Source organism: Megascapheus bottae, chromosome 6, assembly GCF_031878675.1.
Source record: "Megascapheus bottae isolate mThoBot1 chromosome 6, mThoBot2.hap1, whole genome shotgun sequence".
Classification (NCBI taxonomy): domain Eukaryota; kingdom Metazoa; phylum Chordata; class Mammalia; order Rodentia; family Geomyidae; genus Megascapheus; species Megascapheus bottae.
The window spans coordinates 4,712,141-4,828,718 of NC_143514.1; the positions used below are offsets into that span (position 1 = coordinate 4,712,141).

A 116,578-nucleotide genomic window follows, 5' to 3' on the forward strand; every position below is an offset into this window, starting at 1 on the left:
AGCTGCTAATTTGCCTTCATTCAGAGCCGGATTGTGTACCTCACATTCATGTCCCCGCTTTCCTGTAGTGAGCCTTTCCCCTTTACCATGTATCCTGCTGATTAACAGTCCTCTGTGTGAGAAGGTGTGAGTTGGCATTTCAACAGCATGTTTTGGGGGTGAGAGATGGGGTTCAATGGTGGCTTCCTTAGTGTGTTCAAGGGCATAGGTTAGATCCCTAGAACCACTAAAAAAGGGGGGGGAGGGATGAGAAAGAGAGAGAGAGAGAGAGAGAGAGAGAGAGAGAGAGAGAGGGAGAGGGAGAGGGAGAGGGAGAGGGAGAGAGAGAGAGAGAGAGAGAGAGAGAGAGAGAGAGAGAGAGAGAGAGAGAGAGAGAGAGAGAGAGAGAGAGCCCCACATGAGCTACATAACTCTCATAGCATAAGGTAAGTCCCATGCCTGTGATTTAGGCTTGGAGAGTGGTTCAGTGATAGTGCACTTGTCTAGCACATGTGTGTATAACACCCAGAACTGGAAGCAAGCAGACAGACAGACAGTCCAACATTCAAAATCCTGCTAAAACAAACGAAGACAAAAATGCCTGGGACTGGAGTAGGGCTTATAATGCCAGCCTATGTGCACGTCTTCAATGGGTAGAGTCGAATCTAGAGTTCTAGACTTCTTGCTGTTTAATTCCACTCAGGAATGAGTTTCCTCTGGGGCTCCCGTGAGCCAGCCCATCTTACATGGCTGAGGTGGGGATCAGGGTAGTTACGGCAGGGCCTGATCCTGAGGCCTCAGACACATCAGGTTGGAGAGTTTGGCTAGCTGGGTACTGGTGGTTCATGCCTGTAATCCTAGCAATTCAGAAGGCTGAGATCTGAGGATTGCTGTTTGAAGCTAGGCCAGGCAGGAAAGTCTGTGAGACTTATCTCTAACAAACCACTCTGAAAAAGCCAGAAGTGGCCCTGTGGCACAAATGGTAGAGTGCTAGCATGGGCATGAAGAATCTCAGGGAGAGTGCCCAAGCTCTGAGGTCAAGCCCAGGACTGGCAGAAACTAAAAATACAAGAGCTAAGACACAGTGTTGAGGCCATGAGTTCAAGTCTTAGGACTGTCATACACACAAAAAGGAATTTGCCTGGTTTGGGGTTCAGAATATGAGATCCCAAAGTGAAAGCTGAAGCAGCAGTTTCTCCCCATGTGAGCTGCTTCCATCTCCCACATCTTGTTCTCACCCAAGTAAGGCCACAGAAACTAGAATTTTGCAACCCAAAGAAGGGCACAGAAACCAAGACCTCTACAAAGCCAACCAGAAAGCCTAGAAACATTGTTCTCGTCTTACGCTTCCTGAGTTTCAGTCTTGATCATAAAGAACTTTTCTTGCCTACTTTGTCGGATAGCAGGCAGAAATCTTAAGATTATAACCTCCCTACCTTCCTTCCTTTTTTCCTTCCTCTCTCCTGTCCTCCCTCCCTTATACCTGTCTGTCTTCCTTCCTCTCTTTCTTGAAAGCAATGTTTGCTAGTATATTGAATCCCCAGAAGGGGGAAGACAGGGCAATAGAGCTAGGCAAGGGTGCCTGTGTGTGTATGTCAGGGGGATGGGAAGATCTCTCTGGAAAAATGGAGATTCAAAGAACTTCATTTCAAAGGGAAGGATAGGAATAGATCTAAACACAGTTGCCCAGTGTGGAGAGAAAACGGAACACACAGCCCTCCGCTGGAAAGGTCTCCAAGATGGACAGATAGTGGAGGAGGGCGAGACAGGACAAGATTTAGGACAGGCAAGAGCCAGCTTCAAGACTTAGGTCACTTCTTTGACACTAGCAAAAGTGGAAAGGAGGTAATTTGACAGATGAGTTTTTACTAAGCTCATCTTGGCTTCCTTTGCAAATGTTCTTGGCTCTTCCCTGTACATCAGCCTTCGTTTTTCCTAGCTCACTCCTCACTGAGACCAGCTTCACCATGCACCATTTACTAACACTCATGGAGTGCTATGGCCTTTGGAACTTAAATGTTTCTGGAAAACATTTTTGTGTGTATGCCAGGCCTGAGGCTTCACCTCAGGGTCCTGTACCTGAGCTTTTTTGCTCAAAGCTAGGACGCGACCATTTGAGCCACAGTTCCACTTGTGGATTTTTTTTTTTTTTTTGGTTAATTGGAAATGAGTATCATGGACTTTCCTGCCTCCATTCCTCAGGTCTCAGCCTCCTGTGTAGCTAGGATTACAGATGTGAACCACTGGCACCTATTTAGATTTTAGTAAGGCATTTAGTTGGTTCTTACTTTGAAAGTTGTTTTGTTTTTCTTTGTTTGGTTTTTTTTTTTTGGCCAGTCCTGGGGCTTGCTCTACTACTTGAGCCACAGTACCACTTCAGGCCTTTTCTGTGTATGTGGTACAGAAGACTTGAACTCAGGCCTTTGAGCTTGCTAGGCAAGCATTCTACCAGTAGGCCACAGCCCTGGCCCCGGTCATAAAGAATTTAAATTAAATTCATACGTTGCTGAAGGCTCAAGCATTTCCTGAGGTTGTGGCATCTGGAATACGTCGTCACCCACATCTCTGTATCAGGAGAATGATGGAATCGAATTATATTGCCATGTTTTCATGTGTGCCAATACTGGAGCTTGAACTCAGGACCTCACACTCTCACTTGACTTTTTTTTTTTTTTTTTTTTTTGCTCAAGGCTAGTGCAATGCCATGTGAGCATGGCATCGCTAGCTTTCTTTGCTCGTCAATTGGAGCTAAGAGTCTCATGGATTTTTATTCTTGGGCCTCTTTTGAGCTACGATATTCGCATGTCAGCATTCTGAGCTGCTAAGATGACAGGTGCAAGCCACCCAGACTTGTACTGCCTTTTAAATGCTTTGGCTCAGAAGTAACATCAACTTTACTCACTGTCTGTTACCACTGGAGGTCACATGGCTCTGACTTACATTCATCAGAGTCTGGAAAAAAGTAACCAGCACCAAAGAAACATAAACCCCATGGGTTCCCTCATTTGTGATAATTAGTGTAAGTCTAGGATGTGTACCTATGACTCTATAAGATGATGCTAAGTGAAATGAAGTCCAGAGTATGGAAACAAGAGGTTTTTCTTTGGAGTTGTTGATTTTAATGACGTTATTTCTTTTTTCTTTTGTTTTTTTTTCTCCTTATGCTTTATTCCCTGTTATCACTGTATCTTATTTTGGTACCTGGTGTATCATATATTGTTTATTTGAATTGGGGAAGGGAAGGAGAATAACAAAATGGAGAGTCAAAGGACAAAGAGTGAACCAATGTCACAGTGATACAAGACACTATGTTGGAAATGAACTTTATAACTGGGGAGGGTGCTGGGGGGGGAAAGTGGGAGAAAATGAGGGAGGGGTAATAATGTTCAGGAAGAAATGTACTCACCACCTTATGAATATAACTGCAACTCCTGTATACATCAACCTGACAAATTAAATTTAAAAAAGAAATGCAACCTAAGGCATATTTAGTAAGAATTACCTTGCTACTTTGTGGCTATTCTATGGATCTATCTATCTAAAAATATAAATGGTTAATATGTTTAACAGGAAAATTAACATTCCAAAGCAATTCACCCAGGTGGGAGTTTTATCCCTCTAACCCTCATCTTCTCTCTAAGTGGGTACAAAGAGAGATCTGGACTTGACATTTTGAAGTCCTTTTCTTAAATTTGAACATTTGACACCAATAATAATTTTTATGCCAGTCTTAAGAATCTGGGTAATACTTGGAGCAAGAATTATTAAAAGCAGACTTTGAAATTGTGTCTAAAATTATGCCAAGTATTGTCTTGAGGAACAGAAATTAGATTTGCTTTGTGGGTCATGTCAGAACAGATATATGGTCAGAAGGAAGAGAATCAGAGAAAGCTCTAATTCCAAGCCACATCTGAGGAAAGAATTGACTTCTGTGAGAAACTAAACACTGCCAAAGTTCTTTGCAAGCTTCTCCAGAAGCACTTAACACATACACACACACACACACACACACACACACACACACACACACACACACACACACACTCCGTGTAAGAATCCTATAAAAACTCGATTAGGAAGATCAGCACATACCCTTAAGACTCACCCATTGTCATTCACTTTCAAACTTTGCACTCTATTCTTCACTTAGCAGCATGACTCAGTTTTTTTCAGCTTTGCAATAACTCTACTATGAGAGCCACACCTCCACTTCCAGATTTTTGGTGATTTGTTGGAGATAAAGAGTCTCACAGTCAGGCGATGGCTCACGCCTATAATCCTAGCTACTTAGGAGGCTGAGATCTGAGGATCATGGTTCAAAGCCAGCCCAAGCACTAAAGTCCCTGAAGCTTTTAGCTCCAATTAACCACCAGAAAACTGGAAGTAGCGCTGTGCCTCAAGTGATAGAGTGCTAGTCTTGAGCTGAAGAGCTCAGGGACAGCACCCAGGCCCAGAGTTCAACTCCCAAAACAGGCTCACAGATTTTCCTGCCCAAGCTGGCTTTGAACCTGAATCCTCAGATCTCAGCCCAGGTAACTAGAATCACAGGCGTGAGCCTCCAGTGCCTGGCCGCTGTCTTGCTTTTGAGATCCACAAGCTTATTCATGGCTCTGTTTCCAGAAAGTAAGACAGCAGTGCTTTCTGTGCATCCACTTTAGGTGATATGAGCTACAGTGACTTTCATTAACCAGGAAAACGGCCACCTTCTGGCCGTCTGACATGGGACGCACTCACAGGACACTGGAGGCCACATGTTAGGGGTGCACAGAAGAATTCCAGATCAGCTGAATTCAGTCACTAAACTCTCTCATCACTAAATGCGCTGGCATCATCCTTTTATTTTTAAATGCCATCTATCTATCTCTTTGAGGATGCAAACACTTTAGCTTGATTAATAAGATGGCCAAAGAAGTGAAGAATCGGGTCATGTTCCCTTTGAGCTCCTTGGGAAATGGTGGTCATGAGGATGGAATTCCTCAAGCTGGACTCTGCCCCAGCATACCAGGCCTAAGTTCTTGGGGGAAAGCACATTAGAAAAATGAATTTTGGCTGCTGACAAAGTAGTTTGTTTGTTTTTTAATGTGGAAGGAAATGACCTCGGAATTAGTTTCATTTAAAAAAGCTGGCTTTTTCTGGAAAGGGCAAGAGATGATGCCGTGGAGGAGGGAGGATTTTGCAATGACAGCAGCAGTCGTACCAGGAAGCTTGTGGGTCATTTTAGACTCTGCATTTCTCAATATCCAAATGTGCTTTTATTTTTTACCACGGTTTGGCTTCTCCATTTGAAGAATCATACTTGATTATAGATGAGTATATTCCAAGATTCACGAGCTTTGGTGCACAAATTAGATTCTTATTAAATAAACAAAAAATCCATTTACTTATTCCTTTCCCCCACTACTCCTCTCCTATTTCAAAGGTCAGTGGATGGATCAAGTGGTTGTCTTTTCCATGGCGGCTGTTTTTGGATAAGCCAATATACTGCTTCCCAAAGAGTTCACCAGATATTCTGAAATTTGGTAAAGACATCTTTTCTGGGTCTACCCTGGGGGGGGATTATATTCTTTGCTCATTTTTGACTAGACAGACAAAGGCTAGTGCAATGGCACACAAAAGAGGGGGGTGGGACTTCAGGAATTGGAGGTGCAGCTGCAGCTGGGGCTAAAATGCCAGATAGGCAGGAAGAGGCTTTGCGTCTGAATAGCTTTTTTACCCTAGGAAGTCCAGAAGACTGGACTGTCCTTGAGTTTTTTGTTGTTGTTGTTTCTTTTTTTTTTCCTCAAGGCTTTTGGTGGCTAATTGGAGATAAGAGCTTTATAGACTTACCTTCCTGGGCTGGCTTCGAACCACAATCCTCAGATCTCAGCGTCCCTAGTAGCTCAGGTCACAGGCCTGTGCCATCAGCACTCCGCTCCACTTACAAGTTGTACTTTTACCTTTCCTTTGGGGAAGAGTGCTCATCTCCCACAGCCCCAGAAAACATCTGCCAATCAGGGACCCAGCCAGGCCATAATGGCTTGTGCCTATAATTGTAGCTGCTCAGGAGGCTGAGAGCTGAGGGTTATAGTTCAAAGCCAGCCTTCAGGACAGGAAAGTCCCTGACACTCTTATCTCCGATTAGCTACCAGAAAACTAAAAGTTGTGACTCACAGTGGTAGAGTTCTAACCTTGAGCAAAAGAGCTCAGGGGTAGCAAGCAGCCAGGCTCTGAGTTCAAGTTCCATGACCAACAAAAAAATGAGAGCGGGGGGAAGGGAAAATAGGAGACAGATGGCAGGGACCACATGCCTTCAGGGTGGCTCTGCCTGGCACTGTCAACCGCCAGGTTACAAATTCTTCTCTAGGAATTTCTCAGTTTGGGATTCCACCATTTGCCTTTCAATTTCTCATCCTCAGTTGGCTCCACCCCGTCTCCTTCCCTGAACCCTCCACACTTGCCTAAAAATCCCCTATTTAATGGGAAGCTTTAAATAAATAAATTCCTATTTGCCACAGCACTGAGTCAGAGGTGAAGTCACCACTCGGTGGCATCCTCTGGGCTGCCTTTCAGAGGAAATAGGGCCCAGCCAGACACCCACACTTTTAGGCGGAGCCCACTTCTGAGACGCAGCAGGGTGGGGGATGTGTCATCCGCAGGGGGTGAGAGAGGCTGAGAAGCAGCGGGGAGGGACGAGAGAAGGGACGTGGAGGGGAGCAGAAACAAGAGGGGCAGGGGGTCAGTACATCTGACCTCAAGGGGAGGGGCAGGGCTGAGCTGGCTCTTGGGTGTGGGGGAAGGAGGTGAGCTCATGGCTGAACTTTCCTTACTGGTTGACAGGGGATGAGGTCAGACATGGGTTTGTGCTATTAAGGAGAAGGAAGGGAACCTGCTGATGTTCCCTTAACTTGGGCTGAAGTGAGATGAGGGCTCCAACCACGCCCCAGAAGCCTTGTTTTAGCAGTTATATTGGCGTGGAAGACAGGAGAGAGCTGTCCCATCCCAGCAGAGCTGGGTTTTCTCTGCAAAGGGCCAGAAAGAGGGGCCACCCCCCCCCCCACCACACACACACATACCCATAGCTCAAGGCTTAGATAATTTGGTTGTTCTGCTCAGCCATGACTTTCATGAATATTGATTGCTTTGAATTTGATGAGTCCTTTCCTCTGTTTTTTAAAAAAAGATATTTTTACCACATCTATGTATGTAGATGATATAAGGAAAGCCACTGCAAGCTATTGAATAATGGCAGGAAGCCTGGGAAACAGAGCAAAGGAAGGGATTAGTTTAATTGAAATAAAGTATATGCATATGTGAACTTCCACACTGTGACCATTTTGTATAATAACTACATATGCACAAAAATAAATATGTAATACATAGATACAACATAAACCAAGGTAAAACAGAGTCTGTGAAGGAGTGAGTAGGAGAGGTGGGAGGGGAACCAGAGGGTGAATGTGGTCAATACCTTAGGTGAAAATGAAAATAAAACAATAAAACATGTTGGAATTGTTTTTTCTTCTGCCAGTCGTGGGGCTTGAACTCAGGGCATGAGCACTGTCCTTGGGCTTTTTCCTCAAGGCTAGTGTTCTGCCACTTGAGCTCTACATCTGGCTCTTTACTGGTTAACTGGAGATAAATGTCTCACAAACCTTTCTTCCCAGGATGGCTTTAAACTGTGATCCTCAGGTCTCACCCTCCTGAATAGCTAGGAATATATCCAGGAGCCAAGGGAACACCAGTACTATTTTTTTCTTTTCTTTTCTTTTTTTTCTTTCTTTTCTTTCTTTCTTTTTTTTTTTTAGTGGGTTGTGGGACTTGAACTCTGGGCCTAGACGCTATCCCTGAGCTCTTTTGCTCAAGGCTACCACCCTACCCCTTGAGCCACAGCACCACTTCTGGTTTTCTAGTGATTAACTGGAAATAAAAGTCCCACAGACTTTAATGACCAGGCTGGCTTTGAACTACAATCCTCAGATCTCAGCCTCCTGAGTAGCTAGAATTACAGGCTTGAGCCACTGTACCCGGCTCTGAATATTTTTTAAATTAGTATTTTTTGTTAGTTTGTTTGGTTTTGCCTGTCCTGGGCTTTGAACTCAGGGCCTGAGCACTGTCTTTGGGTTTTCTCAAGGTTAGAGCTCTACCACTTGAGCCACATCACCCCTTCTGGCTTTTGTCTATGTATGTGGTACCAAGGAATTGAACCCGGGTCTTTGTGCATGCTAGGCAAGCACTCTACCACTAGGCCACGCTCCCGGCCCTGTTGTTTTTTTAAGAAACATTTATTTGGTCCTCCAGTGTTGGGGACGGGGGAGGGGGAGGGGGCCCTGAAGCGTTTTGATAGGTCTCCACAAGCATCCTGAACCCTTCGCTGTCTGTAGCTGTGGCCTCTATGGGTAAACTGGGCCTAGGGTGTCATGGAGGGTGATCTTCAGAAGGGTCTCCCCGGCTGGAGCCAGAGCACAGCTGACATCAGCAGAGCCACTTCCTGCCCTGTCCATGCTCTGTTGGTGACTGGGCTGGGCCACTTCCTGTCACTGTGGCTGCTTCCTTCCAAAAGGGCCAGGCGGAAGCAGGATGCCAGGCCAGGGGCTGGCTGAAGACCACTTACCTAAGGCAGAGGGCCCAAGGGGACGTCATCCTCAAGGAGCAGACACCGATTGGTCTTCCAAGAGACTTGAATGTCAGTGTCATGAGTCATCCATCAGGGGTGAAGAAACATGCAGATGGAAGTGAGCGTGTGAATCATTCATTCATTCGGCAAACACTTTATTGTATGTCAACTATGAGCTAAGCACTAGCTTTGGAAATCCAGACAACTTCTGGTTCTTCCAAAACTCACTGTGCACCCAAGATTCACCAAGGTGGCCATTTGTAACCACAGAGAAGTTAGGAAAAGGGGTAGGGAGTGGGGATGAAACTGTCAGAAATTGGTCTTTCACAATCCTATGAAAAGCGTATTTTCTTTTATTCATAAATGAGGAAGCAGAGGTTCACAGAGGCCAAGGCTTTGGGCTGCAGCTCACAGCAAGTTCTGAAGCAGTTTCACTCAGGTCTGTGTTGAAGAGTCCACTTGGCTACTCAGCTGACTTGTTTTGACATATACTTCTGAGGAACATGGTTTCTAATGGCAGATGGTAGTGGAAGATTAGGTCTTCCCCTCTCCCTTGGGTAGGAGGGGGAGCTCCTTGCAGAAAGAGCTAAGTTCAGAAAGGATGCATGGAGGGGGGCATGCCAAGTTAGGAGTGTTCAGAAGGGAGAACCTTTATAAAACATCCAGGCTGAGCAGCAGAGGAAATGGGCGGGACCCCTGACAGATGGGGCCAGACCCAGGTGACCAGGAAAAGAGATGACAGATCCCTGAGGTATGGACATGAGTTTCCATATAATGAAATGCTGGATTCATGTGTTCATTAAGTCACAGTCCCGTCCTGGACATACATAAAAGATGACCTGGGAAGAGTATATGCAATGATATTGTAGGTGTTGGAGTTTTTGTTTGGGTGCTACACTGTAATTTTGGCACAATGGTGAAATCACTCAAGGTCAAATTTCTCAGAGCCTGTTGCTATGGAAACTAAGGTGTGTATGTGCGGGTGTTATATATATAAAAATGTAATGCAATCTTTTTTTTTTTTTTTTGCCAGTCCTGGGCTTGAGCTCAGGGCCTGAGCACTGTCGTTGAACTTTCTCAAGGCTAGAGCTCTACCACTTGAGCCTCAGCACTATTTCTGGCTTTTTTCTATGTATGTGGTACCAAGGAATCGAACCTGGGTCTTCATGCATGCCAGGCAAGCACTCTACCACTAGGCCAAACTCCCGGCCCCTGCAATCATTTTTGTTGATTCTGAAAACTCTGCTAGAACCACAGCTTCACTGTGAGAAATTACTTTGAATGTCAAGAAGGAAAAATACTGGCGCAGAAGGTCTGGAGCCTTAATCTAAATTAGTAAAGATTTTTACATTATCTTGCAATCTTGCTGATGAGTGAATCTGTTCAGAGTTGCTTTCTTGTGTTTTTTTTATATTTCTTAAAAAAAAAAAACAAAGACAGAATAATTTTATAGTAGCGTAAATTCTGGTAGCCTCCAGATATGGCTTCCTTACCACTTCCCTTCGGCCTTAACCTTGCTGGGTTAAGATGTCAGCAAGAACCCAATAAGGAGAAAATTCCCTCTATGTTTTCAAACCTTCCACATATCTGGTGGTAAGACCCTCTACACATGCATAATTATCTCTGGCTGCAAACATTTTATCTTATTAATGGAAACACTTCTGCTGTTCCTAACAGCCAGGAGGTTTCTGGAAAGTACTCCATAAGCCACTTAGCCACACGGAGAGCTCTAGTGTCCACAAGTCTGGATTAGCAAGGCCTATGTCTACACAAGATTATTGCATCAATACAGCAGGAGTGTGGCAATCACACACTTTTAGTGTGTCTAGATTCCTATTTAACACCACCAGCATAAGGATAATGAACAACTTTTAATTGAAAAATTCTTTTCTATTTTTATGCCACAGATTTTCACTGTAGAAAAACTTAGAAAATACAGAGAAATGTTAAGGAGAAAACAAATAGCACTCACCATTACATTACTAGATGACAATTAACATCTTTAACTTTTTGGTGATTAGCCCAAGTAGATTCTCTCTCTCTCTCTCCATATATATATATATATATATATATATATATATATATATTTTTTTTTTTTTTTGGAGGGAGAACAGTGGGTGATACTGAGGTTTGAATTCATGGCTTTGCCTCCGCTAGGTAGATATTCTGCCTGAGCCTTATCTCTAGTATTTTTTGATCTGGTTATTTTTTTTTTTAGATACTCTCTTACGCTCTGGACAACAATCCTCTTTTTTTTTTTTTTTTGACCCTTCATGGGGCTTGAACTCTGGGTCTAGGTGCTGTCCCTTAAGCTCTTCAGCTCAAGGCTAGCTCTCTACCAGTTTGAGCCACAAAGCCACTTCCAGTTTTCTGTGGTTAATTGGAGATAAGAGTCTCACAGACCTTCCTGCCTGGACTGGCTCTGAACCACCATCCTCAGATCTCAGCCTCCTGAGAAGCTAGGATTACAGGCGTGAGCCACCAGCACCCAGCAAGAACCTATTTACATTTCCTGCTGTGGCTGGGGTGACCGTTATATGCCATGTCTTCCACTACTTTCTTAATATCAATGGCTTGATGTTCATATATTTAAAAAATATCCTACAATCTAATAGAGACTTAATCTTTCTCTCTCTATAAAATATGTAGCATGCATATATTTCTACCACATACATTGTGATAGTGTAAGACTATGTAGGGCCAGACACAGTGGCTCACGCCTGTAATCCTAGCTACTCAGGAGGCTGAGATCTGAGGATCCCAGTTCAAAGACAGCCTGGGCACTAAAGACGGTGAGATTCTTGTCTCCAGTTAACCACTAGAAAACAGGAAGTGGGGCTGTAGCTCAAAGGGTAGGGTGGTAGCCTTGAGCTGAAGAGCTCAGAGACAACACTCAGTCCAAGCCCCACATCGACAAAAAAAAAAAAAAAAAAAAGAAATATGTAGGGTAAGTGTTCCATTATGCAGATACATTATAATTTACTAAGAAATCCTTTCTTGGATGCTATAATTAAGTTCTCATTCCCTGAAATGCCCCCTCCCTCCCCCTCCCCCATGCACACACTGATCTGAACAGACCTGAAAAGGTTTGGGTAGAAACATTTGCAAAAAATCTCTAATTCCTTTTCAATAATAAATTCACATCGTATTTCAGAAATGGGATGCTACTGACATGTTACAGCTGAGATATTTTCAATCTTTTGCAACAATTCTGCCAAATAGAAGCGTAGAATAGATGAAGATGGTGACTGTTTTTCCTTTTTAAATTTATTTTTTATGCCAGTCCAGGAACTGGGTGCTGTCCCTGAACTCTTTCCCACAAGGCTTGCACTCTACTACTTTGAGCCTCAGGGCCACTTTTGCTTTCCTGAGCAGCTAGGATTGCAGGTATGGGTTTCTGGTGCACTGTTTTCCTCACCAGGTTTTAATTCCTGGACCACACCTTCTAGTCCTTTCTTTGAATGCTCATCTCCAAAGGCCTTCTGCATGCTAGACAAGTACTCTACTAACGAGCCATGTGCTTAGCCCAATGGCTTTTCTTATCTTTAAATGTTTTCCTGAGATACCTAGATCCGAATCAATTTTATTTTTTTCCCCCAAGTTAGAGACCAGGAATGGCCTACTTTGGGGAATTAGGACTGATTGCAAACCTGCCCAAGCCAACGAAGGAAGCAGCTGGCCAAATAAATGGGGTCAGGGTGTCCTTCTGAGGCCAGCTGGGTTAGTGGAGTTCCCCCAAAACAGCCTGAGGCCAAACACAAATGTTAGTGCTTTTTGGGGAGGGGAGGTTGATGGCAAGTTTGCAAACAGGACAGCAAAGGACTGTGCAGGCAGAGAAGGAGGAGGTGAGTTCTCCTTCACACATGGGTCACAGCTTTGTGAGTAAACGAGGCCTTTTGTTTGGTGACCTGGGACACGTCTGGACAGAGCCATAGGTGGCTCATTTGCTGGCTCCTTTAGAGTGTGATAGCAAGATTCTAGGGCAGGCCTGGGATAGGGGGTGATCTCACTCCCCAAAACTCAATGCTTCCTTGGTATGGTAAGGGCCAGGTGTGTGCTCAGGGTGAAGGCTGGCATCTCAGGTGCCATGTCCTCATGGTGGCAGGCTTACAAATTACAAGGAAGGCTAGCTATAGTAGCACTCTCTGGAGGTGTCCCTTCCAAGCAGAAGGGCTAAGGTCCTCAGCAGCACAGAGCAGGGACGCCGCATTGTGAAGAGCAGAAGAAGGAAATGACATTTTGTGGGCAGGAAAGCTCCACCTTTCCTTTCTCCATCGACAGAAAAAGAGTAAGAGGTCATCTGGGGACATTTGGCTCAGCCGGCCACAGCTTCCTTCACCTCGCAGCATACCTGGCTGTAAGCAGGGCAGCCTGGGCTCCCTAGATGAATAGCACCTCAAAAATGAATCCACAGGTTCAGTCTAGGGCAGGGGGCAGAGCTTGGCTCTGAGAATAGAAAAGGGTGTAGAAATCAGGAGCAGAGTCAGCAGCCTAAAAAGAAATAGGAACACAGCAGGATTAGGAGAACCCTGAGATGGGCAGAGCGGATCCAAGGCCCAGGGGTAGAGGAAGTTTTCTCATAATCTTTGCTTTGATTGATTTACTTTTTATTTTTTTTTCTCAAGGCTAGAGTACTACCACTTGAGCCACAGAACCATTTCTGGCTTTTTTTTTTTTTTTGATGTATATGGTACCAGGGAATAGAACCTGGGTCTTTATGCATGCTAGGTCACACTCCCAGCCCTGACTGATTCACTTTTTAAAAAATCTTTAAATAGTAGTACAGAGGAGCCTCAGTGCAGTATATCAATTTAGGGATACAGCACACCTAAATCACATTTGAGTTGCTGTGACAAAATACCCAGGAAAAATCAAATTCAAGGGAGAAAGATTTTAGTTCATATTTTATTTATTTGGGGGCAAGATCATTTCTCGCCCTCTCCCCCCTCCCTCCCCCCTCTCTCTTCTTTTCCCTCCCCCCTTCTTTCTTTCTTTCTTTCTTTCTTTCTTTCTTTCTTTCTTTCTTTCTTTCTTTCTTTCTTTCTTTCTTTCTTTCTCTGTCATGGGACTTGAACTCTGGGCCTGGGCTCTATCCCTGAGCCCTTTAGCTCAAGGCTAGTGCTCTAACACTTTGAGCTGTAGCGCCACTTCTGGTTTTCTAGTGATTAACTGGAGATAAGAGTCTCACAGACTTTCGTGTCCAGGCTGGCTTTGAACTGCAATCCTCAGATCTCAGCCTCTGAGTAGCTAGGATTTACAGGTTTGAGCTGCCAACACCTGGCTAATTTTATTTTACTTTTTTACAGTTCGACATTCATACTATTGATGTACCTAAGTGAAAATGGGGGGTGAGGGGAAATAAGGGGAAAATGATGGAAAGAGGTGACAGTCATTAATAGGCACTATATTCATAAACTGATATATTGAATTTCCCCTTAATCTTAAAGAACACACTGACTTCAGCAGACCTTTTCTGCACAACAGCATTAGCCAAAGGTGGGGTGAACTTTTAACAAGTACCAACAGGAGAGAAGGAAGCCTTCATTGAAGTGGTTTGAAGACTGAGTAGGCTGAAAGGAGATGGCAGGTCTTCAAGGCAACATTACATAATCATAATTTACCTCAGCCATAACAGGGCGGGCTGTCTGGCTGCAAGTCATGAACTTGTCTGTCTACTGGACAATGTCTCGGGGACTTTTCTGGTCTCTTGGCTCATGAGTCATTATTTCCTCGAAAACTATTTTTTTTGTTGTTTACAAGTCCTGAATGTTCCTTCTGAGTTGAAAGGATGGTGACCCAATGGAGAGATTGCTGCAAAGCCAAGGGCTCACCAGGCACCACATCTGACCTTACTGCCTGTCTCATCTCCAGTGAAGCCAGGCTGGGCAAGCGGCAGGAAGCGAAGGCTCTACAGGAAGACGGGGCTGCAATGAGAACGGAAGCCCAGAGGTCTGGTTGAAGATCTCCAGTTTCCTCCAGCTTTTCCACCAAGACCGAAGCGCCATTTCCTCTAGGTGCTTCGTGTAAGTCACAAGGAGTGTGTGTACCTGTGTGTGCCTGCACATCTGTGAGCAATGTGGCAAGGTTTGAGCTCGATAAGTGAAACCTCTGAGTGCTAGCTGAAATGGCCCAAAGGATGTTATAAAAATGCTGGGAGAGGGGCCGGGAGTTTGGCCTAGTGGTTAAAGTGCTTGCCTAGCATGCATGAAGACCCGGGTTCGATTCCTCGGTACCACATACATAGAAAAAAGCCGGAAATGGTGCTGAGGCTCAAGTGGTAGAGCTCTAGCCTTGAGAAAATCCAAGGACAGTGCTCAGGCCCTGAACTCAAGTCTAGGACTGGCAAAAAAAAAAAAATGCTGGGAGAGTGTGAGGGAAGGGATGCTATTGTCCAAAAATAAATGTCCTCATTACCTGACTTCTATAACTTAACCCTGTGGTATATCACCTTTATAATAACAATATATATACACTAAAAAATGCAATCACATCCAGGTGCTGGTAGCTCATGCCTGTAATCCTAGCTACACAGGAGGCTGAGACTTGAGGATCATGGTTAGAAGCCAGTCCAGGCAGGAAAAGTCCAGGAGATTCTTATCACCAATTAACCATCAGAAAACCAGTAGTGGAACTGTGGCTCAAAGTGGCAGAGTGCTAGCCTTGAGAAATAAGAAGTTCGAGGACAGTGCCCAGGCCCTGAGTTCAAGCCCTAGGACAGGTACACATGAAGAAGAAAAAATGCAATCACATAATCACAGCCTTCTCCTAGTTATTTGATAATGTAGTCTTTCCTGGAATCTCCAAGCTTGCCCAAAGCAAAAGGACAAGAAAATGCCAGCGTTCTCAATTTTCTACAAGAATCACCAGGGTTCTGAAAGACATATTGTCCCGAGTGCTGTCATGTCCCCATGAATCCCATATTTCTTATGAGTACTAATAAGCATTAAAGTAAGGGGCCCCTAATGTACCAATAACACAGCTTGAGGTATGGCTCAGTGGTTGGAGAGATTAGGGTGAGATCACAGGACAGATGGTGTTTTTCCCTACATGGTCATGATATTTCCTGCTCCATATATTCTTACAATTCACACTAATGCTTCTTCCATGGAAGGGTAGAGGGTCTTACTCTGCTCCAAAGCAGAGTAAGATTTAGGATAGCCTTAATCAACTGAGAATGACAGAAGTAATGCATGTATCTCTGAACCAGGTCATAAAGCTCTCATGTAAGATGGTGTCTAGCCCGAAGCTGCCATATTGGTCAGAAGCCTAGCCATCATGAAGAGCTCTAATCCGGCTGAGGTTTCATCCCAAACCACATGAGATGCTGGAGGGAGGGATAAGATGTCCCAGGTGATTCTACTCCCTGCTGTCAAGGCTCCCAGCATCCTAGAGTGTGAATAAGCTTCATTCACCGTGCCTTGTCTACATTTCTGACCATAGAATGGGACTATTGTAACAGTTTCTTTACAACATTAAGTTTTGGACTGGTCAGTTACATGGACATAGTCATTTAAATATGGTAGCTGGGACAGATATAAAATTAGGAATACTATGCACTGCCCATGTCCCCTCCCAATATACTTTGTTGGAAAGAGAGTGCTTCTTGGGAAACTATTTGAAAATCTCTTTGGTTTCTAATAAACTTAGAATTTTATAGAGTCAGCAGGGAAGAGAAGTATCTTGCCTAGTGTTATGGGTTCAATTCTGCACACCCCATAACACACCCAAGCCCTGACCCCCAAGTACCTATGGGTGTGATGGGAAATAAGTTCTCTGCAGGTCTCTTCCAGTTAAGATGAAGTCTTATGGTCAACCCAATTCAAAATCACCATGTCCTTGTCCAAAAAGGAAACACTGGACACAGAAGTGGATGCAGATGGCTTGGTTTAGATTTGTGAGGCACCACACCCAATTTGTTACTTTGACAGCCCCAAGAAATTCATTACCTACTTAGGAGTGGATGGGAGCAGGATTGATGGATTTTGTATTCCAAGGCCTTCAAAGCAAGCTCCCCTTTCTTGATAGACTCAGCAGGAGTCAGTATCTATCTATCCCTTGGCCATATTTATCCACTTACCATCTACTTTCTATGTATGTATGTATTCATCTATCCATTCATCAATCCATCCATCAGTGTATCTGTCTATCCACCCATCCTTCTATCCTATTTATCCATCGTTTTCTATGTATGTATGTATGTATGTATGTGTATCCATCTATCCACTTGCCAATCCATCCATTTATCTGTTTCTATCCATCCATTTCTCTATCCTATTTATCCATTATCTATTTTATCTATCTATCTATCTATCTATCTATCTATCTATCTATCTATCTATCTATCTATCTGCTTGTCTATCTAAGCACTGTGTGGACATGCAGATCAATGAGTCTTGGTTTCTGTACTCATTGGGCCTTGAGTCTAGACGAGAGAATCATCATATGTAAGCAATAATAATAATAGTAATCCTTAGTTTCACAAATTCACTTTGGTGACTGCCACCTTAAGCATTCACGATTCTCAAACAACCTGCTTCTCTTCTTGCTAGCCAACAATAGCAAATGTCTGAAACTACTGATTTAGTTTCAGCATTTATTTCAGTAGTCCATGTAAATAAAGAGTGGGAAAGACAAAACAGTGAAGCATAGATGGCAGTGGGAGAATCTTTTCCTTATTTGCACAACTTTCCAACACGCACCAAATGACAAGATAGTTTCTCAGCTCTCGTCCCCAAGAGTTCTCTAGAGCTCTCACGCAATCTCTTTCAACTCTTCATTTCTCTGAAATGAATATTCACACAGCCCCTCCCCCTACACTTACCATCTTTCTCCAGAATGGATTATCAGTAAAACAAAAACATGTAAAAATAGTGACAATTTTATTGTAGCAGTCATAGTTGCAATCTTCTTCTATATAAGAGACACACAATTTGTGTTATGTATGTATGCTAGTACTGAGGCTTGAACTCAAGGCCTGCGTGCATTCCAAGTTTTGCTCAAGGCTGGTGCTCTACCACTTGAGTCATATGTCTAATTCTGGCTTTCTAGTAGCTAACTGGAAATGTCTCATAGACTTTCCTGCTCAGGCTGGCTTTGAACCTGAATGCTCAAATCTGTTTCCCGAGTAGCTAGGCGTATAGGCATGTGTCACTGGTGCCTGGCCTTTTTTTTCCCCCTTATATGAGGGGGGTGGGAGATGTAACATTTTTCCTGTAAAGATCTTCTATAAGCCTAAGTGGAACATGTTTAATTAAGGGAGGCCTCCTCGCTGTGTAAAACCATTCCGAGCCCTCTAAGTAAGCACTGTCATTACTATGAGAGTATTTACTGAAAGCTGAACTGGACAGTCATTGTACAATGAGATCTGGCAAGCGCCCCACACTGCACTCCAGATTGCACATTAAGGCACTGATTGCTCAAATGAAGCTCCAGGGGCACGGTTAGTAGATGCTGTGGAGTGAATCAAGGAAGGAAATAATTAGTCACAATTACAGAAACAAGCTCAAAACAAAGGGAAAGAATGTGTGCATTCCATTTCATGCAGAAGGACCCTTCATAATAGCTTAAAAAATGCAAAAGATAGACATGGCTTCAAAATACAAGAGACAAATCCTGTGAAGTTACAAAAGTGACTTTATTTAAGTTGCATTCTGTTCCTATGCACTACATAGCCAAATAACATTAAGACAGTTATGACTTTGCACTATGACAAATCAATTTTCAGGTCTTCCCTTGACCACTCTAGAGGTTTACTAGCATTGAACACACATATACAAGGAGCACATAAAGCTTGGAGTTTCAACTCCAATAAAAAAATATTCATTAGAGAAGCAGAGCAAGGGGAATGAATAAGGAAAGAAGTAAATTTAACCCACTAGAACCAGTGCAGGCCAGACTTGTGCCTCGGGAGGCTGAGACAGGAGGATTGAGAGTTCAAAGTCAGCCTGGAATATGTAGCAAGAATCTATATCATAAACTTTAAAAAAAAACCAACAAAAAACATGTATAAGTGACTGTTATTTGACATGGCCAAGAAATCATATTACTCAAAGCTATATAATTTCATCAAGGATTGCTGGATGAAAGTATATTCCGGGGACAGAGTGTAGAAGCCACCTCTATGATTCCCAAATGAACAGAAAGATACCATCTTTGTCAGTGAATGCTTTGGGAAGATGGAAACGAGTGAATGCTAACTTGGAAGGCTAGCGTGAAGCTGGTGAAGCACATGGTGGAATCTAGCTAAAAAGATGGCAGACCTGGTCATATCTTCATGTTTCCAAATGGACAAGAAATCACTTAGGCTCTGCCTTTGGGTAGTCTCACCAAAACCTATGCTGTTTTGCTAACTTGAGGTTAGTATGGAACCCTAGCCTGAATTGCTAAGCCTTCTCATTTTCAGGCTTCATAGGAGAACGTGAGCTCAATCTGAATTTACTATCCAGAGACAAAAGGAAATCATATAGACATTTGTCTTACCTTGTCATTAATAAGCACTGCTGACAAGTTTCATGCTAATGAATTGTACATGTGTACTATTAATAAATACAGTATTCCTATTGATCAGGTATTTGCCATGAAATTGGATTAGAGAGTAAAATAAGCTGCTGAATGGTTTCCTTTAGAGAAATGAAGACTGGTAAAGCCCCACTGGAGAGATAGGAAGCTCTTTGTTTTCTCTTTTATACCAGAAATCATAAAATAGCACATTGTAAGAACTCAATTTCCTTTGTCCAAAGTAACCTAAGAAAGTTTCCAGATCGTTTCAAACCCTTCCAAAATAGGGGTTGAGAGGCAGGGAAATAGGACTGTTTCCCTAACCTACTTGGTGGGTGTGTGTGTGGGAAACCCCAAAACTGTGCCTGTTGAACAAGACACCATGAGAATGAACTCCTTCAATTAGCTGGGAATGAAATGAGATGACAAAGAATAAAAAACAAAACCCTACAATTGTAAGTAACCCACTTCATTGTGTCCAGATTTGATTAGGAATTCAGTGCTAAAAAAAAAAAATCCAACCAAACCCACTATACAGTTAAAAAAATAATTGTTTCTGAGATATCAGAAACCCCAACTTCTTAGATGAGGTTCATGAAGAGTGTCGTTATATTTCCTTTCAACCACACCATCACCAAACAGCTGGGTGTTAGTCAATCAGCCACTGGAATTAAGAATGCAAGTAGTAGGTGACAATGAAACCAGGTAACTGGAAGAGAAGAGTGGAGATGGGATAGATAAAGGGGTGAATACAGCAAGATGATTATACTCATAAACCGATGACTTGAATTGAAATCCCTTTGTGCAACTACTTAAAGATCGTATATGTTACTTTAATATTTATCAGCGGTTTCTAATGAATCCTATAGAGGAAGAGAGTTAGTTGTTGTTGTTTTTGCAAGAGCACTTGTAAAATACAGAATATGATTAAATACCCCTGTACACTGAGTTGACCAGTGAAAGAACTCTACAGAAGTCAGTACTTCATTTACCTGAGTTTCCCATTTGAAGGCTGAATAGTATTTGAATGCTTTTTGCTTAAGACTGTGAACAAAAGCTTACAGTATTAAAAAAAGGCCAGAGTCAGAAAATTTAGGCTCAAAATTAAGCTTGATACCTTTAAAGTTTTACAAAATCGAATAGAAAGATCTATAATTTTTTTCCCCTCTTTAAGCATCAAGTTGTAGAACTGTACTGATTTACTGGTTGCTATTTACAACTTAGGTTGGGGGTCAGCTGTGAAAATCACTAGGCAAACAAATCAAATGGTTTCGGAAGTTTGAGCAAGTGATAACATCAAATTGTTAGCGACTTATTTAGCCATGTATCCATATGAGATTCTTACTAAATATCAGACTCAAGCATAACTATGGTTGTTAGCCATATTTTTAAAGGGGACACAGGAAATACAAATTTTAATCTAGGAAAATAGTGCACCCAGAGTTTTGCCCTCAGTTGTGTAAGCCACATCTCCATTTCTGGCTTTTTGCTGGTTAATTGGAGATAAGACTCTCAGACTTTTCCTGCCCAGGCTGGCTTCAAATCATGATCCTCAGATCTGTCTCCTGAGTAGGTAAGATTATAGGCATTAGCCACCAGGGCCTGGCTCAATATTCTTGAATCGAATGTTTTATCATATAAGAACTATACCTATGTTACTACTTCAAAATATTATCATGTCAATTCCAGGTCTAAATAAATCAGCTAAGCAAAGGTAACCCTTGTGAAATTTCACAGGTCAGAAAGTTCTTGCTCTATATGATCAGAGCATTTAATATATCTCTCCTTTAATCTCTCCTCATAATCCTTCCCCCTGTGATCTATTGTCTCTGTCTCTGTCTCTCTCTGTCTCTTAGTACTGGAGACTGAACTCTGGCCTTTAAGCAAGCAAGGCAAGGGTTCTACCAATGAGCTATATAGCTCCAAGCTCCTTGCTGAAGCTTATAATTTCAAACTTAAGTGAGGTCCACATGGACATGTGAACAGTTCAGTTTCCTTCTAGGAGACAATGCAAAAAGTAGTACTAGGTAAATCCATCAGCATCAAAAAGTTAGAATGTCCCAAGATCAAGCAGAGAAGCCTTTTGTTCCTGACCCTACATTTCAACAGAGTGTAAAGGTAAATAAAAGCCTGGCTGACCTTCAGGCAAAAATTATTGCTAAGTGACTTCACTTAGCTATTTTTTAAGACCTTCAAACAAAAGTTACAGGACTGCTGTAGCAGAGATACATATTTTAAACCAGAGAGCAGGTGGAATTCCGTGCTTAACAGCACAAGCATTCAGAGCAAGGGCGAGCTTGCAGAAATTGATTAATATAGATATATGTATATACGTGGATTATTTTGTGTATCAGGCAAATTTGAATAGATTACCACTGCCACTGGGGCCTAAGAAACACACCCAATCTTCAAGAGATGCAACTGTAAAGTTAAATCTTTTTTCCCCACCTGATATATCCATGTATTCAGCTATCAAAACTGATTACTCAAAAAAAAAAAAAAAACAGGCTACTAAGTCTATCATTTTAAATTGAATTATCAACTAGAATATTAAAATAAATCTAATTTCTCCAAGGCCATCCACAAGTACTATATAGCGATATGGAGATTAAAGAAGGGGGGATGGGCTTTTCAGTTTATAGTTTCTAAATAATACTTTCAGGATGTCGGGGCCAGTTTAAGCATTCCAACCATTGAGCACTATTCTCTCATCCACTTACAAAATCCTCGCTGAAAGACAATTCAACTGCCAGGCGTGTGAAAAAATACAATGTGGGGTTCCACAGAAGAGTCGGGGAGAAAATGAAAGTTGCACTAGAGGTTAACAATGGACTCAGGTGAATTTATACTCTAGACAAGAGTTTTCTGTAGAATAAAAGACTTGGCCAATGAAGAAGGCGGCTGGGATTCTAAGAACTCAGACAGACTCCTCGGTGTGCACAATGGAAATGAGAATGAGGATCCTGTACAGGTAGGTGTAAACAAGCTAAAAATGGCCTTGGCAGAATACCTTCTTCTATTTAAAATTTTCCAAGATGCAAGTAATCTATAATTCCCTCCCTTTCCATGAAAATGAACTGGAAAACAAAACAAAACACCTTTCAAGACAGAATCATCTGTCTCTATCAGTATAAAACAATCCTACACATGAGGTTCCAAGACAAATAAAACTTTAAAATAGTAATATGAAAAAATACAATAGAATTTTTATTTAAAAAATACAGACTCCTTACTCTCAATCTTTGTATACATTTTGTTTGGTGTGAAAAAGGGGGGAAAAGAAAAATAATAAAATAGGAAAGGCATTAAGACTACCTAATTCTTTATACTGTATTTGGTAGAAGCATGTTATCAGTCAAAGTTGGATGAAAAATAAGTTATTCTGCTTTCATTTGTTCCCGGATATCAGAAGGCAGGGTTTCAAACAGAGTGTCTTCTACAACCAGCCCAGCCCGCTTCAGAGCCCGACAATCTCCTAGTTCGGGAGGAAGAATTTCCAAATGATTGCCTTTGACATCTAAGTAGGAAAGAAAGAGTAAATTTCCAATTTTTGGTGAGAGTACGGACAGGCTGTTTTTCCCAATCTTCAGAGTTTTCAGTTTCTTGCAGAAATACAGTTCATCTGGAAGGCTCTCCACTTTGTTACAAGTAATGGAGAAATACTGTAAACTTTGTAGCACTCCGATCTCAGGGGGAATAAATCGGATGTCATTGTAGGATAAATCCAAGTATCGGATTTTGTTGCACAGGAAGAGGTGAGAAGGAAGCACCTCAATTTTATTGTGACTGAAAGACAGTCGTTCCAGGCTGGTGAGCTTCTTTACATGCTCTGGGATATAGGCTATACTGTTATGCCACAATTTGAGCACGGTCAGTTTTCTCAAGTGCTGGAAGCTTACGATTTCCTCGATGGATTTCAGGTTGTTTTCTTTCAGGTCCAGTTCCTGGAGGCTGAGCAGGCTGAAGATGGCGTGCGGGATGCGCTCCAGGTCGCAGTGGACCAGCTCCAGCTCTGTCAGGTTGGTCATCTTCTTTAAGTTGTTGAGCATGACCAACTTGGTCCCGTCATTATGGATGCACATTTTCTGGAGATGGCTGGAAACGTCCACCACTGCCTGAGGGATTTTGGCCACGTTGCTTTTGATGGAGAGAATTTTAAGGCTTTTGAGATCCCGCAGAGATTCGAGGGTAATGTTCTTGGAAATGTCATGACTTAGAGAGCCAACCAGATAGAGCTCCTCCAGATTCCGGAGTCCGTACATCCACGGGGGCAGTTCGCGTATGTCGTCGAACTTGACGCTCAAGACCTTGAGGTTGTCCCTCAGGAAGGAGAGGGCTGCGCTGTGGATCTTGACGGAGCACTGGTGCAGGGAGAGTTCCTGGAGGTTGTCTAGCTGGGCCACGGTGGCAGGGATCATGACGTTCTTAATGATCTCCAGCTTCAGAGACTGCAACTCTGTGATCTCAAACACGGTGTCAGGAAGGCCCGAGAGCATGATGAGAGGCAATTCCAGTCGGTTGTGGGCGTTGGTCTGCAGCTTCTGCCTCAGTTTATCAGGCGTCCACTCATTATTTAAGTTCAGCTGCTTCAGTTTGTTTTCACTGACCTCAGAGAGGAACACTGCAAATCTCTTGGAATATAGGGGGTCGTACTGGTCGATCATGTGAAGCATAAAAGCAAAGTCATTTTTCACATCTGGAATGTCATCGATCCCAGTCTCCTGCCGGACATACTCAAAAGAGTATTCCCTCAGGGAACGGTAGAAGAGCCAGTACAGGGTGTAAAGGCACGTCAAGCCGTAGATACTTACGAAGCACAGGTAGCAGAAGGAGAGTTTGGAGAACAGATGTGCCATGGTATGATTGCAAGAGAAGTTTTTATAGCCGGTCATGTCCTGAATGTCAACGTTACAATCCACTGTAAACTGGACTTTGGACACCAGGGCACTGTTATAGGCAATGATGATGAGGAATTTGATCACCTTAAGGACAGTCTGGCGAACATACATGGCATACAGGATATCCCCCTCTTCCACGTGCAGCCGGAACTTCTTCACCTTCTCAAACAAGGCTTTGGCTTGCTCGCCTTCCTTCTTATCCAGGGCCCCTGCCGTGGACTTGTCTACCACAAACTTCTCAGGGATTGACTTGAGAGACTGAGAATTCACGAGGCTGCCCTCGGGACCAGACTGGATGGTATTGGACCTGTTCAGGTTGTTCTTCCTGTTGTCTTTTTCTTCTGAATCCTCGCCAGACACTTCCGACAAGGCCCGGGTGGTCCAGGGAGAATCAAAACACTTCCCCAGGATGGAAATGAAGTGTTCGATTTTGGAGCTTGAGCCAGGGAATTTGAACCAGAAGTTACTGCAAAGCATGAAGACCAGGGTGTGGATGAGCACAAGGTAAGGGAAGTACTTGGCGTACCAGTGCAGGGCCCGCTCGTAGCACATCTGGTTGATGAAGCTGTACTGCTGTAGGTCCAAATCTGTCTTCAGTCCTTTCATTTCCACGGTGGCGGGGTTGGTGGGGGAGGGCTTGGGTGGGGGCAGAGGGGTGGCACCGGCAATGGTTTGAGAGACGTTGGAAACTGTGGAGTGGTTCTGAGCAGGCTGCACTCTTTTGGGAAGGCAGATTATCTTGTCCTGCATGACCTAAAACGCAGAAATGATATTTTACAAATTACATTACTCAAAGAGCTTTCATAATATCATTAGTGGGAATGAAGCCTCAATAACATCCAATAAATGTCCATTTCCTCTGCCTGGAGAATATCAGGTTCAATTCTGGTGCCAAGATTTTATTCTTAGCTTGTATGTTGGAAAAAATTTTTTTTTAAAGTATCCGACTTTGTTCAATCAAATGTCTAAAAGTTAAGACATAAAACCATAGTCCTGTTAGGACATAGAATAAGTTATGCTAAAGAAAATTGAAGAGACATTCACCGTATTTCTAAGGATTTTCTCCCCTATTTCTTCTCTCATTAGAGTCTGGGAGAATCCATTTTAGATGTAGGAATTACATTCTCTTGTCAGATTCCATCTAGAGTTTAACAGTTCACAGAGACACAAAGGGGAAATCTATAACAGGGTTTAAAGCTATCTTCTGTTTCCAGCCTCTTCTTTACTAGTCAAACAATCTTCCCATGTTCGAGTCTCCCTTTCTCTTGGAGAGATAACTCTTGAGACTTGAGTGTAGGGCAATCTGGTGTGCTTGTGTATGGCAAAGTAGCATGGGAGGAAAATGATCTCTATCCAAAATTTACCCAGGTGAGAAAAATGAATACCATTCTTATATGAAAATCTTCCTCAGAGAGACAGGCACTGATCCTCAGGTCTGTATTCCTAGTTACACAGGAGGCTGGGATTAAGGTTTGAAGACAGCTTGGGCAGGCAATTCAGTGAGAGTCTTATCTCCAATTAATCAGCAAAAAGCTGGAAGTGGAGCTGTGGCTCAAGCCTTGAGCCAAAGAACCAATTAAGAGCATCTGGCTGGGTGTTTAACCCAGAGAAGGGAGATGAGAGAGGCTAGGAGAGAGAGAAAGGAGAGAAAGATCGACTCACCTCTCGACAACTGGCAGGTTACTACAAAGCCCTGTCCACAGCCATGGTGGGCAGCTCACTTATCTCATGTAGGGTTTGACCAGATAAAAAATTAATGGGTGAAGCCAGGTGCTGGTGGTTCACACCTGTAATCCTAGCTCCGTGGGAGGCTGAGATCTGAGGATCACAGTTCAAAGCCAGCCAAGGCATGAAAGTCTCATCTCCAATTAGCCACCAGAAAACCAGAAGTGACATCGTGACTCAATGAGCTGAAGAGCTCAGGGACCGTACCCAGACCCAGAGTTCAAGTTGCAGGACCAAAAAAAAAATAATAATAATAATGGGTGAACAATAATTCAAATTATTTCCTTGGGAACAGAAATGGGGACCTTGTAATCTGAATCCTTCTTCTCGTGTGTGCCAAAACTTGGAGAGGATCCTAGAGCAGGCTTTGATCCCCTATCCTCTAGGATCCCTAGCAGTGGATATCGAGTTTATGGAAGTGGAAGAAAGCTCTGCAAAGTTTCACCAATAAAACCCCCAAAGGAAACAAAACGCTCATAAAAATGGCTCCAGGACTGTGTGAATCTCTACGTAGTGTTTCTAGAATAGACATCCAAGAGCCACAGGCCTGTGGAAATGGGCTCACTCACATCCTGAGTAGCTAGGATTTCATGAGCCATAGAAGCCTGGTCAGAGGAGACACATTTTTGAGTGGAGCGTATGGATACTGTGTTACTCACTGCAGAGAACAAATAGTAGTAATTTCCTCTGCTTTAAGTCAGGAGTAGCATGCATGGCAGCTACACCTTTGGTTTTCTTTTTGTCCGCCTTGGGGCCTGAACTCTCAGGGTCTGGGCCCTGTCTGTCCCTGAGCTATTTTGTTCAAATCTATGCTCTAACACTTCTACCACAGCTCACTTCTGGATTTCACCGATAGTTAACTGAAGAGTCCCACAGCCTTTCCTGCCTCGGTTGGCTTTCAGTCATGATCCTCAGATCTCAGCCTCTTGAGTAGCCAGGTGTGAGTCACCAATGTCCAGCTTTACACCTTTCGTGTATTTTTTGCCAGTCCTGGGGCTTGAACTCAGGGCCTGGGTTTTTCTCAAGGCTAGCTCTCTACCACTTGAGCCATAGCACCACTTCTGGCTTTTTTCTGGGTACATGGTACCAAGGAATCGAAGCCAGAGCTTCATGCACACTAGGCAAGCAGTCTACCACAAGGTCACACGCCCAGCCTCAGCCTTACTTTTATGTTAAATAAAACTAGTAGCCACTGTTTTGGAGGAGCTGCTTCATTAAATCCACACAGACCAAAGGAAATCCAAATGGAATCCTTCCTGCTACGTGCGCTGTAATCCAACTGACCTAAGGAAGTGGACAAGGGGTGCAAGGAAAAGCAGGACCACCTATCACAACAAAGGTCCTACTTTTATATGCATGAGACCCCAAGGGGCGGAGGTGGCAGAAAAACTATGTGGAAATCACAAAGACAGAGCAAGATAAAGACGCTCAGGTTTCAGCTTCTCCGGTTCAGATGAGGTTGCAGAGGCTGGTGGACCGCTTGCGACTGAAACGTGGGCTCTCATGGTGGAGTTTCTTATTTCTGTCGGTAGTTGTGCAAGGGATGCCAAGCACAAAGAAGCTTTTCAAAATCCCAGGTGCAATACCCTCTAAATCAGAAATACCTCGAGGACCGAAATTTACACTGTCCTTGGCCATGAGCTTTATAACCATCTACATCTAGAAAATGACCTGGTAATACCTTCATTGAACTATCTTTTCTCCCCTTTAAGTTAGTGATTAAAATCCTCCCTTTTAATTGAAGAAGAACTGTCCCTTTATGGTATTGATCTTTCCGCTCCACCTCCAACAGCGGTGTTTGTAGTATGCCTCTGAAGATCTCCTAAACCTATTATTAATTTGTTTGGGCTACAAAATTCTGTCTTTTATTTAATTATTCTATATATGTTTAATTGAAGCGGATCTTTTTTTTTTCAGTATGCAGCATTCTAATTTATACATTGGCATCTTTGTAGTTTTCTTTTTGAGGCAGTAGTGGGATTTGACTCAGAACCTGGGGTTTGCAAGGCAGGCCCTGTATGGGCCTGAGCCACACCTCCAGCCCAGGACTTCACTCACACATTTCTTCTGGAATTTCATGTGGATGCCAAAGACAGATATTTAAAGTTTGTGCTTCTCTTCTTGAGCTGCCGGAGGGCTGTTTTTCTTTCTTCTAAAAACGGATCAGATGGGTCTTTTACCTGAGAACTCTTGTTTGTATGAAGAAATCCCTTTCAAAGATTTATGGTGTTAACACAAAGGGTACAGCACTACACCCTTTCCTCCGCCAGCCTGCTATCCACAGTTCCAGATCGTGTCTGTGCAACACACAACAGATACGCAGCGCAGCCATCTGTGCATAGAGTGTTTACTTTCATGGGATGTCTATGAGATTTTCACACGCTGGCACCTACATCTCCCTCATCCTGAATGTCACAGGGTCACACAGCCATGGGGATGTGCATGTGAGTGTGTTTGCTATTTTAACAAAAATCTGCCATCTCATGGCCATCTGGAAAAAAAGAGCACAGAGCACAGAGAATAGAATACAGGGTGGGGGTGGAGATTCCCTGCCAAGATTAGCACCAAGAACTCATGGGGCGTTGAGATGCTTCCATGTCCCAGTAGTGGCTTTGAGGACCTAACTACATCTTAAAACACAAATATGTAGGGCTGGGAATGTAGCCTAGTGGTAGAGTGCCTGCCTAGGATACCTCAAGGCCTAGGTTTGGTTCCTCAGTGCCACATACACAGCCAGAAGTGGTGCAGTGGCTCAAGGGATAGAGTGCCAGCCTTGAGCAAAAGAAGTTGAGGGCCCTGGGTTCAAGCCCCAGGACTGTCAGGAAAAGAAAACCCCAAAACCACAAAGATGCACCTTATTTAGATGAAGGATGCAGTCACCATTCATACAAGACGTAACACAGAACTTTTCAGCCCATCACCCCTGAGTGAATGTTGCTGTGTTTTGTGTTCCTCCTCTTTCTCTGCGCTTGGATGAGGGTAAACTCCAAACAATGGCTTAGTTCACGACTTATTTTGGTCATTCACGGATGGATTCTAACGGCTGACATTTAAGCATTCCTTTCTTTTGTTTGCTTTTGGTTTTGGTGCTGGGGTTAAACCCAAGCCCTAGTGCGAGTGTGGCACATGCTTTACGCTGAATTTGTCAGTCATGGGACTTGAACTCAGGGTCTGGGTACTGTCCCTGAGTTCTTCAGCTCAAGGCTAGCACTCTACCACATTGAGTCACACTGCCATGTCTGCTTTTCTGGTGGTTAATGGGGGATAGGTGTCTCATGGACTTTCCTGCCCATTCAAACCATGACCCTTAAACCTCAACCTCCTGAGTAGCTAAGATAACAGGTGCCTGGGGCAGGATGGTCTGTGAGACTCTTATCTCCAATTAACAAGCAAAAAGTTGCAAGTGGGGCCATGGCTCAAGTGGTAGATGATATAATAATATTGGAAGACGGGCCGGGAGTTTGGCCTAGTGGTAGAGTGCTTGCCTAGCATGCACAAAGACCCGGGTTCGATTCCTCGGTACCACATACATAGAAAAAAGCTGGAAGTGGTGCTGAGGCTCAAGTGGTAGAGCTCTAGCCTTGAGAAAGTCCAAGGACAGTGCTCAGACCCTGAGCCCAAGCCCAGGACTGGCAAAAAAAAAATAATAATAATATTGGAAGAGACACATTTCAAATCTTATCCCTCGGGATTTGTTTAGAAATACTGAGAGATTATCCTTTACCAGCAAAAATGTACATGCTAAATGTCACAACTTATTGAGAGAGACAAACCAATTATTTTCTATTTTGAAAATATTGTATGCCTGTTAGATACAGCCATAGACAAAATCAAATAAGAAGCTGGCTATCCATGGCTCACATCTATAATCCTAGCTGCTCAGGAGGCTGAGATATATGAGTATTGAAGCCAAGCCAGGGAGGAAAGTCTGTAAGACTCTTCAATTAACTGAAAAAAAAAAGCCAGAAGCAAAGCTGTAGCTCAAGTGGTAAAGCACTAGCCTTGAGCAAATAAGCAGAGGAACAGTGCTCGGGCTCTGAATTCAGGCCCCAGGACTGGGACAAAATAATAATAATAATAATTTCACAGTAGCCTTGAAAGAAAATTGGCCTCAGAATTAATTCTTCTATTTACTTATGCCTCTTATGCCTTGCTTGTTCACTGAGAACTTAATGACATGCAAGTTATCTTCCTTCCCCTTCTATCCCTTCACCAAAAGAAATGGTAGCCCATCTTTCTGGCCTTTTTTTTATCCTCCTCTCTTCCTCAAACGCTTCTGTCTCTGGAACCCACAAGGTTCCAAGCTTCCCTTCCCCCAGGATGCTATGTAAGTATAGAAACTTCAAGGACCAAATGCATCATCAAATGAAGCTACCTGTGTGTGACTGTGGGCAATCCAAATGGCACCAACACCTTGAGGAGAAGGGAAAGGAAGCGAAAGGGCAGGGGACGGAAGGTGTCTGTAAAGGAGTGTGCATCCCAATGCTTTGGGACTTAGCAAAGTCTGATGCTCTGAGTTCAACACTGTTATCTGAGACAGTCACAAGTGGAACACAAAAATAGCCATGCGTGAGAACCACAGAGCTGCAACACCAGCACCAGGACAAACACAACCCTGGTCTCCAGGGGAAATGGAAAAGCAAAGCTGCAAGCGTGCTGCATCATTTCCTGCCTTCTGCACACACACCCTCGCCTCCTCTTCTGGTGTTTGGTTTTTTGTTTTTTGGTTTTTTTTTTAAGATTGTTTATATTGGGAGCACTTTTAGACTCACAGCAAAATCAGGAAGGCACAGAAACCTGTCCTGTACCTGCTACATACGCCTCTCTCCCACCTCGCAGGACACTCGCCATTACAAACATCCGTCACAGAGTGCAAGGAACCTGCAGAGACACGCCATATCTCTGAAGCCTGTAGGTTTCCTGGGAGTTCACTCCGGTTGTGGACGGATGAACAATGGCAGGCTAGAAGCGGTGACTCACACTGGTAATCTTAACTACTTAGGAGGCTGAGATCTGAGGATGGAGTTCAAAGTCAGCCTGGGCAGGATGGTCTGTGAGACTCTTATCTCCAATTAACTAGAAGGTAGAGGTAGAGCTGTGGCTCAAGTGGTAGAGTAGCAGCCTTGAGTAAAAAAAAGCTAAGGGCCAGCAGCCAGGCTTTGAGTTCACTATCAGTATACGCATGTGCGTGCATGCGCACACACACGCACGCGTGCGCGCGCGCACACACACACACACACACACACACAGAGTCATCATTATACTGTCTCCACCAGTTCTGTTGTCCTGGCCTCCACACAATCACTGGCCAACTGTCTCCTGGCGGCCTTTCTCACAACATCATATAGATGGAATAGTACAGTATATAGCCTTTGTAGATTGCATTCTTGCCTAGGAATGTGCATTCAAATGACTCTATGTGTTTTCATCATTTGACAGCTCATTCCCCTTCCCCCATCCCCAACAGCACTGGATAACATTCTATTTATTGTCTAGACCTCTTCTTTTATCTGTGATATTTAAAGCTTCCATCATAAGCAGGAAATAACACAATGTTCAGACAGGAAGTTTAGATTCAGAGAAGGAAGAGGGAGGAAGAACAGTCTCGAGCAAATTGCCAAAATTTAAGGTGTTTATTAATAAACACCACCAGCTGGGACATTAGTATTCTCTAGTATTTGTGACACCTCAAGTTTGATCCCTAACTCCAGATAAATAAAATAAAATAAACCCAAAGATTTTAAAAAAGTTTTAATATTATTGTTATTAATATTAATTGCAAAGAAAAAAAACCTAAAACAGACCCTGAAATTCCTTCAGGCAGAGTCCGTTCTGTTTCCTTAAGCAATATCAGTGAATAGTTCCGAATCCAGAAAAATGTAGATCTGATAGCCTACATCATACAAATCTGCTCGGGTCATCTGTCATCAGGCATTCCTGTGCTTTCAGAGCATTCAATGCCATCAGTCTGGGATATCTTCCTAATCTTCCTAAGTCATCACTCACAAAGCACACATAGCAAATAAAGACCAATGAGCTCGTGAAGGGGAGGCACTGTGTTTAGGTTTCATTACCTGGTTAATACATAGATAGAATACAGAGCAGGTGAACAAACACTGCTGCCTCCCTATGGAAGCTGGGAGCCCCTGGGACGTCTGGCTGTGATACCTTCCCCTCCTTTCTCACACAGCTTCCAAACTGCCAAGTGATGTCAGCCAAGAGATTCCAAAAGCCAGAAGCGAGTGCTGATTCATTTAAGATCCACAAAGACAATAGCAGGTTTGAGAGACACTGCTTTTCCCTATGTAAACAGAAGTTTGTCCCCATTTGCGTTAGGGTCAGTTCTGAGGTTTGATTCTTTGGTTCCTAGGCACAATTCTCCCATCCCTGTTGATACTGACACAGCTTTTCTGAGGGTGAAGATGATAACACCATCCGTCACCCTTTCAGCTCTTGGTGCTAACGCCTGGCACTCTCTAACCAACAAGGATGTTTCATTTCCTGTGTTTTGGTTGTCTCTACCATGGCCCCTCCCTTCTTCTTTTGAAGAAGTCTGTTCCACAACCAATTAGTTCAGAGAGAATTTGTATTTTAAGTACATGGGTGGGTGAGTTTTGAGGCCATCTATTTTCCTTCTAAGCAATTTCCCATAAGTCTATGGACCAACCAGCAAATGATTTGATCTGTGGAAATTTAAGTAGAATGTAGCCATTTCAAAATAAAATCCCTGTGAGAAAACTCAACAGATTAAATAAGAAAAACTATGTGTAAACATATTCTCTGATGAATAATGATGATCATTTCTTTTACTTGTTTGAATTTAAAATAGTTCCCTAAACTTATAATTATAGAAATGACACAGAAAAAATTTTTATCTAAGATGCAATGTGCAGGCTAGGCCTGAAATCTCAGTTAAGTTCAGTCATCCTGGAAGTTACAGCCACATCTGCCAGCAGGAATAGGGATGATGAAAAGAGTGGGAGAAACAAAGCAGCTGCACTCTTTGCCACCCATGCACACAATAAAGAAATATTGGAAGCATCAACTAAGTTGGTGAAAAAACATTTTTTTTTCCAGTTCTGGGGCTTGAATTCAGGGCCTGAGCACCGTTCTTGGGTTTTCTCAAGGCTAGAGCTCTACCACTTGAGCCACAGCACCACTTCCGGCTTTTTCTATGTAGGTGGTACTGTATATGGTCTTTGTGCATGCTAGGTGAGCACTCTACCACTAGGCCAAACTCCCGGCCTGAGGAAAAAACATTCTAAACAGTTATGTCTAACACATGCTTATTATTTTAGAAACTTACAATCACGTATGAAAGGGCCAGACATATAAGGGACTCCAGGAGTGACAGGAGGCTAGCTGAAAGGCTGGCATCCAACCTGTGGAAACATGGACTTGCAGTACTCAGGAGAGAGAATGCTGAGCCTCTGACATTAGCAGGAGACTTGCACCTACACTAAAGGCAGATGCTAGGGTGACTGCTCGGCACTTGTTTGTGTGGCAGAACCCGTTTTTCTCTGCCACCTAGGACCAGCAGAGTGGATGGAGAAAGGAGCTGTTGAAGAGCTCAAGCTTGGTGTCACACGTGGCCAGATCTGCCAGGATCAGAGCGTTTGGAAGCCTGTATGCCCCCTCGGTTTGTAGGCCCTTTGGGGAGGTGCCAAGCAGAGGGCTACGGCTCCAACTCTGGGGCTCACAGATGCTAGAAAAGGGATCTTAGACTACATCTAGTCCAGGGCTGACATGGGAGGATGGGCATGGAGGAAAGTCAGGTGGGCTTCAGGGAGAATGAAGACATGGGGACTCTCCTTCCCCTTTGCTTTCTCACCCTTGTCTCTCCCTCTTCTATCAGATCTCATCTTACTGGTGTTTCTTTTTCATTGATCATGGCAGAAATTACTATTTTGAAAAAGAGGCTAAGGCTGGACACTGTAGCTCACACCTATAAGCCTAGTTACTCAGGTGGCTGAGATCTGAGGATCACGGTTCAAAGCCAGACTGGGCACAAAAGGACCTAGAACTCTTATCTCCAATTAACCTTTAGAAAATGGGAAGTGGGGCTTGGCTTGAGGGTAGGGTGGTAGCTTTGAGCTGAAGAGCTCAGGGACAGCACCCAGGCCAGAGTTCAAGCCCCACGACCCAATAACAACAACAACAACAACAAAGAGGGTAAGAAGATTTCTTTCAGCCCTGGCACCTCCAGGACATAGAACTCCTTCTGACTTCCCTATTCTGTGTTCCAGGCACCAGGAGAACATTAGTTTGGCTGTGTATTTCCTGCAGTGGCTTCTGGGAGAGGGGTATTTGAGTATTGGGTCTTAGATCTTAAATCTCTCTCAATCTTTGATCCACAGAGACCCTGTCAATCACACTCACAGTGACTGGAGATCACCCCAGGGAAGAGAAGGTATTTTTAAGTTTGTAGAGACTAAAAATAATAAATTTACATTTGGATGGTTCTGTTTGTTTGGTTTTTTGTTTGTGTTTTTTTTTTTTTTTTTTTTTTTTTTACTAAATTAGGATTCCAAAAACCCATGCATTTTTCCATTTGAAGTTTGGGAGAGAGATTTAGTTTTTCTTGTTAGAACTGAGCCAGCGGAAATAGATGCTCTTGGCCTGGTGCAGTCAAGGAACAGTGGTTCCAGAAGGGTCTGTCTTTATAACATAGGTGCCTTAGGCCAGTCGATTTAACATTTACATTTAACATCAGCATCACCAATAAGGAAGTAACTTAGGTGAAATTCACACAAGCCACACTTTGAGAACCAATGTGAAGAATTTCCTCCAGCTTTTAAGAATTGTCGTCCCTTGAGAAGGGAACTGCCAATTCTACTGGAAACCAGCTCACTCTGATACTGCCAGTTTTCATTTCTTAGAAAAGATGATTGAATTTACTGTTATAAGATGAAAAGAGTCACTACATTTAAAAGCCTTTATGCCTTCATTTATTTATTTAGTGCCAATGCTAGGTGCTGTCCTTGAGCTTTTGTGTTCAAGGTTAGTGCTCTGCCACTTGAGTCACAGCTCTACCCTGGATTTTTGGTGGCTAATTTTTGGTATCTAGACAGGCTTTGAATCTTGATCCTCAGATCTCAAACTCCTGAGTAGCTAGGATTATACATGTGAGCCATCCACACCTGCCTTATGCCTTTATTCTTAGAAACATTGAGTGCTACTAATCATACTTTTTAAATGTCCTTATTTGCTAGAAACCTCCATGTTAAAAATTTATAAAAATAACTTTGCCTTGCCCCACAAATTTCATCTTTTATTCTATCACATACTGCTTTTTTCCCAGGATATTATAATAGGAATTATAACAACAAAATATACAATTTTACAAAGAGAAACCAGTGTAAGTGAAAAAGTGGCATTTATTATAGTAAGTCAAAGACTCCAGATAGAATCTAGAAACTTCCTAGCCTACAGTTAAAATGTGATCCTCATGTTAGCCTAATCCTTATACAGGGTCTCTTAAAGACAGAGAGGATGCAAAGTATGATATGAAAGACTGTATGCTCCCTTACCCCACTCCTGGGGTTTATGCTCAGGGCCTCACACTTGCTAAGCTGCAGCAGTATCACTAAGTTACATCTCCAGCCCTGTGCTATGAGTTCTTAGGAGAAGGGAAAGAGAGGGCTCATAAAGGAACAAAATGGGGCAGACACGGTGACATAATAAGGGTCTGGGGAGAGGCATTTTTACAACATGAGCCTTGACCCCGTATTTTATAGTAACTATATTTAATAGAGACATTTAAGCAGATGATTTGTAATAAGAGACTGAATATATAATAAACATCAATGTTCTTCCCATCAACAAAAGTCTATTACTCTCTCAGTGTTTTGATGTGCCAGGGAAAAGATATATTATTAATAAGATCCTATCAACCCATAATGGTGAGATTAAAGTATCAAATGACCCTACAATAGCATTTAGATTCATGCCGTGGGTTAAACACAAGAGAGGGAAGTGAGAGACAACTCATATATTATTCTTGGAGCTAGGACTTTACTCCACATTAAATTGTCAAGGTGATAGATGGCAAGAAGCAAAGTTCTAGGCAAGATAAAAAGTTATCAGTTTGAAAGATGCATGGAAGGAAGAGGTGCAAACTAAGTCATGTTTTGTTACTACGTATAATGCTTTTGAAATTCTCTACTATCCTTGCAGACATGAAGGAGATGAAGACATAATCTTCATGATAATTTTCCCATCCAAATGATTTTTGTTGCGGCCTCCAAAGCCCAAAGAGACTGCCGATGTGTAACAGGGACACAGGAAATTGATAAAAAAAACACATGGTAGGGGCTGAGAATGTGGCTTAGCAGTACAGTGCTTGCCCAGCCTGCAAAAAGCCCTGGGTTTGATTCCTCGGCACTACATGAACAGAAAAAGCCAGAAGTGGAGCTATGGCTCAAGAGGTAGAGTGCTAGTCTTGAGCTAAAGAAGCTCAGAGACTCAGAGTCAGTGCTCAGGTCCTGAGTTCAACCCCTAGGACTGGCATCAAAAAAACAAAAACAAACCAAAATCACTCTGTACTCCCATTTCTTCTGCCTGTATATTCTAGTGAATGGCTCTATGGGTACTTTTACTTATCATTTGCCTGGCAAATATGAACACATAATTAGAGAAGGAAGAAGGAATGTCAGCATATAACAGAAAATCAAGTTCATTGACAGGGTGCTGGCTGGCACTCACTCTTGATGTTTAAGTCTACCCAGACTGCTTTTTCAAGGTGGTCACTTGTTCTGTGCTCCCACCCCCAATTCAGAAAGCAGGAAATGTCTTTCCTGTCTAATAATCACAAGGGGAATTCCCAGAGGGCTTCCATTTGTCTAATTCCCGTGTCTGGTTTGTAAAGGCTAACTATATTTATCACAGTCTGCCTGGGGGCTCTTGTGGCTTTGGTCATAATAAGATAACCTGGTCAGCAAGCAGAGATTTGAAGCAATCTGATTTTTCCAGGAAGCCACGTGTTGGTGGTTTAGGATTTGGTCTCCCTTACTGATTGTGTGGAGTTTATGAATAGTTATGTTTATAACACGAAGCTGGGTGTTTATATTACTGATCCCACAGGATGTGCCCGTATGGGAATAGGATATGCATACCGCTACAACTCTCCTGACTTACACAAGAGTTTGTGTTTGTTTCTTGTGCAGATGAATGTAATCTAGGGAATGCACTTTATACATGCTTTCTTTATTCCATAGCAACTTTGAAAATAGCTACTTGGGTGGAAATGACTTAAGGATTAGTCAGATGAGCAACACAAGTGAGGATTACAATTCCTTTACATTACAGTGTGAAAGAACCAACCAACATCCATACAACAGATAAAGGTATACCTTTTTTTTTTTTTGGCATGGGGGGTAACTAGAGGGGTTCAAGCCTGGGGCTTGAACTCAGGATATGGGGCTATCCTTTGAAGTTTTGTGCTCAAGGCAAGCCACTCTGTCATTTACGTCACATTCATAGCCTTTCCTATCTCCGTTGCCTCTGAACCAAGATCCTCAGATCTCAGCCTCCTGAGTAGATAGGATTACAGATGTGAGCCACTAGTACTGTCTAGTATACCACATTTAAGGACTAAACAGATAATCAACTATTACCTGCAGTTTAAAAAAATACTCAAGGGGCTGGGAGTTTGGCCTAGTGGTAGAATGTTTGCCTAGCATGCACGAAGACCCAGGTTTGATTCCTTGGTACATAGAAAAAGCCAGAAATGGTGCTGTGGCCCAAGTGGCAGAGTGCTACCCATGAGGAAAAAGCCCAAGGACAATGCTCAGGCCTGAGTTCAAGCCCCACGACTGGCAAAAAAAAAATACTCAAGCTGTTGGATAACTGTTTTATCATCACAAGTGAAGCTTCTATTTCTACCTTACACTTTGCTTTGTTGTATTTTCAACCATAGGAATTAACTTGCTTTGTAAATAAGACCAAAAAGAATATTTATACCTTTTTTTTAACATAGGGAAGGATCAATGTACAAACTGTATTTCAACTATTTTAATATTGCCTTGGAAATAAAAAAGGAATTTAAGCTTTACAGAGAACACTTTGTTAAAAGTTATTATCCATTAAGCCAGTTTCACAGGATTATCATAGCAGAGTTGAAGTAAGAGCTTAAATTCCTTTTCTAAGGAGGAGTGCTTGCATTTGCAATATTGATCTTGGGTGGTTTTACTTTCCTTGATTATTTATACCTTGTCTTTTCTTGTTTCATTAATGTTTTACTACAGAAATTACTCTTTTTTTAAATAGCAGAATATAATGAATAACATTTGAAAAACCTAGTATCTAACTCAGCAAGCCGATACTTTTTATAATTTTGAATCTTCCCATTTTAGTTCACTTACACTTGTTTAAACTAGTGTGTCACTAACTAAACTTTGGCCATGCAATTTATGTGACCGTAATGCTTTCCTAATACTTGGCAGCTGTGCACAGGGGTGGAAGGCACACGTTAGAGGGCCAGTCTGCAATCTGGTTCCTGGCTACATTCCTTTTGAATGTGGTGTGAGTTGCCCAGCCATTTATACTCCCAAATCCTCCTCTGAGATATGGAACTTAATCTCCATCCACAGGTTCTCCCTGGGAATTCAAGGCAATGCACACATACAGCCTCTGGCCCAAGTCTTTCATCTGTTACTCAGTGGAACTGTGATTAGCATTTGGGATAGGAAGTTTCAAACCCATGGCAGATGTTTAACACTCTTGATTCTATGTCCTAAGAGCATTGGGGATTGTCCCCCCATGGAGCTTTTTGTGAAATGCTCCTACAGAATCTATTCAAATTCCCCCCGTCTTTGTTTTTTTTCTTCCATTCCCCATACTACAATATTGTTGGGTTCTGTATTCCATATTCTTTGAGATTGCTCATTTCAAGTTCTAACTTTGCATTCCTAATGTTCTTGAGGCACCATGGAGGTGGGCATACATGCAGAGGAGGCACTGCCCAGGGATTCTTCTTTCAATGACCGCCCCGGCTCCGGCTGCACCACAGGGTTTGGATTCAGCACCTCATAGCTTACACAGCACAGAGGAGCAAGGGGGTGGGGCTAGGGACGCATCCCCTACAAACTCTGAGCCCTGTGTTCTGACACATTTTGTAGAATGAGAATCCCCAACTAGCCAGCTTTGCCCTTTTCCTTGATCCCCCTAGTCCTCTACATCTTCCAGTCTCTATTTCCAGCTCCCTACTCTGACAATCTTGAAGCAGACATGCTGCTTTCTGCCCCACAAAGAAACAGGAAATCAGATGGTGTCCCTTCCATCTCTCTACCCCTCTTCAAAGTACAATGGCTATCACTTCTGTTCTGGTGGAAGATACCTTTCTGCTCCCCAATTCAGGGGACCACTTGCCCTGAATCCTGATCCATCCCCTCCCTCCAGAAGATGGGGGTTCACTGCTAAACCTAAACCCTGGGTCTAGCAGCCACTTGCTTTATCCACCTGGTTCACAAAAGCAAAAGTTTTTAGGCCTAAAAACTGTAGCGTCATCTTTGATGCCCTTTTGTTTTCCTATTTAATATTTTATCTTGCAGCAGATCTTGGTGGCTTCTCCTTCAAAATATATCCCAAATTATTATATCCACCTCTGTCTAAGCCTTTGCCTAAGCTTTTCAACCCTTTGCTCAGAATCCTATTTTAATCAGAGAAAAGCCCCAGATTGGTGGAAAACGGGGCCTATACAGCCTGGTACATTGGTCCCTGGCTTCTCTTCCAATGTACCAGGGAGACCCCTGCTCACTTGTTCAGACAGGACTTGTCACAAACTTCATGTTCAGAATCACTTGAAAAAAGTGTTAGGACTAAAGTCACACCTTGCCAACCACAACCTGGGCTTTGGGCTTTCCTCTGAGGAAAGTCTTTGAAACTGTCCAGTTGGCAGTCCATGTTGCTGTGCAGAGCTGCTTTCCTGCTGAGCATCTGCTCTGTGTTCTCAGGCACAAAGAAAAATGAGTGACCTCACACAGCCTCGAGGCCTGCCCACACTTAACTCTCAAGGAGCATTCAGTATCTCTTGGAACTCACCTGTGATGGATCAAGGACACACCTACATACAATGTTCCCCAAACCACACCAGTCCAATGTGTTAGCTTCCTGCCGGGCACTTTTATCATTCTCTCAGTCCAGATACATCTGACCAGATGGTAGTCATTTAGACCCTAAGTATTGTTGCCTAGCAACACTCATAACATTCTACCTTTATCATCAGGTCTCCAGGGAAACAGAGCTGTGGTACACACACACACACACACACACACACACACACACACACACACACACACACAGAGTCAAATTCTGAAGGTGAGGGGTCCAGATAACATGACATTTTGCCATCCAGAACTTGTTCTTGCAGTTCTTTCTGCCTGGAAGACTCTTCCAGAGTATCTACAACTGCTCCCATTCTTCCTCCAATTCCTTGGCCAAAAGTTACAACTGACAAAAGTCCTGCTGGTACCACCTGCTGCCTCTGTATGCTTTGTTTCCTTTTTTCCCCATTGTCCTTTTCACTTTGTAACATATAGTTCCAAGAAATCCCCTCTGTGCATGGTTTCTCTTCTCTGGTTTCAGTTACCAGAGGGTCAACGGTGGTCCAAACATATTAAATGGAAAATTTCAGAAGCAAACAATTCATAGTTAAAATTGCAGGTCCTTCTGGGTTCCAAGAAGTTAGTTGCTTAGTAACCATCTTGGGTTACTGACCTAAGTGACCCAGTGACACTTGAACACAGCACAAAAGAAGTGATGCTGGTAAATCAGATATGGCAAAGATGTAAAGTGCTTCCTTAAGGGAAAGATGAATGAAAAGATTTGTTTCCTGTTTTCAATTAAAATTTACACACAGATTTCTTTTTTCTCTTTTTTTGTCTCTCTTTTTCCTCCTCCCTCTCTTTCTCTCCTTCCTTTCTTATATTTTGGACTTGAACTCAAGATTTGGGAACTGTCATTGAGCTATTTTGCTCAAGCTAGCACTCTATCACTTGAACTACAACTCCACTTCTAGCTTTTAAATTTTTTTAATTGGAGATAGGAGTCTCGTGGACTTTCCTGCCTGAGCTAGTTTTAAACCAAGATCCCTAGAGGAGCTAGGATTAGTGTGAGCCACCAGTACCCAGCTAATTAATATGCAGATTTCTAAGATCCATGGTAAGAACAAACAAGAGGAAAACACTGGGTTGAATAGTACAGTTTTTTTAATCAGTCACTAGTGAATATTAAGATGGATCCCAAGATATCATTGTATATGGCTTATTTATCTTGCTTATCTACTCATTTCTTTCTCCATAGAATTTCTAGATTTTTTTTCCCTCCATCAACCATTTTTAGTAGAACAAAATCCAGCACACGGTAGGTTCTTCAACAACTATTTATGAATAAATTTATGCTCTTTCTCTCTTTCTGACTCTAGTTTCTCACTGGTGCCTCTGCTTGTTTGGGTAGGGAGGGGAAAATGTTTTCAGTGACCACAGAAATGCACCCTGGATCCAAACTGCCTGGGTTTGAACAAGGCTTTGTTATTCACCTTGCGTGGTTTCCTTAACTTCTGGGCCTTGGAGAAATAATCTTAGACTAATCATGAGAAGAAATGACTTACAATATGTCCATGAATATGCCTAAAGATATAGAAGCACTGATGGTGGCACACAGAGCGGCGATTTCCACACGGTATCATTCCAGGTGACCTTCCTGAAAGTCACAGCTACGCTATTGCCTCTATTTAAACTTCTATCCAGTTTTCCCACCACTGAAACTAAGCTTTTCTAAAGGTCTAGTTTCTACTTTCCTGTGAGTTGGCTGAAAACTGCCTGCCCATCTCTACCATACTTTCCTGCAGCTCTCCAGTCTCTGCCCTCTTCTAGCTTCCTCAAAGGCCACCCTTCCTCCCCTGTGGTTTCCCTTCCTTTCACTTTTCCCTGCTTGCTGTTCTGCACCACCCTCCCAGTGGCTGAATCCACCTATGGGCAGAATACTGAACCTCACACAAATGGTATGAAACCTATGTCAGTCTTACTGAAGTCTCCTAAAGGTGTGTCTTTCACATTCAGGACTCAAGAGCTTCCTCTCCTCTTCCTGGCACTTTCTCCACCCCAGCTCTGCTGACTCCCTGACTCTTCAGCTGCTTCTCTACATTTTACTGCAATTATTCATTACCTTTGCTATTATTCCCGAGCAAAGCAAAGCAGAAGATCTGTGGACACTTGCAACACAACTTCTTCTGGTTGTGAGGCGATTTAGTCCTCTATGTGTGGAAGCCAGCACACAGCAGGTATGTAAAATACTTCAGGACTTAACAGGCAGATATAGTATCTATACAGAATATATTTTGATTTGGCTCCATTTCAACTCAGAACTAATATGGGGTAAAATAATATCTCACCAAAATATTAGTTCATCCAAAAACCTTATAATGCATATGTAACATTATAAGAGTGTATTTATCCTATATTACAACATATAGTATATACACTATAAGTATACATTATATACAGTAAACATCATATAGTACATCTTATGTGTCATATATACGTGTGTATCTATACTATATAGGTATGTAGCATTTGTACATACTTCTTTAACACCCATGATTTCTCTTTCTATGGTTTCAGTTACCCATGGCCAATTATGGGTCTTCAGAAGGAAAGCAGAAAGTCCCTGTTTTCTAACCAACGTGGCATTGTGAGTGTCCATGCTGCCCCTTACCATGGGGTGAGCTGTGAAATGTACAGACTGCTCTGTTGTGGTGGAGATACTAACCCTTGCTAGAGCAGATGGAGTCTTACAGTTCCTCCTTTACCTTATTAGAAAAGTCTTGTAAACAAGTGAACCAGGCTCCTGGCTGTGACAAATGTCATTTACAAATAGAGAAGAGTAATATTTCCACACTTAAAAAAAAAGGCGGTGGGTGGGGAAGAGTTTGGCCGAGTGGTAGTGTGCTTGCCTAGAATGCACAAAGACGGGGACTCGATCCCTCGGTACCACATATATTGAAAAAAGCTGGAATTGTTGCTGTGGCCCCAGTGGTAGAGCTCTAGCCTTGAGAAAGCCCAAGGACAGTGCTCAGGCCCTGAGTTCATGGCCCAAGACTGGCGCGTGTGCGCATGTGCGTGCACACGTGCACACACACACACACACACACACACACACTCTCACACACACAGCCCACTGTTTTGTCTTTTTCTGTGGTGGTGGAGATGGAACCCAGGGCCTCAGTCTAGCCAAGGGCTCAGCGACTGTGCCTTTCCCCAAGTAGCTGACCCTCTCCAGAGCTCTCCAGAGGTCTCCTTGACTTCGTGTCCTGCCCCAGCCCTGCCCCCACCATGGAGCAGGCACCTACCTGCAGAGTGCATCCAAACACGCCAATCATTAGCATGGCCACCGACAGGTAATCGGTAAACACGTCCCACCAGGGCTTCAGCACCCGAAAGGCAGGCTGCTGCTCCGAGAACTGCCGGAACTCTGTCACTGGAATCATGTTTCTGGGAAAGGAGACATGGCTGGTGAGCTAATGCACCTTCAAGCACCACATAGTACAGTTACCAGAACACTGTCTAGGTGCATCAGTGCTTCGAGTCTAGGCACAGTACTGTACCCACACCCATAGGCAGAGAGAGATCATTGCAAGTACCCACTCCCCCCACTTCCCCCAGACACACTATAAACACACTAACAAGAACGGAGCCACCTTTGGAAATGTTTTTGCTGTTGATTTCATGTTCAGCTATACTGAGCTATCATTTCAGTAGCCGTTTATTTATGCTCATGGTTTACTAGTTAGAAGGCATCTTGCTTATTTCAACAGCGAGAAAAGCAATGCTGTCATATGGTCTTGGTCCTCTAGAGATCTTTTTGCTTGTGAGCTTTTGATTTTCTTACACTTCTCTAATGTTACTGTAAGGGAAACATCCTGAGAAATCAGGGTTGTCCTGGAAACTTGCCATAGTTTGAATAAGTGTATCTTAAAGGGCCACAGAAAAAAAGACTTTTTTGCCAGCTTGTGTGGCATTACTGGCAGGTAGAGGGACCTTTATGAGGTGGGGCCTAGTAGAAGGAAGATAGGTCTCAAAGGGACTAGAGCCATGTCCCCTGGCTCTTTACCTGCCTGTCATTTGCTTCATCACAGCAGGCCCCAAAGCCAACAGACCAGGGACCAAAGCATTTCTTCTTTGCAAGCTGGTAAGTCGCAGGTATTTGTTAGTTTGCCACAGAGCTGATGAACACCAAACTCCTGGCTATAAGTACATGACAGACGTTCAATGGATAGGGCACAGTGAAAGGCCCTTAGAGAAAAAGAGGTACATGTATTTCTTGATCTGTAATCTCCTTTCTCATTTTCCCTATGTTTTATGATCCAGAAATTGAGGCCAATCATGCTGCTAGCATGAGAAGACCTATTTTTCTTTTCCCTTTATTTTTGGCAAAGAGTAAGGGCCAAAAGGAAAATCTTTCTCCCTTCTGCCACCTTCAGATCCAATAATCTACCTGTCTATATTCGTCTTTGTTACTCAGTCCCAATCAAAGCAGCAGTGGAATGTATTGGCTGCTTCATCTCTCAGATCTTGTTTCATGGATTTTGCTTCCCTAATACTGGAGTCTGGACTATACAATGACACAGGAGATGAATGCAATGCTTTTCTTTTGAATGCATTAGTAGTTATAGCTCTGGGAGATAGAATAACATCACTTGTTCTGGCTTATAGTTCTTTCTGTCTTTTCCCTTTGTTGGTCATGAGGCTTGAACTCTGGGCCTGAGGGCTGCCCCTGAGTTCTTTTGCTCAAGGCTAATGCTTTACCACTTTGAGCCACAGCACCACTTCTGGTTTTCTAGTGGTTAATTGGAGATACGAGTCTCAGACTTTTGTGTCCAGGCTGGCTATGAACTGTGATCCTCAGATCTTAGCCTCCTGAGCAGCTAGGATGACACGCATAAGCCATTGGCATCTGGTTCCTTACAGTTCTTTCTTAAACAGTAATGTTTGTTTTCCTTTTGGATTTTTTTCCTCTAATACTGAAGATAGCCCTCGCTGGGATGTATCTTCTTGATGTCTATGCAGTACTTGACAATATTTCTGCACAGAAATATAATTTGAACTCTGTTTTGTTTCTACCAGGAAGCTGTGATCTTCTTGACGGCTGGGTGTGTGTTACTGTCAGTATATCCTTAACACACACACACTGTGGCAGGAAGACTAGATAAGCCCAATAACTCACTTTGCAGAGTACAGTGTTAATAAAATTTCATACTAGCCGAGCTACACGTGGTGGCACAATCTTAGCTATCTGGGAGGAAAGATTGGGAGACTTGAGATTCAAGGTCAGCCTGCAACTCTCTTAACCAGTGAGTGGGGTGTGATCCTAGTTCAGAGAGATAAATAGGAAAACTGCAGTTTGAGGTTGGTGTCAGGCAAAAAGCAAGACCACAGCCAAATAATAATTAAAACAAAAAATCAGGTTAGCTCATACTTAGGATTTCTCTAGGCCTTCAGGGCCATGTTTCTTTCTCTCTTCCCCTCCCTCTTTTTTTTAGGGCCACATTTCTTAATGTGTGTCATCATCGAGTGACAGTCACAGGCAGGCGCAAGCTCACATTCACTTCCAGGTTCTGCTTCAACAACAACCGCCTTCGTCTAGCTTGCATCCGCATCACTTCTCACGCTGCCTGGGAAATAGCTAGTGCTGAGTGAGTGAACAAATTCAGACATTCACTCAGCTCAGGTTTGGGGTGACAATGACAAGCAGCCATGACAGGGGGCAATGGCCTGTGCTAGGATTACCGGAGTAAGCCCAGCTTAATAACATCTTCACGTCATGGAGAATATTCTCTGATTTTTCTTTTGGCAGTGCTGAGATTTGAACCAGTCAGGGCCTTGGGTTTCTTACTACTTTGGTCTCCAGCCATTTTTACTTTTCCTTTTTCCCCTAGGCAAGCCTGGACTATGATCCTATTTATTCTTCCTAGGTAGCTGAGATAAGAGGTGGGAACTTCTCCTCCCAGCTCCTTATTGGCTGAGATGAAACCTCACTTTTTTGATACAGGCTAGCCTTAAACTACTATCCTCCTGCTCTTTACTTTCCAAGAAACTAAGATTCCAAGTACTTGAGCTACAGTATCCAGCTGGGGCTATATCAACCCTGATTAGATGAGTTACAACATGGAATCTGGAAAACGTGGAATCTGGAAACTATCTCATTAAAAATTTTGAACTCTTAGTTCTTAAAATTAATTCAAACACTGAATTAATCAAACTCTTTATGAAAATCCATTCGCTTTGAGATATAGCCCAGCCTCTGTCTTGCACTTTGAAGATACCTCTTCCTTATGCATGGGTTTATAAAATCATGCAGTGATAATGTAGAAAAACAATGGATCACTGAATTGGTGATTTTCCAAATATTAACACATTTCACTAAAAAACATTTAAAATATTATTGTATCACCATTGCTATTATCTGAAATAAAAAATTTAAGCACTGGGAAACTGACGAGCTCATGGTTCTGCGACGCCTTAATTAGCCCTTGAAAATTAGAATTTTATCAATGTCAATAAATGTTATTATCTGTTCCTATCAAAACACACCCAAAGTCTGAACCATCAGTTGTGTTATGCAAGGAAAAAAGCCAACAGTATGAAATGATAAAAACAGCTAATTTAACTTTCAACTCAAACATTCCAGGGGATTTTCTTGAGGGAAAGGCCAGTGTACTCGGGGACACATGGACACACACGGGGACACACACGGACTGACGGATGGACGGACGGACACACACACACACACACACACACACTACACAAGTCCCGTGTTCCCTTCCCACCTTACATAATAAAGACAACATCTGCTCAAGACTTGCTTCAAATAATAATGTGTCCTATTTCACTGGGGACACTAGCTTTGACTCTAGAATATAAATTTGTGTGTACCCACGAATGATACAGTCTCTTCAATAGTTTGGTGCCCTCTGTGTTCATTCATGTGGAGAAAGGCACCTCAAGCACTGGAGATTTGGCAACAGTCAGTGACAAAGGGGAAAGGCATCTCCGCATTGTGTAACTTTGACCTTGTGGGGTCTTTTCAAGAGGCTCTGGCTAGCAGTGTTCCAAGGGCCATGCTCTGAGGCAGAGGACCAGTGTTCCTTTATCTACAGCTTCCCTTGAAAATGCAAGGTCCTCGATGCTCATACACTGGGAAGGGTCCCTCTGAGTTCTTCTTTTAGCCACTGTGAAGACACTGCTTCCAAGTTAGTTGTGACAATTTGAAGAATTATCACTGCATAGTAAAGGGCTCTCTAATAAATGACAAACTCTTCAAAAATGTCATCATTCTCTTTTAAAGCCTTCATACTATAATAAATAAGAGTGCCTTCTAGGCATGCCTGTAATCCTAGCTGCACAGGAGGTGGAGATCTGAGGGTCACAGTTCAAAGGCAGCCTGGCAGGAAACTCTGAGGCTCAAAATAGTATAGCAGTAGCTTTGAACACAAAAACTCAGGGACAGTGCCCACGCCCTGAGTTCAAGCTCCAGGATGGTGTGTGTGTATGCACGCACACACAGAGTGACTATTACCACATTGTTCTACACTATAAATAATGATTATTCAAAATGCATTCACTGCTAAAGAAAATACTTGAGAGGAAGGAAGGAATCAGGAATTATTTATAATTTTAAAGTTAAGGCTCATTGAAATTTTAATGCACAATGTTCTATCACTAGTGCTAAAGAGGGCTTATAGATCAATAATGCTTCCTATGTCTCAGCTTGTACCCAAAGACATGACACGCTTTGCAACTCCCTTCTCTTAACATGACATCACCAAGAAACAAATGACAGAAAACAGATCTAAACAGAAAAGTCTTATTAAAAAATACAATGGTTTGGAATTCTGCATTTCTAAATCTTGTTCATCCCACTGATAAATATTTAATTGAAATCTTTGTCCCTACAGGATAAATAATTATTGGGTTTGGTTCTAAATTTAACACATTGATTTAATGGTCATCTTTTCCACATTAGAATTCCCTTTTCCAAGCTTTATTTTTTCATAGTGAAGTTAAATAAAAGAGTCACACACATTCTATCAACTAGATGGGGGAAGGAGTTCACAGATTCCTTTAGATGAAAGTTCTAGAAGGAAGGCTGTGTTCAAAGGCTGCTGCCCTCCTAATCTAACTTGCCAAAAAATCTACGTGAAAAAAAAAAAAGAACTCTTAGTTAGAATATACTCTTCAACTTAAAAAGAACAAGCTGGTGAGTGTTGGTGGCTCACATCTGTAATCCTAGCTACTCCAGAGACTGAGATCAAAGTTGGAAGCCAGCTCAGGCAGGAAAGTCTGTAAGACTCTCATTTCCAGTTAACCACCAAGAAAAGCCAGGAGTAGCACAAGTGGTAGAGTACCAGCCTTGAGCCACCAGTGCCCAGTGCAATTTCTGTTTTGTTCTCTACTTTTCTCCCAATAATTCAATGTCTGCCAACAGTAGGTGCCATAGACTAAATAAATTAATAATTAGCTAAAAACGACAAAGCTACTGCAAGATCTTAAGCTTTGTTCATTTGAATCCTTTGGAACACAATGGAAATCCATGAAAAAAATTAAAAGTCGTTAACTTGGATAAAAACTAAGAAGTTCCATTAATTATAGACAAACTATATTATTTTGAAATGGTTTACTTGCCATTGCTATTTTTAGTAAGAAAGTTGGCTTGGGTCTTGATGTAGCCTTCCTGAGAATAACCATCTCAAAAATACCTACAGTTTTGCCAAATGTATTTTAAAAAATGACTGAAAGACCTACAAACAAGATACCAGGGCCGGGAGATTGGCTTAGTGGTAGAGTGCTTGACAAAAACCCAGGTTTGATTCCTTGGTACCACATGCATAGAAAAAAGCTGGAAGTGGTGCTGAGGCTCAAGTGGTAGAGCTCTAGCCTTGACAAAGTCCAAGGACAAGGCTCAGGTCCTGAGCTCAAGCCCAGGACTGGCAAAAAAACAAAAAACAAAAAACACCAAGATCCCAAAGCCTAGTAATGTATCAGCTTGCATGGAGACATGGAAAGTTGTTTTCAGAACGGTTTTGATTAGCAACTTCATTAGTAGCATGAAAAGACAGATATGAAGTTGGGCACCAACGGTTCCTGCCTGTAAATCACAACTATTTAGGAGGTTGAGATCTGAGGATCCTCAGTCAGAATCAGCTCAGCCAGGAAAATCTGTGGGTCAACTGGGAGAGCATCAGCATTAAGGAAAAAAAACAAAAGGCTAAAGGACAGTACCCAGGTCCTGAGTTCAAGCCTCAGTACTAGCATTAAAAAGAAGTGATATGAAGTTCTTGGTAGAAGAAAATGAATTCCAAAGTTATTAAATGGGAGGCTTACGAATATTAATGACATGGACTGGGAGCGTGGTAGAGTGCTTGCCCAGCATGCACGAAGACCTGGGTTCGATTCCTTGGTACCACATACACAGAAAAAGCCAGAAGTGGTGCTGTGGCTCAAGGGATAGAGCTCTTGCCTTGAGAAAGCTCAGTGACAGTGCCAAGACCCTCAGTTCAAGTCCCAGAACTGACAAAAAAAATGTTAATGACAAATAACCAAAAAAAATGAAAAATGGCATAGAAAGATCGTAGACATTGAGTTTAAGCCTAAGGCTTAGTAGGAAAGCATTAAGGAACAAAACAAGAAAAATATTTATACTTAAAAGTCAACCAGTTCAGGGAAATCCTTGAAAGTTCTGGAAAGGAATTTTAGGGGATGATGTTTTTTTCCTTAGGGATGAGGACAGAATATAGCCTTATAGCCAGAGAAAAAGACGAAGGTTACGGAACTACTGGCGATAGTTTTTTTAGCTGGTCTGTTCCTCTTTTCAGATGACCTAAAAACTTAGTACAGATCAATATTTTCAATGGTTATAGCCATCAGTAAATGGAGTTCCTTCAAAGGAAGTAAAACAACAACAAAAAAACCCAGATGATTAATAGATAAATGAAGCCATGCAAGTCCCACTGAGATTCTTAGAGTCAGGGGAGCTGAGCGCCAGTGACTCAGGCCCATAATCCCAGCTACTCAAAAGGCTGAGATAGGAGGATCGTGGTTTGAAGCCAGTCCAGTCAAAAAGTTCCGTAAGACTCTCCAACTGCCAAAATAAAAAGCTGGAAGTGGAGCTGAGGCTCAAGTGGTAGAGCACTAGGCCTTTAGTTAAAAAACATCTTGCGGGGGGAGGGGAGGACTGGGAGTTTTGCTAGTGGTAGAGTGCTTGCCTAGCATGCATGAAGACTGGGGTTTGATTCCTCAGTACCCCATATACATAGAAAAAGCCAGAAATGGTGCTGTAGCTCAGGTGGCAGAGCTCTAGTCATGAGAAAACCCAAGGACAGTGCTCAGGCCCTCAGTTCAAGCCCTGAGATCAGCACCAAAAAGCAAAAATGAAAAAAGAAAAAGAAATGATGATGTGGTATTTAGACATACTTATGACTATCTGGGCCCTTTTCCCTTTTAGACCCTTTGAGGTAACAGAGCAAAGAAATCCATGTGCGTGTTGAATCCAGAATATGAGTATATTTATATTTGCAGTCACTTAATACTCAGCAAGCTGAGCATTAATTCATACTGATGCCTCTTTCATCCATGCTTATAGATTAAATTGATAAAGAGTCATCAAGACTTGCTCACTAGAAGTCTAACCAAAGCAACTTTCCTTTTTCACATGCTTTCATGGCATCAATTAATTGTACAAGGAGAGTTCATTCTGATATATTCTTATGACACTGCTTGATCCGATTAAAAGCAGTCTTTTCCGCAGAACGTGGAGCTTAGCAGCTTCATCTCTCCCACCTGCTGCTGCTTCTAGAAAGCATCATCTGTCGAGGAGAACTGACACCGAACTGCCATCTACTGCCTGAAGCCCCAACTCATAGTGTAAATACGAATTCTATGTAAGGAAAACCCAAAGCTCTGGCTCACTAGGCCATGTTTGGTAGCTACCCAAAATTCCTATCCCAAGCAGCCAACGGTAGATCAGCACCAATGAAGAGGGCCGCCCACTGGCCTCCCGAGACAACACAGGCAGTGGTGATGGGCAAAGCTGCTTCCTTGGCAGCTGTCAACCACGGAACACGACACTTGATCCCTCCCGGGATGGAGTGAATTTTCCCTCCCTTCCCCCGCGCCCCCCCCCCCCCCCACCGCCTTTCTCTCTCTCAGTACTGGGTAGGCAGACGCTTCCTTACTTTGAACACAACCACCACCCCTTTGGGCTTTTGTTCTATTTCGAATCGCCAAGAGTACAATCTGCCTATTGGTGCTTGCCAAACAGTTGGGATGATGGGTGTGTATCACCACACCCGACTTTTATTGGTTGAAATGGGTAGTGAACTTTTTTCTTTTCTTTTCTTTTTTTTACATTTTGGTCCTAGACTGGGGCTCAAACTCAGTACCTCATCTTATGCTCATTCACTGGATCTCCACCTGAGCTACATCTGCAATCCTATTGCTAACACTTAACTGGCATACATTTGTGGGACAGAGTATGATAATTCTATAGAAACATGAGCTTCAATATGACAACTTAGTTTACAGGTATATTTTCATCAATGTCACCACTTCCTCATTTCTCTGCATTTCTCCCAACTTCTCCCAGCCCCTCACCTGGTCCTTTTCACATAGGGGCATTGAATATTCTGACTGCATTTGCCCACCTCAAAATGTGTGCTGGTACCATCTATCGTCTCTCTTTTCCTTCCCTCCGTTTCCCTCTCTATTCTCTTAGCTTTTCTCCTCTTCCTCCTCCTTCTCTTCCTCCCTCCTCCTCCTCCTCCTCTTCCTCCTTTGCCAGTCCTGGGGCTTGAACTCAGGGTCTGGGCACTGTCCTTGGGCTTTCTCAAGGTTAGAGCTCTACCCCTTGAGCCACAGCACCACTTCCAGCTTTTTCTATGTATGCGGCACCAAGTAATTGAGCCAGGGTCTTCATGCATGCTAGGCAAGCACTCTATCACTAGGCCAAACTCCTAGCCCTTCCTTTCTCTCTTCTCTAGTGATAACGCTTTCCTTTTCTTCTGAGACTAAACATTTGAGATTCCATATACATGCAAGTGTGTATGCATATATTTTTATTAAAACAACTTCTCACCACTGGAGATCAAAGAAGAACTAAGAAATTACAAAGAAGATGTGTATGTCAAGAGACTAAAGACAAGAAAAAAGGACCATCTCATTTCTTGGCTTGTTAGCTCTTTACACCACTTCACACTCAAAGGGTGTGTGAGCCAGATGAGCACTGAGAGTAAGGCAAGCCAAGGCATCATTTCACTCACACAGGCAGATGACCAAAAGGCCTGTAGATAAAGACAAGGCATGGAACCAAGCTGGAAATAGCCCTGGGTTAAAGAAATGAACGAGGTAATAAGGTGGTCACCCATGGCTCATGCTGTCATTCTAGCTATTTGGGAAGCTGAGATGTGAGGATTGCAGCTCAAAGCCAGCCTGGGTAGAAGTCCATCAGACTTTTGTCTCAAAGGAACTACAAAAAGCCAGAGGCAGCGCTGTGGTCCAAATGGCAGAGCACTAACTAGAACACCAAAGTTTAGGGACACAGTTCCTAGGCCCTGGGTTCAAGCCCAGGACCAGCACAAAAAAAAAAAAAAAAAAAAAAGCTGGGTGCAGTGGCTCACACCTGAAATCCTAACTACTCAGGAGGCTGAGATCTGAGGATCATGGTTCAAAGTCAGCCCGGGCACTAAAGTCCCTGAGACTCTTATCTCCAATTAACCACCGGAAAACCGGAAGTGGCCATGTGGCTCAAAGGGTAGGGAGCTAGCCTTGAGCTGAAGAGCTCAGGGACAGCGCCCAGGCCCAGAATTCAAGTCCCAAAACCAAAAAAAAAAGGTGGAAAAAAAAAAAAACAGGTATTTTCACTTTCACAGCACAGCACAGGTTTCAAGTTTAGAAACTGAATAGATGTAGCTTTTTAAATAAATTTTTTTGCCATGCAAAGGCTCACAACTTGCTAGTCAAAAACGTAAGACTCAAATCCATTTGGCTAAGAGGTACTTGAATAACTTTTACATAGCCAACACTCTCTTCCATTATTTGTTAAGCTGGTAAACCCCCACCCCTGTGAGAAAGTTTATAGCTCTTTTCTAATTATCAATGGAATGTATGATTCCCTTGTCCCCAAATACTTAACTACTATCCCCTTACAGTACCAGCTTTGATGATTATACAAAAAAAAAAAAGGAGAAAATATCTGGGTAAAAGTAGCTGTAGGAATTAAACTAGCAAAAAGAAAACCTACAAGAAAATAAATGAGTCAGCATGAGGTATAACGGCCTTAAGGGCATCAACTTCAAAAAGAAAATGAAATTATTTGGGTTGCCCTGGTAACGCTAAAATGTGGAAATGAAAACGCAGGGTTTAACATTTAAAAAAAAAAACAAACTTGTTTCAGCACTAAAGCCTCTCACATCATGGAATGAGCTTTACCATGGCAACATGCAAAAACATGGAAATGAATTAAATACAGAAGACATCCAAAAGGGAAAGCCCAGCACTAAGAACTAAGCAGATTTAATACATTTGCTGCACCTTTCTTGACTCAGAATTCAATGGGGGGATTACAAAGGGCTTACAGGACTCACGTGAGGCTTCCTTTAGGTAGATAAATGATTTTAAAAGTGCAGTTGGCACATGTCTAGAATGCAAGAGACTGAGACCTGAGCATTGCAGTTCAAAGCCAGCCTGGGGCAGAATTATGTGTGAAACTCTTACCTCCAATTAACAAAAAAAAAAAGGCAGAAATGAAACTGTGGCTCAAGTGGTAGAGTATCAGCCTTGAGTGATAAAGCCAGGAGACAGCACCCAGACCCTGAGTTCAAACTGCAGTAATGGCATGTACACCCCCCACACCCCCACATACACAGTTAGAAAAAGATAGTATCTTCCTTCTCAGGGTAATTGGGAAATGTGTACAGGATAATTATGGCAAGCCTAATTACAGAACAAGCACGAAATTGGTGCTCAATCTGTGAAAGTTATTATCAACAGAGATGACAATCAGATTTGGTACTGGAAGTCTACTACTTTAAATGGCTTGTAATGTGGTGGTGGTAAGCGCACTTCAGGTAAGCTCCTATCTGCCTGCCATACAGTTTTGCTGATCCCCAGCAGGTATCTGGGGGTATTTACCTCACTCACCGGCCCTCTCTGCTTGTTGATTAGTAACTCACACTGCCCTCTTTCCTGGCCACTGATAACCACACCACTCCTTGAATCTATGTTTCAAACAAGTCATTTAAATGGACTCAGACAGTAACTGTTCCTTAATGAAATATCCTCAAGGTTCTTCCATGGCATCATATATCAAAAACTTTTCCTCTTATTAAAAGCTAAATAGACCCAGGCACCAGTGGCTCAAGTCTGTAATACTAGAGCACTAGCCTTAAGCAAAAGGAAGCATAATACAGTGTCCAGGCTCTGAGTGCAAGCCTCAGGACCTTTGCATATATGTGTACACACACAGAGACACAAAGACAAATATGATAGATAACTACAATGGAGCATTATTCATATGTGTGCGTATGTATGTGGGGGGGGGTATCTGGGCTTGAGCTCACCTCAAACTTCCACTTGTTTCATTCTGTCACTTGAGCCACACCTCTAGTTTTGTATCACATTTCTTTTTCTTTGCTTTTCCTTTTTTTTTTTTTTTTTTTGCCAGTCATGGGGCTTGAACTCAGGTCTGAGCACTATTCTTGGGCTTTTCTCAAGGCTAGAGCTCTACCACTTGAGCCACAGCACCACATCCAGCTTTTTCTATGCATGTGGTACCAAGGAATCGTACCCAGGTCTTCGTGTATAGTAGGCAAGCATTTTACCACCAGGCCAAACTCCCAGCCATGTATCATATTTTCTAAATGATGTATTTATCTGTTAATAGATGTATTGTTTCCATAACATAGAGAATTTGTTATTGAGAATAAGAATTTCTTGGTGTTTGGAGCCTTTCGTTGAGGTAGCATACTAAAAACAGAAATTCTTAGCTAGATACTGGTGGCTCACAGCTGTAATCCTAGCTACTTAGGAGGCTGGGATCTGAGGATCGTGGTTCAAAGACAGCCTGGGCAGAAAAGTTCATGAGACTCTCCAGCTAATCACAGAAAAAAGCTGAAAGTGGCGCTGTGGCTCAGGTGGTACAATATTGGCCTTGACCAAAATGGAACGCAAGCACAGGGTCCAGGCCCACAGTGCAAGCCCCAGGACCAGCCCAAAAACAAACAGATTCTTCAGAGAAATAGAAAAAGAAACATTGAATCATTTTTCTTAAATGAGAAAATAAATCATATTTAATGTGATTTTTCCCTACTAATTACCAACCATTAAAAACCAGAAATTGCATACATGCATGAAGAAGAAAAACCTGCAGAAAAGTTAAATAATTGCCCTCAAGGTTACAAAACCTGTGAATAAGAGCAAAAATTTCAACCTCATTCCATTGCACAGGAAAATTATTTTCGTTTCTAACAATCGCCTTTCCAAGAAATTTAGGACTGGGGCTGGAGCATAGCCTAATGGTAGATTGCTGCCCTACCATGCACGAAGTCCTGGGTTAACTCCTTGGTACCACAAACACAGAAAAAGCCAGAAGCAGTGCTATAACTCAAGTAGTAGAGTGCTAGCCTTGAGCAAAAAGTGTCCAAGGACAGGGCTCAGAACCTGAGTTCAAGCCCTAGGACTGGCAAAACAAATTTAGGGCTGACATGCATTGGGAAAAGCCCTCTTTGGGAAGGCTGTAACCAGGACAATGATGTGACTTGAACACACTACGCTGAAGTTTGGTGCTTTGAGAGAAAAAAAAATGGTCTTTATTAGAAGATGCAAAAGCACTCTGTTTCTGTCCATGAAGGAGTCATTGGTATAGAACTTACCTTCTACCATAAGCACTAGCAAAACAAGATTTTTTTCTCAGGCCACAAAATCACCCCTATGTTATACTCCTGATTATACTTGTTGTTTGTTGTTAAATCTTTGGGTATCAAATACAGTCCCCAGCACTGCACTAACCCGGTGTCTATGGAGATCTGCCTGCTATTTCTAGGAACTCCATCCACTATGGCAAAACAAGAACTTTCTGTCCTAAGAATTTGAATACTGGGAAACTTAGACCAACCTACTTCCTTTTTATTGTTCTCGTTCAAATTAATGTGTTCCAATACTTAGCTTATTAACCATCTCTTGCCTCTTAAAAAAAATCACTACTATCTTCCCTCCCTGATGTTTTTCTTTACTGCCGATATACTGACATTTATTTTTTGTTCTAGGACCAGGTTAAATGTTCACTGTTCATTTTTTCTAAAATTTGATTGAATGGTATCATGACCACATTCTAGCTTTCCCACGAAGTCCCAACAACGTTTCCAGAAGTGGGGTATAAGAAATATTTTAGATCAACTTTATGCAAAATATGGCCACAGGTACCCCAAGTTTCCTCCTCGTATTGAAGGACTTGGTTGTTCCCTCAATGAACTTGGCCTCTGCTCTCCCAAATAATGAGGCTGGTGCTAAGTAAGACACAGTGAGACATATGCAATGACAACCACTTACTGAAGGTTTGGCTTTCTGAGGGGAGAATGACTTCAATGTGATGTCACAGACAAGTGACTCCCGTACCTTTCATCATCTTTAACCCATCAAAGGCTGCCCTGAAGGCACCTTGGTCCCTACTCTGTCTTTATCTGACCTTTACTTCTTCAGCTCGATAGAGTTTCCTCCTTCTAAAGTGTTTCACAGCATAAATAACTCTCCCTCCAGTGGATGAACTGGATGTGGGGTTTGAGAAGAATGCAGAGAAAATCAAAGAATAGTGCTATCCTTTACCGAAGAGATTAAGAAGCTACAGAAGGCGCAGGTGTGGGGGGCAAGAGGAGGAGTGGCCTTGTTAGAAATTCCAGTAAAGGGGTTCATGAAGAGCCAGACAGATATACTAGACAAGACTCAGGAAAAGTCTCAGCTAGTGAGTTAAACTCAGGAGTTCAATGTGGACGCAGGAGTTAAAGCCCTGAGACGGGATAAAAACACTAGGTGCACAAAATGGTAAAACAAGGAACATTTCACCCCTAAACACGAGCACGAATTTTTTTTTCTGTCATTTCCTTTGAAAGCCATTGCACAAATGTCATTTTCAAGAACCCACTGTCTGGTCACCCTACTGAAAAAATTTATATTATCAGGTGCTGGTGGCTCTCGATTATAATCCTAGCTACTCAGGAGGCAGAGATATAAGGATCATAATTCAAAGCCAATCTGGGCAGGAAAGTCCAGGAGATTCTCATCTCTAATTAGCTACCAAAAAAGCCAAAAGTAGAAGTGTGGCTCAAGTGGTAGACAGAGCATTGGCCTTTCCAAAAGAAACAAACAAAAACAACAACAAAAAACTCAGGGCCTAAGCCCTGAGTTAGGCCCCTGGACTAGCACCGGGAAAAAAAAAATTTTTTGTATTAACTCATGCATAGCAGAGTTGTGTTCCTCATTGCATTCTCTTTCTGTGATGTCTGTTGTTTGTGTTTTGTCTGTCGCCTACATCCTATTTCTCAGTACCTGTAACAGTATCTAGCATTCAATAAATAAATGCTGAATGAATGAATACAAAATGAATCTACACCTATACTGAATGTCTCCTACTTGAGAAAAACGTATCACAGATGAATTTCTAGGATTAGCAGAACTTATCATAAGATGACTTTACTTTCAAGAACTAAGCCAATTTTCCTGCATTTTCTCCTGACACTGCATTGTGTGCAGTGGCCAGGGGGGAGGTGAGAAGCTGTGAGGGAGAGATCCAATTTTTTCAGGGACTTGGGAAAAGGAAGAATGGAGAGGGATAGGATGAGAGGTATGCTTTGCCTGAATTATGTTGTAGCCTGGCTTCCTCTGCATAATTATTAGTGATAGCACATCCCCTCCCAGGGTCAGAGGGAGAAATGTAGGTGTTGATCACACCACACGAGGCAGTAAGATCATTGGCAGCCGATCATAATTTCATAATTCTCCCCAGCAAATGGCCAGCAATGCAGAGCAACATAAGAGCTTGATGGCTGGGTGAAGTCACAAGAGGTCAGAAGTGGAATCCATAAGCAATAATGTTGCTGCTCTTCAAAGGTATAGATATATATATAGATATCTATATATATATCTATATATATATGTAGAGAGAGAGAGAGAGAGATTGATTCTGACTATTTCTTTTTTCTTTCGTTCTGTAGTGCTAGGGATTGAAGATAGAGCCTTTGTATGCAAACAAGCCCTCTAGAACTAGCTACATTTCTAGGCACCAACTATTTCTGACCTTTCTCCTAGCACATCAGGGCAAGCCATACTTGTATCTCAAGCAAATGACAACAGTCTCTAGTCTCTCTGCTTTGGCCATCAATCCCTATACATCCATCTCAACTGAGCAGTCAGAATAACACTTAAAAATGGGTTTCAGCAAGGTACAGTGGCTCGTGCCTATAATCCTAGCTACTCAGGAGGCTGAGATCTGAGGACCATGGTTCATGGTTCCCACCAGCCTGGGCAGAAAAGTCCAGGAGACTCTTATCTCCAATGAACCAGCAAAAAGCCACAAGTGCAGCTGTGGCTCAAGTAGGAAAATACCAGGTTTGAGCGAAAGAGATCAGGGATAATGGATAATGCCAGGCCCCAGTACACCACACACACACACACACACACACACACACACACACACACACACACACACACACACACATAAAATTAAACAAGATCTTAAGCATCTCACTAATGCCCTCCACCAGTCTCAGCCCTCTTCTTCACATTCTCTTGGCTCTTCCCACAGTGGTCCTTCTAGCAGTTACTAGAATATTCCAGATTGACTTGTCTCAGAGCCTTTGCACTTGCAGCACTTTTAACTGTAATCTTCCTTTTCCTATAAGACTTGGCCCTCTTCAGACCTGGCTGAAACTTACCCACATTAAAAGTTTTCCATCTCTGCACCAACACTCTGATCTAAGCCTCCCCCCCCCCCACACACACACACACTCTTGTGTAGACAATCCCAGAAAGCTAATTTAATATCAACCCATAGTCTGCATTCCCCTTCTTCCAAGCATGCCTCCTTTTTCTTCAAAGCACTTAACACCTTTGGCATACAATACATATTTCAGTCACTTATACATTTCCTTTTCTATCTTCTTTACTTGAATGGAAGTTCCACGAAGGTAGGAATTATTACCTGATTTGGAAATTGTTTTGTTCTTAATGTTCGGGACAGGACCCAGCTCATATTCTGTCATTCAGTAGATATTTGTGGAATGAAAGAATAAGGTAGGAGGCCAGGAGTTTGGCCTAGTGGTTAAAGTGCTTGCCTGGCATGCACGAAGACCCTGGTTCGATTCCTTGGTACCACATACATAGAAAAAAGCCAGAAGTGGTGCTGTGGCTAAAGTGGTAGAGCTCTAACCTTGAGAAAATCCAAGGACAGTGCTCAGGCCCTGAGCTCAAGCCCAGGACTGGCAAAAAAAAAAAAAAAAAAAAAGAATAAGGTAGGAGAAACAGAACCTATACAAAAGAATTATGTAAATCAAAAATGAGGCAGAGATGGGCTAAGAGCCTTGAAAGACATGCGTACAGTGAAACACTTCAGCTTGGTGCATTACCACCTCAGTCTCTAATTTACTGCATGAGAGATTCAGGAAGAACCTACTGTTAGAAGATTTGAATAGAAGGTTCTAGAATAAAGCCTGTGGGTTGTTATGAAAAATAGAGGACAGTAAATGAAAAACAGAGGATAATAAACCATGCTTGTATGACACACCCTGCCTCTGGACGCAGGTACTAGCTGAGAAAGGCCTGCATACTAGGGGCCTGGATTCCTGAGAGGCAACATCACTTGAACAAAGACAATGTCCCATGTCTCTGTAGGGAAAGCATGCAGGCTGGTTTTGAATCAGGCATCGTTGACTAGAAAACCTGTTGGGAGCAGGTGGGCTGAGCAAGTCTCCTGGAATTTATTTGAAAATCTCTGGGATGGGGAGGGAGTAAAAACCAGGACAGGTAGAAGAGTGGCTGTCAACCTTGACTTATATTAAAACCACTTGGTATAGGGTGCTAGTAGCTCATATCTATAATCCTAGCTATTCAGGAGGCTGAAATCTGAGCATCAAGGTATCAAGTCAGCCAAGGTAGGAAAGTCTTTGAGACTGCAATTTCCAGTTAACTACCAAAAAGCCAGAAGTGGAGCTGCGGCTCAGTACAATGCAATAGTACTTGTGGTACAGCCTTAAGCAATAAAGCTAAGTGATAGCGCTGAGGTACTAAGTTTGCACCCCAATAAACACACACACACACACACACACACACACACACACGATGAGTATTGTAGAATACTGAATGCAATTAATACAGCCAATGGGCACCAGTGGCTCACGCCTATAATCCTGGCAACCCAAAAGGCTGGGATCTGAGGATCATGGTTCAAAACCAGTCCAGTCAGGAAGGTCCTTGACACTCATCTCCAACGAACGAGAAAAAGGCCAGTAGCAGAGCTACAGCTCAAGTGATAGAACGCGAGCTTTAAGCACAAAAGCTCAGAGACAAGGCCTAGGTCCTGAGTTCAAGCCTTAGGACTAGCACCAAAAAAACAAAACCAGAATCCCTGGGAGTAACCCAGGGATTTTTTAAAAAGACCCTGTGGTTGAGACCTGTCTTCCTAGAAACAGTTGTTTCCTTCTCTTGTGATTAAAAAGTAAAGCTATGGATCATAGCCCTAGAACAGGTAAAATTTTGCTGAGGAGAGATTAAGTTTGCTTTGGGAATGATTTCAGTTCTCTATGAATCTGAATATTTTTGGTGCTGGGGCTTGAACCCAGGGCTGTGTACATTATGAGAAAGCACTCTGTTAGTCAGTTCTCCCTCCAGACTCAATATGTGAATGCCATCCATATAGTTAATAGTCACTGCACACCACTCCTTCCCAGAGCAGGGCACAAGGACTCAGCTGTGTCCCTAGCCACTCTCCCTGGGGAACGGGACACTCCTAGAATATCTGGCGGAGTTTTGGGCTAGAACTGCAGTGTTCTATTTTGAGAGACTGTGGCTCCGTGTTTTCATAGGCAGTCCTAGATCAACACTCCCCTACCTGCCCTGTTCACGCCTTTGCTCCCCTCCCACACTGGAAACCTGAAAACCTCTCGGCCCTGACCCACTTCTCTGGGCATGTACCAGTGTACAGGACCCAGAGCTCTGCACATAGAGATGCTGATGGATGCTGATGAATGCTTGGACTCCAGTAGCTGTAGTTCTGATGGGATCCATATTTAATTGACCAATGACAAATCACACTGAACATTGGCTTGCTTAACAAAGCTGTCTTTGTTTATGAAGGAAAACCCTCTGACAGGAGCTAACAACGACTGTACCTAAAATGTGGCAGTCCGAAAAGGTCCTTAACAGGTACTATATAATTCTTGAGGCATAAGATACTATAAGCCTAGGATTATGGAAGCGATTGAGACGTGAGAAGGTGGATTCTTCTGCCTGAAAACCCAGGTAATGTGTTGAGGTCACTATTCTAAGTCACCAAATCTAATATTCCATAGGCAACATGGCAACAGAATTTAACATTGAACTCAATTCCTTCTGATGCACCTCAGAAGCCAGAAACAAGAACAGGTGCTAAATCAATCTCTCTCTCTCTCTCTCTCTCTCTCTCTCTCTCTCTCTCTCTCTCTCTCTCTCTCTCTCTCTGCCATTTGTTTCTTCAGTCCAATTTTTATTAGCACACATCAATTGTATAAATTAATGATTAATGATACTTATTGTGACATTTTCATATGTGCCTAACATTCTTGAATATATTTCCTGCCTGTCTACACCTCCACTGCCTGTGTTACTTATATACACATCTATCTCACACACTGAGATCTCTGCAAAGGTTGTGACTACACACCTATGACCCTCTCCTACACCCCACCCCAGTGTTGTCTTTTATGGAAAAACTTCTTGAAATAACAGAAATGACCCTACTTAAAAATTCCTATGGCTGGATAACCAATGGTTCACGTCTGTAATCCTAGCTACTCAGGAAGCTGAGATTTGAAGATTGTGGTTCAAGCTAGCCTGAGCAGGAAAGTCCATGAGACTCTTATCTCCAGTTAGCCACAAGAAAAACTGGAAGTAGAGCATAACTCAAAGTGGTAGAGTGTTAGCCTTGATAGCCGTGAGTAAAAAATTCAGGGGACAGTGCCCAGGCCCTGAGTTCAAGCCCCATGACCAACCAAAAAAAAAAAAAAAAAAAAAAGCCAGAAATGGATCTATGGTTTAAGGACAATCCCAGGCCATGGGTTCAAGCCACAGCACTGATTCACTCACACACACACATTCCTATTAACACATTATAATACCAGAGATGCAAATATTTTAATTAATCTTATATTTGGAATATATTGGTTTGCTTTTTACCTCGGCAGTGCTCCTTCTTGGCTTTAAATCTTAGTTTTACAGCCATTTCAGTGCTTTATAGAATTTTAAAATCAGATCCTACTTCATCTAATAGCTAAATGAGAAAACAGATCAGAAGATGGCCTATTTTTAGCATGTTTCACTTGCATACTTTAAAGAAGTGCTTTAGAGTTTATCATTGAATAAGAGAAATAAATGTGACTTATATCAACTGTTTAATTTGGGGAAAGAACGATAAGCAGAATGACTAATGTAATTGCTTAGTGATGTTAAGAAATTTCTCATCTTTTTCAGATTACATTCTGAAATATTTTAAAATAAGCTTCATACCAGGTTTCCAAGCAAACACACCTGAATAGATTAATATATCAGAGCCTACTTGATACTGCTTTTATGTCACATGAATAATTTTGATTCTGAATGTGTCAACTTTTTTTTTTTTTGTAAGTTGTGGGGCTTAAACTCTAGGCCTGGGTGCTGTCCCTGAGCTCTTCAGCTCAAAGCTAGTGCTCTACCACTTGAGCTACAGTGCCACTTCCTATTTTTCTGGTGGTTAATTGGAAATGAGAGTCTCACAGATTTTCCTGCCTGGGCTGGCTTTGAACCTCAATCTTCAGATATTAGCCTCTTGAGTAGCTAGGATTACAGGCATGAGCTACCAGGGCCCGGTAAAACATAGAATTTCTGAGCGAACAAATCCTGAGACCCCGGCCGGCCAGTTCATGACCAGCAATGCTAGTGAAGCCAAACTCTGGCCTGGCCAATGAGCACCAAGGCAGGAGATCTTTGGTTCCTTGCATAAGGGATCTATTCTTCTCTGATTTAGATAGAGCACAAGTGGGCTTAATGAATGAGTGTAAATTTACTGCCAATTAAACACATTCTTGGGATCATGTAGAAATGTAATTGCTGCTCAAAACATACCTTATTTCCTTACATAAAATATTTTTGTTTTGATTTATAATATATTATAATGTAGTTCTTCATTCATGGCCCATGTTTGGAATTAAAGATTTCCCCTTGATATGAAATAGGTCCCCCTAGGTTTTTGCAGAAGCAAATTGCTTATATACTAAGCATCCTCTCATCCATAATGGCCCTGACTGACAGAGCCTACAACTAGAGTTAGGCAGAACCACCATACAGACTCATACATAGAGCAACAACGTCATATAAGTTAGTATATAACTTAGTATAGTAATACGTGCTAACTCTAGTAACTGATCAATTGTTTTGCACATATAGAATATGAAATCCCCAATCAAATCCACATGTCAACTGTAAAGCGAATTTTAAAACTCCTGGTATTACCTTACGTGTATATGTTACTTCACTACACATCTGCATTCCCAGACCTCTATTCAGTCATAAGCAGCCACATTCATCTAAAAAAGAAAAATAAATTAAGTCATTTGAACTCATCAATCTGAATGATATAATACAATGTTAATGACATGCATTCTACATAAGACCTAAATTTGCAATCTGGCTAGTGACTTTTCCGAGCAGGTTTTTAACCTCTTTAAAGTTTTTACCCTCTTAAAAATTACCTGGCAAAGGCCAGGAGGTTGGCCTAGTGGTAGAGTGTTCGTTTAGCATGCATGAAGCTCTGGGTTCGATTCCTCAGTATCACATACACAAAAAAGGCTGAAAGAGATGCTGTGCTCAAGTGGTACAACACTAGCCCTGAGAAAGCCCAAGGACAGTGCCCAGGCCCTGGATTCAAGCCCCAAGACTGGAGAAGGAAGGAAGGAAGGAAGGAAGGAAGGAAGGAAGGAAGGAAGGAAGGAAGGAAGGAAGGAAGGAAGGAAGGAAGGAAGGAAGGAAGGAAAGTTAGTTCTAGGTGTATCCATGTGTCTCAGTCTGAAACAACAGAATATAAACAGAAAAGATGGGTTCAACCCAGAATGGAATGAGAACTTGCTTTTCAAATACTCTTCTCCAGCTTCTTAGATGACATGTAGCTTTAGTATTAACACCTTCCATCACACAAGAAGGATGCCTATTAACACAGCAGAATGTCAACACGTAAGGAAGCAAAGCTTCTCACAATAGTCTCCATACTGTGACCGTTGCAAGAGAGAAATTAATATCCTTTTTTGATTATGTCACAATTCTGAGTGTGTGCACATGTACATGTGTGTACGTGTGAAAGCTAAGGTGCAGTATCCCTTTGGAAGCTTGTGAACTCACACCTAATGCCCCGGTCAAGTGGGCAGGCCTTACACGGGAGCCGCTGATCTGCTCAGTGGCAACAGGAAAGGGAAAGATATGAGATCATATGAGGAGATATGTACATAGGACATATACATATATATATATATATTTTTTTTTTTTTTTGCTCATCATGGGGCTTGAACTCTGAGCCTGGGTGTTGTCCCTGAGCCTCTTTGTACTCAAGGCTACTGCCCTACCCCTTGAACCACAGCCCCACTTCCAGTTTTCTAGTGGTTAATTTGGGATATGAGTCTCACGGGCTTCAGTTTCGGGGCTAGCTTTGAACTGCGATCCTCAGATCTCAGCCTCCTGAGAAGCTAGGATTACAGGCATGTGCCACAGTGCCCGGCTCAAATTTTTAAAATTAAATTCGGGAAATGTTCTATTGGAACCAACAAGGACATAGACTCATATACAATCTGCATGCTTTTAAAAGCTAAAAGCAGTAGATATTAAGCGAGATTTTGTTTCTTCAAGGAAAATGCTTTCAGTACTACGTCCAGGTTTTCCCCCCAAAAGTGGAGAATCTTTTCCACCTCGAGGAAAGAACTATGGAAAGCATGGGAGCATGCACTGAAGAAGAAACATTTGACACAAAGCCAATCTAGGACCCATTCCACTTCTGAGTGTAACATTCGCTGTACAAGTCCCCCAGCCCTGTGCTGAACGATGAACAGGACTCATGTTTGGAGGGTAACACCACACTAGCAGCGTGATTCCTTCCTACAGTGATGGCACACAAGTAGAAGTCACACCAAGATACTCAATCCACACACACTTAACTCCTTAAGGGCATTTCCACATTCCCCTACTGTGCTAGCTTGCACGCTTGTCTCTCCAGAGCTCTAATAAGTTTTAGCTGTCATTTAAACTGCATTAAGAGGTGGTACTAGGTTTGAATTCAGGTTTTGTGGGGGTATTTTTGGTTGTTGTTTTTTTCTTTCCCTGGGCTGGTAGGATTAGAGACATGAGCCACCATGCCTGGCAGAAGATGGGACTTTTTGAAGAGACGCTTACGATACGAAGGCTCCACCTCAAAAATACACGGATGACTCTTGAGAGTGAGTGCATTGTCTTCTCCCCCCCCCCCCCAGCCCCCGCACTGTTCCTTGGTCTTCTGCCATGTGATGACACAGCAAAGCAAGCTCTGGCCAAAAATCAGTGCCTTGATATTAGAATTCCTAGTCTCCAGACTGAGCCAATAAATGGCTGCTCGCTGCTCTTTTCCCAGATTGTAGTACAGTCACAGTTGCACAAAATGCACTAAGATCGACAAAGACATCATCCACCACTTCAACAATGACTCTAACCTGAAAAACAGATACAAAGAGGAACACATAATTATAGGAACAGAGGATCACCGAAAAACCAAAAGCAGGCACGAGGATGGAGCTCAGAGCTCAGTGGTAGAGAACCTGGCCTAGCATGCACAAGGCCCAGGGTAAATTATATAAATTATATTTATATATAACTATAAACTATATACAATACAGAGATTCCCAAAAGCTTCTGGGGTTACAGAGAGTAAAAGCGTACTATAAACAAACAAATCAGCATGATACTTTTCAACAGTAATACTGAATCACAGGTGATTTTTTTTTTAATTGACAATTTTTAGTGGAAGTAGTTTTCAATCAGTAGTTCCATACTCAGCCAAATTAAATTTGAGAGTTGGAACAGTGTATTCCAGACACTGAAACACATAGATAACTTTTATTCACTCTTGCCGAAAGAAGCATTGAAGGATACAAAGGAAATTTCCCACTGAATGCTTAAGAGATATTTCAACAACTAAGCAGTCATGTATGGCCATATAGAATGAGGCTAAGCAAAACGAACTCCAGATATGGAAACAAGAGGTTTATCTTTGTGATTGTTGTTCTTAATGCACTCTGTGAAGCCATTTTCTTTTCTCTTCTTTTCCCCTTATGGTTTATCTCACATTCTTACTGTATCTGAATGTGGTACCTGGTATATGGTATATATATTTATTGGTTTATTTGAAAAAGGAAGGTAAGGAGAAAAAAATAATGAGTGGGAGGGAATGGGGGAAGGGAAAGTGGGAGGAAAACAAGGGAAGGGGCAACAAGGTTCAAGAAGTAATGTATTTACTACCTTATGGATGTAACTGTACATTACCCGGACAATAAAAAACTTAAGCCATCACTCAAAGAGACAAATTCCTTTTACTCCACTATTCCCACAATCAGTAAATAGGAAATGCATCCTTGTACTAAGTACTTGGTTTAGAATCTTGGAGTCAACATTGCTTCCTTCTCTTATGTCCACATCTACTGTCAGCCACGCTATCAAAAACCTTTATTAAGAGATGGAGAAGCTAACCACTTCTCACCAGCAGGCCATGGGAGGCTCCTAACTGGACCCGTGCTGCCATTTTGCTGCTACAACTCTTCTGTCAAAGTGTGTCTTTGAGCTGGGCACCAGTGCCTCATGTCTGTAAAGCTAGCTAATCAGGAGGCTGAGATCTAAAGATCATGGTTCAAAGCCAGCCTGGGCAGGAAGTCCTTGGGACGCTATCTCCAATTAGCTACCACAAACAGAAGCCAGAAGTGAACTGTGGCTCAAGTGGTAGACACTAACTTTGAGCAAAAAAGATCAGGAAAAGCACCCATGGACTGAGATGAAGCCCTAAGTCAGGTACATAGGCACACAGGCACATGTGCGTGTGTTGCATGTGTGTGCATACACAGTGCTTATCTGAGGGCAGTTAGTGAGGAAAAACTATTTTCCTAAACTACAAAGCACTATTTGCCCCTTGAATCAATTTTCTGGCAAGCACAGGACTGGTGGTGGTAACAAGACTGCCTGCCAGATATGAAAGAAATCTGTATAACTTCTGCAGCTTCACACTCTACTTGCTTTGAAAAAATGTACTCGTTTCCATGGAAACATAACATATTTCCATAGAAATGTTATTTGGGCAGGGAGTTTGGCCTAGTGGTAGAGTGCTCACCTAGCATGCACAAAGCCCTGGGTTCAATTCCTCGGTACCACATACACAGAAAAAAGCCAGATGTGGTACTGTGGTTCAAGTGGTAGAGCACTAGCCTTGAACAAAAAGTGTCCAAGGACAGTGCCTAGGCCAAGTGGAAGCCCCAGGACTGGCCAAAAAAAAAAGAAAAAAAATATATATATATACATTATTTGCACTAATAGCAAATACCTTCATTATTAATTTTTTTGGTGTCAGTCTTGGACTTGAGCTCAGGGCCTGAGCACTGTCCTTGGACTTTCTCAAGGCTAGAGCTCTACCACTTGAGCCTCAGCACCACTTCCAGCTTTTTTCTATGTATGTGGTGCCGAGGAATCGAACCCAGGTCTTTGTGCATGCTAGGCAAGCACTCTACCACTAGGCCAAACTCCTCGCCAATTTTTATTAAAAGATTTTATTAATACTGATTTTTTCATCATATTTCAAATGTCAGGTTTAACAAACGAGTGTTCAAGAATGGAATCTCTATATGAAATCATTGGCACATAGATTTAGGAACAAGATTAAAATTAAGCTGAAAGTTTGTAGGTCACATACATATTGATCTATATATCATTATGTCTATAGAATATATATCCCATCATAGATTTACATGTCTATGTAGTTATATTTATATCTCCTAGATTGTGTCAATGACTTTGAGTACCCAACTATTGAATCCTCGCTCTTGTACTATTTGTTTAGATATAATATCCTCATATCAAGGAGACCATGCACCTTTTGTTCCTTTGGTCTTTACTTATTTCACTTAACATGATTCACTTTAGTTTCATTCATTTCCCAGTGAATGCCATTATTTTATCTTGTCTGGTGGCTATGTAAAATTCCATTGTATATATGTACCACACTTTTTGTATTTCTTCATCTGTAGTGCAGCAATGAACATAGCTGAACATGTGTCATTATAATATTCTGTGTTACAATGCTTAGGGTAGATGCCCAGGAGTGGTATGGCTGGGTCATAGGGTCTTTACAGGAACCTCCAAACTGCCTTCCAGAATGGTTGTACTAGTTTACATTCCCACCAGCAGTGCAATAGGGCCTCTCTTTCTCCATAACCCCGCCAGCATTTGTTGCAGTCTGGGTTCAGAATATTGGCCATTCTGTTTGGGGTAAGGTGGTATCTTAAGGTTGTTTTTATTTGCATTTCCTTTATGACCATGGATGATGAGCATTTTCTCATATGTTGTTTTGCCATTTTAACTTCTTCCTTTGATAGGTGTCTCTTTGGTTCCCTTATCACTATTTTTAAATAAACATCTATCCATTTTAATTGCGTGTTTGTGTGAGTGCTGGGCCTGGGAATTGAGCATAGGCCTGGGAGCTGTGCTTGAGCTTTTGTTGTTCAAAGCTAGCACTCTACCACTGAACCATAGCTCTACTTCCAGCTTTTTATTTATTTTTAGTACTTAACTAGAGATAGTCTTACAGCCTTGTCCGCTGTGGTTGGCTCCAAACTTCAATCCTCAGATCTCAGACTCCTGAGTAATTATAAGCATGAGTCACTAGTACCAGGCCCATTTTAATTTTTTTTTTTTCTCTGTGTCATAGGGCTTGAACTCCTCCTGGGCACTGTCCCTGAGCTCTTCAGCTCAAGGCTACCTTCCTACGCTGGAGCCAAGCCCCACTTCCCATTTTCTAGAGGTTAATTGGTGATAAGAGTGTGGGGTCCATTTGTGCCCAGGCTGGCTTTGAACCTTGATCCTCAGATCTCAGCTTCCTGAGTAGCTATGGTTACAAGTGTGAGCCACTGAGCCCAGCAGACCCATTTAAAATTTTTAATAAGGTACATATCTATATAAAAAAAACCTAGAGAAAGGCCTGTGGAGTTGTCAATAATTTTAGACTGCAAAGTCTCTTGAGACCTGCTCTATACGCACTATTTAAAAGTCACCGAAAACTTGGAATGAGGCAAAAAAGTACTTGGCCAATTTAGCCAAGGATTATTTAAGGAAATATGCCCTTTGTTGAACTGTTTATTATTTCTGATTAAATCCCTTACATTTTTGTCCAGTAGAAAACTCAATACAGGGCCGGGAGTTTGGCCTAGTGGGAGAGTGCTTGCCTAGCATGCACGAAGGCCTAGGTTTGATTCCTCGGTACCACATTCATAGCAAAAAGCCGGAAATGGTACTGAGCCTCAAGTGGTAGAGTGCTAGCCTTGAGAAAGTCCAAGGACAGTGCTCAAGCCCTGAGCCCAAGCCCAGGACTAGCCAAAAAGAGAGAGAGAGAGAGAGAGAGAGAGAGAGAGAGAGAGAGAGAGAGAGAGAGAGAGAGAGAGGAGGGAGGGAGGGAGGGAGGGAGGGAGGGAGGGAGGGAGAGAAAGCAAGCAAGCAAGCTCAATACATTTCAATTTGCATCTCTGTGAAGCATTTTTCCTATCTAACATGGCAATATTATTCAGATATACTTCTGAAAAATAATGCCTTAGATTCTCTTTGAACCCATATGTCATCCAACTGACTCCCTCATTTATGAGTTACATAAAACTTTAACACATTCATTTTATTAAGGGTCATGTTTAACTTCTGGAAAATTATCCTGAGAAATTATCCTTTTTTGAACTGAGTTCAAAAAAGTCTTGTGTTTTGCCTGCAGCGAGTGTGTGAGTATATGTATCTGCATTGGTATTCTTTTCAGTGTAGACAGGAATTGCCCCACAGGTTTCTTGTATCTCTGTCTGCTCTGTTTGTGTGTCAGTAGCTATTTGCATTTCCTATCTTTTTGGTCAAGGAGTTTCTTTCTCAGGTACCACTGTGCTTATAGCTTCCTACTTGTTTGAAAAACTATAAGTAGGTTCTGGGGTTCCAGGAGTTTGTCCTGTGATATAGGAAAACACCTCAGTACATAAATGCTTTCACTATGAAATAAAGGAAGATGGGGACATTGCCTGGGTAATTTCAAGAGATGGGACTTTCTGCCAGGTCTGTAGCTGACAGTATCTCAAAAAATAGGCCTAAAAAGATTATAACAGATGTAATGTACAATGTATCCAAAGATATCCTCCACCTCAAACCCCTGCAAGGAGTAAATTGTTCCAGAAATGTTAACCAGGGAAAAATGTTTCACTTTTCAGAAGTTTCTCTCTCTCCTTCCACAAAGATTAATGCCACACAAATAGCTGTAATTCCCTTTTTCTAGTGCTAATAAGCACATACAAACATCTAGAATGTGAGAATCTGTAAAATTCTTCCTCCTTCAACGTACTACATTAAAAAAAATGTACAATACACAAGTTTGGAATTCACCATCAGTATTCAGGCTATTGAGAACAAGAAACTGAAATAATAACAGCTTCCTAATCCGCTTTTAAATTCACCCTTTCAATATTTCCTAACCAGAACTTTTTACCCAAAGTGTAAAGAGGTTGAGTTGGGCATTATAAGAACATCTTGGGAAGTGAGGCTATGGCTCAAGGGGTAGGGCGGTAGCCTTGAGCTGAAGAATTCAGGGACAGAGCCCAGGCCAGAGTTCAAGCCTCAAGACCCACCAAAAAAAAAAAGAACATCTTGTAAATAAACATGAAAACAATCTATAAAACATGAAATTTAATCAACATTCTTGACAATGATGAATAAGCCATCTGGATGAATCTCATTAAAATACCTCAGCCCTGATTTTATTCTAGTTGCAGACATGATGCAAGATTATACCTCACCTACACCAGAATAACAAATACATTGCCACCATACCAGTTTGCAGTTCTACTTCTGTACGTATCTACCCAAAAGGAATGAAAATATTTGTCCACATGACAAGTATATGTGAATCTTTATAGTTCCAAACAGTCAGAGTGGAAATGGCCAAAAGTCTAGTGGTGAATGAACAAAATGCAGTAGGTCATGCTACCAGCTATTTAAAAGAAGGGAGTGTGACACACACTGCAGCACAGACTTCAAATTTATGCAGAGTGAGGGAAGCTAATAACAAAAAACAGTATATTGCATAATACCACTTACCAGAATAGGAAATTTTACAGAAACCAAAAATAGATTGTTGATTTCCTTGAGCAAGGAAGGAGAAGGGTGGAGTGACAGTTAGTGGGTACAGGTTTCTTTTTTGGGGTGGCAAAAATGTTCCCAAATTACATTATGATGATGTGAAAGTCATATAATTTTATGATATTAAAACTCACTTGCTTGTAGGCTGTGTAAGTGAAATGGTATATAGTACAATCGGAGAAAGCTGTTAAGAGGCATTTTCGTTCATCCGACTATTCTCCAATAGATGCCTATTTAACTGGAATGTATTAATCCACTCTCCTCCCCACCCCGTGCCCCTTTCTGCCAGCCCTGGGTCTTGAACTCAGGGCCTGGACACTGTCCCTGAGCTTCTTTTGTGCAAGGCACCACTTGAGCCACAGTCCCACTTCTGGCTTTTTCTGCGTATATAGTACTAAGGAATTGAACCCAGGACTTCACACATATGCTAGGCAAGCACTCTACCACTGGTCACACTCCCAGACCTAATCTTTTATCTCATACATCAGATAGTTAAAATTTTAAGAGTTGAGACGTACTCAACAACATTGAATGATAACATTTCTTTAGTGGTTGTAAATTTTAGGTAGTGCTAAATTGTGTGAAATCATGGAATGTCCTATTTTTCCGGTAAGTTTTTGTTCAGATCTGTTCTTGTGGTTCTGGAATCAAACCCACGTCTTCACTCATGCTAAGCAAGTGTGGCCACCACTGCACCTCACTCCCAGTTCTGATGAATTTTAATACGAACAGTGCTTGCTTTTTGTGGTAACAATGCAAACTATAATTTGAAACAATCACAGACTGATATTAACACTGGGAAGTTAATAAGGAATCCGTAGTAAAAAAAATTATCATATAATAGTTTTGACCTACCATATCCACGCGTGAATACATTTTACACTTTGAAATGAGACTAGAAGCACTGACTTTAACATGCTTTCGAGTTTTTTTATCATTAAAGCTAAAAGCACACAGAAATGGAGAAAGAAATGGTGAACAAACGAAGTCATTTCATTCAGGGGCATTATAAATGAATTATACAATTTGTGGGCAGGGACAAGAGGGAGAAACTGAGAAAGCAAGGTGACACTATCTAAGAAGAATTTTATTTTTTTTACCTGACTTATGGAATTGTAGCCACTCTATAATTCCTTAATAATAACAATAAAATTGTATTAAAAATTAAAATAAAAACCCTTTAGAACTGTCATTCACCCTGATTGGCTTACATGATTTACATGAAAAATAACATTGACATAAGGTTGTCTTTAAGTAGTAGGTAGAATAAATTACTGGTGAGAATGAAAAATTATTTTTAGTTTGGACTTTTCTCAGTATAAAGCTGTAAGGTTTACTTATTGTACGTTTTATCCAGAGAGAAACTGTTACTTATTTTTTTCATCAACGTAAATGTGCCTTTCAGAAGGGTCAATTAGTTCTCCTGCTCGGAAAACCTGCTAGGTTTCACAATTACAAATAACAGAAAAGAAACAAGCAAAATAACTTGACACACACTTTTGTGTCTCAGGAAAATGTGTGTGTGTGACACTTCCACTTTGATGTGGTTGTTACTAAGGCTATATGCTCACCTGACACTATTTAAAGACATTCCTGCACTCTGACATCATGTTCCAAGTTTGGAGCAATAAAGTGAATCTGAGAGACTAATCTCCAAAACTTAACAAGCTAGAGGTATGGCTCAGTTGGTAGCCATGAGTGAAAAAGCCAAGCTAGAATATGAGACTCTATTCTGAACATGCTTGACACATCATCTAGACAGCACCAAAAGGTTTGCTTTTCATCTATAAAATTCAGGCTGTGGCATCCACAAGTTGAAGAATGCAAGAAATAATCAGTTGTAACCGATTTGCTCCTTGCCTCCTAGTTCATTAGTTCAAAAATAGCAGGCTCTGTTGATCATACTCACAATGTAGGAAAAACTGTCAAGTGAAGAGGACAGGCAACATGTAATTACAGGTGGCTCTGCTATGAGAAACCCTTTCAGGATGCTAAGTACATCCACTGAGATAAGAAGGGAGGAAAATCCATATGATCACTCAATATGATGAATTACAGTAAGTGATCATTTTGAGGGTCAAGCCAACCTTGCATTCTTGGATATAAGCCCCTTTGTGTGAAGCTTTCCTTGTTGGCATTTATTAATTTATTTATATTTATCTAACTAGGTCATTTACGTTTTTCAGGGATTTTTCCCCCCTATTTACACTATCAAACTGTATCAAGCATGCACACCTTTCACAATATTTCCTCCCTACCCGAGGATCTATAGTGGCACTTGTCTTTGATTTCTGATTTGGTAACTTGGACTTTTCTCTCAAGATTTCAAAATATTTTTATGGATTTTTCCAGATTCATTAGTCTTTTTAAATATTTGACTCATTTTAGCCATTCTACATTTCATTGACTCTACCACTTATTCTATTATTTCCATCTATTTTTTTTTGAGAGACAACATAGTACATTAAGGACAACAATCATTCTCCATCTATATTTTGTAGTTTAATTTAGCTTCTTGTGGTTAAAAAGAAATGATTCTCCTGATTGCCAGATCCCAGGTAACTGGGATTACAGCTGTGAGCCACTTGGCCAAGACAAATCAAGTTTTTCTTGTTCATAGTAATGCTAAATTTTATTTTTGCCAGTCCTGGGGCTTGAACTCAGGTCCTCGGCACTGTCCCCTGAGCTTCTTTTGCTCAAGGCTACCACTCAACTACTTAAACCACAGTGCCACTTCTGGCCTTTTCTGTTTGCATGGTACTGAGGAATGGATCCCAGGGTTTCATACATGCAAGGAAAGCACTCTACCACTAAGCCACATTCCCAACCCTAATGCTTCATTTTTTATCACTGTTTCAAATATCTTAGATTCTCTTGATTTTGGACCAAAGATAAACAGAAGTTTCCCATTTTATTTATAGGTTGTTGATGCATTTCTACTTATATAGTTAATGGTTTCAATACTACTGTGTCCAGAGAATTTTTTTCTTTTGTCAGTTATGCAGCACTGTCTCTGAGCCTCTTTGTGCTCAAGGCTAGCACTCTTTTCACTTGAGCCACAGCACCTTTTCCAGTTTTTGAGATTAACTGAAGATAATTTTCACAGACTGTCTTTGAATCTCGATCCTCATATCTCAGCCTCCTGAGTAGCTAGGATTATGGGCATGAACCACTGGTGTCTCGCTCAGAGAATACATTTTTTTTTTTTTTTTTGCCAGTCCTGGGCTTGAGCTCAGGGCCTGAGCACTGTCCTTGGGCTTTCTCAAGGCTAGAGCTCTACCACTTGAGCCTCAGCACCATTTCCAGCTTTTTTTTCTATGTATGTGGTACTGAGGAATCGAACCCAGGTTTTCGTGCATGCTATGCAAGCACTGTACCACTAGGCCAAACTCCCGGCCCCAGAGAATACATTTTTAAGATTCCAACAATAATTTCATTTATCATATTTTTATTTTCTTTAAACATCTGTTTTTGCTTTTGTTTCTTGTTTTTTGGTCAGTTGTGGGGTTTGAACTCAGGGCCTGGACCTGTCCTTGAATGCTTTTCCTCAAAGATAGCCCTCTAGCACTCTGAGCCACAGTTCCACTTCAGGCTTCATGGTGGTTAATTGGAGAGGAGTCTTATGGACTTTCCTGCTTCAGCGGGCTTTGACCTGTGATCCTCAGATCTCAGATTCCAGGGTAGTTAGGATTACAAGCATGAGCTACCAGTGCCCAGCTTTTTATCTCCATTTGTGTTGCTGCTACCTTGTTTTGACTTTTTATTTCACATAACTGCTTTCATAATTTCCTTTTTATCCTCGGTTTCCAGAGATTGGTCTGCGGTGATAGCTAACAGTGTACTTATCCTACTGTGATATGCTTCTTGCATGTGTAAATTTATAGTTTTCATCAAACTGGGGGAATTTTTATTTTTTATTGATATTATAAAGGTGATATACAAAGGACTTACAGTTACTTTCGTCAGGTGAAGAATACATTTCTTTTTGCACAATGTCTGGTGCTTACCTGGAGACAGTCTCATGGACTTTGCTGCCCCAACTGGCTGGGTCAAAAGAATAGCAAAGTATCTCCCAGGGTCGCCTCACGCTGCCTGTAGAAAGAACCACTGCTATACTCTTGATATTGTTCTGTATGTCAATGAGGCTCTATCTAGTGTTTTCAACGGTTTTTTCTTTCTATTCTTCAGATTGCACATTTACTATTGATATATTTCTATTTGTTTCTCTAATTTGCTGTTAAGCCTATCCATTTTAGATTTTTTTTTTTTTTTTTTTTTTTTGCCAGTCCTGGGCTTGAGCTCAGGCCCTGAGCACTGTCCTTGGACTTTCTCAAGGCTAGAGCTCTACCACTTGAGCCTCAGCACCACTTCCGGCTTTTTTCTATGTATGTGGTACCAAGGAATCGAACCTGGGTCTTCATGCATGCTAGGCAAGCACTTTAACCACTAGGCCAAACTCCCGGCCCTTTTTTTTTTTTTTTTTTTTTGGTGGGTCTTGGAGCTTGAACTCAGCCTGGGCATTGTCCCTGAGCTCTTCAACTCAAGTCTACTTCCCATTTTCTAGAGGTTAATTGGAGATAAGAGTCTCAGGTCCTTTTGTGCTGGCTTTGAACCTTGATACACAGATCTGAGCCTCCTGAGTAGCTAGGATTATAGGCATGAGCCACCGCCTCCAGCTCCATTTTAGATTTTCTATTTTTGTTATTCCCAGTTCTTTGTGAGACTCTTTATCTGTTAACTCATCATGACTATATTTCTTTTCCTGTTACTTATCTTTTGCTTTTCTGTTTGAGGAGGAGTGTTATATTTTTAGCGACACTAAGACTTGAACCCGGGGCCTGAGCATTAGTCCCTTAGCTTTTTCACTCAGGACTGGTGCTCTATCATTTGAGCCACAGATTCACTACCAGCTTGTTGGCGAATAATTGGAGAAAAGAGTCACAGATTTTCTTGCCCAGGCTGGTCTCAAACTCCAGCTCTCGATCTTAGCCTCCTGAGTAGTTAACGATTACAGGCATGAATCATCAGTGCCCTGCTGGTAAGCTTTTTTCTAACCATCTGCAACATGGGATTTATGCGCTCCTTAAATATGTGATATGCATGCATTGTTTGCCTCACCCACAAATCCCCTGAGGACAGCAGTCATTCCTCATCATCTAGACCACTGGACTGATATGATGTATCTGCATAGGCTCATTAGGAAGTATGTAACCAAGTAGGCTATTTTGTCATATGCCACACATTTAGAGATGACAACTGCACTAATAAGATAGTAGCAGTTACACTTTATACATGATCACAATGCCTACATCTTTCCTAGATACAACACCAAATACGACAAATAATGTAGTATAACAAATAATTTGTAGTATAACAAGAATCTTAGGGGAAAAGAAGGTCCTTAGGAAAACAGGCATGTCACAGTGGTAAACACTATAGGCAAGATCACTGCCAGCTGGAAAGAAACAATGAAAACAATGGAACTCTACAGCCTCAAAAGGAGGGCAACTCCTGTGCTCACAATCACACCACAGGATGTGAACGGGACAGCACATCTTGCTGCACCTTTTAAAGGAAAATATGCTAAATAAGACAGGACATGTGACATGCAGATGTGTAGGTCCACATATTAGATCGAACAGGTGACTCGGAAGCAGTGTTAGTTTGGCTCACGCTCTGAGAATCTTTCCCCATGGAGCCAAACAGTACATGGTCATCATGTTTTCAGACACAGCTGGCAATCACCAAGCTGTGATTGTACAACACAAAGAAATCTAAAATGAGAATGGCTAAGAAATAAAGCCAATGATCTCAACACACAAATGAAATGAAGGACTTTTCCTTGACTAAGACAAAGTTGGAAGAGCTATCTAAACAGATCTAGGACAGGACCTACCACCAAAGTATTTTTATAATCTACATATATATATATATATATGGTAAAAATGCTGAAGCTATTTTTAAATTAATTATAATGGAGAAAGGACTTTATCTTTTGTTGGATGGCTAAGTCAGTCAAGTCTAGTGGATGGGGGAAAGGAAGAGTAAACCAGATCAATCTGGTAACAATACTACGTATGCATAAGTAAAATAGCACAGGGAAACCTCTGAACAGTTAGCATACACCAAAGGGGGAAAAAAATGAGAAGAATGCAAAACAGGTCCTGTCAGGACGTGGGATCCAGAGGGATAGAGAGGATGAAGGAGCACTGATATAGTCAAAATACTTTACCTTCATGTGTGAAAATGGAACAAAGCTTGTTGAGGTTGGTATGGAATGAGGGAGAAAGGGTAGGGGGAGAAGGGAGAATGACGAAGGGAGGAAGTTTGATCAGTACACCCTGCGTGCATATACAGATAGGTCAAAATGAAACTCTTTTGTACAGCTTGTTGATGCCAATAAAATATGTAGAAGAAAAAAATGTTAAAGAACTTAATATCCTAGGAAACTAAGGAAACTGAGGGAGGGAATGATTGGAATAGGTGAGTGATCAAGATGCATTACTTACAAACTGAAATGTTGAATGCTAACTCTTTTGTACAATTACCTAGAGATAATAAAAAAATATAATTTCAACAAATAAATAGAAGCTTAATTTCCTGGCTTCTAGTAACTCCTTTTGAAAGAACACAATAGCAGAGCAGAGTGGAGCTGTGATTTAAAAAAAAAAAAAAAGTCTACTAGCAACCTTGAAGCCACATTTTTTGATGGGCCCACCAGAAACCTTTCTGTATTTGAGACCTAAATAAAACTTTGCTGGCAATTTGTTTGTCCAAATATTTTTCCTAACAGTTTACAAATTATCCAGTACCAACCTCCTATGAACAGTTTATTTCTGTGATAATGACAGTCTTTCTCCACCTTGAATTTATCATGCATTTATTCATTCAGAAAACATTTACTGGCCTTTTGTTATATGTTGTGCACTTTTCTAACCCCTGGTGGTATAGCGATGAAAATAAAACCTCCAAAAATCAAGTATATTTACGTAGATTGTCTGCTTGATAATTTTTCCTCAAAGGTCCCACCCTACACATTCCTTCAATTAATTTAATTGCTTTGTTTTGCCTGTTTCCTTTCACTGTATTAATTTTCCTAGGCTGAGGTCTTCAAATCTTTGCTTTAAGACCAAGGTACTTGGCCCATCACTATAGAAATGTTGACCTCTCATGCCCTTGCAGACAGATACTAGCTTTTCAAAATAACCTGCATAGCTGGGCATTGACTAGAAGGCTGCGTGCATTGGTCAGGGTTCCCTAACTTTAAATGAGTAGCACTTTATACTGACCTTGCTAATGTCACGGAAAGTAAAATAAATCCGCCTGACAGTGCTTTCCTAATGAAGTCAAACTTCAAGGCTTCAAAACAATCATGCCATTATTGACTAAATAATCTTTTATAAGATTTCCCAGAAGTTGGATTTATGTTACATTTTTCTCATGTACCAACAAAAAGAAGCCTCTGTAATATGTTTCTAATTTTTATAAACCTCTAAGAGACTTGAGAGACTACGGACCAATTTTTATTAATTATGACATGTTCTTAAATACATAGAAAGGCCAGGCATTGGTGGTTCAGGCCTGTAATCCTAGCTACTCAGGTGGCTGAGATCCGAGAACTGTAGTTCAAAGCCACCTCGGCAGGAAAGTTTGTGAGATGCTTACTTAACTCCAGCTACCAAAAAACTGGAAATGGCACAGTGGCTCAAAGTGGGAGAGGCCTAGCCTTGAGCATAAAAGCTCAGGGACAGAACCCAGGCATTGAATTCAAGCCTTAGGCCTGGCTTGTGCATACACGCACATATGCACATACACACACATACATACACACACACACACACACACACAGCGCCGTTCTCATATCTTTAGCTTATTTTGAGACTTCATCCTAAGATTTACTAGGATACCCTGCTATCATGTTTTTTATGCTTGCTCTTAATTTATGATTACTTAAAGATATAGTTTCCTCATTTCCAATCATTTCTTCACCAAATAGTTATTTCTATTAAAAAGAATGATTTCTAATTATGCTGCCAAATCTCATTCCCAGAATACAAGCCATGTGCTCCAAGATAGTAGATAAGAAATGTCACTGGAAAGTATACCCCGATATGTTTGCCTGGAGAATTTCTGGGGCAGCTCTGTCTCAGGCACTTTGCATGTGACTGAAGTCACAGAAAGACACATAATTACCCTCAAGAAAGCTTCACTGCTGTTCCAAATAGTAGAGAGAGAAAAGATACTCAAAGACCAGCACCTCTGGAGGCTTGAGCATAAAGGAAAAGGGCAACATGGTGAAAATACAACATAGAGGAGATAAAGTTGGATGAGTTACTTGGAGCAAGCCAGTGAAGGATGCTGAACACACTGGGCTGTTTTTGTTGTTTTATGCTGGTCCTACAGACTGAACTCAGAGCCTGGGCACTGCCCCTGAGGTTTTTTTGTTTGGGTTTGTTTGTTTGTTTGTTTTGTCAGTCCTAAGGCTTGAACTCAGGGCCTGAGCACTGTCCTGGGCTTTCTCAAGGCTAGAGCTCTACTACCTGAGCCACAGCTCCACGTCCAGCTTTTTCTACCGAGGTACCTCACCCTCACCTACTTGCTGTGAATAGAACATTTGGTACATGTATGCATAATATGTGCAGTGCTGAGGACCAAAGCAAAGGCCATACACATTCTAGGCAAGTGCTCTAGCACCAAGGTATATCCCTTGCCCTGAAATCTCAGGATTATAAACAAGTGGTTGGAAGTATAAATTCTTTGATAACTTATATGTAATGGACCGATCACAAGAATGAATGGCTAATGGCAGAGCACGCTCAACTGACAGAAATGTTCAAAGGATGTTGACTAAGTGAAGCTTAGGGAAAGATATCCATCCAGAAAGTAAGGGGTTACAGGTACTGGGTGCATTGGGAGATTGCAATTGAACAATTTTGCCAATGTGAAATTAGATAAGCTTATATAAGCTTCGCTTTAAGAGCCAGTAAAATATCCTCTTTATAAAGACACAGAAGTAACAGTACATTGTTGCCAGTCCTAGGGCTTGAACTTAGGGCCTGGGCGCTGTCCCTGAGCCTATGTTCAAGGCTAACACTCTACTATTTAAGCCACAGCACCACTTCCAAGAAGTAGTATAATTCCAGAGGATTTGTAAGTTATCATATTAATTCACACAAAAACATATTGATAGGCTGACTATTCTTTGTGCTTTTTAGATTTGACATTAGGATTGGGTGACATTATGGACTCTAAACAGCCTTTACCGTGGGCAAGAATGGGTTAGAATAGAAGGAGAGGGATAAAAAATATCTTAAACAGCCAAGCACCCACAGTTCACATCTGTAATGCTAGCAGCTCAGGAGGCAGAAATCTAAGGATCATAGTTCAAAGCCAGCTAGGGCAAGATAATCTTTGAGACAGTGTCAATTAAGCATACACACACACACACACACACACACACACACGCACGCACGCACGCACGCACGCACGCACGCACGCACGCACGCACGCACACGCACACAAAAGCTAGAAATAGAGCTGTGGCCCAAATGGTAGAGCAATAGCCTTGAGCACAAAAGGTCAGGGACAACATTCAGGCCCTGAGTTCAAGCCCCAGAACTGCGCGCGCGCGCGCGCACACACACACCTTAAACAATGATTGTGGCCCACCATAGAATCCTAGTCTATAAACAAACACATGAAGTGACTTTATACTTTACCTTGGGCAGGGGGAAACATTTCTCAATGTGTTCCATAAAATACAAAACAGAAAACTCAGATTTGCCTTACCCAAAATATCTCTAGTATGAGAATAATTTGGGATCTTTTGGGTCCTTATAAAGGTTCTCTAAAGAAAAATATAACTCTCCTGGATTTCTTTGGCATAAAATACTTACAGGACATTTTCAGTTGCATCCTTAAGCTTTAAAATAGTTTTCCAATGATTAGTTTCAAATTTGCTAAACTTTCCTTTTCATTCCTGAGTCCTTATTAAAAAAAAAAATTCTGGGTGCCAGTGGCTCATGCCCGTAATTCTAGCTATTCAAGAGGCTGAGATCTAAGGACTGCAGTTCTGATTAACCACCAGAAAAATGGAAGTGGAGCTGTGGCTCAAAGTGGTAGAGTACTAGCCTTGAGCTAAAGAGCTCAGGGACAGTGCCCAGGTCCAGAGTTCAAGCCCCATGACTGCCCCCCCCCGACCCCCCCCCAAAAAGTCACCAGGAACTAGGGTTGTAGCTCAGTGGTTCAATCATCAACACCAGAAAACAAAACAAAAAAAAAGGACAATAAATGTTCCTAAATTTACTCTTCAGCACAAGGCTTACTGCCCTACCCCTGAAGCCACAGTGCCACTTCCAGTTTTCCAGTGACTAATTGGAGATAGAGTCTCACTGTCTTTAGTGCCCAGGCCGGCTTTGAACTCTAATCCTCAGATCTCAGCCTCCTGAGTAGCTAGAATTACAAGCCTGAGCCACTATGCCCAGCTTAGTTGAGGGATTTTTAATGTCTGGCATCTACAAAGAGGTTATTCTTTTTCTTTCTTTCACCAGTCCTGGGGCTTGAACTCGGGGCCTAAGCACTGTCCTTGGGCTTTCTCAAGGCTAGAGTCACACTTGAGCCACAGCACCAATTCCAGCTTTTTCTAAGTATGTGGTACAGAGGACTCAAACCTAGGGCTTCGTGCATGTTAGGCAAGCACTCTACCACTAGGCCAAAATCTTTACTTGTTTTATAGTTCCGATTTTTCAATCTATTCATGCCAAACTACCTTAAAACAGGTTCTGGGATAAGTCCACTGCCTGGATGTGTTAGCCCTGTGACAGGCGGGCGCTTGGCTGCTGAGCTCAGCCCTCATGCTTCACTCCTTTGCCTTGTCTTTTGCTCCTTGTCATTCCTGTAAGGAGACTGGTCTGCCTGCAGTGAATAGTCCCTTCTGGTTGCTGTCTCCACAGTTCTGTCTCCAGCACAGCGGCCGCTGTTCACCACCACAACTTCTGGGGTGGGGTGTTCATTTCTCTCCAGGAAATCCCAGTCCTGATTAAAGAAATCCATCTGGACCCTTCCTTACCCCACCTCCCATGCCAACTGCTTCAATGCTGTGATGTGCTCAATCTGGGTGCGATTCGGGATAATTATTGCATCACTCTGGAAACAATTTATTAATGAAACATGGCTATCTTATGTGGTGACTAATTGGCCTCCACTTTAGGAATTAACTTCTCTGCTAATTTAACAGGTAAGGCCTATTAACTTAGCAGAGAAGGGGATGGACGAGCCTCAAAATAAGGAACTACCAATCATGCAATAGAAAAAAAAACTAGATATCTTTCCTACTTACTGTAAGGATCTCTCTGAAAACATTATTTGTCTTTCATTCAGGAAACAGAAGCCACTGTGCTCATCTCAACAAAAACAAACCAATGACAAATGCCTACAGAGGAATTTTTTTAATGTTTCTAAGAAAGAAGTTCCAGTTTTTCACAGGACATTACTTGGGGAAATAATTGTGAAAAAACTTGTTTAAAAGCTTTAGGGCCCAGGATGTGTCAATTGTAAATGGACCAACTAAAGACTTACATGGAGATGCCTAGGCTAAGGAAGGAGGGCCATTCAGGATGGCACATGACAGCTGGTAGGGGGCGTGGTCCAGGCCAAGTGTGCAGTGAAGAGATACTGGCATTGTCATGGCACCCTGAGAGATAAGCAAGGCTGAGAGACAGAAACAGGAAAAGTGTGTTTGCCAAAACACACACACACATTCCAATGGACTGAAATACTGCTGGTAATCTTCTAAAAAAGTACAAAGCAGAACAAAGAAAAACTACAGAAAGGTGTCTCCATGTTTCTAATTCAAGACTTAAAAAAAAAAAAAAAAGGAAGGATGTGACTCAAAAGTTAAAGATGCTAAAAGCCGATTGAGATCTCAGTACAGCAGCTTCAAGCGTGGATTACTAAGAGCCCTGACAAATCACTGTGTGCACGTGACATACACCTACAGCAGACAAGCCATCAGTGTGAAGTTACAGGGATACTAGTCCCTTCCAGGCCCTACCACGTGACAGGCATTGTCCTTCACGTGCGTCATTGCACTTCATTCACACGGCCATCTAGCCAGGTTTGCTTATAACTCCCTTACAGGAAATCAGGCCTCAAAGAGGTCCAGGTCCCACACATGAGTTCCTCTGCCCTTCTCTGGACAACAGAAAGAACTTGAGAGCACTTGAAGTTATATGTTTTACCCCCATGCCAATTTTAATTTCCTTTAGAAAAAAAAATTAAGAGGATGGAAGGACAACCATGTAGTTCTGTGACTTTCCTTGCTGGTACCATAAGTGACCCAGAACTAGAGATACGGACAAGATTCTTGGAAGTGTATGGAAGCAGCCCTCAAGACTATCTCCACTGTGGGAATGAGAGGAGTTAATGGGTAAGTATGAACCATGCATTAGGGTGAATTTTGAATCATCTGTTTAATGATATCAGTAGCAAGAAGACAGTTTTAGCAACAGATGACCCTGCTCCAATATTCAAACTCTGCTACATACTGGGAATATGGGAAAGTCTGGAAATTATAACCACCATTATTCATACAATCTTTATGGCAAGTTCCAAATAAACTTGGAAGGAATAAACTCAAAAGGAAGAAGAAGAGGAGGAGTAGCAGCTTGTACCTGTAATCCTAGCTACTCAGAGAGATCAGTTCCAAGCCAGCCAGGGCAAGAAAGTCTGTGTTATCTCCAATTAACCGACAAAAAGCCAGAAGTGGTCTGTGGCTCAAGTAACAGAGCTCCAGCCTTGAGCAAAAAAACAACCCTAAGGATTGTGAGTTCAAGCCCCAATACTAGCACCTGGGGAACAAAACACACCACTAAGAATAAGGATCCTTGTTCACATTTAGGAACTAAGAGGTTTGATGCTTGGCAAGTCACAAATGATGTTTCTTTCTGTAAAATGTGAACCCATGCACCATTTCTCTTCAGAATTTGTCATAAAACCCTGAGACTGAGTTAGATGCCTGGATTATATAAGACAACTAGACTATCTCATAGCAATATACCATGTGAGATTATAAACATAAATTTTGTCAGTCATAGTTTCTACATTATTTCTTTAGCTTCATTCTATTACTTAAAAATGCTACCAAATATTTAAAAGCCCTCACAATAATTTGAGGAAAACTAGATCTTAAAAAGGAGTTAAAGGTGGGCTACAAGTTTGGCCTAGTGATAGAGTGCTTGCTTAGCATGCATGAAGACCAGGTTTTATTACTCAGTACCACATATCCAGAAAAAGCCAGAAGTGGTGGCTCAGATGGCAGAGCGCTAGCCTTGAGAAAGCTCAAGGACAGTGCCTAGGCCCTGAGTTCAAGCCCAAATACTGGCAAAAAAAAATGTGTATATATATATATATATTAACTTTGGATTGTTTTTAAAAGACACACCTCCTATAAGTGGGAAATTATTGTTTCTTAGTTCTTAATGTATTTTTCACTAAAATATTATTTCTTTGAAAATGTACTTCACTAAATGACATGTATACACCATCTGAGACGCCATAGGTTAGTACCATTAGCAAAAGCTAATATATGAACACTATTGCTAGGATGCAGCCCAGTGGTAGCATACTTGCCTAGCACAAGGACCATGCTGGATTTAACCCCTAGCCACATCAAAAAGAAAGAAAAGGAACGTGCTAACTATGCCTGCTACCCATCCAAACCATGGGTCAGGGCCTTGTGGCCAGTCTATTAAGTGAACCCTAGAAATTATCCATCTTTGCAAAAACTGCTCTCCATTACCCCCTTGGCCTTCTTTGTTTAAGCTAGCCAAAAGAAATCTGAATATAACAGAGGTGTAGAAATCTCATATGCTACCTTTGCACACACATCTAGCAGGGTTTATGAATCTGAGCGACTTCTGTGAAGTTCCGATTACAACCTGGGCTCCATGGTTCTCTCCAAGCCATCAGAAAAGGAAAAGAGCATGCACAAGTATGAAGCGGATGGTGCCATCCAAGAAGGGACCAACAAGATTCCTGGCACTCTTTCTCCTCTGTCATCCACAATGTCACCTTCATGTCCCACTAATGTCCGAGCTTTAGGAAACCCTCACCTACCTACCAGTTCAAATATGATGTCTTTGGTTGCGGCTTCACTCCTTACTCTACTGCAGTCTTTGATTTCCTCTACCTATTACTCCTCCTGCCCCAGGTTTGATCATTCAAGGAAAATCCAAGCCTCCCCCCCCCCCGCCCCCCAGCCCTGCCATCAAGACTGATTGGTTCTTATCTCTTTGGATGGGGTTTCCTGACTGGTTTGCTAGGAAAGCGCTGATGGCATCTGAACCCACGTTTGGCCTGATGCGCTGAGGTCCCAGCACGGAGGGGGAGGGGGAGCAGGGGGGGAGGGAGCTAAGCTTGAAGGGGGTCATCTGAGGGCGGGGGAGCCGGGGGCGGCGGGGTGCAGAGGGGGGGAAGACCGTGGCACCCACGGGGCGCACCCTGAGGCCGCGCCCCTGGCTGCCTCCCGGCTGGGCACCAGCAGGGAGGAAGAGGGCGGGGGCCTGGGCCGGGGATGGAGACCGCGCGCGGCTGGCATCCACCGCCGGCCCGGACGCGGGGCTCCCGTCCCCTCGGGCCCCGCCGGGGAGCGAGGACGCGGGTCCCAAGCCCTCCGCGCCCGGTACCGCAGACGGGGCGGAGAGGGAGGCGGGAGGGCGGCTCCGGGGCTCACCGCGCGGGGAGCGCGGCGACGCTGCCGCCCGCCGAGACCGCGTTTCCCCCGAATGTCCCCGTCCCAGCAGGGCCGGGGCGCCAGGCTCGGGGGTTCCCGGCGCGGGGTCAGGGCTGGGGGCTCCGGGGTCCCTGGTGCGGGGAGGGCGGGCGGCGCTCGCCGGGTCCTGAGCAGAAGCGGAGGCGGCCCAGGGACCCCGACTGGCCCAGCGGGCGGCCCCTCCTGCCCGGGCTCAGCCGGAGGCGGCGGGACGCGAGCGGGTCTGGGCTCCGGTGCGCGCCCAGCGGATCGGGCTCCGTGGCCCCGGCGGGCCGCCCGCCCCCCGCCATCCCCCCGCGGTCCCCGCCATCCCCCCGCCATCCCCGCCAACCCCCGCCGTCCCCGCCATCCCCCCCGCCGTCCTCGCCATCCCCTCGCCGTCCCCGCCATTCCCTCGCCGTCCCCGCCGTCCCCGCCATCCCCCCGCGGTCCCCGCCATCCCCTCGCCGTCCCCGCCATCCCCTCGCCGTCCCCGCCATCCCCTCGCGGTCCCCGCCCTTACCTCCGGGCGCGGGCCGGGGCTCCGGCGGGGCTCCAGGAGCGCGGCGACGGCGGCGTCACCCGCCGGGCTGCTGCGCGGGGCTTCGGCGCGGCCGGAGCTCTGCGGCCTCGCCGGCGCCTCCCTCCTCGTCCTCTCCGCGGGCTCCGGGCCGGGACGCAGCGCCCGCCCCGCCCCGCCCCGTCCCGTCCCGCCCCGCCCCGCGGGCCTGCGCCTCCGCCCCGCCGTGCTCCGAGCCGCCTCCCCTCCGGCGCCGCCCCGCGCCCGCCCCGGGGTGGCCGCCGCCCGCCCCGCTCCGCCGCCCGCCCCGCTGTGACGCAGGCGGCGGTGCGCGGGAACCTCCTCCCCGGGCCTCCGCGGGCGGCGGCCGGCACCCGAGTGAGATCCCGTCCCAGCCCTGCGGACTAGCGGGCGAGGACGGGCCGACGGCGCCGGGGCGCGGGGAGAGGGCGAGGCGGAGGAAGGCGGCGCGCGGCGACCCCTTCCCAGCAGGAGCCCCCGCCTCTCCCCACACGGCCCCGGGTTTGGGGCTGGAGCGTTTTCGGGGAGGCTCCGTTTGGAAACTCCGCTGACGGCCCCGGGGCCGAGTGCGGGAGCGGGAGGGGGCCCGCCGACCCCGCCGGACCCCCGCCCACCCCCGTCCACCCCGCCCACCCCTCCGCAGGAACACGCGGGCTCGGGAGAGAACTCATCCACACCAGCTTTTGTTCGCTTTCGGTGTTGGGGTTTGAGCTCTGGGGCCCCGCGCTGGCCCCGCTGGCTGGGTCGGTGCTCCACCACGGAACCACGCCTCCGGCCCAGGTTTTCACCGGTGGAATTCCCAGCCCCTGCTGGCCTCAGCCTCCTGAGTAGCTACAACTGTGGACATGAACCACCGGCTCCCAGCCACACCCCAAACTTACACCACCGCTCTCACCCTCATCCTGGCAGGCCGGGAGAGACCGGTGCACACACCCCTGTCCCTAGGCCTGTCCCCGTCTCTCGTCCTGGAGAAATAGACCATGTCACGTAGTGTATGCGCCTCTACTCACCACGTCTTCACAAAGCACTCTTCTCATTCCTGTGCTTCTAAGTTCAGACTGAAAAGAAATATTCACCACATTCCTTCTCTAAAGTTTTCCCTGCTTAACCGTCAACATATAGGGCGGTGGGGGGTTCTTGTTTGTTTTTCGTTCCAGGACTGTTGTTGGTAGTGGAAGACAGACAAACTTACAACCCTTCAGGTCCTGGGAAATGACCTTGCTTTTTATTTCTCTTCCTTCCTTCCTTCCTTCCTTCCTTCCTTCCTTCCTTCCTTCCTTCCTTCTCTCCCTTTTGTTCTTCCTTGCTTGCTCCCTTCCTTTCCTTTTCCCTTCTGTGCAAGATCAGGACTTGAACTTAATATCTGAAGCTCTGGCTCATTGGCTGAGGCTCTCTCTACCACCTGAGCCTCATCTCCAACCCAATACAACCTTAATTAACCCAAACCTGGGGTGGGGGAGGGCAGCTCTCCTTCCTAGGGAATAGTCAACAGTCTAGAGAATTTCAGGGGGATGAGGAAGAAGAGGCTGGATTTAGCAATTTCCTAAAAATTCAAGTACCTGCTAAACCATTAGGTGGTTGCAAAAATATTCCCTGAAGTGGCTCCGTACACCAGTATGTTGCTTTCATGTAAATCCTCAGGACAGCACTAAAGACATAGACCTCTAGTGAAGGGTCTCACTCTCCAAGTGCCTTTTGAAGGCCCTTCTCTCCTCCTCGAATATATACCCTCATTGCGGGAACAGTCAGCCTAGGGTACCCTGATCCAAGGTATCATAGAGCTCCAGACCTTTGACCCAAGTCAAACAGACTTAAATCTCTGTTCTTCCTCTTAAAACTCAGGGAAGTGTGCCTCCTGTTAACTTTTCCCGTCACCTATATTGGTAACATACATAAATTACCATAAGGGTGCTAGGAGACTTGGATAACATACCTAACACACCACCAGATGAGAGAAGGTTGTGTACCTATTATCCCTCACTGCTCTAAAAACTAAAGAATTGGAAGAGCATTTCAATGGTGTTTGTAGATGCAGGATTTGAACTTGCAAGTCAAGCTTAGATCACTTTGTGCTTGCCTTCTTAGAAATATCTGGATAGTTCTACAAGTGTTGACAGGTGCTGCATATTTAATGTGCATATTGAATTGTAAGCATTACTGATTGCCATTGTGTTATATTCCTTAGTCCATTTTTTTCTTATTTTATAGCACTATAAACCTGAAATCTAGTCTTCTAACCTCAGTTAAGCCAACTCAACTCACCCATTCACTCAAGCTCTGCATAAAACTCTGGGTGAATCAACATCTTATCAACTTATGTGAAGGATAGTTCCCAGGGTCTCAGAAAAACCAAAGTCTTACGCCTGACTTGATGATATTCAGAATTCAGGGGAGAGGGAACTTATGGATGCATAAACTTTGAAGTTTGCATCCTATGTCACTTGTTGTGTGATCCTTAGTTTCAACTTGATCTTCCTTGGCACCTATGAAAATTGACCTACTTTTCAGATCTGTGGTGAGCATGCAAGAATAGTTCATGTATGCAGCATGGAAATGGTTATAGTGTTACCTTGTTTTGTCTTCTTAGCTATAACAAAAAAAAAAAAAAACAGGCTGGGCTGGGGCCTTCATTTAGAAGTATAACTTAAAAGTCCCATTTCTCTGTGAACTCTCTGAGGCTCCAGGCAAGCATAATTCTCCCTTCCTCATGCTCTCATAGCACTCAGTTCAAAGCTTTTTCAGCACTTAAGGCAAAGAGTGTGCTGTCATTTAATCTCGCTGTGTTTACTTCACTGTCAAGTCTATGGTCTATGACCCTTTTGGGCAAAGCGACTGCAACACTGTCTCATCATCATCATCATCATGCATCAAACCTCCCCCCGCGCTGGAGATTAATTTGTTGTTCATTCTACCTTCACTATAATAACACAGAGGCTCCAAAACCCAACTCTCTTATCCATAAAGAATTGATACTTTCAGCGCTCTTATGACCATATCCATGCAGCTACCTGACTCATACCTGGAATCCTAGAGAACCAGGAGACTACAGTCTGAGAATTCCAGTTCCAAGCCAAGAAATTTGTGATACTTTTATTCCAATTAACCACCAAAAAGCCAGAAGTAGAGCTGTGGCTCAAGTGGTAGAGCACTAGCCTTGAGCATGGAAGTTCAGGGACAGCATTCATGCCCCAAGTTCAAGCCCCAGGACCAGAACATACAAAAAAAATTATACTAAAAGTGTATATATATATATACATATATATATATATTGTGTGTGTGTGTGTGTTCTAAACACTTGATTTTTCAGTGCCACAGTTCTTTCAGATGATCCCGTTCTATCTGTACTTAACAGTGGTTGTTATGGCCTGGTAATAGTGGAAATAAAATTCAACTTCTAAACCCAGACCACAAGCAGCGTTTTACCTTGCATTCTGCTCACACCTTGGGCACATCTGCTCCCCAGCCTGTTTCTGAGAGCTCTGAGCTAACAGAAAACATCCTGTGTTTCAGCTGCTAGGGATTCTGCAATCATTAGCACTTTCTCACAATTAATAGCTGCAAGAGAAAAATCCACATTTAGCAACAGTTTTAAAATCCTTCACTTGGCACTATTGAAAATGCTGGTGCTACTGGGTGCTGGCAGCTCACACCTGTAATCCTAGCTACTCAGGAGGCTTAGATCTGAGGATCACAGTTCCAAGCTAGCCCAGGCAAAAAAGTCTGTGAGGCTCTTATCTCCGCTTAACCACAAAAAGCTGGAAGTGGATCCATGGATCAAGTGGTAGAGTGTTAGTCTTGAGGAAAAGAGCTTAGGGACAGCATCCTGGCCTAGAGTTCAAGCCCCATTACCTGAACACACAAAAAGAAAAAAAAAAGTGCAAAAGACCTAAGATACATTAAAGCTTTAGGACACCTTCTTCTAAAATTGGCCTTGTATTGGTCAATTAGCCTAGCTCCTCCCTGTAAGAGAAAATTGTTTGGTCCTAGTGGTTGATAAAAAGTTTCTTTGAAAACAGTAATACTGGATTTGCATGTACATGGTGTGGGCTAAGTACTAGCTTTCTATACATTGTCTCATTTAACCATCATAGCTATGCATTTAAGGAGTAGTTCTCTCTTCTCCATGATTTCCCGCTACAATCACGATCCTATGATCTTTGGCTAGGTCACGAGCAAGCGTCAGGATTTGCATACAGGCAGGCCAGTCTGCTTTTGGAGTGATGCTAAACCACAGCTCAGCCCTCTGAGGAAGAAATTACTATTAAAATTGAATCTACTGCACATTCGATGAGGTTGGTGATGTACTTTTTCAGTTGTTTTTGAAATTGTGTTCATTTGTGCTTGTCCCTAAAAGAGGTAGACTTAAAGCTTGTTCTTTAATTGAAAAGCACTTCATGACTGAAAACCAGCTTCTTAATGATCATAAAGTATCTGTGGCTTTCAGGTTAGGCAAAAACTCACTCTGAGAATTATTGTTCAAATGTGCTGACGAGAGCTAAGTAACTTTCATATGACATCTATTGTGAGATAGGAAGCACAAGTTTTCATTTTCATCCACTTTTCCTGGTTCATCTCTTCTAAAACTTGTCATTTCCTAGTAATTTTGTGGATTTTGTCCTCAGTTCCTGAAACATCTTAAACAATTTGTAGTAAGTCCCTTTCAACCACTCGGGACTTTATGTTAAAAAGGTAATTTGTGGATTGCTCCTAGATAACCATTAACAGGAGCTGATTTCTCAGGAAACCAATTTACCATTTAAGGGTTGCAAGCTTCAGCTCCACCAATCACCAGTGCCAGTGATTTAATTAATCCTGCCTCCAGAGAAACCCAAAAGGACGGGGCTCAGAGAGAGTCCAGATTTGTGAACTAGAACACATCCTTGTACCAGAAGGTTAGTGCACTACAGGACTGGATTTGCCTTACATACCTTTTGATCTGGCTGCTCGTGTGTCCTCTTATATATTGAAAGTAAACTCTTCTCAAGTTCTGCAGACCATTCTTGCCAATGACTGAACTGGAGGCGACGTCGGTGGGAAACTACAATTTGTAGTCAAATTGGACAGAAGGAATGGGCAGCTTGGGAATTTTTCACTTATGACTGGCATTTGGGATTGAGACATGGGGAACAGTCTTGTGCGGCAGTGGGGTCCCTCTCTGTGCAGACACTGTCAGAGCTGAGTTAAATCACAAGACATCCTGTCAATGTGTGTTGAGTAACTGAACTAAATGGTTCATTCTGGGCGATTGTGTAGTATTAGAAAAATCACGTAGGTACAGGTACATGGAGGGTTTAGTAGAGAAGAAAAGGAGGAAGAGTAAGAAGTAGACAGGTCTTTCACATCCCAGGATCCAGTCTCCATTTTCCCCACTCTGGCAAATAGATTTTGACCTCATATTTTATTTAAACACACATACTACTTTTCTGCAAGCTTTCATAGCAATTTCACACACTGTGTGTCACTTGATACACAGGATTAAAAATAAGAAATGTGGGGCCAGAAACGTGGCCTAGTGGTAGAGTGGCTTACCTAGCTTTCACAGTTCTGGATTTGATTCCTTGGTACACAGAAAAAACTGGAAATGGTTTTGTGGCTCAAATGGTAGAGTGCTAGCCTTGAGAAGCCCAAGGACAATGCTCAGGCCCTGAATTCCAGCCCCAGAACTGGCAAATAAATAAATAAATAAGAAATGTTATGAGTTTGGATGTTAGCCAAAGGTCACCAGGTGATGACAAAATGCAATACATTCTGAAGGTCACCAGATGTTCTATGAGTTTAAAGAAAGATTATTTGGCAGTTAACATCGTAATCATTTAGTTGCAGCTGACTCAAGTGTGAATGTTGGGCAAAAGGAGTATTTTTAACCTTGTGAAAGAGTAAGCCCCAGGAACAGCATCTTGGCCTAACAGGCCCAAACCAGATTGCCAAGAGGCAATCTGGGGAGGTTTTCCCCCTCCCCAGCCCCTTCTAATTTCAGTAACCTTCGGTGACCTTGGGGAAAAGGTTGGCAGAAGGGATCTGATTGGGAATTCACAAGGGATCTGATTAGGAATTCACAGCCAATCAGAATGTCGTGGTACTCAACCAATTAACTATTATCTTCCAAAACAATTACAATATGGCTACAGATCAGAACACAGCCCATGGTATAAGGATCCTTGACTCAGAGCCACTGGGAAAAGAGCCTTCGCGAGAGCCACCTAAAGGAAAGAGAATGGACAACTGGTGGGACACTTTATAGACAGCACAGCAGTGCTGAGATATTGGAGCTAGAAACTTCTCTTCTGAATTATGTTCTTCACACTCATCCTCCATTGTACCAGACTTCATCTGTCAGATTCCTGAGACGAGAACCCGAGGAGGTGCTACAGCATTGGCAGTGGAGCTGCAGCACTGGCAGGCGTTGTCTGCTGCTGAGCTGCGACACTGGCTGGTGTTGTAGATCACAAAGATGAATAGGGTTGGATCCTGGAGCAGACTAAGCCAGAAGGGCCCTGAGACTCTGCCGAGGGAGAATAAGGGCAGAAAACTCTGTGCCACATGCAAGCAATATGTTGCAAACGAATAACCACTGTCACACCTCAACAGCACTGCTAAGTGGTCGGTGCCTGCTGTTGAGTGTCTTCCACCATTATGCTAAGAACTTTGTCTGTAGTAACTCATTAAGACAGCAAATTACTGACTCTGTGGAAGTGAACTGTCCTAAAGATAATGGTTTAGAATTTCTGTGAGGATTATGGTTCAAAGTCAGGAAAGTCCTAGGAAAAATCCACCAAAAAAGCTGGGATTGGAGCTGTGGCTCAAGTAGTAGAGCATCAAACTTGAGGGAAAAAGCTAAGTGGCAGCACCCAAGTCCTGATTTCTAAATTCAAGCCCTGCTACTGGCATATATGTACACATGCATTTTTTAAAAGAATTTATTAACGTTGATTTTTTACATCATATGTTAAATGACAAGTTTAACATACAAGTGTTCAAGGAGGGAATCTCTATTCACATGCATTTTTTTTAATGCTTTGTAGCATTCCTATTTTCCTGAATTCATTCCTACTTTCATCTCTAGGAGCAACAGTAAAAAAGACTAGTTTTTTCAAGGATAAATGACCACTTCTGTTGCTGTTAAGGAAAAGAACAAGCCGTTCACAGTGGCTCACACCTGTAATCCTAGTTACTCCGGAGGCTGAGATCTGAGGATCATGGCTCCAAGCCAGCTCAGAAAATTGTACATGGGGCTGTGGCTCAAGTGGTAGAGTGCTAGTTTTGAGCTGAAGAACTCAGAGACAGCGCCCAGGCCCAGAGTTCAAGCCCCACAACTGATGGGGGGGGGGAGAGAGACAAAGAGAGAGACAGGGAGAGACAGAGACAGAGAGATACAGAGAGAGAACATACTCTGATATGGATAAGACCTAGATTCTAGACAGGGCAATTTCACTGTCTTTTGTCCCTCCAGTCCTGGGGCTTAAACTCAAGGCCTGGGCATTGTTCCTGGGTTTTCTTAAAGCTAGCGCTCTGCCACTTGAGCCACAGCACCATTTCCAGCTTTTTCTATGTATGTGGTACTGAGGAATCAAATCTAGGGATTCATGCGTGCTAGGCAAGCACTCTACCACTAGGCCAAACTCCCAGCCCTTAATATCTTTTTAGTTCTCAATCCTCATCTGAAAATGAAGGAGTTGAGAGGGCCATGAGGCATTTCTTTTTCGTTGTTGTTTTTGATTGTAGGGCTTCAGCTCTGGGCACTGTCCCTGAGCTCTTTACCTCAAGGCTAATGCTCTTGCCATTCTCAGCTTCCCACATAGGTGGGGTGATGGATGTGTACCCCTGGGCCTAGCTGCGTCTTCAGAAGAGGTCTCCATGAACTTTTGTCCCTGACTAACCTCAAACTGTGATCCTCCTGGTTTTAGCCTCCTGAGCAGCTAAAATTACAAGTGTGGCCCACTATACCCAGATAAAATGATTTGTTATAGTTAAGGATAGCAGAAACATCCCAATCTTTTTTTTTCTTGTTGGAAAGAGAAGTAATTATAGGCTCTCTTAATTCATTTCATAAATAGCTATTAAGATAAGCTTTCTCCCTATTTTCTTCAGTGTTTTTCCATTATCCTCATCAGCCATACTACAGTGACTGTTACTTTAATAGGACAAAGAACAACCAACTTACTGGTAACAATGTAGCATTATTCCTCTGGAGAAGGAGGGGAAATCAGTTCTTGTTTTTACCTATTCTAATAAGCTTCTGTGTTCGATGAAATCCTTTCAGAAATAGGTAGTTGAAACTAGAGTTCGACAAGCACATACAACCTGAGCCTTCAAAGGGCTAGCATAAAATAGCTAATGTATCCATAAGTATTAGAAAACAATTCTCCACAGCAAAGGGTGAGAGAGGGCAAAGAGGGAGCAAATACCGCAGTGATACTCACTAAATACTACCTTGAAACTGAACTCTACAACCTGTGGAAGAGGGCTAGAGGGAAAAACTGGGAGAGAGTGAAGGAAGGGGTGACACCATCCAAAAAGAAATGTGCTTTTTACCTGACTTATGTAACTATAACCCCTCTGTACACCTTTACAATACCAATAAAAATATTTTACAGCTGGGTGCTGGTGGCTCACATCTGTAATCCTAGCTACTCAGGAAGTTCAAAGCCAGCCTGGGCAGGAAGGCCTGAGAGACTCTTATCTCCAATTAACCACCAGAAAACCAGAAGTGGTATTGTAGCTCAAAGTGGTAGGGTGCTAGCCTTGAGTGAAAAAGTTCAGGGACAGCACCGAGGCCCTGAGTTCAATCTATGACCAACCAAAAACTAAATGAGAGAGAGAGAGAGAGAGAGAGAGAGAGAGAGAGAGAGAGAGAGAGAGAGAGAGAGAGAGAGAGGTGTCATTTTTTTAAAGAAAGAAAATTCTCAAGTCTTCAGTGATTTTTTTTTTTCATCTTGTGAGGCAAGCAGGAGCTGCTTGTCTTCCAGCCACAATGTCCTGGGGTATTTGTATAGTGAAGAATCCTGAAAGTTAGAGCTAGTGTCTTTCTCAGGCTGGGGAGGCAGGCATATTTACTGCGCCGTGTAAATAAAGGCAGTGTTTCCAGGGCAATACACCAAGGTTCCATGACCTTCGGTGACAGGCGAAGAGTCTCAGATCCTCAGATCTCAGCCCCCTGAGTTGCTAGGATTACAGGCTCACTGTGACCATTTTTTTTTTTAACATTAGTAGGGTCTAAGGGCTCCTATCCTACTAGTGGCTTATTTTGGCAGAAGACAATAAGAGAGTTCTGTGGTACTGAGTTTCTCTAAGAAATATTGTACCTAAAACAGATGCAGAATGGCTGATGAATTCCAAGTTAATGAGCAGGCTAGGCAGAGGATTTGGCAGCCTGTGAGCAGTTGTGAGAAGAATCCCATTGCTGCTAATGGGTGATCAGGGGTGTAGGAGGAGGGTACTGTCTATTTCTTGCTCGCTAAGCTGTTTCCAGTTTTGGCAATATAACCTAGCAACAGAGGCAAAGAAAAGAAGTCACAGGCGTTGAACACCTACAGGCTTGGGGTGAGCGTTTCTACTTACTTGAACCTCAACATCTCCCAGATACAATAAAATCCTGTTTGTAAGCACCCAGCTGTGACTCTGAATTCCCCGAGGTCTCACGTGTAGTAGAGTATAAACATTGGCATTCAGGGGTGCCTAAATCCTTGGCTGTGAGCCTGCTTGTCACATGCTCAAGTCACACGTTGGTGAGAAAACAGGTATCTCTCTCCTCTCCTTCCCTCTCCTCCCTCTCCTCCTCCAGTCAGGGGATGGGAGCTTCTCAATCCTGGAGCTAGACCAGTCAACTCCTGAACCAATTTGTCCAAGAGAAATCAGATTGCCGCATGGCAAGATCACCTGAAGTCGTCATCCCAGCCTCCTTTCCCACCACTATTCTTAGGTAAATTGGTGCTAATTCCAGGGAAGGCAGGAATACATAACCATCAATCTCTTAGAGGCATTCTTGGCTCCATCCCCAGAGGGGCACATTTGGCTACATTTTAGTAGCAGGCCCTCCTCACTCTCCAAATTGGCCAGTTGCAGATAGAAGCCTCTAGAAGACCTAGACCCCTTCAGGGCTCAAGTATATGGAAAGCACACTGGGAGAGCTCTCCCTAAGACTGCCCAGAGAGGCAGACCAGTACCCTAACATGGAGAGTCCACACTATAATGCCCATTGCTCTGCTGAGAAAAACTAGGACCAAGCTGAAGGCTCACTTGCCATTGGTAGAGTGGCCAGCCCCAGAGAGCTGCCACTCAGCCATCAGCAGCTTGACTGGATGGGGGCCTGATATCCACTGGCCAGGGAGAACCTTCATGCCAAACCTACTTTCCCTTTATTTCCTCAAGGTTCATGGTAGTTGATTTCCCATGGGAACAAACAGAAGTCCGTTGGAATCATCTGGCATTTTCAGCTTCTTAATTTATATGGGAACCTAGAGATCAGGGCAGATGGTATATTCGTTATCCCAGAAAGCTACAGCTGAAAGGAAAATAGTTAAAGCGAGGCTCAAAACCGGACGGCATTGGCAGATGTCTTCAAATGATTTTCCTTAACCTCAGGAACTGTCAACAATCCTGCCAGACTTGGTTTGAACCTTGGTGGGCCTCTCACTGTGGTATATCACTGCCAACCCACTCTAGGGCTGGATCTTTCTGGACGAGTTGGAGAGGATCAGGCAAGGCCTGGGAAGCCCAGAAGCCCCGAGTTCTACTCCCACCTCCTGACTGCATCAGTCCCAAGACCTTGAGCTAAAACTGAACGTTTGAAAATGTCATTTTCCTCATCAGAAAATTGCATTCATCCATTTATTGAACATCCCACGGCTTCAGGAATGGAAGACTTACTGATCTTTGAATAAGTCCACACCTCTGTGGAATTCAGAATCCCATATGGGATTCAATACCCCTGGAGATAACTTGGCAATGGTCACAGCAAATGAAGGGAGTCCCTACGAGTTGTGGCTGATATGTGTGTTAGCTTTTGGTTGCCATGACAAAATGCCAGAGGAGGTCCACTTCAGGAGGATAGATTTATTTGGGCTCATATTTTCAGAGATTTCAATCTAAGCCTTAGTCCTAAAGTTTACTAATCCTTTGATGAAGTCTGAGGCCCCCATAATCCAATCATCCCCCAACTCCACCTTTAAATATTGTTGCACCGACTTTTTAATATATGAGCTTCCTCTCCCCCCCAGAGTGGTCTTTTAGATCCAATCTAAAACATTATTGATAAACTTTATTGTTTAGTTAGTATTTCTGGAACTCAGGAAATGATTCCCGAGAGAGAAGGCCTCACGAGAAGTTAGTGATCTTCTTCTTCTCTTTTGTTGCTTACATCTCATCCCTTTCCTAATACAGACTAAAAGACTAGAATTCATCCCTTGTTTAGTCATAAAACCCAATGTTAGGGCCGGGAGTTTGGCCTAGTGGTTAAAGTGCTTGCCTAGCATGCATGAAGACCCGGGTTCGATTCCTCAGTACCACATACATAGAAAAAAGCCAGAAGTGGTGCTGAGGCTCAAGTGGTAGAGCTCTAGCCTTGAGAAAGTCCAAGGACAGTGCTCAGGCCCTGAGCTCAAGCCCAGGACTGGCAAAATAAAAAAAAAAAAAAAACCAATGTTAAACCAGTGGCTCATGACTGTAATCCTAGCTACTTAGGAGGCTGAGATCTGAGGATCGAGATTCAAAGCCAGCCAGGGCCACAAAAGACCATGAGACCCTCATGTCCAATTAACCACCAGAAAAGCAGAAGTGGTGCTGTGGCTCAAGGACTAGAGCGCTAGTCTTGAGCAGAAGAGCTCAGGGACAGTGCCCAGGCCCTGAGTTCAAGTCCCAGGACTGGCAAAAAAAATCTATATCTATATCTACATATATATATATATATATGATCCCATCAAAATGTAATCAACGTATTTTCTATTCACTATCTCGAATTGTTTGCTAATATTTTATTGATTTATATTTTATTATATATTTGGCTTTTTATATCTTTACTTTCTTGTTGCATTCTTTGAAATCTGGTGTGAAATTTGCACATATTAAACACCTCCCTTCAACAAGCCACATTTCAAGACTTTCATAGCCACCTGTGTCCATTCCCTCCCTGGCACAGGGCAGTCCTAGGGGCAGTCAGGGGAGTACTTGTCTTGCTTGCTTTGTCATTTTGAGAGCCTGATATCTGATATTCTGCAGAAGCATGGTATGCTTCAGCCAGTCAAGCTCAGGGATTAGTCCCCTGCCTCTCCCCCGTACACCTTTCTAAATAGAGAATGCAATTGCACAGTTGCTATTTTTGTCCTTGTGGAAAACAGAGGATAAATTTCAAAATTTCAGAGTGTTCCACATGCTCTTACCTCCCACAGGTACATCACCCAAGAAAGAGCATAAAACAAAGATCCAGGGATTGGGGGTGTGGCCTAGTGGTAGAGTGCTTGCCTAGCATTCACAAAGCCCTGGTTACCACATACGCAGAAAAAGCCAGAAGTGGTGCTGTGGCTCAAGTGGTAGAGTGCTAACCTTGAGAAAGCTCAAGGATAGTGCCCAGGCCCTGAGTTCAAGCCCCACGGCTGCCAAAAAAAAAAAAAAAGAATTGAAGATCCAGAAATGCCAGCAGTCCAAGGCTATGTTCTACGACCACTGGTGGATTCTTGAAATGACAGCTATTACCAGCGCCTATACACTACACATACATGCCACTTAGGATAAGGTTTATTTTCTAGATTAGGCACAATAACAAGACATTATTAATAAAACAGAATCCTTGGAACAATGTATTATACTACACGTTACATAAAATTTATAAACAAAGGTGCAATGCCTGTATGCCTGTGATGATATAAAATAATATTTATTGAAATGAACTCCTGGAAATGAAAACAAAAGATTTTCTTTGTTGTCTTTTTGCTGTTTTGTTTGTTCATTTCTCCGTCGCTAGACACAGAAATGGAAAGACAACTTGTGGGTGGGGACAGGAGAGAAAACTGGGGTGACATCATCCAAAAAGAAATGTACTCTTTAACTGTAACCTCTCTATACATTCCCCTGACTATAAAATACAATAAAAAGGAAATAAACGCTTTATCTGATTTATATAACTGTAACCCCGTTGTATATCATCCTTATAATAACAATAAGTTCACTGAAAAAGCCTTCAAAAAAAACCCCACTTATAAACAGGAAGTAGAGGTGTGGCTCAAGTGGAGGAGGAGTGTCAGCTTTGAGCAAAGCTAAGGTAAGAGTACTAGGACACACACACACACACACCCCAAACTCAATGATGATAGCCCAAGGGAGAGGGTGAAGGAAATGTAGTTCCAAAAAGGCAGAAAGCTGAATTCCAAATTTTGGAAGCTCCCAGAATGCAGGAAAATTTGGTCTAAATCAGAAACACTAGCATCATAATATCAACAACAGAACCCAGAGGTGAGATGACAAATTTCTTTTCTCTTAGCTCCTCCTCAGATGCATTTTAATTATCCACAGAGATTGGCTCAGAGATGAGTGGAGTGATGACAGCATTTGTTGGGGAGGTAGACAGACAGATACATAATCGATTAATGATCAATAGATTAATGATAGATGATAGTCTTCATTAGCTGCTACCGTAGACAACCAAGAGACCCCCCCATCAGTGACTAAATTGAAGTTATCCATTGAGCTCCTTGCTCAACTTTTATAAATAATTCTTGAAAGGAAAATTATATATGCTCTTCACTAATGGTCTTTATTTGTTTAGGTCTGAGAGCAAGCATTATGCTTGCATGGATTGGTTGTCTTAAAAAATAACAATTTTGTTTCTCCTGGCTCCAGAGGCTGGGAAGTCCAAGCTGAAGGTGCAAGCAAATTCACTTCCACACTTATACAGCGCTGGCTTCTTGTTGTACCTTGGCGTAACAGGAGAGCTGTTAACCACCACTTCCTACAGAGACACTACCTTTTAAATTAGTTCTTTCCCTCAATGTCCCAAAGCCCGCCTCCTAAAGACCATCACCTTGGAGCTAGAGTTTCAATGTTTGGATTCCCAGGGCACAAACGTTTGTTCCACATCACTAACAATAGTAAAATTTTGCATTCATACAGAGCTTAGCAGTTGGAAAATAAATACACAGAATCTCACTCAAACCTCATGGCTGTCATCTGTCAGATATTTTTGCAGATGAAGGCGCTGAATTGAGAAATGTTTGGGTTCTCCTAGGGTCACACAGCTAAGCAACAGTGGTGGAATGCCAGTTCTGAGCTTCTAATTCAAGTCCTCTGTTCTTGCAGCTGTGTCAGGAGCCTGCCCATTCTGCCCCTCATAATAAGGCAGCAACAACAAAAGAGGCACCATAATGACTGCTTATTTAGTGCTTTGCTCTGTGCTTGTCTCAGAAAATATCTGCTGGGATTAGATACCAACACTACTACTTTTTTTGCCATTCCTGGGGCTTGAACTCAGGGCCTGAGCACTGTTCTTGGACCTTTTCAAAGCCACTGCTCTATCACTTGAGCCACAGCACCACTTCCAGCTTTTTTTGTATATGTGGTATCAATGAATGGAACCCAGGGCTTTGCGCATACTAAACAAGCATTCTACCACTAAGCCACACTCCTGGCCCACCACCATTTTTTATATTTGTCTATCCTAGCATGAACCTAGAATGATCAGGGTTCCAGAACTTTCAAAGATCACACACCTGCCACATGATAGAGTAATGTCTGATGCAGGTCTGGCTGGATGTAGAGTTTATATTCTTTTCTTTTCTTTTTTTTTTTTTTTGCCAGTCCTGGGCTTGAGCTCAGGGCCTGAGCACTGTCCTTGGACTTTCTCAAGGCTAGAGCTCTACCACTTGAGCCTCAGCACCACTTCCAGCTTTTTTTTTGTATGTATGTGGTACCAAGGAGTTGAACACGGGTCTTCATGCATGCTAGGCAAGCACTCTACCACTAGGCCAAACTCCCGGCCCCTAGAGTTTATATTCTTATGGAACCGAAAACTGTGACAGTGGCCTTTGAAAACTGGTATGCAAGATGAAAATATTCCATTGGTCATGTTTATTATGATTTTAGTGAGTTGGATTTCTTGCCCTTTCAAAGCACCAGTGTCCTCTAGACACTCTATTGAAATTCCTCCTTTCCAAGCCCCACAGATGGAGGACAGATGTTTCTTTATGCTCTAAAAGGTCCATTCTATGTTGCTATGAGATTGTATCTGGTTCTGAATGTTTCAGAGAAATGGCATCAGGCAGCTCGCTGCAAATGAAAGCCAAATCAAAGGAGTTACTGCAGATTTGATGAAAAACCAAACTCCAAACAACAGGATGTTATTCAGTGGTGAGGGTGGGACTTGTTATTTCAGACATTTTTAGATGTGTTCTATCCTAAGATTCAGCCTGAAATGAAAGGATGGCACGTGTGTCAGACTGAAACCCACAGGGGAGGGGGCACACTGCCGGCTGTGCAACACACTGCTGCACTTTGTTTTGATGAGATTCAGATCGACACAGTGGAGGAGGAGCCAGCGGGAACCTTGCTGTGACTTAAGTAGACTATTCTGAGGAACAGGACTTTTCAGTGTCTTCAGAAAATGTAGACATTGTTAATGCACGTATTTTAAATAGTATTTGAAAAGAATAATCAGGTGTGTGTGCGTGTGTGCGTGTGTGTGTGTGTGTGTGTGTGTGTGCTAGAACTTGAACTCAGCACCTGGGTGTTGTCCCTTAGCTATTTTGCTTAAGACTCAAACAGTACCACTTGAGTCATAGCTGCACTTCCAGCTTTTTGATGGTTAGTTGGAAATAAGGGCTTAATTCTCAGACTGCCTTTAAACGGAGATGCTGAGATCTCAGCCTCCTGAGTAACAAGGATGAGCCACTGATGCATGGTTAATAAGAAAAGTGTTCATATTTTTAGAGAAACAGCATCATCTAGTTCCAGTTTGGGCAAAATGAAGTTGTTAGAGGTGTCACAGATGAAGTGATGTCTCATCTTAGTTTTTTTGTTGTTGTTAGTTTGGGTTTTTTTTTGGTTTTTGTTTTTGTCATTCGGTCCTGAGGCTTGAACTCGGGGCCTGGGTGTTGTGTCTATTTCCTTTCCTCAAAGGCTAGCACTGTTATCACCTGAACCACAGCTCATCTTTAGCTTTTTGGGTGGAGATAAGTCTCATGAAAAAAAAAGGGGGGGCTGGGAGTGTGGTCTAGTGGTAGAGTGCTTGCCTAGTATGCATAAAGCCGTGGGTTCAATTCCTCAGTACCACATACACAGAAAAAAGCAGAAGTGGTGCCATAGCTGGAGTGGTAGAGTGCTAGCCTTGAGAAAGCTCAAGGATAGTGCCCAGGCCTTGAGTTCAAGTGGCAGGTCTAGCAAAAAAAAAAAAGTCTCATGGACTCTTATATTTATATAAGGAAAGAAGGAAGGAGCTTCTGATTGAGGGGACCGTCTGGGCACATCGTGCGGGTTGGGGAATGTTGGCATAGACGCTGCCCTGTGGTTCCATGGTGGGCCTGCAGAAATGCACGTGGGCAGGCAGTCCACCCCTGCCTGCAGTATTTGGACACTGGCCCAAAGAAAAGCACAGGGGTCACATTGATGTTTTTTATACCCCACAGGGCAGAAAGAAACAAGAGCATGCATGCTTCCACTGAAAAACACAGAAATGGCTGTGTGGTAGTCCAGGTCTCTTTCTCAAGGTACAAAAATGTCAGGCTGGTGGACTGGGCATGGTGGCTCACACCTGTAATTCTAGCTACTCAGGAGGCTGAGATCTGAGGATTGCAGTTCAAAGCCAGCCCAGCACTAACGAATTTGAGATTCTTATCTCCAATTAACCACCAGAAAACCAGAAGTGTCACTGTGGCTCAAGGAGCAAGGTAGCCTTGAGATGAAGACCCAGAGCCCAGAGTCAAGCCCCACGACCAACACACACACACAAAGAATATAGAAGGCCTTTTTCACACCAGATCACCGAGTGAAGAGACAGTGACAACATGGTTATATTTCTACCACTGACTTGTGGTTGTAGTTTTTCTTTTGCTTTTTTCTTCAAGCTTTTACAACTTAGACTTTCAAGAGTTGTAAAACCTTGTTCATAAGCCAGGCACTGGTAGCTCACGCCTTTAATCCTAGTTACTCAAGAGGCTGAGATCTGAGGATCGCAGTTGCAAGCCAGCCTGGGCAGGAAAATCCATAGACTTTTACCTGCAACTAACCACCAGAAAACAGGAAGTGGTGGTGTGTCTCAAATTATAGAGTGCTAGCCTTGAAAGCAAAAGCACCCATGCCCTGAGTTCAAGCCCCACAACTACCACCAACTCAAAAACCCTTGTGCATGGAACCACACTGCCTGGTCCTGGCGAGAACGGATAGGGCATGCATGTACCACCATACAGCACCCAGCTAGCATCTACCTGCCCTTTCCTCAGCCAGACTCTCGGTGGGTTCAAGGTAAAGTGCTTGCTCACAACTTGTCCCCAACACACTATCCATCCTTTACACCCTCTCCTTCCAGGGAGAAGTGGGGATGGACCAGGACCATGGCCTGTTTTTTGTGTGTGTGTGTTTCTTTTAGATGTTTGCTATCCTTCCTTTCATTGTATGAGAAAAGAGGAAGGGAAAAGAGCAAATGGACTTCCCGTGGGTGATATTTTAAGTTGATGGGGATTATCCCACCCAAATGGGGAACACAAAGCTGGGTGGTAAAACTTCAGAATGATAAGTTACTATCTCTACTTGGTTTATAGTCTAGTCAGAAAAACAGACAAAAGATGAATAATAGTCACAGTGAGGCATCCTGGAAGTCGGGTGCCTGTTGCCATGGAAACACACATCCGGGGACCTAGCAAAGCCTGGAGCACAGGCCCTGGACATATATCCTGAGAACTGGATGACCAGGATTGGCTAGAAAGAGTAAATTGCTAGGTAGACAGAAATGCACCCACACGGACCACCTTGGAAAGGGCTTGCTTTGAAAGATTTCCTTCATGCAAGGAGAAAAACACATTTGAGCTAAAAATACAATGAACACCCACCAGAGCTAGTGATGGATGGTGTTCATTGTACACATATACTATTTTTTTGTGAATTGTGAGGCTTCAACCTGGCACTATCCCTGAGCCTTTGTGCTCAAGGCTAGTGCTCTACCACTTTGAATCGCAGCTCCACTTCTGGTTTTCTGGTGGTTAATTGGAGGTAAGAGTCTTGTGATTGTTTGTGCCCAGGTTGGCTTTGAACTGTAACCCTCAGTTCTCAGTCTCCTGAGTAGCTGCAGCCCTTCTACGAGCTTGTGAGGTTGGTTTCCATGAAGGTGAGGTCCTGTGTGTCTCCACTGTATCGGCAGTATCTAAGGCTGCATTTGAGTAGTAGCAAACATCCAATACTCGAGAAAGAAATCAGTTCCTGTTGCTCATACCTCTAATCCTAGCTAGAGAGGAGGAGAAGATTGAGGAGTAGTATAGTTTGAGGGCAACTCAGGCGGAAAGTATGCAAGACCCTACCTCTAACAAATAAACAAAAAGCTAGGCATGGAGATATGAACCCAGAATTCTACTAGGAAGGAAGCACAAAGAGGAGGAGTGTGGTCCAAACTGGACAGGACAAAAACGCAAGATTCGGGCTGGGAGTTTGGCCTAGTGGTAGAGTGCTTGCCTAGCATGCACGAAGACCCGGGTTCCATTCCTTGGTACCACATACTTAGAAAAAGCCAGAAATGGTGCTGAAGCTCAAGTGGTAGAGTTCTAGCCTTGAGAAAAATCCAAGAACAGTGCTCAGGCCCTGAGCTTAAGCCCAGGACTGGCAAAAAAAAAAAAAAAACAAAAACAAGAAAAAACACAAGATTCAAGGCTGGGAGTTTGGCCTAGTGGTAGAGTGCTTGCCTAGCATTCACGAAGACCAGGGTTCCACTTCTCAGTACCACATACATAGAAAAAGCTGGAAGTGGTGCTGTGGCTCAAGTGGTAGAGCTCTAGCCTTGAGGAAGACTAAGGACAGTACCCAGGCCCTGAGTTTAAGCAGAAGAGCACCTGCCTAGCAAGCAAAAGACCCCAAGTTCAAACCCAAGCACTACCCCCTACCCCTGCCCAAGTATTTGTAGAATAGAGTTTATCCCTGCTGAAGAGAAAACTGAGGCTCAGCCAAGCATGTGATTCATGCCTGTAATTCTAGCCACTCAGGAAGCTGAGATCTGAGGATCGTGGTTCAAAGCCACAAAAGTCCATGAGACCCATATCTCCAATTAACTACCAGAAAATTGGAAGTGGTGTTGTGGCTCAAAGTGGTAGAGTGCTAGCCTTGAGCTGAAGAAGTCAGGGGCAGTGCCTAGGCCCAGAGTTCAAGCCCCATGACTAAAAACAAAACAACAAAAAAGGTAAAAATAGGATCTCAAGCTCACATGGAGACATGTAAAGCTATAGTTTTGCCTTCTCTTCTTCCTTTCTTCCAGAGGTGGCAGAATCCAGGCTTAGGCCTCTAGAAATCTGGAGCTGGACACCAGAGCTCCAGAGCGCAGAGGAAATGCACAGCTCACAGATTCCAGGGGCAGCTGCTGCAGATCAAACCAGCCTGCTGGTCCCAGGGGCCGAGTCTGCCCTGGGGCTGGACCCAGTGGAGGTTCACCGGAGTCCCAGCAGAAGGTGACACTTCTCAGTGTGCCAAGCCTACAGGTGCATTTGTCTAAGTAGAAGCCCGTTTGCTGATCTGACACTCAGGCCCAAGGCCCTAGAGAACAGACATCCGAGAAGCTGAGGCATCTCCTTGTCCTGGGCGAGATGCCAATGGTAAAAGACCAGCTTCAGCTGCTTCGTTTTTTGTGCTCAAGCTCGAGAGAGTGGAACACCTCCCCACTCACCTGTTTACTTGTGCAACTCAGGATCTCTCCTCACTGTGAAATGCAACCTGAGCGTCTTGCAGGTTCTGTTGGGAGTGTTTCTATTGCATCTAGTCTAAGTAGCTTCTCTTCAGTATACCTGGCTCTCCTCATGAAGAAGGCCCTGAGGAACAAACTTTGAAGACAAGCCCATCTTTCTTCGTGTGCTATTATGCTCTAAGTTCTTCAGTGAGAAGCTTTGTTCATGTGTCATAAAAGTGACTAACTTTTAAAGCTGGGGGGCAGGGAAGAAATGCCTGACTTGCTCAGTCTTTTTAAGTAAAGTACTGATGAGGGTGGGAATGTGGCTTAGTGGTAGAGTGCTTGCCTAGCATACATGAAGCCCTGGGTTCCATTCCGCAGTACCACATACACAGAAAAAGCTGGAAGTGGTGCTGTGGCTCAAGTGGTAGAGTGCTAGCCTTGAGCAAAAAGAAGCTCAGGGACAGCACCCAGGATCTTGAGTTCAAACCCAAGGACTGGCAAATGAAAGAAAGGAAGAAAGAAGGGGGGGTGCCCCGTTACTCTCAGCGCCTCCCACTCCTCAGCTTGGCTGAAGCTCTCAGTGACCACCTCACACAGCACCCAAGACACTCAGCTCACTTCCAGCCTGGGGGCAAAACAAAAGTCTTGGATACTCCCTGGAAAACTAGAGGATTTGCATTCTCTACCAGAAAAGAAAAAAAAAAGTGAGGTAAGCCAGTTTACCTTCTAGATTAAAAAAAAAAAAAAAAGCCAGGTGCCAGTGGCCAGCAATCCTATTTAGAGAGATCTCTAAATAGGCTCAGATCTAAGGATCACAGTTCAAAGCCAGCCTGGGCAGGAAAGTCTTTGATACTCTTATCTCCAGTTAGCCACTAAGATCCAGAAGGGTCACATGGTAGAACACTAGCCTAGAGCAGAAAAGCTCAAGGACAGTGCTAGGCCCTGGGTTCAAACCCTAGGATCTGGCACAAACCCAAAACATCTATGTGATTGTACAAAGTCCCAGCGGAGTCTCTTGGTAAGTCTTGAACTTTCCTTTCTGAGGCAGAGCTCAGCAAAGGGGGCAGAGCTCCCAGTCGCCCATGCTGGTCTGTGAGCCCCAAGCCAGCACAGTGAAGAACGCTGGGGAAAAGGCCTGGAGCCAGTGCTGCAAGCCAGTGAGTGTGAAAACTGGGGCCCATACTTTCTCCCTGCTTAGCAATGCAGTCAACCAACAGCAAGGCTGGGGCCACAGCAGAACACAGCTTGTTATCTGGACCCACAGCATGAATTCACCTCCAATGCCTAAACCACCAGCAGAAGCAGCAGCAGCAGCAGCAGCAGCAGCACAAATTTAGCTAAACTGTGATAGGAATTTATTTTGCAAGTCTGCAATGTCTGCCAACATTTTCCTATAATAAATCAGGACTTGGAGAGGGAGTTAAACCGTCACTTCCATTCTGTAATAAAAACCCAAACTGTGTGTCTGATCACTAACTCAAAACAAACCAACACTCCCTTCCCAATGAAGTGTTAAATTTTTTTTTCAGTCTTGGGGCTTGAACTCTAGAAGTGGGCCCTGTCCCTAAGCAATTCAGCTCAAGGCTAGAACTGAAGAATACCAGGTAAGCCACAGTATCACTTCCAGTTTTCTGGTGGTTAACTGGAGATAAAAGTCTTAAGGAGGTTCATGCTCAGGCTGGCTTTGAATCTTGATCCTCAGATCTCAGCCTCCTGAGTAGCTAGGATTACAGGCGTGAGCCACCAGTGCCAGGCTAAAGTGTTAACTCTCTAATAGGTTAGGGGTCTTTACCGAGTAAAGTGACCATTCCCCCTCACCTTAGTCCCTTCTACAGTGAGGATGCCCAAGCGGGAGATGCACGGACTCAATGCACACTTTTCTCTCAGTCTGAAGCCCTGAGCCCCTGCGTGTGCTGGACACACCAGCAACTTTTCCTCAGGCCTTTTGTGTAGACTAAATCAGTTCTTCACTTGGCGGCTTGTTCGGGGTTCTCTCCCCCAGAACAACAGTCACAGCAAGGGCCATTTACTAGGAGAATGGCTTGGCCAACCACAAAAACTGGCAGGTCTCCCCCCTCCCTCCCCACATTAAAGGACCCCAGGACTTCAAGCCTTTCTGCAGCAATGACCAGATCATTTGAGGAAGGACACTCCCTTGTCACATAGGTGGCACTTGCTGCCCCCTAGTGGTGCATTTCTGAAATTCCAGGAGGGAACTTTTTTCTTAATACCTGCAAGCATTTCAAATGAGAAATTGGGTATGCGTGCATAATAGTATATATATAATATATATAATACATATGTGTAGTCGTATAAAATGGTCTCAATTTCAGAAGTCAGGTTATGAGTGCCAGGCACCTGATCAATGTCACACCTGGAGAAAGAGCCCTTTGATTAATCATTGGATAATTCCCATTAAGAAGGCAGTCATTGCTAGGAAAAATGACTATACCACATGCTAGGCAGAGCTGAGCTAAAGGCTTACACTGGGAGTACCAACGTACAAGGCATGGCAAATGTCGTCAGCACGACTAGAACTTCAAGGCGTGTAAACTCAGGCTTCTGCATGCAAACCTTTAGGTTACGAGCCTAAAAGAAAAAGAAATTGGCCTTGCTCTCATTGAATGAATCTTTTACTGTGAATTTGAAACTGTGGCAAGAACTACTCTCTAGGAAGGGGGGATAAACTAACGGAATGGGTAGGTATAATAGGTAAGGAAATGGAAGCTTAGGGGCATGTGTCTGGGGGACGTGAACAGACCAGGCTGGGGAGGAGAGAGAGATGGGGGCAGGGAGAGGTCAGGAAAGAGGAAGATTGACAGCCTGTTAAAGAGGCCAGGAAGAAGAGATTTTTTTAGCTGGGAACCCGTGACTTAGAAGTGGCTGGTATGTTGAGAATCCTTTCTTGCTATATTTCCAATCTTCATACTCCTTTTTCTTTTCTTACTCATGTTTAAACTCTACTCTTGTTAGAATTGTGAGAATGGAATAAGCACAGTTGAAGGGGGGTGCTGGTGGCTTTCCCCTGTAGCTACTCAGGAGATTGAGATCTGAATATTGCAGTTCAAAGTAGAAAGGTTCAAAAACAGAACATGGAGCTGTAGCTCAAGTGACAGAGTGCCATCCTTAAGTGAAAAAGCCAAGGCCCTGAGTTCATGTCCCAATTAGCAGGGGTGGAGGTGGGGGGGAGAAGGTATTTGACCTAAAGGTCCATAGTTTCTCTCCATGTTTTCCAAAACCAACATGGAATATTTCAAGCATGATCTTAATAAAAGGTGCCAAATTCTTCACAAGCCAGATGATAAGATTCATTCTTGGTTCTGGTCCTGGTGTCAACACTGCATGAGGCTTCTCTTTGCATCTGAAATGAGATGCAGTCATTGAGGTGAGGGCCAATGAATTCTCCAAGTCTCACCTGTGGGGGGGGGCGGAAGGAGAGGATGGGGGCTGCATTTCAGAAAAAAAAAGGCAAGGGGAAACCAAATATAAGGAAATCTAAGAGCAGAAATTTGGGAGGTTGTGGTTGGAGGACCATACCAGGAAAAAGGATGGACTCCAAAACAAGTGCTCCTGTGTCAGGGCTGGCTTGTAACCTTGTGGGTTTTACATCATACCATGGGTAGAAAGGTTACCCAAGATACTGTACATGTTGATAAGCCACAAGAAAGCATTTGCTCCTTTCCAGACTATACATCTGGGATGTCTGGATTCTTTGTATTTGGAAAATAATTAACTGCTTTAAAGAGAAATAGCAGGAAGGGAAGAATGTGGACAAGCAGAGAGCCAAAAAGGAAAAAAAACAAAAGCATGATTTGGGGAGCTGAATAGTTAAAAAGGAAGCAGAAAAAAATTGGATGGCTGTCTTAGGTAAGGTAAATATGAAAGTTCTTTTCCAAAAAGAATGGGTACAGCCGGGCATATGTCTGATTTATTTTCCTTTCAACAGCAGAGGGAGGTAGTGAGTAAAAAATGGTGTGTGTTGAGCCACAAAAACAATAGGCTCTAGCACAGGGGCATGGGATTGAAAATCTCAGTAGCACTTGAGGAGGCGGCAGAAAGACAAACCTCTGGTCTAGAGGAAGATGAGGTGCATGCATGAAGAAGAAATTATATGGTGAAAGCCTACCCCTATTCAAAATGGCCTGTAGTCAGTGGCTCAAATCTATAATCCTAGCTGCTTAGGAGGGTGAGATCTAGGGACCAGGGTTGAAAACAAGCCAAAACAAGAAACATCTGTGAGGCTCTTATCTCCAATTCATCACCCAAACCAGCCAGAAGTAGAGATGTGGCTCACCTGGTAGAGCTCTAGCCATAGGGGGAGGGAAAAAAAAGGCTCAAGGACAGCACCTAAGACCTGAGTTTAATGAGTTCAAGCCCTAAGAGGGGCTGTTTCTGACACATCTCAGCATGGATTACGTGTGTGTGTGTGTGTGTGTGTGTGTGTGTGTGTGTGTGTGTGTGTGTGTGTGTGTGTGTGTGTGTGTGTATGTGCCAGTCCTGGGGCTTGAACTCAGGGCCTGGGCACTGTCCTTGGGTTTTCTCAAGGCTAGAGCCCTACCACTTGAGTCACAGCACCACTTCTGGCTTTTTCTATGTACATAGTACCGAGAAATGGAACCCTGGTCTTTGTGCATGCTCGGCAAGCACTCTACCAGTGGCCAAACTCCCGGCCTCGACTACGTGTTTTATCTAAATATGGGGCTAGGTCTGAGATCTGACCTGGAGCTTTTGAGATCAATCACATCTCAAAATCAGATGGGAACAGTGTCCAGAAAGAGAAGGAGAAACCAGAACAAAAGTGGCAGCTCAGGAGACAGCCTGCCCTGAGTGCTGCTGGCACAGCCTCCCTCCCATCCAGTCAGCCTTGAGAAGCTATTTTGAAATATTAACGTACTTGCTGGGACATGTTTCAAGATGACTGCTGTGTTTTGGGGGTTACTATATGACACCAGCTCTGAATGCCCCCACCCTCAGGCAGCCATGTTTGAGTTTCCTCTTAAGTAATTCAGACATGGAAGAAGGCCAGGTCCAATGACTACATTTCCAGGGAACTGTGGGCCAGAGGGCAGTTAAAGCTATTTTCCTGTGTACTTTTTCTCTCTGTGTGTGTGTGTGTGTGTGTGTGTGTGTGTGTGTGTGTGTGTGTGTGTGTGTGTGTGTGTGTAACACATATACATACTATATAGTATTTATAGTAGGTATTATTTGGCATGTGCACACATACTATATATATATATATATCCTATTGATATACACTATTGATATATATTAGTAAACTTCTGGTTATTAGCATCCTGCTGTGTTAATCTCTCTCGTATGTGTAAGCTCACTTATGAGAGATGAAGGAGTCAAACTATTAAAACTCTCATAGGTGTATTCTGCCTAATCATACAAGTTTCTCTCCCTGGACTAAACCTTTCAGAATTGCCTATCTTGTGTTACTTAGTTTTTTATCTGGTCATCTAGCCACAATTAGAGTTAAATGAACACCAAATCAAGAAAAGCATGCTAAGAAAGGGGGGGGGGAATTGATTTCTGAGCATTTGTACCTGGAAAAATTCCAAGGAGAAACAGGAAAGGTAAAAGCAATGTGACAGAGACAGAGTACAGGCCTCTGTGCATTCTGAGATGACTTCATCTTCTTCCAGTACTTGCTATTGAGGCATGCTAATATCTTAGCAGATCCTGAAAACGCACAGTGTTCTTATGAGATTCACAGGAGTTATATATAACTTTAAAGGGAATCAGTTTGGACCCTGTGCACTGTTAAGTGAACACAGGTAAAAATAAGTGCGGTCAACTTCTTGCTCAATTCCATCCATTTTTATTTACCAGCTATTAGAAAAATTGAATCTATATTTTACACAGAAAGTACTTTAAAAACAGTAAAAATTATCTAAATCTACTGAATCTAAGGGAATGAGAGACTTAACCCTGACAGCCTAAAGCATATTTTCTAATAATTCAATTCCAAAAGCAAAACCCAATTTTATGCATGTTTGCAAGTATCCAACAACATAACAAACACCATTCCTGTACTGTGAGCTAATAAGAGAAAATGTTTGAAGCTGGGCTTATTATTTCACTAACAGCCAACAATTAAAGAATTGTAAAAAAAAAAAAAAAAAAAAATCTTCTCCAAGTGAAGCACAGTGTCTTTCCTGCAATCCTAGCTACTCAGGAGGCTAAGACCTAAGGACCACAGTTCAAAGCCAGCTCAGGCACAAAAATCTGTCAGACCCTTATCTCTAATCAAACTAGAAAACCAGAAGTGGCGCTGTGGCTCAAGGGGTAAGGTGAGCTGAAGAGCTCAGGGACAGCACCCAGGCCCAGAGTTCAAGCCCCATGACCAAGAGGAAGGGAAAAAAATCTCCTACAATGCTAATAGTCTGATACCCAATACACAAACACATCCATTGTAACTGTTTTTAAAATCACACCATCTGTTGGAATACACAATGTGCATTCATAATTCTTTTTCTCACCCATAGTATACTTTTTAAATGCAATATTTCAGTAGGAAGTTTTAAGTTCATTTAGAAGCCACCACAACTCAATACTCTGGCTTATATATTCTGGGTTACTACTGTTGTATTGATGATATTGGTTATATAAAAAAATAACGGAAGCGATGTGGTTCATTAAGTAGAAAGGTAGACAAGGAAAAGGAAGAGACCAATCAAATAGGGTTGTTGATTTTCCAAGGTTAGAATGCCACCTGAGACCTGCTTTCAGCATTTGTTGGTAAGACTGAAGATAAGAATCTCACAGACTTTTCTGTCCAGGCTAGCTCTGAGCCTCAATCTTCACATTTCAGCCTCCTAAATAGCTCCTAATAGCTGGCCTGAGCTGCCAGCGCCTGGCCTGTCACAGTGACTACTTTATACTGCTCTCTCTGTATACTGTGTTCTAAATACAAAGTAGGATTCAAAATAATGCCTCTCCTCTTGCAGTCTTTGTTTCCAGAAATAATAGATTCTAATGCATTCGACGTGCAGCTGCATTGCTCGCTAATGCTCGAAACAGAACAGAGATGGATAAAGTAGAACAATTCAACCATCACTACATCACTGGTCTCTCCCCAAATAAACACACACCCTGATGCCATTGCACTATCTTTAGAACAAACACTGTTACTGTGCCAGTGCCGATCGGACTCAACAGGGTGGGTGAGTGGAGAAGGAAGGCTAAATCCCTTATGTGGGCACAACAATGCTAAGAAATGCTAAAACTGGAAAGACAATTGTACTGAAAACACAGGGAAAGAATATCAAGTTCACAGAATACCAGTTTATTGTAATGAACCCGTCAACATTCCACAATGTCTTCATTACAGAGGAAGCTGGAATCATGAAACATCAGTAGAACAGAAACATGTACTTCACTATTCAACAACGTTACACACAGAAATCACCGCGAATCATCTATAGCACTCCCATAGCACTGAGATGCAGTGGACCTCACTGACCCTGTTTTAATATGACATTTGCTATGTGACAATGAAATATGGTAACACACAGAGGTAAAAGTGAAGACTGAGTCAAAAAAATAAAAGAGGAAAATACAGTACCCATGTACAATAAAATATAGATGCACCCTGACAGACTAAGAAAGATCCCCACACCTTTAAAGAAATGTACAAAAAACACTCATGTTCTTAAACTCATATAGAAACATTTGGTTTTCTTTTAAACATAAAAATAAAGAAACGTTTTACGGTTACAAGCCATGTCTTACAAACACTGCTATTTTTGTATTAACTTACAGCTCCTTACAATTTGGGGAAAAAGTATTACACAGAACAAAAACAAACATGCCACAATTTGTACGTGTGTCTCCATGTGTGTTCATGTTTTTTGGTGTGCATGCAAGTACAATGAACTCATGCCATTGTTAGTGCAGGCCCCAAATTTGGCTTGTTGGAAAATCTACTCTTGAAAATCAACTGCCAACTCAAGTCCATAATTACAACTTAGCAAACTTCATTCACAGTGCAATATGATGGTATAAATGCTACGTTTTCATATGTCAAGCAGTAGTGTCATTCACCCATTAATGCTAGATTGTTTCATGAGCTACCTAAATACTGGTGTGTAAGATTTAATACAAAAACATTTAAAAACGGTAGTATCAAGAGCAATGTAATTTGCACCAGTAACAACACTCTAGTGTTTGGAAAGCAGCATACACACTCATTATTGATCCTGCACCTGGAAATTAATCTTGAAAGCAGGAAGATGGCAGTGATCACATTTATGCTTCAACAGAACCCATGCCTACCCACAAAAAAGTTCAGTTCTAGTTTGTCAGGTGAATGGGAGCAAATCTGAACTTTGGTTTTCGAAATTCTTCCTACAGAAGTATTTGGGCAAAAAGAAACATTAAAACATCTCTATCATGTTCAAGTCCACAGGGAACAGTATGCAACAATTCTACCATGAAACACTAAAATAAAGAACTCACATTAAAAAAAAATAAAAAATAACCAAAAAACTGGATAGTCAGATCTCTTTTTGTGAAGTCCTAGAAGAAAGTTTTGTCAGTCATGCCTGGTTCCCTGAGAACTTCAATGCTCTGATTAAAGGCAAGTTTTAGTAAAAAGTTTATCCTTCCTTCCTTCCTCTTCAAATCCTATTTGAAGTCAACAGTTCTTACGTCTAAACATGGCATGCATTTTCAGGCATGTGTGGCAGGTGAGAGAAACTACATTTTATTATACTTCAATTTATTTATTTTTTGCACTGGTTACTGGGGCTTGAACTTAGGGTCTGGCCTGTGTCCTTAGTTTTTATCCCTCGTGGTTGATGCTCTACCACACTTAAGCCACACTTTCACTTCTGCTTTTTTGCTGGTTAATTTGTGCTCAGGTTGGCTTTCAACTGTAATCCTCAGATCTCAGCCTCCTGAATAGTTAGGATTGTAGGCGTGAGCCACCAGTATACAACTTATTATACTTTATAACAATTTCATCTTTCTGGAATAAAGCAAGAGAAAACATACCACACACAACAAGACCATGTTTATAGTTTTCTAGATGCAGTGAGTGGATGCATTCTTATTTACCTCCAAAATGCTTAGACTCATTAGAAAATAAAATAAAACAAAACACCACACCTGCAGATTTCCCCCACAAGACCCAGTCAATTTTATTCATTGACATTTGCATGACTATATAAAGGACCAGGCACAAAAGTCTTTATAAAAGAAGTAAAAACGTGTTCCAAAAGAATGCATGAATTATAAGAGATGAATTTCAGTTAAGTGGATCCATTTCTTAGAGACTGAGTAGATACTGAGTGTGTCTATAACATCTGGAGAAATGCAGTTGGGGGAAAGGAAGCATTTTGTTTTAATGCTTTGCTAAACTTCTACAAAATATTGTCGTTCTTTCTTTCTTTCTTTTATTTATTTTTTGTGGGACATGGGGGTTGAATTCAGCCTGGGTGCGGTCTCTGAGCTCTTCCACTCAAGCCTACTGTCCTACCCGTGAGCCAAGCCCCACTTTCCATTTTCTAGAGGTTATTGGAGATAAAAGTCTTAAGTCCTTTTGTGCCCAGGCTGGCTTTGAACCTTGATCCTCAGATATCTGCCTCCTGAGTAGCTAGGATTACTGGCATGAACCACAGAGTCCGACCCCTAGTGAGTACAAAAAAATTTTAAATCACTTTTAACATCCAAATTTCCATCTCTTTTCCCTCCATCAATTCTTTGTAAGTAATTAAGAATTGTATCTGAGAGCACGGTGGCTCACATGTGAGACTCTTATATCCAATTAACCCCCAGAAAACCCAGAAGTGGCACCATGGCTCAAGGGGTAGATCAATAGCACTGAGATGAAGAGCTCAGGGACAGTGACCATGCCCAGAGTCCAAGTGTCATGACCAAACAAAATAATAATAATAATAATAATAATTGTACCTGTACAATGTACATCGAGTCCTGGAAAGAGGGTCGAGGACAGGCCATCCTCTTTCAAAGAAATCCTCAAATGTTTTTTAGCGCAAAACATAAGCCTTTTTGTTATTCAAAATAATTAGATGCACAGTGAAGAGCCA

The 116,578-nt window shown here is 42.9% G+C and overlaps 1 protein-coding gene across 2 annotated transcripts; it reads right to left on the reverse strand.

Moving 5' to 3' along the window:
* Window positions 1-22,250: 22,250 nt before the first annotated feature.
* Window positions 22,251-86,788, reverse strand: Lrrc8c (leucine rich repeat containing 8 VRAC subunit C). Of its 2 annotated transcripts, XM_090334128.1 has the most exons (4): window positions 86,663-86,788; window positions 63,471-63,544; window positions 43,040-43,181; window positions 22,251-24,720 (listed from the first exon to the last, which is right to left on the reverse strand). In XM_090334128.1, the coding sequence occupies exons 3-4, from the start codon at window positions 43,175-43,177 to the stop codon at window positions 22,447-22,449; spliced, it is 2,412 nt and encodes an 803-aa protein (XP_090190254.1). In that variant the 5' UTR covers window positions 43,178-43,181; window positions 63,471-63,544; window positions 86,663-86,788; the 3' UTR covers window positions 22,251-22,446. The 2 variants fall into 2 exon arrangements, with proteins under 2 accessions (XP_090190254.1, XP_090190255.1); XM_090334129.1 differs by lacking the exons at window positions 43,040-43,181; window positions 63,471-63,544; window positions 86,663-86,788 and adding an exon at window positions 39,733-41,040.
* Between the last annotated feature and the right edge of the window lie 29,790 nt (window positions 86,789-116,578).

Excerpts from the sequence above, each read along its gene's own strand:
- Lrrc8c (XM_090334128.1), bottom strand. The coding sequence starts at position 43,177 with ATGATTCCAGTGACAGAGTTCCGGCAGTTCTCGGAGCAGCAGCCTGCC. Across the intron at positions 24,721-43,039 it reads TGTTTGGATGCACTCTGCAG|GTCATGCAGGACAAGATAAT; the intron begins GTAGGTGCCTGC and ends TCTGCGTTTTAG.